This window comes from Cyprinus carpio, unplaced genomic scaffold, assembly GCF_018340385.1.
Source record: "Cyprinus carpio isolate SPL01 unplaced genomic scaffold, ASM1834038v1 S000006627, whole genome shotgun sequence".
Classification (NCBI taxonomy): domain Eukaryota; kingdom Metazoa; phylum Chordata; class Actinopteri; order Cypriniformes; family Cyprinidae; genus Cyprinus; species Cyprinus carpio.
Window position 1 is genome coordinate 200043 of NW_024879259.1, and position 144179 is coordinate 344221.

General features: G+C 37.5%; 4 protein-coding genes, 1 non-coding gene and 2 pseudogenes across 11 annotated transcripts; 3 read left to right on the plus strand and 4 right to left on the minus strand.

Moving 5' to 3' along the window:
* The first annotated feature begins 2067 nt into the window (after positions 1–2067).
* LOC109064363 (autophagy-related protein 9A-like) lies at positions 2068–8221 on the plus strand. The gene is made up of 15 exons (XM_019081406.2): positions 2068–2223; positions 2517–2583; positions 3056–3207; positions 3408–3451; positions 3584–3648; positions 3744–3893; positions 4005–4146; positions 4333–5081; positions 5171–5324; positions 5777–5956; positions 6079–6318; positions 6552–6787; positions 7559–7676; positions 7851–8049; positions 8141–8221. The coding sequence occupies exons 3-15, from the start codon at positions 3105–3107 to the stop codon at positions 8203–8205; spliced, it is 2445 nt and encodes an 814-aa protein (XP_018936951.2). The 5' UTR covers positions 2068–2223; positions 2517–2583; positions 3056–3104; the 3' UTR covers positions 8206–8221.
* Positions 8222–11408: 3187 nt separating this feature from the next.
* On the minus strand, positions 11409–11481 carry trnak-uuu. The gene has a single exon. It is a non-coding gene; the product is annotated as a tRNA-Lys (tRNA).
* A 1025-nt stretch (positions 11482–12506) lies between these two features.
* Positions 12507–45889, minus strand: LOC109052911 (pericentrin-like). Its single transcript, XM_042755035.1, is given in 56 exon segments — positions 12507–12942; positions 13179–13301; positions 14169–14299; positions 14402–14549; positions 14650–14744; positions 14955–15182; positions 15613–15764; positions 16052–16210; positions 17052–17222; positions 17937–18546; positions 18548–18763; positions 18862–19084; positions 19190–19385; positions 19476–19646; positions 19929–20123; positions 20210–20382; positions 20489–20591; positions 20705–21205; positions 21413–21583; positions 22442–23437; positions 23714–23875; positions 24073–24225; positions 24342–24509; positions 24659–24895; positions 25380–25400; positions 26246–26365; positions 26471–26703; positions 28046–28237; positions 28339–28501; positions 28792–29009; positions 29535–29716; positions 29843–30003; positions 31277–31423; positions 32592–32744; positions 32909–33118; positions 33218–33821; positions 34093–34526; positions 34771–34970; positions 35207–35423; positions 35651–35729; positions 36231–36477; positions 36677–36788; positions 36875–36975; positions 37336–37570; positions 37695–37774; positions 37941–37959; positions 37961–38197; positions 39083–39102; positions 39105–39225; positions 39326–39421; positions 39591–39779; positions 39966–41933; positions 42031–42126; positions 42489–42638; positions 43782–43976; positions 45797–45889. Coding segments are annotated over 55 exon segments (12636 nt in total). The 5' UTR covers positions 43887–43976; positions 45797–45889; the 3' UTR covers positions 12507–12898.
* A 7832-nt stretch (positions 45890–53721) lies between these two features.
* Positions 53722–66684, plus strand: LOC109052903 (sentrin-specific protease 2-like). Of its 3 annotated transcripts, none has more exons than XM_042755024.1 (17): positions 53722–54070; positions 55315–55370; positions 55468–55574; positions 55676–55754; positions 55996–56080; positions 58432–58591; positions 58672–58778; positions 58865–58953; positions 59083–59134; positions 59230–59308; positions 59517–59666; positions 60049–60180; positions 60724–60930; positions 61172–61251; positions 61484–61568; positions 65114–65209; positions 65288–66684. In XM_042755024.1, the coding sequence occupies exons 1-17, from the start codon at positions 53901–53903 to the stop codon at positions 65351–65353; spliced, it is 1800 nt and encodes a 599-aa protein (XP_042610958.1). In that variant the 5' UTR covers positions 53722–53900; the 3' UTR covers positions 65354–66684. The 3 variants fall into 3 exon arrangements, with proteins under 3 accessions (XP_042610958.1, XP_042610960.1, XP_042610959.1); XM_042755026.1 differs by having other exon boundaries at positions 53723–54070; positions 58886–58953; XM_042755025.1 differs by having other exon boundaries at positions 53723–54070; positions 58435–58591.
* Positions 66685–69815: 3131 nt separating this feature from the next.
* On the minus strand, positions 69816–73541 carry LOC109052923 (annotated as a pseudogene).
* A 15916-nt stretch (positions 73542–89457) lies between these two features.
* Positions 89458–100785, plus strand: LOC109091187 (annotated as a pseudogene).
* A 271-nt stretch (positions 100786–101056) lies between these two features.
* LOC109093543 (PTB domain-containing engulfment adapter protein 1-like) lies at positions 101057–119367 on the minus strand. 5 transcript variants are annotated; one of them, XM_042755020.1, is made up of 12 exons: positions 119266–119367; positions 114804–114865; positions 114268–114339; positions 112590–112688; positions 108854–108991; positions 108645–108761; positions 106035–106121; positions 105586–105771; positions 103982–104117; positions 103534–103628; positions 102823–102833; positions 101057–101742 (listed from the first exon to the last, which is right to left on the minus strand). In XM_042755020.1, the coding sequence occupies exons 1-12, from the start codon at positions 119291–119293 to the stop codon at positions 101721–101723; spliced, it is 1053 nt and encodes a 350-aa protein (XP_042610954.1). In that variant the 5' UTR covers positions 119294–119367; the 3' UTR covers positions 101057–101720. The 5 variants fall into 5 exon arrangements, 4 of the variants coding, with proteins under 4 accessions (XP_042610954.1, XP_042610953.1, XP_042610956.1 ...); XM_042755019.1 differs by lacking the exon at positions 102823–102833; XM_042755022.1 differs by lacking the exons at positions 102823–102833; positions 105586–105771 and having other exon boundaries at positions 119266–119366.
* Between the last annotated feature and the right edge of the window lie 24812 nt (positions 119368–144179).

A 144179-nucleotide genomic window follows, 5' to 3' on the forward strand; every position in this document is an offset into this window, starting at 1 on the left:
CTTAGTTGTTGTAAACTACGTTAACTGTGCTGGATTGATGGCTTATAAGGACACACTCCCTATTCATACATTTTAATACTAGTTTTTCATTTTATTTATTATCATTTATTTATGTGTGTGTGTGTGTGTGTGTGTGTGTGTGTGTGTGTGTGTGTGTGTGTGGGCTTAATTTAACTATGGTTAAAGGAGGGCTCTTTCTCAGGACAACGATGTCTTTGGCTGGCATAATATGGCATTTTTAGAAGTAAAGCAAGCTCAGAGAGTGTAACTGTTTTTAAGAGTTAACAAGCTCTCAAGCGCCCTCCAGCGATAAAAAGCTTTCGTCTTGCTTATTTTTTTGCTCCAGTTCGTCTTTTGGTCTCTTTATTTTTCTCTGTCTTTCTGTTCTTTTTCACACCGTCACGTTCTGAAATTACGACTTTCAATATATGAACTGCTAGATGTGAACGTGCAAAATGATTGGCAGGGAAGAAAGCGTCTTCTGATTGGCTAACCAAAAAAAGGAAATATGTTCCTTAAAATATCTTATACAGGTTTGGAACAATTTGAGAGTAAGGAAATGATTTTTGGGTGATATTTACATGATTTTTAATCAAAACGAATTTTAGTTTTCTTTTTTTAAAAAAGTATATTTATTTAAAAGTAAACCATCCACCTTCCTTTATCCTCCAGATTCAGTTACATTAAATATGTAAACAAATTAACCTGAAAGATTATGTGTGAGAGGGAAAGATATGGGCTATGCTGTGCATGGTGTATACTTATGCTGAAGTGGAATAATATTGTTTATTGTGTTTTGTCCTTTTGAATGCATCATGAAATATACATACACACTCCTTCTTGTTACTCCATCTTTAAAAAATACCAAAGCCTGTCCTGACTAAATTAGGGTGTCTTGCAGCCGAGTTAAGGCTACTCTGTGCCTACTCAAACTTCAGTGTAAAGGTGCAATTCCACATAAAAGCCATATTAATATATGCCTGCTCAGATCCACTTCAGCTCCTATCAAAACATACAGGTACAGTTGTAATTGCTGTGGAAATGTATTTATGCAGCCTCTGAGCAGCATTAAACAGTCTATGTAAAGAGTATGTAAATGCTACTTCAGAAGTGCTTCTGTGCCACCTTTGCAGTTTAAATTTGGCTTTATTCACACTCGCTTTTGTGCTGCACATGTAAATTAAACATATTTGAGATTTAAACAATAATTTAAGCATGCACTTATTCTGCAGTTAATTTGCAAACAAGCTTGACAGTACTATGATCTGTCTGTTTCTCCCCAAAATCATATTATGAAACTTAAGCAGACTTGGTTGCATCAGTCAATTCATTGTTGATGCCACAACAAGTCACAAAGGTCCGTTGTATAGACAGGTAGTGCAAACTGTTGACCAGTGACCATTCAATGTTTCTTTCAAAGTGTACTGAGCAGTTGTTGATTTAGGACTCCCATATGTCCAATTCACATTAGGACTGCACAATAGTCCCTTCTGAACCATTTAATGTGTCTGAATTAATCTGAAATGTAGGTATTTTTTTATCAAAATACAAAAATGATAAAATCTACTTTAAAATGACATTTCTTTTCATTTTAACCCATAGGAATAAAGGTGGAGCCATGGCAAACAAAATTTTGAGATGTCAAACTTCTTTCTAGATTTAATGTAAATAGCATTTTTTTCAGTCAGTGTGAGTACTTGTGTCTCTTGAGTGTAAGATGAATAAAATATGAAATAGTTTGGCACTGAAAAAGCTATTGTACTGACTAAGTGTTTTGTCCTCTTGAAATGTAATAACCTTGTCATTTCTGTTGTTCGCGTTCAAAACATTGTGCAAAGGGCTTTAATTTGCTGTCCTGTAAACTGTAACATACAACCAACTATGATTAATCATTGTTTACTATTTAACTCACAGTGTAATTTAAATATTCAGGTACATTTACAACTTTCAATGTATTCTGGGGAATTCATTATCTGAATGCTTTTGGAATTAATGTTGTTTGCTGTATTTACTAAAAGAAGACCCGCCTCCTGATGCCATTGGCTCGTTCACTCCCAAAACCTGCTTCTGATTGGACAGCAAATGTGTCACGCAGTGGACGGGGCCTCTGTACAGTGCGTCAAGAATCGAAACCAAAAATGCTTCGGAAGTGACAACAAAAGAGAACTCGGCTTTTATAACACAGTGCGAATCGTAAATCACTGCTCCTTGTATTCCAATGAGGTAAGATTTCATTCAAATGCTTTCTCTGAATAGCGAATCGCCTGTTTGTTGCTGTATAGGTAGGTGTTTCTCAGTGTGACGCGCATCTCATATTTTCCGCAGGCTTCGGTTGACATAAATAACTGGCTGCCTACTGTCAGCGATAATAACAAACATTAGTTATTTAAAGTATTAAAGGCCATGTACGGATAACACAGAAGGCTTCAAAAATAACAAGTGCCACTATGTTCTCTTTTTTGCCTTTTGCAAGAATGGACTGACTGTGTGTCTTATGTTTTTGCTGTTTCATCTAGGAAGAGCAGAATTGCTCCCGTAGTCATTTTGGTTTCATAAATGAAATGGCGGAAGGTAACGTACAAGGTAAGAATTATTATTAATATTCTCATAAACAGTGTTATGTTTCAATTCAGACACGTTCTGATTGTAGCATTGATTGACTTAGATATTGGCATTTGACAAAGCCAGCCAAACTGGTCCAACAATTAAAAAGAAAGAAAAGAAAAAAACTGCTTACTAATGGCAACAAAATGCAGTGGTTTAAACCGATTATATTGGGTAAGTATGTTATTTTGTCGGTTTCTTGAGACGTGAGTCATGTGCACGTTTCTTCTGAGCGTGGGCCCGCTGTTGTTGCGCATTGAGGGCTCCAGTGGAGTGTCCTGACATGTTTTTGTGGGCTGGGTATTTTTTAAAATACCATTCTGAACTACAATTTGTCATACTTTATACACATTTAAATGTCTTTAAACACAATTTAAACCACATTTATTTTATATTGTTTTGTATCACACCCAGTGGTTTCCTTGAAATAAGTGTTGGTTTTAATCTACAGGAAGCAGAAGGGATAGTGTTTGACAGGAGAATCAGGGGCTGACAGCGGGATGGCCCACTTTGACACAGAGTACCAGCGCCTGGAGGCGTCCTACAGTGACTCCCCTCCCGGAGAAGAGAATCTGCTGGTGCATGTTCCAGAGGGATCCAAATGTAAGATTTAAGACAGATCCCACAATTTTAACTAAAGAAACAAATGCAGCATAGTTTGTGTTCCTAATTGTATGTCAGAGCCATTATGCTGTTTTTCTTTTGGCAAGTCTGCCTTAAATGAGCAATGGATATGCAACACGCTTCTTACCATTAACCTAGCTCTAAATTTGTAATTTTGTTAATTTTGTTGTTTATTTCAGCTCCATGGCACCACATTGAAAATCTGGACCTTTTCTTCCAGAGAATATCCTTTGTGCACTGAAGTGTATTGCTTAATTATGGATTAAATAGATTTTGTACATGTTAAATCAAGTAGATTGATATCAATTTAGTGATTACGGTCAACAAAAGTCTTATTTTTCTTAACATTCAAAACGTCTATAATCTACACCAGAAGAATGGATTTACTTGTATGCTGCTGGGAGAAATATTTGAGCTTGTGTAAGTATCAGTTCTTTTAATGGTACTAGTGTCTAATAAATAGTGTCTGTAAACAGTGATCAGAGTCTTGCACTTTTTTCCGGTCATTGTTCCAGGCAACTGGTGTTTGTGGTGGCATTCACAGTGTTCCTGGCTAACTGTGTGGACTATGACATCCTCTTTGCCAACAAGTTTGTTAATCACACTGATTCCTCAAAGGTTACGCTTCCTGATGCATTTCTTCCAGTGGATGTGTGCAGTGCTAGGTATATTTTATATATTAAATGTCATTAATGATGTGGCGTTAATGTTATTGCCTCTTACTATCATTATTATCCATCATAACACAAACTGTCTTTTGTTAACATGTGTTTTAGGATCCGTGACAATGTTTTTGTCATCTTCATCCTTATCATATCAGGGGTCTTTTGGCTCCACCGTCTCGTCAAGTTTATCTACAACATCTGTTGTTACTGGGAGATCAGATCGTTTTACATCAACGCCCTAAAAATGTCCATGGTGAGCTTTTCTGCTAACTCATTGTAGCACATTTACTAAAGCGTCAGCAGCCAGCAGTGGAGGAAAGCATACTGTTTTTCTTAGTTCTTAGTGTTTTTGATGTTTTAAGCCATTTAAACATCTGAGAAAGGGTCCCAAAATGAAGTATTCAACTGAGATGTTCAATAAACCCTTTCTCTTTTTCAGACGGACCTTCCTTATTTCACCTGGCAGGAGGTGCAGGCAAGGATTATTGAGATCCAGAAGGAGCACCAGATTTGCATCCACAAAAAAGAACTGACAGAGCTTGACATCTACCACCGCATACTGCGTTTTAAAAACTACATGGTCGCAATGGTCAATAAGTCACTCCTACCCGTGCGTTTTCGTTTGCCTCTTCTGGGCGACACTGTTTTTTACACTCGTGGTCTCAAGTATAACTTTGAGTTGATTTTCTTCTGGGGCCCTGGATCTCTTTTTGAAAATGAGTGGAGTTTGAAGCCGGAGTACAAGCGTGGAGGGAACCGTTTGGAGCTAGCGGATCGTCTGAGCTCAAGGATCTTGTGGATTGGAATTGCCAACCTTCTCTTGTGTCCAGTTATCCTGATCTGGCAGATTCTTTATGCGTTCTTCAGCTACACTGAGGTGATCAAGCGGGAGCCGGGAAGTCTGGGTGCTCGATGTTGGTCCCTGTATGGCCGTTTTTACCTCCGACACTTTAATGAACTAGACCATGAGCTGATGTCACGCCTCAGCAAGGGCTACAAGGCCTCCTCGAAGTACATGAACTGCTTCATGTCACCATTACTGACGGTGGTGGCTAAGAACGTGGCTTTCTTTGCAGGCTCCATACTAGCAGTTTTGATTGCTTTGACCATTTATGATGAAGATGTATTGGCGGTCGAACACGTGCTCAGCAGTATTACATTACTTGGGATCTGCATCACAGTCTGCAGGTCTGACCAAGATAAAAGTCTTTGGATATTTGTTGTCCATTTTATTTAATGCTGAGATTTGACTTTAAACTATTTTGTGCTTGTCCTAGGTCTTTTATCCCAGACAAGCATATGGTGTTCTGCCCAGAACAGCTGCTTAAAGTGATCTTGGCACACATCCATTACATGCCTGATCATTGGCAGGGTAATGCCCACCGTTATGAGACCAGAGACGAGTTCGCACAGCTCTTTCAGTACAAGGCTGTAAGTAATGCAGCAGCTTATGAAATACTTCTTTGTTGACCTAACACAAATATATTATTATTGTGAATGAAAACTAACATAACATTTACTGAAATAAAAATGAGAATTGGAAAACCAAAAATCCATTTTCGTTATTTCATTGTTAAATAACATAAAATAAAAAGGACCAAAAATTAATTGTAGTTTTTGAGACACAGCATACAATGCATTACAGAACCAAGACAGGATTTTGGTGATGATAATGACATATGCCATAGAAATAGTGCAGATATTTTTTGGGGAATTCCCAAGACCTATCTGCAGTTTCAGTGTTTGTTTTTATTAAAAACAAGGTAATTTTTTTTTTTTCACAGATAAAACATGTATGGATGATCCTTTCACAATACAATCAATAACATACATTTCTAAAACAGAATTTCATGCTGATTGTCTTTTGATCTCTGTCCCTGTAGGTATTTATTCTTGAGGAGCTGTTGAGTCCTGTCATCACTCCCTTCATTCTAATTTTTTGCTTGCGGCGTAAATCTCTAGAGATCATTGATTTTTTCCGAAATTTTACTGTGGACGTGGTCGGTGTGGGCGATACTTGCTCTTTTGCACAGATGGATGTCCGTCAACATGGTCATCCTGCGGTAAGGGCACAAACTTTTTTCCCCCAAATTATTTTCACTATTGTGCTTTTTTTTTAATAGATGTATCTACCTAGTTCTCTCTTTATTTGTTGACTATAATGCCCTTTTGTGGTCTACTATAGTGGATGTCTGCTGGGAAAACAGAGGCCTCTATCTATCAGCAGGCAGAAGATGGGAAGACTGAACTGTCACTCATGCACTTTGCTATCACAAATCCACACTGGCAGCCCCCTCGGGAGAGCACGCATTTCATCAGCCTTCTGAAGGAGAAGGTGCACCGCGAGGCTGCCGCAGGACAGCAGGGAATCATAGCAGAGAATCCTGCATTTACCTCAACCCATTCACTACAGTCTGATTCAGAGGTATCCAAATGACTGCCAACATCCATCCAGATCATTACATATAATAATATTTCTAATGGCCAATAAGATCAATAATAATAATTATAATTATAATAAGTTTTAGACTGGGTCCTTTAAAGAGATTTATGAAAAGTGATCCAGAACCCGCTTTTAAGATTAGATACAATATGATTACAAAGAAAACGAAGTTCCTTTTAAAAAGAGGTCTGATTTTGGGTATTGTTGCATTACAGCCTCGCAGTCTTATTGCAAATCTCCTGATGGGACCCCCTTCCCTGGCCTCGCTGCATATGGGTCGAGAGGGCTCCATCAATCCTGTGTCTGTTGGAGTGAGTGAGGGGGCATCCGCCCTCCGATCCCTCTCTCCTGTCAGCATGAGTCAACACCTGCGGGGCAGCTACCCGTCTGCCAGACTGCCACGAGCTGACCATCCAGCTGTGGTGGCTGGGAGAGCAATGACAGGCTCAGGGTAATGACTGAACACAAATTAACGTTATTTTTTATATAACTTCATAAATTGTAATAATAATTATATAATTTTTCAGCTTTATTATTTTATTGATTTTCTCTTATGTATTCTAAGTGTCTAAGTAAAAGATGTTATTGTGTTTTAATTGATTTTGAGCTCGACAAAATATATAAATTCCTTATATTGATTAGCTTTGGGCATTGTGATTAATCTGGGTTTGTAAATATTAAAACATTAAAAACAAAGTAAAAAAAAAACACTTGTAAAAATGTTGAATAAATGCACAAATTGTGTACAGTTAGTAGTGAACGAGACCTGTTAACATTTACATTTCATGGATTTCTTATTAAGAAGACAAAGTCAAATAAACTTGTTAGAATCACGTGATTTCTTAAAATAGCAATTTTAACAAAACACACTACTGTTTAAAAGTTTGGGGTCAGAAATATTTTCTTTAAAGAAGTTTTTAAGTTGTTACATAAAATGTGAAATCACAGAAATAAATTACATTAAAAATATTAAAATGGAATACATTGTAAAAAATATATATTTCACAATATTACTTTTTTTTTTTATATCAAATCAATGTAGCCTCATTGAGACCTCTTTCAAAAAACTACAGAAATCATACCAACTCCAAACTTTTGAACTAATATATGTGTCTTTGCATCTTTACAGCTAGACTGATTTTAAAATGTCCCTGCCAAACTGTTTCATATCATTCATTTGTTCTTTTTTCTCCTCCTCAACTCTTGGATCGTCCTCATCCAGCACTGATGCTCGTACCATCAGCTCTGGCAGTAGCGCTTGGGAAGGCCAGCTGTCCAGTATGGTCCTATCAGAATACGCCTCCACAGAGATGAGCATTCATGCCCTCTACATGCATGAGGTAAAGCAACACATGAACTGTTGTTGATATAAGCAAAGCTTTAATACACAATTATGGAATCAATGAACGTACATGTATGGGTGCCAAATCAGCCTTTTAACCAATGATGTGTTGAAAGAGGTCAGTCTCCAGTCTGCACCTGAATATTAGTAACTTTATCTAATGTGTGATTAGATGCACAATCAGCAGTCGCGAGGTGAGGTGTCTCGACACACCTGGCACAGACAGGAGAGTGACGAGAGCAGTGAGAGTGTCAATGAGGACATGGAAGCCGCCCGCACCTTCCCCCGTTCCAGCACTTTCCCAACCACCTCACATCAGGCGGGGGCAGCACAGCAGAGCGGCAGCCAGCGGCACTATGGCAGAACCTCAGGTACTACCTTAAACGACTGTTTGTAGTAATATCTAAGAATGAAAAGTGCCACAACGTAGACTTTACATGGGCAACAAACTATCTCCTACAGATCCCGTTTCTGGAAGCTTTTCGAGCTCAGAGAACGCCTCGTATGCCTATGGGCGGCTGGTCTGAGGAGAACCAAATGAGAGACATCACGACCCAGTGCCCGAGGAGGGGTCTGAGGATGAGCTACCACCACACATCCATAAGGTATAACGGGAAAGCGGTAAATCTGAAGCTACACTGATAAGTGCTGGATTCCTAATATTCAGTTCTGTGTTCTCGTCTTTTTTTTTAGGTGACTTAGCAGCTGTGTCCTAGATGAAGTATTCGAGAGACTCACAGCATCCATTTACTTTTGGACACCGATAAAAAAAAAAAGTCGTATTTATTTACTCTTGGACAAAACACAAGTCTGAGCTTAACTACTGTATGTCACAGAGTGGCATCGTATCAAATTTCCAGATGCATTGTAATGGTTTGAGCTTCTGTGGGAATGATACAGTGAACAACTTTATCAAAATACTCAATTATTCATAGTTCTCACATATTGATCCATTTGAGAGAAGTTCTGTAAAATATTTCATTGTGAATAGGAAAGTCTATTTGCCAGCTGGAAAAAGCAGTTGACAGGCCTTTGAGTAAACGGTCAAATATGATTGCATTCTGTTGACCTTGACATTTCCGTTCTTGTCAAAATGTAAAGGTTGGTGTTGATGTAGGAAATATGTGCTTAGAATTTTTGAACTGCTTTGAATAATTTTGAAAGGAGGAAGAAATATTTATAATATGCAATGTGCCATTATGAACTTTAAGCTTTGCAAACTAAGATTTTATTGTCAATCCCAGATTTCTGTGAGGGGGGGGAAAACCACTGAAGATCATTCAAGTCTGGCACACTGTAAAAATTATGCATGCTTTTTTTCTTAATTTTTATTATTCGCAATATCAAGTGAGAATGCACTTTATTATTTTTTCAGATCCAAAGGATTTTTTTCAGTCAGATTTTTCAGTTTATTTACCGTGGCTCAGGTGAATAAAACATGATTTGTGAGAATGAGGGAGTTGTGTATAGCATTACACGTTTCAGATATCTCAGGACCGGCTTGTTTTTGGCACTGAAGTTGCCCAGAAAGTGCATGACACTTGTTGGGTGATTGCAGCCTGCTGCACCTTTCATCCTCAAACTCAAACTGCTAAAGGGAATAAACAAACCTTTGTGTAGTTTGCTTGTGACTGTAAAGATTTAGGATTTCATTCATAGAACATCACTACATAGAAAACTGACCATTTCTCATATCTCACACTCCTCGCAAAGGTGCAAATTGTGCATGACCCTTGAATTTATACTGGTATGTGTTTGTAATAATTGGCCTGTAAAATGCTTCTCTGACCTTAACTAGTCTTATCAACTGCAGCTGTGCATTTTCCATTCTTTTGTTTTCAGTTTTCTAGACTGTGTTGTATATTTACATTTTGTACAGATTAAATTCATCAATAAAATATATTTAATAGCTTGTGTACAGTTATTTAAAAAAATATATTTTAAAAATATATTTTTAAAAGATTTTATATGAATATATATTTATGTTTTAATGATTTGTGAATTAAAAGGGTGAAAATCAACCCACTATATTTCATTAAACCATATACAGGTGCTGGTCATATAATTAGAATATCATCAAAAAAGTTTATTTATTTCACTAATTCCATTCAAAAAGTGAAACTTGTATATTATATTCATTCATTACACACAGACTGATATATTTCAAATGTTTATTTCTTTTAATTTTGATGATTATAACTGACAACTAATGAAAATCCCAAATTCAGTATCTCAGAAAATTAGAATATTGTGAAAATGTTCAATATTGAAGACACCTGGTGCCACACTCTAATCAGCTAATTAACTCAAAACACCTGCAAAGACCTTTAAATGGTCTCTCAGTCTACTTCTGTAGGCTACACAGTCATGGGGAAGACTGCTGACTTGACAGTTGTCAAAAAGACGACCAATGACACCTTGCACAAGGAGGGCAAGACACAAAAGGTCATTGCAAAAGAGGCTGGCTGTTCACAGAGCTCTGTGTCCAAGCACATTAATAGAGAGGCGAAGGGAAGGAAAAGATGTGGTATGAAAAAAGTGTACAAGCAATAGGGATAACAGCACCCTGGAGAGGATTGTGAAAACAAAACCCATTCAAAAAATGTGGGGGAGATTCACAAAGAGTGGACTGCAGCTGAAGTCAGTGCTTCAAGAACCACTACGCACAGACGTATGCAAGACATGGGTTTCAGCTGTCGCATTCCTTGTGTCAAGCCACTCTTGAACAACAGACAGCGTCAGAAGCGTCTCGCCTGGGCTAAAGACAAAAAGGTCTGGACTGCTGCTGAGTGGTCCAAAGTTATGTTCGCTGATGAAAAGTAAATTTTGCATTTCCTTTGGAATTCAGGGTCCCAGAGTCTGGAGGAAGACAGGAGAGGCACACACTCCATGTTGCTTGAGGTCCAGTGTAAAGTTTCTACAGTCAGTGATGGTTTGGGGTGCCATGTCATCTGCTGGTGTTGGTCCACTGTGTTTTCTGAGGTCCAAGGTCAACGCAGCCGTATACCAGGAAGTTTTAGAGCACTTCATGCTTCTTGCTGTTGACCAACTTTATGGAGATGCAGATTTTCCAACAGGACTTGGCACCTGCACACAGTGCCAAAGCTCCCAGTACCTGGTTTAAGGACCATGGTTTCCCTGTTCTTAATTGGCTAGCAAACTCTCCTGACCTTAACCCCATAGAAAATCTATGGGGTATGTGAAGAGGAAGATGCGATATGCCAGACCCAAGAATGCAGAAGAGCTGAAGGCCACTATCAGAGCATCCTGGGCTCTCATAACACCTGAGCAATGCCACAGACTGATCGACTCCATGCCACACCGCATTACTGCAGTAATTCAAGGAAAAGGAGCCCCAACTAAGTATTGAGTGCTGTACATGCTCATACTTTTCATGTTCATACTTTTCAGTTGGCCAAGATTTCTAAAAATCCTTTCTTTGTATTGGTCTTAAGTAATATTCTAATTTTCTGAGATAGTGAATTTGGGATTTTCCTTAGTTGTCAGTTATAATCATCAAAATTAAAAGAAATAAACATCTGAAATATATCAGTCTGTTTGTAATGAATGAATATAATATACAAGTTTCACTTTTTGAATGGAATTAGTGAAATCAACTTTTTGATGATATTCTAATTATATGACCAGCACCTGTATACTGTACTGCCACCTTGTACAGTCTATGACTGCCACGCATATTTTTCGTTTGTAAAAGTTAAGAAAAACATACCGCCCGAACAGGGACTTGAACCCTGGACCCTCAGATTAAAAGTCTGATGCTCTACCGACTGAGCTATCCGGGCCTTATGTAAGGATGGAGCGCCCCCTTTCTTCATTTGCTTCAGCGTCAACGTCAACAATGATAGACGCTTAAATGACTTGAACGAAAATTGAGGCATGGACAACATTACACACTGAAACCTGAGCTGAACTACAGCAGCAAGCACGCTGAATAAATGAATCCAGACCGACACCAGAATCTGAAAAGATGATTTCATATACTCTGAACTTTGCAGTCCTATTCACATAACGTACTGTACTTGTTTACAAAATGTCAGCGCATGCGCAGATGTCGCCGCATAAGGTTTAAGGCAAACGTAGTTTTTGACGGCCATATATTTAACAAACAACAACAAAAAAACCCTTGGATTACTACCTTCATCCTGATTTCCAAATGGGCAAAAAGAAAGCCATATTTCCAACTTTGGAGGAGCGATAACGCTAACATCCTCCACAGACTTTTTATCACGTTGCATTATCTAGCTAATGTTACTGTTATGCTATTTGAGGCTCTTTTCATTTCAGGCCCATCAAAAACATACTAATTTATCCAGTATTTCCTTTTAAATCGAGACTTCAAGCCTTAGAGAGGCATAAATTATTGTCCAGCAATGAATTCAATAAGCAAAAGCTACTTCAGTATGTCATAGGATATATTACTCTCTGTGTACTGACCGATTCAGCATATTGAAGAAGGGGTATACCATGCAAAGATCTTCTGTTAAAAAGCAATTTCATTTTTTCCATTTTCCACTAATCTGAAATGTAATCTTGAGACCACATTATATAAAAAAAAAAAAAAAAAAACACAGCAAGGTATCCTACGCTTAACCTGTATCAATTTCTTTCTTCAGCTGAACATAAAAGATGATATTTTAAACAATGTGGATAACCAAACAGTAGTTGGACCCAACTGAGAAAAAAAAAAATTAAATAAAGAAAAAACACTATGGAAGTCAATGAAAAATGGTTCATTTACCCACATTAATTTTTGGGGCTAACTATCTATTTTTTTTTTTTTTTTTTAATGACACAGACACCAAATAACTCAATTTATACTAAAATATTTATTGATTTTCGTAGAAATACTGTTCATAAAAGAGAATATAAAACATTTTAGAAAACATGTCCAACCATGTGCATTTAAACAGTGACATCCATTAAAAATCAAGAATTCAAGTGCAAATGTCTTAATAAATGCTTACTGTGGACAAGAAGTAAAAAATACAAAATACAAACTGTGAACATGTACAGACATTCAAAAATTGTATACAAAAAGTGAAAACATCTAGCACTGCTTGAAAAAAAAAAAAAACGTTATTTGTGACAATGTTTCAGCTAAAATAATACAGCTTAACAAGAAAAGATGGCAATTAAAAATAATTTATGAATGTAAAAAAAAAAAACTAATTTGCACACAGACTGATCAGCTTTCTTCATTCATCGGTCAGATTTTCTGGCATATGGAAGCATTGATGGCGAACCTGCAAAAACAAACACAACATGATTAGAAATATCAGTTCTGCATTTGCCTAACCTGCCAGCCGCCCTACACACAGTGCACAGGCCCATGGGAGTATTCATGATGCAGACAAATAGGCATGCACACCTGTGTGAAACAAGACCAACCAGAACGTGACTGATCACACAAGAAGGTGAACTCCTCTCTGAACTCCTCTGTGACTGGGTAACATGGAAGTGAGGCCAGACTGTCACTCACCTAAAGGCCACACGGACCCCGGGGCCAAACAACTCAAATACAGCCAGGTTCTATTTTCTAGAAACCACTTCTGCTGAAATCTCATCGTATCAGGAAAGCTATGCCTCCTGTCCGCTCTGGGGACTGTAAGATGGTAAGGTCAGAGGTCACAAATGGCCATTATTTAAGTTTTGGATTCTTTCACCTTCAGTGTTAATAGGGATCTTGGTAAAGTAAAAAAGACTAACCATCTTGTGTAATCAGTTACAGAAATGAGGTATAGTATAGTTTTAGTTTTGACAAATTCTGCTACAATTGGAACACAAGCACACCTTTCACACTGGTTTGGTGATGGGCTTCAGTTGACCAGTAGAGGTCAGTGCATATTTTATTTTTTTCATTTTAAAATTTGCCAAGTTTAATGCAACTGATAAAGAACTATATATATACACTATATTTACAAGTCTGGGGTCAGTAAATATATTTATTTTTTAATAAATTCATTCTGTTCAGCAAAGACACACTGAAGTGATCAAAAGTGACACTAAAAACTTGTTACAAAATACTTCTATTTCAATTAAATGCTGTTCTTTTGAAATTTCTGTTCAAAGAATGCTAAGAAGAAAAGGATCACGGTTTCCACAAAAACAATTAAGCAGCACAATTGTTTTTAATAAGAAAGGTTTCTTTAGCACCAATCCAGTGTCACATGATCCTCCAGAAATCATTCTAATAGGTTGGAGCAGATGAAAAATCAGCTTTGCCAATCACAAGAATAAATGACACATTAAAATATTAAAACTGTTATTTTAAATTGTAATAAAATGCCTAAATATTACAGTTTTACTGTATTTCTGATTTAGCATTTATGCAAGTTTTTTTTTTTTTTTTTTTTTTTTACAAAATTTGTTGAATGAAGCTATTGTCTCAATTTAAACCACTCATATTGAAGTGGTTTCCATGTAAAAGATGACAGTAATTTTAGGTCACTTCCCACTGGCCTCATCCTACCTGGACGACCGGCTCCGAGTCGCTGCTGGACAGTCTCCAAATGTTGAATATACTCCGTAAGAGATCGTTCTTGATCTTGGGAAGAGCTGAAGGAGCGTTCAGCAGGTCCCAGCACTGGAGTTGTGTATGTTCTTTGAGTAAGAAAGAAAAGAGTCAAAGTTAATGAATCCGACATTTGAATTAAAAACACTAAAATGGAAAACCAACCTACATCCATAAGAAATATATTTTACCTATGATTCAGTCTGAAAGGTGATTTGATTGGCGGCACCAGAGAAGAGACCACACCTCTTTGTGCAAAGGCATGATCACGAGTGGGTGGAGAGTTGAACGCAACTCCAGTCTGCTGTGGCCTCAGCACTTCAGTCCTCAAGGCAGGAACTAAGAGAGAAGGGAAAACAGCACATAAATTACTTCTGATTTAAATCACCTGCAGAACTACCAAATCAAATCTGCAAGCTGAACAACGTACCACACTTACCTGTGCTTGGTCCTGTTCCATGCCCGTTAACTGTAGCACTGCCTACTGAGATTTTCCTTGTAGCTCTTTGCCATTTCCTAGTGAGGAACTTCAGTCTAAAAATAAAAAAAAACACCGGGGTCAAGAAACTCAGTAACCACCCAATAAACTAAGGCAAAACTAGAATAAGGCAAAAATGGAATGGAAACTCAGTTTTAATAAAATACAAATTTAAATTTTTTTTAAACTTGAAACAGTCACAAGCAAGCGTTTTCCAAACTGCATACTAACTTTGCCAGACACATGTACGTAGCCATTCCTTTTACCTTGAGATAGCGATGACAACTCTGACAGATGTTCTGAAGCGGTTTAGAGGTCTGGAGGCCTGTGATTGGCTCAATGTTGGCTGCGCACCCATACGAGCGATTAGTGCGAGAGTAGCCTGTTCGCACTCTTGAAACCCTCCCAGCAGCAACAGCAGATACCGCTTCTGATACACCAGCGACTTCCTGTAACTCTCTGCTCGCAGGTATCTCTCATAGAGCCGCTGCACCTACAGGAACAGATTCATAAAGCAAGCACTTCAAATACACTAAAACTTAAAATATATATATAATTAAAATATATTTATAATAAAAAAAATAATGATATTAAAAAACATCTGAGATTTGTGAATGTGTTGATTAATGTGATTGTGTTGTTAAAGGTGAAATTTTTTTCATTAATCACTTACCCCCATGTCGTTCCAAACCCGTAAAAGCTTTGTTCGTCTTCGGAACACAATTTTAAATATTTTGGATGAAAACCGGGAGGCCTGTGACTGTCCCATAGACTGGGGTGGAGTATCCCTTTAAATTATTCAAATAAGCTAAAATATCATAAGTTTACTTCGAGAGCAAATTTTCGGTCAAAAACTAAAAACTACATTAATAAGTTGTTAATATAGGGGATGTTTTTATATTTTTTGTGTTTTTATTATTTTTACTGTTATTGGTGGGTCTGTTTTCATTGCTAGCTGTGACATTTGAGAGCTCAGCCTCTGCTTTACACAGCGCAGCTTGAAGAGTTGCTTTTTCCTTCTGCCAGGCCAGCTTCTCCGATAACATGCACCGCTCCGTAACAGCAGGAGATTTCACCTGACGGACAGACAGACAGACAGACATACACAACCAAATCTATATGAAATATCACAGCTGGAACCAAAAAAAAAAAAAAAAAAAAAAAGGACTGAACATTCAGATGAAGAACTGCATTTATCTGCAACTTTCAGCCAATTTGTTTTCAACATAATCATGCAAACTTTTCCAGTAGGTGAATTCATTGGTTGCATAATGTCTTGATTGATGTTAAAAAGGTCTGCTTTTCAAAAAAAAAAAAAAAAAAAAAAAAAATTAAAAAAGAAACTAATTGTTAATAGCATTACCTGCTCCTGGTGTTTCAGGCTTTGCAGGTCTCTCTCCAGACAGGTTATAGTGTGTTTGAGGGAGATCTTCTCCTCACTTAGAGCAGCGAGACACTCAGAGAACTCGGTGTTCTCCTTCAGCAAACGTTCCATTAGAGAGTTAGTGGATGAGGTAGAATCCTATTGAGCAGATGATCAAATATATTACAAATAAATACGAGATCAATTTAAAGGATTGTGATACCTGATAATTGCAATTTAAAAAAAAAAACCTGATTTATAGGGTTGCACAATTTGGCAACAAACTATCCTTTTCTTCCCTTTGTGCTCAAGGATAACCAGGTATTTCGGCACCACTTACTGTCAGAGAGTGAATTCTCATTTCCGTTCAATGTGTCTGTCATTTTTTTCCCCTATATTGATCTGAACAGCCAAGTAATGTGAAAATCAGATCAAATTTGACCCAATAATTTGCATTGGTTTCAACAGTTTTGGTTCCCATTAACTTCCACTACAATGGATAAAAATATACAACTGATTTCATTGGGCACTGAAACTATTTGATTACCAGCATTCTTTAAAATATCTTATGTTCCACAAATCAGTCATACAGTTTTGTTATGACAAGATGTTGAGTAAATTATGCCAATTTTCACTTTTGGGTGAACTATCCCTTTAGCACATGCTCTTATGCATTCTGTACTAACACAGTGCAACGAAACCTATTTCTACTTCATTGTAAATGTCATACAATTCATTCTGTATCTGTACAAACACTTTCGTCTGAGTGAAAGCTTGTGAGAATAAGTAGGACTGGGTATATTGGGTATATGGTCAGCTGGTCTGGTTACTTCAAATACAGACTTGTAAGCATTAAATTATTGTTCATATACACCAAGTGTGATTGTTAAATATCTGTGTGATAAATAATAAATAAACTGAAAATTTGCTTGTAAAACAAAAACAGCTTGGGTTTGTAATTTAAGAGTACAAGTCAAAACTTAGGGCTGGAGAATGTTACCTGAGAGATGTTTGTGAGTGCATTCTGGCCAAAGGTCAGGCCATTGGAGTGTGTTTCTCTCTGCAGGCGTTCTGATGTGAGCCGCTTCTCTTTGTGCTCCAGATCAGCCAACGTCTGCTGCAGCTGCCTCAACCGCTGCTGATCCTTCTCACGCAACACTTCCAACTCCAACTGAGACAATTCATCAAATAACTTCAGTGCTCTTAAACAATGACACAAACTATGATGATCATGTACATATCAAATTAAAGTGTTAGTTCACAAAAATTAAAATTGTTATTTATTAACCATCAGCTGTTCCAAACCCATAAAACTGGTTAATCTTCAAAACACAAATTAAAGGGACAGTTCACCCAAATATGAAAATTCAGTCATTAATTGCTCACCCTCACGTCGTTCCAAACCCGTAAAAAAAGTTTAGATATTTTGACGAACATCTTTTGATAATATCATTTCTGGGTCTGCGAACATTTCAGTTACATTGCTGTCTATGGAGGGTCAGAAAGCTCTCGGATTTCATCAAAAATATCTTAATTTGTGTTCCGAAGATGAATGAAGGTCTTGAGTTGGGAACAATATATGGGTGAGTTACTGACAGAATTTCATTTTTGGGTAAAATATCACTTTATAATATCTTGAATGAAACCTTAGTGGTTTCTGCCCATTCAGTGAAAGTCAACCTAACCAAAACAATAGGATGTAAAAAAGAATTAATATGAGTCAGTCAGTTGAATCCTGTGAAGAGATATGATCGCTTTATGATGAACTGATTTAATTTAAGTTTTTGGGTCTTATTGGTTTGGGACAACAAGAGTAAGTAAATTTTAACAGAACTGATATTTTTGGGTGAACTATCCCTTTAAGAGAACAAATCTTTTTCCTCACCAGTTTCTCATTGGTGCGTTCCTGTCGTCGCTCCTTTTCCACCTGCTCCTGTTTCTCCTGTCTCCTCTGCCTCTCCATCTGCTCCTCCCTCACTCTCTCCCTCTCTTTCACTGCTCTCATTTTTTCTTTCATCACATCCAACTCTGTTTGTAACTGAGCAGCTCTTTCTCGCTCCGCCTCTAGAGTGCGTCCGACCTCTGTTTTCTGAGTCTGCAGGCCTTCCAGAGCAGCACGGAGCCTTCTCACTTCCTCCTGCTCCTTGTGTGCCTCCTGCTCTTCCTGCTCTGCTTGCCTGCGCTTTCCTTCCAGCACCTGCCCTTGCAGACGTTCCAACATAGCTGCCAGATCCTCTCCCTGACGCCTCTCCTGTTCCAGTTGCACCCGTAGGTCCTGTATAAACTTTCTGTCGTGGGCACTGGCTGCTTCCTGTCTACGAGCTTCCTCCTCTAAACGGCACGCATGCTCCTGGGCTTGGCGCGAGAGAGAATCTGCGAGCTCTGTTGATCGAGAGCGTTCATCCTCGAGGCGGGAAATTGCAAGTACAGTGCGTTCGCGTTCCTGGGCCAGCAGGGCCTCACAACGAGACTGCTCGATCTGGAGCTCAGAGCGCGTGTGTTGTGGTTTCGCGTTCCTGGCCCCACCAATAGAAGGTTAATACATCAAAAATGTGGTTCACCTCCTGTGTTTGGTGGTTTTGATCAACTGTCTGTTGGTTGATGAGTCGCTGCTGCTGAAGGTCCTCCTGGAGTTCCTGTACTCTAGCCTGCTCTTTCTCCAATGCCTGTAGACAGGCCCGATGTTCACCCTCAACATTTTCCAGCTTTAGCCTGAAACATTTCACAAACATTTTTCAGAAAAAAATAATAAAAATATGGCATACTACTAGTGACAATTCATGTTCAAAGAGTGTGCACGTTTGCTGTACCTGAGCTTGTGAATTTGGCTCTTTAATTCATCTTGATTTTTGTATGTAGTCTGAAGTTCTAGCCTGGTCTCTTCTAGCTCCTCCTTCAGCACAGACACAGCCTTTAGCTCCGCCTCCAACTGCCTCTGCCACTCCAATCCCCTACTTTTCTCAGCTTCCAGAGAGGAGCACAGATCATGTGACACTGTCTGTTCCTGTTGCAGCTGCAACTCCAGCTCTTCAACTAAACAGTGCACAGAGTTAAAATCTACCTTTGGGACTGTTTTTGTTGGTTTTCAAATATTTGCTGGCAATTTTTTTTCCCTAAAATGAATTCTGAAAAACATACCATCTTTATGCAGCTGATGTTGCCTTTCCATGCCCTGCTCTTTTGCGGTGTGTAGGGAATCCTGCAGCTGCCGCAGCTGTTCCTGGCTCTGCTGGGTGCTTGCATGCAGCTGCGCATGCAGGCTGCGCACCTCAGCCAATAGATTGTGACGGTCTGCGTTGAACAGCTGCTCTAGAGACTTCCACTGCTGCTCCTCCTGAAAGAAAATCAGTATAGTTAATAAATGAAAGCACATGGATTTATTTAATATGAGAAAATCAGCATCATATGCTGGGCTTCTCAGCACCTGCTTCTGAAACAGTTTCTTTAACTGATCCAGCAAAGGGGTGAGGTCCATCTGAGTAGCAGTTGCCATGAAAGCTTGAAGCTGAGAGTGAAGCCATTCCCTTTCACTGTCAAACACACTGCGGACAGCCTGCAATAGCTCACACCTCCAGTCCACATCCCCACTGTCAGTTTCATATACATAAACACAAAATTCAAATGTAAGTGAACTGTTGGATCGCACACACTACTGCACACAATCACTCTGGATCTGCAGTTTTATTTCCAAGTTACTTTAACCCTACAAAGCCTAGTGCATTATTTTTAACCAGAAAAAAAGGTCTCTAAATTACCAACATGATTAAAACTTTGCTGAAAAACCGGCTGCACACAATCTACTACGTCTTGGGTTGTCTGACTGTTTAATTCTTACTTTAAGGATCTATCAGGTAAGCGATACACAGATGAGCCTCACCCTGGGTTCCCTGTCAGCCATCCTGCAGAGCAGCTCTCTGAGTGATAAGATGGTCTCCTGTAAGGCCCTTCTCTCCCTCTGCCAGGAGGGGGGTGGGGCAGGCTCAGAATCTGGGCGGGACTGGCCAGATGGGGCAGGGCGATGGGACAAAGACAGGATTCTACAGCTTTCCTGGTAGACGCGCTTCAACATAGCCTGTAAATGATACACAGATATATAATCACCAAATCAATCAGTTCTTCATGTATGAGCGAGGGCAGCATATTAAAGATGTCGTTTACCTTTAACTCAGGTGTGAGGGCCTCGTGGTTCTCGTGCATACTGCCTTCAGCGCTATCTGTGTTTTCAGCAGGTGACATTCCTCTGCAGCGCAGATACTCCACAAAATGAGCATCTAAATGCTCTGTATGTTCCAACTCCAGCCTCAGCATGGCCTCCAACTCTGAGCTCACATCTACAAACACAGTAAGATGAACTAACTAAGAAAATGATCTTAACCTTAATTAAACACATCCAGTCTCTCTTACAGAAATGCAAGCATGAACAAGTACACAACTCACTGCTGCCATATCCATCGCTGACCCACTCCGGCACAGACACAGGAGAGTTGGAACCAAGTGGAGATAGAGATGGTGTCACATCTGAATTGTCCAATTCATGAATCTGAACAAACAATGCATTTCCTTCATTTTATTAATGGAATTCAGTTAGCGTTTTTAATGTTTCCAGTTAGCACTGAAACCTTTCTTTGGAAATAAAGTGAAACGCATGCTTACCTTATCTGCATCCAGGGAGTCAAGCACAGAAAGGTGTTCGGACACAGTAAGAGAGCAAGGGGATGCAGTGTGTGTGCTGGGTGGGACTTCCTCTGAAGGTGGGATAAAAGTTTGTCTGGCGTGTGGTCTCTCTTTGTCCCGCTCCATAGGCGAAGGCTTGCTGTGAAACTCTAGGCTGGCGCTGTGTAGCGCACTGAGCTCTGAGAGGTGAGACACCTGCAGACGAGAGGGGTGCTCTTCACTGCACTCCAACCTACGCAGGACTTCTGGTGAAGATAGGGAAGCAGAGAGGGATGGGTCACGGGAAAGGCCTTCGAGAAAGCGGTGGCCGTGTTTGGTATGGTGGTCCTGCAGTTTGCAGCGCTGTTGGAGCTGCTCTAGCTCCCGCTGCTGATAGGCCAGCTCTTCTTCCTGCACAGCCAGGTCATCCTGCAAACTCCGCAGCTCTGCTTTCAGGTGCTGGTTATGGACCTCGAGATCAGCCAATGCACGATCTTTTGTCTGATGGTGAAAGATCAAATCAGCAACTTGATTTTTACACTTCTGAAAAAAAGTGACTAGTGCTTGTGCTCTGCGAAATTATTTATTCTATTAACCTTAAAAATGCATGGAATCTGTACAAGTTTTTTATTTATTTTTTTACATTCTGGATAAAAGTCAAAACCGACAAACCAATGTGTGTATCAATTAAGAAACTAATCCACATACCTGTCCCTCTTCCTGTAACTTTTCAGCTCTCTCTGTGCTGGTACTAAGCCCTTCCTTCACAGCTGCTAACTCCGCCCTTAGAGCATCATGCTCCGCCCTCAGGTGGATCAGCTGCTGTTCTCGCTCACGTAAAGCAGTCTCAGCTTTAGCCAAGGTCTCTTCAGCACACGTCTGCAAAAATAATCACTCAGTAATGTTAGTTCTTTACATCACACACACACAAAATGCGTTACATCAGCAGTTACAAAACTATATTAAGTTAAGGTCATGCTCTGATAAATGAGCAGAAAACTAGCTCAAATCTGCAGCAAGTCATTTGTAAAAATGCATGACTCAACATGTAAATTATTCCTATCTAACAAGTGAACAAACCAAACCAAAAGTGACACAGAACTGTTACATGTCAAAGCAATCAAGGATTTGCATCCTGCTCAAATCACAAGAAAAGTGGCTCGTTGCTAGAAAGAAAGTTCCAAGAAATTAAATGTTATTTGCTGAAACGGAGCTCGATCAACTCGATCCGACTCTAAACAAAGCAAATTAAAAACAGTGCAGCTTTTCACTTAGCTCATGACTAACCAATCCCAAAGTTTAGATCAAGCTTTAAAAGTAAATGGTTTAAAAGACTTCAGACAGACTTCCTCTTTATAAATTTACTTCCCATGTGAGCTATTCTCTCATGTGCCAGAGGGCTGGACTAAATCATTCTATTCTTGTCCCTCCCCCTTTTTTTCTTCTGTAATTTCAGGCACTACCCAAACTGCACAAACAAAACATGGTTGATCTGCAAGTAATTACAGAATCTGTAAAGCATTAAACCTTGAGGTAACTTCCCAAATAATTCACTGTTTGCATCATAGTTCATGGCAAGAGTAAAGTCACAGAGTTACAGCCCAAGTCCATAATCACAGTTTGTTTATAGGGCAGTCTTGTTCATATTCCATTACAATAAGAAAGCAAAACTAAACACTTAAAAACCGTAGTGAGCAGGGTTTGATTTAAAAAAAAAAGTTTTCCAAAATATCTCACCAGAACTTCTTTTTGAGCTTCTCCTTGTTTAGCCACCGTCTCCTTGTGTTGGTCAAGTAGTTCTTTAATGTAGTTAGTCTTTGATGTCACTTCCTGTTTCAAACGCTCTATTTCCTCCTGGAGGCATCCCTCCCGTTTTCTCAGAGCCTCTCTCTCAATGGACAGTTCTCTTTTGCTTGTCTCCAAGGCAATGACGGTGGCTTTGCCTACTTGGACGTTTTGCTCAAGCTCGTCCAGTTTGAACTGTAAAGCATCGAGTTCATTCTGATATTCCTCTTCTTTGTTTTGCAGTTCTGAGATTTGGTTCTCCAGAAGCTCCTTCTCAACACACTGGTTCTTCACCTCCTCCTGTAGCCTGCCAAGCTCCTGCTGGACCTCGTCTCTTCTCTCTTCTGCTCTTCTCAGCTGGAGCTCAGACTCTCTAAGCCTGGACTGATGAGCTCGATCTGTATCTTCCAACACTTCCACACGATCCGCCAATCTCGCCGCTTCTGTCTGCTTCTCCTCTAGCTGGAGTTTCAGCTCATTCGCTTCCTGTTCCAACACAGCCACCTTCCCCCTTTCCTCTCCGAGACTCCGGCCGAGTGCCTCCACCTGGCTTCCATACTGTTCTTCTTGGGAGAGCAACAGTCTCTGAAGAGAGTCCTTCTCTTCAGCTGCTCGCTCCAGCTCAAGCTGTAACTCCTTCAAGCGAGTGCGAGACGACTGCAGTGTGTGGCTGCGGAGCACCTGGCACAGGCTTACCTCAGGCGCCCTCTGCTGGTGAGGATGAGGGGACCAGGGGAAGTCAGATGACTCAGTGCTGTCAGTGTTGGGGTCACTGACCTCATGATGGTTGGGGTCAAGCTGGCTCAACTCCTCTTGAAGCTTGTTAATAACCTCGTGGAGCTGCTCAGTCTCTTCTTCCTTTGCCTGCCGTAAACGTTGCTGGTCACAACGAAGACGTTCAACCAGAGAGCGCAGCTCTTCAATCTCAGCTTGCTTTTCCTCTAGAGTCTGAAAATGGTAATGAGGACTAGTTACAAACCAGCAGCATACTTAATTGCTACAAAATAAATGACAAAAGTCTTCAAATTAAACAAGACTCTAAACCTTGGATTTATTTTCCTTGTAATAAGTGTACATCAATCTTCCTGAATATTAGAGATGGGAATTTAAACAAACTGAACTATTCTGAATAATCCTAATTCCAGTTCCATTAACATTTCTTTGTATTCTTCCGAGTAACAAATCTGGGGGAAACAAAAACAAACATGGACATACTTGTCTTACATTATTATCACTGGTCATGTCAAGCTCTTGCTGCAGCTGGAGGATCTGTTGGTTTAGGTGATCGATCTCCAGATTCTTCTCCTCCAGAAGGGCAGAAGGCAGCTGAAGGATGGATTCATCGCTGCCCTCTTCTAGTCGCCTTGTTAAAGTGTCCACAGTCTCCTAAAGGACACAGAATGAAGTCAACCTGGCTTTTTAACATCCTCCAGACAATCATCAACTAAATCCAATACAGAATTCGAATGAAGGTTCTGTGCTATAAATACAATTTATCCAAGACTGTGAACAAATTAATGAACATCACAATAGGATTGCCAGGCTACACTCATTATACAAGTATAATGAGACCACAGACTAACCTGCAGGTGAGTGATGTGCATGTGGAGCTGCTCTTCTGTAGCTCTGCTCTCTGTGTTTTTGAGCTCCAGCTGTAGTGCTAGTTGTCTGACCTCTTCCTCCCTCACTACCAAATCCTTCTCAAGCTCATTTATACGTTCTGACAGCAACTCCACCTAAGAGAGACAACAACTCTTAAATCAATTTCCATTGTGCATGTCCTAACTAGAAACGAAACAGACAGTTAAAGGTAATTTCATATCTCTTTCACTGTCTTTTTATATACACTCACCTGTTGTTCTTTGGTCTGCAGATCCTGCTGTACGGCTTCAAGCTGCTCCCGGAGGTTGGGGTCGGGGGTCATATCAGGGAAACGGTGTCTGGTCTCATCAAGTTTGGACTGTAGGGCAGAGATCTGAAGCTTATTAGCATACTGCTGCTGCTGCAAAGCTTCTTTATCCTGAAAGTAAAAACACACAGACCACTACTGGTTAGAACTATTTTAATATTCATGCTAAAAAAATAATTCCAAATCGCCCCAAACATTAACACCCAACTGAAGCAGCGAAAAATGCATTTTGTATTTGTATTTCATGTATTTTTGTGCACCTGTGTGAGCTCCTGAAGGTTCTTGCGTGCTTTCTGAAGTTCTTGCTCCAGCTGGGTTCCAGTTCGGCTGGCCTCTGCACAGCTCAGCAATGCCTGCTCCAACTCACGGATATGAGCGGTCAATTTTTCAATCTCTTCATTACGCTCTTCAACATCACGCTGACACTGTTCTTTTGCTGACAACAGTACACTATAGTCTTCCATCTTATCTTTGATCAGAGCCTGAAGACTTTCCACCTGTACAAAATTACACAAAGAAAGTGGTGTATCCATAACAAAAGACAGAAACACGTCCTAGTCCTAAAAAAAAGATGCCGAACAGCAGCACAAAATAGCCATAAATTATTAAAGCAACAGTTTTGCAACAGATTGAGACTTTTAAGAGGGTTACAAGAAGACAATCCTAAAATGAACAGACACAAATGTACAGTTTAGGCAATAAAGCTATTAAATAAAGCCTTCAGAAGCCACTACAGCAGTAAACAAATACATTTCTGAGGAAAGAGGATTTGTGTATGTGTGTATTTGAGTAGGAGGATGAAAGAGGGGAAAAAAAAACATGAATTACAGACATGACTGATGTATACCTGCTGAAAAGGTTTGACAAACAAGAAAATGAATGGACAATATCTATCACATGCTCTACTACTTGAAACGCTGCATAAGCCATGCATAATTGCCACAGGACCAGCACATAAATGACTACAGCTGGATAACATACCTGAAGAACCAAGTCCTCAATCTACAACATTCAGTTAGGGAGAAAAAAAAGCATCTAAATGAACATTCAAATCATTCAGAGATACTCAGAGGATCAGAATGTCTTTAGGCTCTTTGTCACGGACACAGTATGTAAGAAATGAAGCGCAACAGGTTTTTTAGACTTTGCCTGGAGCATGGGATTTTTTTATGTTTTCTTTTGCTCTGTTATCGTACCAGACATACAGGCACATTAAAAATGCAACTGCATCAAGAATTCAGTGTGCTGAATAGTGTAAATATATTATTGAATATATGTATAGAATATAGACTTTTTTTTTGTTAAAAAAAAAAAAGGAATTTTATTCTACAAGGCTGCATTAATGTTCAAAAGTGACATTAAAGACTTCATTTTTTATTATTAAAAAAAAGAAAAAAACAAAGAAAACACCTTTCAAATAAATGCTGTTCTTTTCAACTTTCAAAAAATACTAAAAAAATCATTCACTTTCAATTTCCACACAATTATCAAGCAGCACAACATTGATAAGAAATGTTTCTTGAGTACCAAATCAGCATATTAGAATGATTTCTGAAGGATCATGTGACACTGAAGGTTGGAGTAATGTCTGCTGAAAATTCAGTTTTCCATCACAGGAATAAATTATATCTTAAAATAGAAAACTATTTTATACAAATAGAAATTAATATTCCACAATTTACCAATTTTACTGTATTTTTTTTAATCAAAGAGCAAAGAGAAAAGAATGGAAAGTTAGTGCCACTTCATTCTGCTCACATACTCTTCACAGTTTATCCAAGTCACAAAAAAGGGTGTCAGTCTGTTAAAACAAACGCATATCTAAAGTTCTAGACATGGACCCTTACCCTCTGACCCTTGCTGTCCCCTCCTGTGTGTACTTTAGATGGTTGTCTCAATTGATCTTCCAGATTCTTTATTTCCTGCTGGAATTCATCTCTCTCATGCTCCCGCTCCACTGCTTGTTCCTGTACATAAGGAAAAAAGGCAGAGCCATTTATTTCCACAAGCTTACATTCACTTTTTCTGGTGCTGAATTTCAGACACTTGAATAAACTGCTGGAAACACTCACATCTATGAACTGGCGGTTATGTTTGAGCTGTTTCTCCAGAGCATCAATATGTTGCTGCAGGTCTTCAGTCTGCAGGCGATGCTGTTCCTCCAGCTGATGCGCATGGCTCTCCTGCTCCTCCAAGGCCTGCTCCAGCATCTGCAGACGAGACGCCAAACCACCGCAGTTCTTCTCCGCCTGCCGCTGCACCTCCACACACTCCTGCCCCAGACGCTCAGTCTCCGCTAGCAGAGCTGCACAGAGCCCAGAAGAACCAATGAATAAAATCAATACGCAACTGCAGAGTCCATGTCAACAAAACACACAAACTGCAAATGCATATTAAGATGCAAACATGCACAGGAGCTCTGGATCATTTGTGCATTCTCAATGCACAAATAAAGCACAGCAAACTGGATCAAGAAGAAATTGGCAAAGAAATACTCATAAGAGAAATTAACAAGTATTTGGAACTTTAAAACTTTAAAAGGTTTAGAGCAAGTTAAACTGCAAAAAACATCACAGGATAAGCAAGAGCATTAATAAACCAAACTTTTACAAAAAAAATAAACTGAAAACTTCATCAGGAACGGATGCATTTAGTGTCAAACTGTACACGTAATTTTTCAACTCAAACATTTACTTCAGTCGCAGATTATATCACAAACCTGTCTCTTCCTCTGCGTCGAGGAAGCCTACAGAGCAGAAAGAATTTGTAGGATGAAACTAAACCCTCCATCACAAGCACACACTCTTAAATTTCACTCCGTGTTAGGGGTGTATGATATTGAGAAAAATTACCTTTTATATTTTCCAGTATTTTGTCGATAATAATTGGAGCTTATTTGGCCAAGTGTGTTTTAGTGTTGGTACCTTGGCTGGTTTGAGAACAGCCGACTCCAGAAATGTTGCATATTCTGTGCAGTTGTTAGTTCACAGCAGTGACTAAGTTTTCCACTACAAGGCAATATTTACCTCCCTTAAAATGATTTCCAGGAGATTTTATATTATATTAATAATTAATAATAAAATCAAATAGAATAATAAAACAAATCAATCAAATTAAATCAGTATCAACAAAATTCATCTTTGCACTGTAGAAGTGGAACAGAAGATACACCTGAAGTGTGGTACACAGACTGTTTAATGTAATTTAAAAGTGGCCTGAATTGCATTTACAACTGCATGAATAATCCTATGGGATTCTTTTTTTCTTAATATGAATATATTTAAAGTATAATTTCATTAATTAAAAATGATTTTATAATTAAATGTGAAACTAAAACCGCCATTCATTCAGTCATTTAATCATTCATTAAACTCATTTGCACATTTTTGGTTTAGCCAGTCTCATGCACTAAATTGTCAGTTTGCATTTTGTTAATACTATAATTATGATATTATCAAAGATGATACATATCATACACCCCTACTCTGTGTGCAAAGCAACAGGTCCATCTTTAAGAGGCCATGACTATTTGGCATGCACCGAATGACAAAACTAATGTTATGTAATTGCATGTTATGTAATTCAATCTGAGAATTAAACTAAAGCATGTCAGCTTAAATCACGCCCCTAAACCCTTTTTCTCTCACCCTTCTCAGTGTCTCCGAGGCCAGCCGTGAGGGCTTCTCTCTGACGCAGGAGGAGGGTATGATTTTCACTGAGCTGCTGCAGTTGGACGCGTGTGCTCTCCAGCTTCTCTGCCAGACGCTGCTGCTGCGTTTCCTTCTGCTGAAGTGCCTCCTCCAAAGCTGCTTTCTCAGCTACATAGCCTTCCATCAGACCTAGAGCCACACATGTAAATGCACACAGGACACCAAATGAGGTAAGTGCCCGATACAGAGAAAGTAATACAATGGACAACAGCATATATAGATATTCTGACCTTCGGCCTTGTGCAGCTCCAACTGTAGCTGGCTCTTCAGATTAGCCTCATGATCCAGCTGCTCCAGGAGCTGAGAGTTCTGAAACAGCAGAGACGCTCCAGCCTCACCTCCATCTCTGAACCGCTCATTTAGCATGGCCTGAAGACCACACATCTGCTCCAACTACAGCAGAAATTAACAGGAAGAGAGAAAAGACAAACATATGGATTAGAAGGAAAACAGTTAAAAGTTAAAAACACAATTGCTAACAAATAAAACAGATCTATAGAAAATATAGATAAGATAATTTAAAATATTAATAAAGTAAACAGCATAAATACTACTACATTGTAGTATTTATACTATTTTATAATAATATATAAATTAATACTATAAATGCTGTTCTTTCGAACTACAAAGTACTGACAGTAGCGGATGGGTCAGGGGTGTGTGTGTGTGTGTGTGTGTGGCACCTGCTGTGAGGATTCTGAGAGCAGCTCCAGTAGTTTATCCACAGTAGTGCGCAGACGTGTACAGGCACCCAGCATGAGCTCTTCACCTTCGACCTCCATCTCTCCCTCCGGCCCAGAGAACACACTCTCACACAGCCTCTGAGACAATTCCAACCCCTCGTCCACAGCCGAAGACCACACACTACAATCAGCATCTCCTTCTACACCAATCACCTCTCCTAAAAAAAAAAAAAAAAATATTAATTGTTCCAATCTGTCTGAAAGTCAACTACAAATATTAAACGATTTTTAGAACATAATCGGCCAAAGCTTCCTTTATATTAGTTCCAAAAGTATTTTTAAAAAGATGTGTTAAATAAATGTTTTAGCAACTTTCATATTTGCCATCATTAAAGTGGTAATTCACACAAAAAAATTAATTTCGGTCATCATTCACGGTAGCCACTAACATCCACAGAACTGAAAAAAAAAAAAAAATACTATGGAAGTCAATGGCTACCAGCAACTGGTTACCAACATTCTTCAAAACTCTTCTGTTGAACACAACAGAAGATAAGAAACTCGTACAGATTTGTAACAAGTGGAAGGTGAGTAAATGATGACAATTTTAACTTTTGGGCGACCTATCCCTTTAAACATTTATATACAAATTTTTTTATACATTTTATATATTAAAAGATTGAGCACTTTTTAATAGTGGGTGATCAGTATAGATCTCATTCAGCAGACTAACAGAAACTTACCCATTTCATGTGGATCACGGCTACTGCTGGCTCTCCTAGAGCTGGGCATTTTGTCTCCGGCCCGACCACCTGACACACAAACCCCCAACTTGTGGCTGATGTGCTCTTCTGTTGCCATAGTGATTCGAAGCATTTCTATGAGCATCCGCTGTAGTTTGTCACGTGCTGTTTGCAGGTCTTGTCTGACGGGGACAAAATCAAAAGTTTTAATGATAAACTCAAAGTATGAAAATAAGGTTGTTCTCTTAAACAGTATGTTGGTTAGTTCCACAAAATCCCTATTTCTGTATCCCTGCAGGTCAGCTGACCTTTGCTGTTTGGCCGTGTTGAGGTCTGCTCGGAGCATGGATAGTAGATTGTCTCCCTCCTGGTTCTCCCGGTCTCTGCGTTGCAGGAGCGTCTCCAGCGTGTCCATCTCTGCCCGCTTGCCTTCTAGCTCCACCTGCAGCCCGCTCACCTCCGCTCGCAGCTGAGGAAGAGGCAGAATAGATGCCACAAACAGGAAACCAGTCATCACACAGGCAAGAAAAGCGTAAACATTTGCTCAAGAAGTGTCAATGCAACTAACAAATAGGGAAGAGGTTAACTTCTAGAAGCCTCATAAAATAAGCTTGCTGCCAAAGTAAACATGTCTGTCTGTGGACGGCCCCGCAGTTCTACAGCTTGTTTTGAGTCTGAAGGATTCAAAGCCAAAAAGAGGTGGGAAAACAGCAGAAAAAGCAGATCAGACAATGTAGCATGCATTTAAATAAGGCTCCTGAAAGAATGTGTGGTGTTTTTCATCTGCCAAAAGGCATGCAAAGATGTAACCATAACAACAGCTCTACCAAAGCTTAGCTAGGCCTTTTGTTACCATTCCCACCCACCACTTCTTATGTACACCAGCATCTAGGGCTGTGCAAATAATCGAATGCGATTATCATGCGCATCTCATCAGTAAAGCCGGTTCTGTGATATAGTGCCATAGTTCACTGACAAGCTAAGCAATATCGTGTTCATTATCGAAGGCAATACATCAGCAATAATGAATGCGATATTGCGTCTTTCATGTCATTCAAACCCGTAACACCTTTGTTCATCTTTGTAACACAAATGAAGATATTTTTGACGAAATCTGAGAGCTGCACAGACAGCAATGCAACTACATGTACAATGTTCAAGGCTCAGAAAGGTAGTAAGGACATTGTTAAAACAGTCCACGTGACAATGATTCAACCTTAATTTTATGAAGCTATGAGAATACTTTTGTGCGCGTAAAGAAATTAAAATAATGACTTTATTCAACCAATTCTTCTCTTTCAGGGTCAGAAAGCTCTTGGATTTCTCCAAAAATATCTTAATTTGTTTTACGAAGATGAACGAAGGTCTTACGGGTTTGGAACGACATGAGGGCGAGTACTTAATGACAGAATTTTCCTATTTGGGTGAACTAAAAGGCAACTAGCGTCGACTCATCTAGACTGCAAATTGGTACAAAAATACAAATACAAAAATCTCTACAGATACCAAAACCTCTATAGTGTATTCCAGGCTTTAGAGAATTAAATGAACATTGTAAAACTTCAAAAACTTGCAAGCACTATCTTCTAGTACTTATGTTTTCTTCGTCAGTAGTAAAGATTTCAAATAATACCAAATACTTGAAGCAAAGGTTAAATGAAATATTCAAGTTTGTTACACTGAGCTGACTGTTCTCATTTGCTGTAGCTGTATGGCAAGTTGACCAATTGATTGTGTTGTACCTGTGAAACTACAGTATCCAACTTTTGTAGTTGCGCATTGAGTTGGCTCATCTTGTCACTGTAGGCAAGATCAGTTTGCTCGTGTTGCTGTCTTAAAGTCTTTTCCAGCTCCTCAAGAGCGACAGCTTTTTCCTGGTCACTCTCCTCCTGAAAGACGCACATACAAATAGGTATGAGAAGCAATGACAACCTCTTCTCAGATTTACATTCTCACCTCCAAACAGACATAGGCCAAATGGTTAGATCAGAACTTACCCAGTGATTTCCATAAAGAATTAGAGATCATTGATTAATCACAAAAAAAAAAAAAAAAAAAAAAAGCAAAAGACCCACACAAACCTCAAATCCTCAATCAGCCAGTCATCACTCACGTGACCCTATACTTCCTCCCATCTGTAGGATTAATACTGAGAGAGGACCTCTCTAATGCCCCAATGGGAAAGAGGCCAACTGACAACCCAACCAGTGTAAAACCTCAGAAAGCCCCTTTGCTGACAGAGGACAGCTCTACAAGGTCAAACATAAATGTCCAACAGCATCCGATCTAGAGAAAAGGTTTACTATGAATGATGGAGGATATAATGTACAGCACAGGGTGGGGATTAGTATTAATTTGAGCTTAGAAGTGGACCGTCCCCCTGCTCCAGATGTTAAATCCCTCCCCCAATAAGCTTAGCTATTGTTCATAGCCATTTCTAGAGTAGCATATACGCAAATGTTCATATACTAAACATTAAGTCACAACAATAATGACAACATAGACAAGTTGAAAAAAAAAGAAAAAAAAAAAATATAAAAAGCAAGTTTTACAAGTTAAATTAAATGCGAGGAACGAATAATTATACAATTAATTGGAGAGAAGCAAGCTACGCAACAGGCTAAAAAAGCAGGCTATAGAACAAGCTATACTCTTTCTTAAGCCTAATTTGGTGTCAGTGTTTACAGTTAGATAGTCTATTAAAAGGGACTGTTGCATTGGATAGTTATAAGAAATCAGTTATCAGAACTAGCCACCTGGTTGGTCCCCAAAGAACTACATTTTTCCCTAGAGCGATCACCGATGGCTGACAGACATCACAATGTTAAGCTGACATCGTATCCCCCTCTTTATTTAATTAAACAAACCAGGGCACATGCACTTACCTGTTAATATATCAACACTGTGACTGTACATATAATTCAGATGTCGAAATTGGATCTTGCGGAAGTGGGGGACATTTTAGTTGCAAGAAACTTTGACCAACACACTTTCACTTTAATGGGAAATGGGAGTGTAGAATATAGCTACTTTAAAATTAACAGCTCCCCCTCTCACCTTTAACTGTGCAATTGTCTGCTGCAGCAGCTCCTCAGACTTGCACTTGAGAAGCTCGGCCTCTTCCAGGAAATGGAGGCGTTGCCTTGATGCTTCTTCCTCTAATTCCCTACGCAAAGCCTCCAGCTCCCTGGCAGACACTCCTTTTAACTCCTGAGATAGAGAGGAGAGTTAATGAAAGAGGCTCTTATCTTCTTACAGTTGAAATACAAGACTACTTTATCTATGCTAAAGGCTGAACATATCTAAATGAAAATGGCACATTTCACTTCTCTTTCACACTTTTTCACTTTGTTTGTGTCCTCCTGAAAACATACTTGTAACTGTTGCTGATGTTGAGTAGCCAGCACATCCAGTTGTTGCCCGTGTTGCTTTTCCTTTGCAGCAGCAAGATCCAAGATCTCCACAAGGGCAGCACCATGCTGCTTCTCTAAAGCAACTACTTGCTGCTGAAGAGCTTCCAAAGCAGATCGATGCACATCCTCCAGAGCAGCCCTCTGAGAGGAGACCACTTCAGAGATCTCCACCTGCATGAGCAAGGTAACACACTAGATGTTGCTCCTGCAATAAATTTTCCAATAAACTAAACTTGCTCCAAAAAAACATCCCTCCATTACTGTGCTTACCTGATGGGCTTGATTCAGTTCTGCTGCCATTGCGCTGAATTTATCCATATGGACCTTAGCAAGCTCACTTCTGAGGTCCTCTCTGATAGTTTGCTCCTCCTTTCTTACCCTCTCAATCTCTTCAGTATAGTGTTCTACGAGGTCACGCAGTTCTCTTTCCTTCTCATCCCGTACTGCCTGGATTTCTTTCAAGTACGTACTCTCCAGTGTATCCATATTTGCCAACAGCCTCTCCTCAAGCTCCTCCCTTTCCTGCTTGTGTCGTGCCTGAAGCTCTGCCTCTTGAGCTTCAAGCTGTGCCAGGTTGGTCTCCTGAAGGACCGCCTCCAATCTGTCGAGCTCTACCTTGTGTTTATTTGTAAGCTCCATCTCCAAGGTCTCTAAGGCCGTTTTGTGATTAGTCCTCAGGGATTCCAGTTCTTCCCGGTGGAGTATTTTGAGTTCCTGACACTCCTTTTCAAGACGCTCTAATTGTGCAACTTGCTGGTCCAGGAGTGTTTTCTGGGCCTGCAGCTCCACAGCATGCTGTTCTTTCTGTTGACCCAGGGCAGCATCTCTTTGAAGGGTCAACTTATCTTCCAGTTGTTTCTGCTCTTCTTGGTGCCTACATATGACATACAGATGATAATGAGCACATTTACTCCATTCATTCTCCATTTTGTTGTACATTGTTCTGACAAAATAATTTTTATTGCACAAGAAACCGTTAGCACCAACTAGACTGCTGTTTAAAAAAAAAAAAAAAAAAGTATAAGCAATATTAAGGAGTATAGATAATAGTAACAGGTCTTGAGGTTTAACTTTTAAGCTCCTCTGGATCACATTTGCCAATGATATTAACATGTTTGTGGTTTTAGTGTAATGCAGTTTATGACCTGCAGAGGGCCTCTTGTAGCTTGCTCTCCATCTGATCCTGAAGTAGAGCATTCAGCTCTTTCACCTCTGCTGCCATGGCACTCTTCGCAGTGGACATCTCCCTGTCGTATTGAGCCTGGAGTTTCTGCTTCAACACTACCACCTGAGGGCTCTCTTCACACTCCAGACTCTTCTGCAGTGCTTGAAGCTTCTCCTTTTCCACATCAAGGAGTTTTTGAACCTCCAGAAGCCTCTGCTCCAACTCCTCTTTCTCTTTCAGGGCAGATCGCTGAAGCTCTTCTCCCTGCGATGCCAAGCACTGTTTAGCCTGAATTTGGAGTTGCTCCCTCAGCTGGGCATGCTCTTTAGTGAACTCCTCACTCACACGATTCCTCTCTGCCTTCTGCGCCTCCTCAAGACGTACCCTTAACTCTTCAGCAGCATCTTTCTGATGCTTTAACAGAAAAAGAACACAGTGCTCAATAAAAAGAACCTTATTCATAAAGATACCTTTGATACTGATAACGCTACAGTATTGCTAAAGGGTCTCCACAAAAATCAGCACGAGTTTCATCGGTCTACAGCATGACCACTACTTCCATGACACATGACAGTGCTTGGTACCAGCCTTTGGCAACAATATTCACCAAAGCCCTTTTGTACCAAGTATAAAGACCTGCTGTAATGAACACACTTACTGTCTCCTCCATCTGTCTGAGCTGATCTCGGTGTTGTGCTACCACTTTCTCCAGTTCCTCTGAGTGCATTAAGGAGAGCTGAGATAGCTGGGTTTCCAACTGGGTCACCTTGGTCTGATGCTCTTGACTCCTCTCCTTCAGCTCAGCCTCCACCTGCCTCGCTACATCCTGTGCAGACTGTAGGCGTATCTTGTTTATTTCTGATGAGAGAGAAGAAAACTTTTTATAATACATATTTTTAAATATTATTTTTGAGGTTGTTTTTAAAAGATACCAATGCTGCATTTATTAATTAAAAATACAGAAAAACAAACAGTAATATTGTGAAATAATTGCAATTAAATGTTTTTTAAAATAAATATTTTAAAAATTTTAAATACGTTTGCTAGGATGTTAAAAAAAAAAGAAGCTTGGAACACACTCAACAAAGCTTTACCTTTGATATGGTTGTCAGAGAGTTTGGCACGGAGCTGTTCTAGTTCATGAGCATGTTTGGTGTTGAACTGGTCAATGGTCTTTAGTATCGGGTCAGTGAGCTCAGTGCGAGCCTGGAGTAGTTCTTCTTTATAAGTCAGAGCCATGCTGGACCGCAGCTGCTCCAGTTCCTGCTGGTGTCTCTCCTCTAACTGCAGCCGCAGGGAATCCAGCTCCTCCTGCAAACACACCAACACAGTTATAGTACTTGCAAAGAACACATACATGAATCAGCTTGTTCCTAACTTTTTATAATACTAATAAACTGGTCAGTTGAAATTGCTGAAAGATTAGGAAGACCTTTATTTGGAAATAATGTGAACTGCAGCAACATTAAGTAAATTATGGGTAAATTTGATTTTATGAAGTGTTATCTCAATTCAACACCAACAAAAACACAATTTACCTTGTGTTTCTCTAGCTGTCTTGTGATCTCTTCCATAGCATCATTCATGTCATCATCACTCTTCCCTTCTGAAAGAAAGCTACAAAACAACATTGTGTTACAAATGACTCTAGTATTAACAAACACAAACTATTTGTTCAACTCTATGCACTCGCTTTGGCTGAAAAATAAATGTCGGGCCTTTTTTGATGTTTGAATTAAGTTTACTTACATTTTATACATTTCAATGGAATAAACACAATTGTGAAATGGCATGGTGGGCCAAATCATAAAGGAATGTTTAGACCGTGGGCCCTGGTTTGGTCATTTCTACTACAGGATGAATTACTGGAGCTGTATTATTCCTCACCTACACTGCTTAGGATACAAGTGCCAATGTTACATCTGATACGGATAACAATCCGAGGTGATCAGACCAGGTGTATCAGGTAAAAATGGGACATATGATCCTCAATTGTATAATGATGTAAATGCAAGCACAAAGCAAAATTTTAAATTACAGCATCACTAATGACACTAAAATATAGTCCTGGGCCTTAACACAAGTTTATAACCCCAGAAACAGGAGATCCAAGCAAACCTTGCATCTCCAGTCTTGAGCACAGAGTCCTCCAGGGCTCTCTCTACAAGGCGTAGCTGCAGGAGTGCGATTTCTTCCCGATGACTCTCTTCGGTGACCCAGAGTCTCTGCTCGAAATAGGTGCGGAGGTTTTCCAGCTCGATCTCATTCTGCTCTTTGATTTCCTGCCGCTGCTGAGTGAATTCTTGTTTTAGTCGCTCAATGTCATCAACCCGCGATGAGCGTGCAAGCAACTGCTCTTTCAGCTCTATAGAGAAAGAATTACAGATCATTGTAGTCCACATCATCACTAAAATAATAGGAACTTTGCTGAAAACAAACATCAATTCAGAGGAAATAAAACTGGTTTTATTATAAATAATAAATGAGTAAGACAATACAGCAGTCTAAGCCCACAGAGATGTTCAAAAACAGAAAATGGTTTAAAGGGAAATAGCCCAGCCTGCCTCCAAGCTCCTGTCTGTTGGTTCTCATGCTCTCCAGCTGGGACCAGAGGTTTGAGATCTCCTGTTCTGAACTGGTCTTCAGTTCCACCTTTTCTGACTGCAGACGCTCAACCTTTCACAAAGACCTTGCCTCAGTACAAATAAAAATAAAACATTTGCATTGCAATTTTTTTGCAATAAATACCACGTGCATGGTACCTCTTGCTTCAACTCTTTTTCTCTCTGCTCCAGGGCTCGAGAACGCTCCAGTTGCTCTTGCAGAGCCACCTTGTGACATGCAACCAACTCCTCAACTGCACCTGAAAAGCAAGGGATGGGAATTTCGGGAATTTCAGACCTGTTGATTGTTTGCTTCAGTTGTTACAATGTTACACTTTCTTTCTTGGTTTGGTTCAAAATGCATTTGGGCTGCAAGGCTTTCACCACAACTGAAATACTCCAAAGTTTTCAATTGAGCCAAGCCTAGTCATTCAGGTGATATCGAACCACTTGTTATGGTGTGTTCGCAAATGCTTAAATCAAACTAAGGGAGAAAGACCACTGGGTTCTGAAACAAACATTCCAAACAAGCCAGTTGCAAATACCCACAAAAACTGGACCAGCAAACTGTATCACTGTCAATATGGCTTAGTTCACACAGTTGTTTAAATGACACTCACGTGCAGCAGCATCTCTGTCAGTCAAGGCCTGGTTGAGCTCTTTTTCCAGATTCTTAATGTCTTGATCTCTGGAATGCTGCAGGTCTTCTAGCCTACCCTGTGTCTCTGAGAAAGCTACTTCAGCCTCAGTAAGGGCCGCCTGGGTCTCACTAAGTTTATGTTGGACATCATTTAATTGACTTTGAAGTTCTGTCTTGACCTTCTCAGACTCCAAGAGCCACTCTGCCTTTAGAGCCTATGGAGAAAAGAAAACACCTCACTGCACAAATCTGTTTCACACCTTGTTCTTGGCAAGCCACAATATCTCAGTGGGTCAAGATGTTTGTCTTTTGAAAAAAAAAAAAAAAAAAAATATTCACCTCTAGTTTACAGGCCTGCAACTGCTCCACTGAGCTCTTCTGTTCCAAAGCTCTCCTCTCCCAATCCTGATTCAGATTATCTAAACAGTGAAAGAAACATATTCAACAACAGATCCACAAAAAAAAAAAAAAAAAAAAAAAAAACACATACTTTTAGCAAACACACATCCTACTGCATTCCCACAGTACTAAAGAAATACTACAAAGAATAACATTTTGATATTATACCACAAACCAAACCCTCACCAATCTCTTGCTGGTGCACCTCTTTGGTTTCGTTGCTCCTGCTCTTGGCTCTGCTCACGGATTCGCTGCAGCTCAAACTGTTGGCGTGTCTGCAGCATGGCGCTTTCCTGTGCCCATTTCTCTCGTAACATTGTCTGCAGCTCGCTGAGGGCCCCTTCCTTATCTTTCTGCATGTTGGTTTGAGAAAGCTCCAGCTGAGCAGTGTGCAAGTTTGTCAAACTCAGCCGCAAGGCTTCAAGCTCCAGGTTGTGCTGGCTCTGATTATTAAGAGTAAAACCAACAAACATGACTGTGGAATTGTGGTTAGGGCGATACTAAAGAAAAGCAGTTAAAAAATGGGTATGTTTAGAATGGCACATTGCTGTACTGCTATTAGGAACGCAGCACACATACTTCTTGTCAGACACAGTGGTCATAGCCAGCTGCTGAGCTCCTGTGCTAGCTGCTGTAGAGACGTAGGCAACAGCCCAAGAAAAAGGCATTTATATTTCCATGATGTTAATTTACATGGAGGGTAATACCATTAATTGGTGCGGATTACACTTCAACTGGGAACACATGCATTGTTTTTTTTTTTCAATTAGAATGTATCTAATATTACAATTTTAAGTAGCAAAACGTGAATAATTTATGTAAATATTTAAAACACCATTGCAATGCTGCATTCCATTTTTTAGGCTATTAAAAATGCTACTCTTCAAAAGTTTTGGGTCTTTAAGATTTTTTTTTTTTTAAATGCTTTTGAAAACCTTTTATGTTTACCAAGGTAGCATTTATTTGTGTAAAAATTTTAAAATATCACAACAAAATAAGATATCAGTTTTCCATTTTAATATATTTTAAAAATATATCTTCAGTATCACATGATCTCTGATACATTTTTTCAGATTGTTAATGAATAGAAAGTTCAAAAGAATGGGATATATTTGAAATAGAAATCTTTTTAAACATATTGGGATATATTTGAAATAGAAATAAGTTAATGCATCCTTGTCGAAATTATTAATTCCTTTCTTTTATATATATATATATATATATATATATATATATATATATATATATATATATAGCAGCATGTCAGCATTACATTTCCAAAACATACCCCAAGACCCAAATAAAAATCCTGAGATTTCAACAAGTACTTGTGTTTGGAGTAGCTCAGCTGGTGTGCAGCCTCCAGGCCGTCTTGCAGTTCCCTGGAGAGCTCATCATTAAGTCTGCCAATTTCCTCACTATGTTGGGCAGCCAGCTGTGTCAGCTCCCTCTCGTGTTCTCGTTCATAGACCTAGGACAAAGATTTGAAAGAATTAAGAGATACATATGATCCATATAGATGTGAGGTCACATTGCTAGGGTAAATAAAGTTAAGTAATAGGTTGTTTAACCTGTTTAATCATGCTTATCTGTCTCTTCTGCTCATCTTCCAGACGAGCAGACTGCTCAGAAAGTTCACGTTCAAAACGTACATTCAAGTATTTAACCTGGAGGTGAGATATCAACTGTTATGTACAGTATGCACAATTTCATGTAACTCCTTTCAACCACTTAATTACACAACTTTTCAGTTATATTCACTCAATGTGTCTTTTTCACTTGTTATCCTTTTAATTGGACATTCTCCCACAGTTACTGTCACAACCTGGTTCTCACCTCTTTCTGGTGTTTCTCTTCCAGAATTTTCTTCTCCTCCTCATGTTGCTTCTGTCTTTCTTCCAGATCCTGTTTGACTATGATGAGTTCTTTCATTAAGGCACTCTCCTTCTCCATGTATTCCTCTTCTGCCTTCTCTTGTGCTTCCTTGAATTCCTTGAGCTCTGCATCCTTTGATTCAATTTGGTGCTAGAGAGAAAGATACGAGTTACTTGGAGGACCACATTTGTGTGTCATATACATAAAATACTCCAGTTTTTGACATTCTGAAAACAGAGTACACAAATGTATGCATTTGTTCATTCTCATTATACTTTATACTAGAGCTTATGCATTAAGTATGCTATATTTCAAAAAAGCAATTAAGTTTTAAACCTCAAAGTTCTTCAGTTCTGATTCAAGAACCTTCTCCATGCTCTTTGCTTGGTCCTCCAAAGCTTGGAGACGTCTTTCAAGGGTAGATTTCTCCTCTTCCATATTGGTGAGGTTCTCTTTAAGGCACACTAGTTTAGACTCAAGGTCTGTCTTCTCTTTCTCTAAGTTCTTCAACTGTCTAACCTTCTCCTCTACTTCAGCTTTGAGCTGTTGAAGCTCACTACTGGCTTGGTCCACCTGCAAGGTCCTTTGACCAAGCAGCACTGAAGTAGCTTGTTGTTTTTCTTTTTGTTGCTCCAGCTGAAGTAGAAATTCATCTCTCTGAGCTTTCAAAGAGGAAGGCTCACTATTTACAGAGTCATGAGTTGCTTTCTGTTCATGGACATCCTTCACTAGCTGCTCCTGACATTTGAGCTTTAGCACCAATTGGGTATTTTCCTCCCTTAGTTCCTTTAACATCTCCTCTACAAATAAAAGGATTGAGGTTTTATTGGAATCAGTGTTGTCAGGCATTAATCTTTCATCGTCCTGAAGCTGCATCTGTTTCCAGATCTGCAGGTGACTCAGTGTGTTTTTGAGATTGTCTTCTTCATGCATTTTTTGGCTTATAATTTCCTCATACTGAATTCTTTTCTCACGTTCCATCTCCAAGTCCCACTTAGCTTCCTCCAGCTCCTCCGAAGCTTTGCTCCAACGCTCCCGTGCCTCCTCAACCTCCTCAGCAGAGTGCCGAACCTCCTCTTGAAGAACCTCAAGCTGTCGTTCCCGCTCTTCTAACTGCTCTGACAGGTCTCGGCACTGCTGGATTAGAAGCTCTTTAGCCAAGTCCATAGTGCCCGAGCTCTCATTCAGCTCTTCAACGACCGAGGTTGAATTTTCCCAATGGGCATCAGTGAAGGACATTTCATCAGGTTGGTGCACTTCAATGCCATGAACAACAGAGAGTTCTGGCTCAGACTGATCAGATGTGGCACTGTTAGGGACATCTGAAGCATGAAATATGACCTCAGTGTCTAGCTCAAACCTAGACGTCTCCAAGGTTTCCATCAGGCTACGTTCCTCCACACTTCCTTCAATTGATGAGCTTTCTTGAGGGCCTTCGGAGGCCAAGTAACGCTCCATAAGAACATCCTGGAAACCCCCTGCAGAGATGTCAAAACTATAGTTGTCTCTGACAGCATTCTCAGTGGCCGTCTCTTCATTGTAATGTTCTTTGGAGACTTTGTTCCAGGGTAAATCTGCACCAAAGTCTTTGGAAACACTATGATGAGAATTAGTATCTTGACTTTGAGCCTCGTTTAGCAGCTCCTGGATGCGACGGATCTCATCAGAGTGCTCCTTTTGCAGGCGACTAAGGGCAGCCTCATGAGCTTCGCTTAGCTGGGCTACATTCAATTCCCTTTCCTCCTCCAGAGTCTGTAGCCTGAGATCATAATTGGAAATATCGGCTTCATATTTGGAACGCACATGTCGTCCTGTCTCCTCCTCTTCATGTAGATGATTTTGAAGCTCCTTCACAAGGTTATCTAGTCTAGCCATTTCTTGGTTCAGTTCATCTTTCTCTGCTTTATATTTCTGGGCTTCCTGGGCTTGTGTTTCATTAACAGCAGCCAGATGAGCTTCCATTAGGGTCTTCTCATTCTCCAGACTCTGTACCCTCTTCTGAAATGCTTCTACTTGTTCTTGAGCTCGCTGGCTGTTCTTACGTTCTTCCTCTAACTCAGCTCTAAGACTTTGCATTAAAGCTTCAGAGTTTGAGTCAGGACCGTTGTCCAGGAACAGGGAGCTCATAGCGGATAAATCTAAACCACCATGTTCATCAAGTCTTAGATCTTTTTGATCAGCACTTCTCTGGGTAAAGGCATGTTGAAGCTTAGAGAGGGATTTTTCCATGGCACACAGTTTCTGTTGCAGGTCTGTGATCTCAGTTTCTTTTTGGGCCAAGAGGCACTGTTGTTCCTTGGTCATCTATAAAACAAATGGAATAAATACAAGTTGATGAAACAAAAGTGCATATTTTGCTTCAAATAACAAGCTTAACCGTTAAAAAGACACGTGTCCTAACCTGTTGCGACTCCTCCAATTGTACATGCAGCTGATTCTGAACAGCCTGGGTCAGATCCACACACCCTTGACGCTTGCCACATAGATATTCTTTAGCCTGCAAGTAGTATTACATTTCATTCATTTAGACTTATTTAGTTGCAAATTGGGGACTAAGAACTAACAGGTTTCGTTCATTTGGCCATTAAGGAAACCAAGACATTTCAGATTGTCCATATTCAGAGGATTTGGGGTATTGTTAGCAGAAGTCATCATTTTTCATGTCTAACAGAGCCCAGCATTTTTCTGTTTTGGCCTTTCTAACCAAACATTAAACATTCTCAAGATCACAAATCTGACAATCACTATGTTATAAAGTACTCCATTTAAATTAAATAGGGTCTGTTAGAATCAATACGTGCCGAGGACTAGAGGCAGGATTGAGAAACTTTTCTTTTTTAATAAATGTATGAACTTTACCTGCTGTAGTTGCTGTTGTAGTGCTTGAATCTGACCAGTAAGCTGCTGTGCCTCCAGTTGCACCTGTTCCCTGCTCTGCAGCGCCACCTGCAGGTTCTTACTAAGCTGTGATATGATCTCATTCCGTTTCACTATTGCAGCCTGTAATTGCTGTGTGAAGAATTAAGTAATTCCAACAGTATGCTTTAAGTATCTGTAAATAACATTCACAACTACAATATTTTTAAATTGGACTCTAGCCAACGAGTTACATTATACAGAATAAGCACAAACACTTTGACACCTAAAAATCTAGGCTTCCTGGAACAAGAAATCATAATCCTTAAATCCGTGAGTGGAATGAACACATACATTTAACCTCATCCATGAAATTTAATTGGTTGTTCTTTCCCTCTGCACACATCACAAGGCTTTAAAAATGAATTCTCTAAAATTCAAGCAAAACCAATTATGGTAAACACTACGCTCCAGAAAGCAGAACTCTGCCTTAGGTTTCTAGATTTGTGCATAACCATGACTACAAATGAATCCATTCAAACGGACAGATGTAACCCAGTTTGGAGAGAATGTTTCTCTGTTCTATTTCAGGATAATGGCTGTATCATGAAAAAACATTGCTGCACAGACATGCACTTCAAATTTCAACTGAAATCTTTCAATACAAAAATCATCTGAGAAAAAGAGTGTTAGACATGGTCTCCACAGAGCTGGGATTACTGCCGTTTAAAGAAAAAATTATTATTTATGTATATATGTATATATATGTGTATGTATGTTAATGTATACATTTAGATTTATATATATATATATATATAGATATATATATATATAATATATATATATTATATATATATATATATATATATATATATATATATATATATTATATTATATATATATAAAAATCTTATTGTTTAAATTTACATACACACGATTATTGCCAAACAAAAATAAACATTGTTGTGTTTTTTGGGCTAATGTGCATGTTGTGCTTCTGATCTCATGAATGGGCAGAAATGTACCAAACATGCATGAAAGAAATGGAAAAATATAACTGCAATTTTGTGTGTTACTTAAAGCAGTGGTTCCCAACCATGTTCCTGGATGCCCCCCAACACTGCATTTTTTATGTCACCCTAATCAAACACACCTGATTTCAGATCATCAGCTCATTAGACTCCAAGACCTGAATTGGGTGTTTTAGAGAACGGAGAGAGATGCAAAAATGTTCAGTTGTGGGGGGGCCTCCACGAATGTGGTTGGGAACCACTGACTTAAAGGGTAAAGGTTTACCTTCAGTTGTTCTTTGCCAGTATGTGCAACTATAATCATTTCTGCAAGTTCGTCCTCTGCCTGATCAGGCAGCTCTGACTCTGCCAGAGACCCAGAAGAGGACATCTGTTCCTGGGAATCAGTTTCATCATCCACACTGCTGCACTGATGGATCTCTGGAACACTGCTGTCTGTGCCATCAGGTCTGAGTGATGCCTAAACGTTCAGACAAACATTCATACTTTCTACAGTTACCATGACTACATTGCCCTTAGCCATGTTATGCTAGCTAACTGACCTATTTCAGATGGGGGAACACAAATATACATGCTATAGATTTGAAATTTTCTGTATTGTGTGGCACATGCTATTTGCATGGCAAGACTGCAGGCTTAATGTCTAAATAACATGTAAAGAAGTTTTTCAATGTTCAGTTGAAATAATCTGAAATTAAACTCAAATGACTGGAAATGGATATTGTACATTAGTGATTATAGACATTATGCCCTTTAGAAAAATGTCACAAACAAAAAAATCCAAGCACTCAAAGTCAATGAAGTGAAAGCGTAAACTGACCCACTTCTTAAAGAGGCCATATCATAAAAATGCTAATAAAAATGTGTGCGCCATATTTTGGTATATAATAACATTTTTCTACATTTTTAGAACCGTTATAAATAAAACCGTTTTAGAGATCAGGAACCTTAATAAAAACTAAAAAATTTTATCTGGCTTTAAGATAAAAAAGCATCTATACTGCTTTATTCTTATTGCATCACTGGTACTGTTGCATCTGACTGGTGTCAGAAAACTACAAAAGTTTTTTGCATTGATATTAGCAGTTTAGTTTCAATGAACATCACTGGGGTAGCAAGTTTTTAGGTTTGGAAATATTTAACATAAATCAAGTTTTTTTTATCTCAAATAAAAATGTGATCCTTAATAATATGGCGTTAAAATACAAGTCAAGTGAATTGTCTTTGCGCTTGCTTTGTATTACATCTTTAAAAAAAAAATTGTGTTCTGTAACAAACGAAACATTTTTGTCAGTTTAAGAAACACTTCAAAAGGGATGTATGTAGAATTCAGAAACCCTTGTTGGCCATTAGGTAAAACTGCATCCAGCAATTTTTTTTGCTCATTCTCATACTGGTGCACATGTAACTACAATAAACTGAATGTGATTCAGTTTGCTGTATTCATGGTGAAAGTGAATTTTACTTTTTCTAAGGCCATGTCCACATGTACACAGGTATTTTTTATAAGCAGAGTTTTCCCTTCTTCGCCCTGGCAGACATTTTCAAAATGTTCTGTTTCAGTGACCTGGTGCTTGCGTTTCCTGAAGAACAGGAAAACCGTGTAGAAAAAGCTGTGGTTTTAAAACAACCGCGTTCGTGTGGACAGGGGCCCAAGTAAAAAGTCAAAAACATTGATACACAGTTAATGAACATCCAGATACCATCCCCACTGATAAGAGTGATGCTTAGATTAATATGTAAATATGTACTGTAAATTTTCCTAAATAAAGTAAAAACAACAAAAATAATAGCAGTGAGGAAAACAGTGGTTAAGAAAGCATCTGATCATAGCAGTGTGGGATGTTTACACAAGCTCTGCAATTCACCCGCATCATGTCGATAGATGAGGTAGCCTAATCAAAATTACACTGTTGTGATAGTTTTATCAAAGTATACCTGAGACTACAGACTATATAGACCTGGCTATGAGACTATAGTTTGAATTAATCCCCTTTCTTTGTATGATATATTGACATTACAATAAAGAATAGCTCTTTTAGCATTAATCTAAACATTGTATAAGCATTTGATACATGAGGCTCTCAGACACACATGTAAAATCCATCATTTTGATATTCCTGGCAAAAACATCCTGACTCCTTGAAATAAAAATGAATCTACAGGCTTTTCATAAACAACCCAGGAAATAATTACAAATTGTTCCCACATTGACAAAAAAAAAAAGTGATTAAGACATGAAAATTCAACATATAGCCCCTTTAAAATTAAAATGCAAACCTCTGAGGGTTCCTTGTTGATCTCTCCATGACAATCATCTGTCTGCGGTTCCTCTAGGTGGCGCTCTTGCACGGACTGTTCTTCCGTTTGGACAGTCTGCCTCCTCTTCGGCGTCTTTTTCTGCGTGTTCGAACTTTGTTTTTTGCCTGGCGCTGTCTAAAGTTAGCAAGCTGCGCCAGAGGTTGAGAGACAGGGTAGAGGAAAACGTACATCAGGATGAGATAGCAGGTACACAGAATCAGCATTGTGCTGGGCTTTAAACATAAGCCCATGTCAACAGACAAACAGACACATCTCCAGCACGACTGACATTTTATACAAAATAAACAAAATTAAGGCAAATTCATCTTCATCTCAAGGATCGGTTTAGTCCATAATGTAAGACAACAGCCAAAAAACAGGTTCAAAAAGCTGATCTCCAAAACGATGGGCTCTTCAGCTTCTAAAAATCATCATCCTCTTCCTTTTTTGGAAAATCCCTGATCATCAAGCATGAAAATGTGTTGAGGCTTAAAACAGCACAATTCTGCAAGAGATTGATTCTCACAGCTGCCTTTGAAGCTTATTCCAGATTAAAAGCAAGCTCAAATGAGCCCTGCTAAACCAAATATGACAATGGTACTTCTATGAACAAACATCAGCATAACCCCTAAGGCTGTTAAATTAGTCACATGACAGCAATTGCACCATGGTTCAACCAAACAGAACACCATATGATTCCTGGGCAGGTCTATGAAAACATTAAGACCACCAAATTGAAAATGATGTGCTCTGCAGAACCCACTGAAAACTAAATGAAGAGAGAAAAATGAAGAGGAGGAGCGAATACAACGTAAACCTTTCACATATACATGCATACTGTGACCTAACGTGAAGCTGCTCTCTGGTATAACCCCCAAACCCAGATCAGAGTACGAATACACCTGAAAACACACACACACACTCACACACACACACACACAAGAGAGCAGGCTATTCCTCTGCATTACATCTGACCTGCTTTCATAAACATGTAGGGAATCAGTTTGTGTTTCGCCCACTGACTGTCAAATCACATAAGATGTTACGAGGAGAGCCTGGGGGACCACAAGCCACAAACAGGATCTAGAAAAGCCACTTACATATAATACTCAGGCTTAAGCATTCAGTGGTCACTAAAATGGTGTGCTCATCTTAATTAAATATAAATTAAAATATGTTGACTTTAAAAAAACATCTGAAGTTACCAAAGCTGTGCTATGTGCAGACAGTTGATTGCCGACCAGTTAACAACAACCATGGCAACAAGCTAGCCCACTCTAGGAACAGGTAATCTTTAAGCTAAATTAACCTAACAACTAACTATCAACAATACAGACGTAGCCCATTAAAAGCTAATGTTAGATGCTCGAACATTAATGCATTTCATGTGGCTGAAGTTACAAGATGAAATTCAGGGTTTGACAAGAATGGATCCAGGGACTCAGAGCAAGGTGCGTGATTTAGATGAGGATTTGTTGAAATTCCGAAGAGCGACTCTTAATACTCTATTTTGGTTCAAATTAGAGATAAATCTATTATAGAAAAAATATTAAATTAATAACTGTTAAATGGAAACTATAATCTTGATAGTGACAAAAAAAAACAAAGTTGATAAGGCAAAGGGACGACAGAGGACTTTTTTTTTTTATTTGTACAATAAAAGTAAACTTTTGTGTGGTCCACATAAAAATAAATACTATATATGATTAAAACAACATTGGGGTGATTAAACGGCTACACCATTTATATTTAATGAATCTGAAAATTCATACTTGCAATGTTTAGTTTCAATCGTGTGGTGCCTCCTGCAGGTCTATTTATAAATAACAAGCAGTTTCTTATGTGGACTGAATAATCATCATCCAACAATGAGTGAAAGTGATTCAGTAAAGGGAATGTAGCAAATATCGTATTGTTCACATAATTTGAAGCGCTTGTTCCTTGGTAAAAGGAGGAAGGTTAAAGAAACACCTAACAAACGAAAAAGATGCCACTTATATTCCTGATTCATTCATTGCGGATAAAGAGCATTTCACCGTTGAAGCATCTCTTGAGCTAAATATATAACGTGACTGTAGATACCTGTGAGATGCACTGATTCTGCCTAAGCTGACAGAGCTGTATCCCATTCCCATCAGCAAATATATAACTATTTGCAACATAAGTTTTTTTTTTTTTAACCGCAAAGCCAACACTCACTCCAACTCCCTACCCCCCCCCCCCCCCCCCCCCCCCCCCCCCCCCCCCCCCCCCCCCCCCCCCCCTCCATTTACCCAAAAATTTAACTAAATCAAACAAAATATCCCAAACGCTCCATATATTAAAAATTGAAGAAAAAAAAAACTTTCTAAAAGTCTTTTCCAGCTGAAGACGAGTCGTTCTGATTTTGAGAAAAACAGGTGGAAATAACGACGTAACGCTTACGTTACCCTCCTCATTTGGTCCATTATGACGGTTGCATAAACAAAAATTAATAAAAAAAAAAAAAAAAATACGCCGCACACTGAAGTTATGAGAAGGTTTGGAAAAATAGTACACTTGATAAATTGCGAGTTCGGCGGCGGATGGTAGCTTCTTAATGTACAAAAAAAAGTTTTTTTATTAAAGACAGTGTTTATGCACCAGAACAATGGAAAGATATCCATGCAAGGGTCGAAGTAGACTGTTACGCATCATGTTTGCTTTCCCGGAATACAAGTACCTTCTCAAATAAAAAGCAAGAAAAGAAAAGCACCTAAATAAAATACCGTTAGTCCAAATAAGTACAGATATAAAGAAGTAACTAAACAATATTAAAATTCACTACTAGCCAACGGTTAACAGTTACTCTGCTAATGTTAGCACTTAACGTTACCTTTGCTCGTCCGCGCCTCTAATTCTTCTCTGCCTTTCATCCTGATCCATTTCCTGGATCAAGGAATTTCATGGGAATGAAGGAAACACTCGAGGGGACGCCAGTCTGACTGAAAACTGCTGTGTTTCTGTAAAACTCCCTTAACGAAATTTTTCGCAATGTTTTGTGAGTTCAGGAGATTTTTCAAAGGAGGCTAAACTGTCAGTGCAATGGTCAACATGCCGCGAAGTGTGTTTGTCCCCGCCCTTATCGGATTGACAGTCTGCGAGAACCTATTAGAACTAAGGATGTGAACTTACCAGCCAATGACATTTTCTTGTTGCAGAAATACGCATACTCTTTTCAAACGCCCTCCTTTAATGCATTGGGCCATGAATGACCAATTAGGAAAGCGTGTGTGAACATGGACCCTTTGATTGACTAACGTTTCTAGAGCTCTACATTTGCTGGAGCAGGATAGAGAGAAATGAAATCCTAACGTCCAGGCTCTGTATTTGTCTGTGGTAGTCGTGTTTCCGATAGTTGTGATGACAAATGCAAGACGCGGGTAAAAAAAAAAGGGCCCCGGGTTGAAAAAGATTACCAGTAACCAGTTTTTCCACCACTACTAATATAAGGCCAAATTTCATAATTTGTAAATGTTATGGACAATTTATTTAGGCAAACTTTGATAATCTAATATTATAAGTACGAAATTAATAAACGATTTGCTAAATATTAAATATAAGCTGATAAATATAATAATTAAAGTTTATTTGAGAGTATAAAGGTATAAAAAATATAAAATTATTTAGAAATGTCAATTCCACATCAAGTATAATAACTATTTTATAATTATTCCATATTTATGTTATCATCCATTCAAGACTACAAATAAAACACCATCCTTTTGTTATGATTATTATTATTTTTCATTATTTCGAATGCTCTATGGCTCCCCCAGAAACACAAAAGCCTCTGTCTTCGGATCGTCTAATGTAACTTAGCAACTGGAGGGGTGGGCAAAGAACTCTGCAACACAGATTTGTTTTGACAACAGGACACGCTTCCACAGCAAACATGCGACAATAATTAAAATAAAAACCCATCTACAAAGTGTTTTAAAATGGCGTGGGAAAGACCCAGCGGTTGACCAAATTGACAAGACTCAGACTGGAAAATGTTGGCAAAGGTAAGTTGGTTTAATTGGATGATCATTTCTCAGTTATACATAACTGGACATGATATATTCTTTCTCTTTTGTTGACACAACATTACCTATCATTCAGACACACTTGTCAATTAAAAGACTTATTTTAATCATCTGTTTGCTCATTTTAGAGATGTGGAGAATGCGAGAGACATGACAACATTGAACGAGAAGGTTTCAGCGCCCTTTTCCACAAGTAAAACCGACTGTAGTTAATGTTGTGAACCCCACGGTTGTCTGTTTCTTTAGAATTGTTGAGAGTAGTTTAGGTACAATATACATGATTGAAATGATTTGTGTTTTGCCTCTCTGGATGAATTCTGTCCTAAAAAAAAAAAGTGCCAGACAAAAAGCCTGTTTCCTATAGTCTGTCAATCTGAACGGTTTATACCGTTAAAAACTTACTCCTGAATTATTCAACAAAGCAAAAAACTGTTGCGGCATGCCCCCACCTGACGCAAACCGGAACCCACGCGACGAAAACTGACTTAATGGCTTATATTGTGCGCCATAGGAAGTGATGATGGGCAGGCAGAGGCATTACTAAGGCGCTTTTCTGAGACGGAAGAGACAACCTCAGCTACAGAGGAATGAGGGTATGTTTCACAGAGATGATATATAAAGAATCTTCTTTGCACATAAAGAGTATTGTTTAGCTTTTAACGAATGATTAAAACAAAAGGCAGGCTGGTCTGATGAGTGTCATTTAATAGTCAATTAGAAATATTTTATCATGTAAATCACCAATATTCGTGTGCATGGAGTATGGTTAATATGCATTGACACAGGAACAGAATATGACTGGAGGCTCTTGGGAGACGACATCAACATGGGAGGGATCTCGTAGCGCAATATCATTAGTCAAACCTCTTCTGGGGCCACTGCAGCTGTGACTCTATTAAATATTCACCAAAACTGACAACACCTCGCCTCATCTTCCTCCAATATGCACCCTCAGCCCCCTCAAATATTTCAACACACCGTATGAAAAGTTTTCTCAATTTTAGTTATGAATGGTTTAATTATACACAGCATATCTGCATTTACTATTCCAGTTCAATTAAATGGCTATATTTAAGCTGTTCCAAAATATACACGTACCTAAACAAATTTGTCGGGCGTTACAATATCGGTCTGGTACACTGCTTTGTTGATTGCACTCTTTCTTAATAACTGTTATTTCTCCTTCCACAAGGTCCTCACCACAGCCGGATCCACCCATGATACAGCAGTATCAACAGCAGACAGCCTGTCATAGCACAAGTCCCACCTGCCACACAAACCTTTCATCCTACAGAATCAGGAATTATTAAAGGAAGGGATGCATCAAAAAGCAGAAAAACAGTTATGTGTATACTAAGAACACAAAAGCAATAAATAATAGTGACAGTTAGGGAATTTAAAACCTGTTAATGTCCACTAAAAGACTATTACAAGATTATAAGTATTGCTGTGTAACAAATGACATAATGTTCAAAGGTTTGAGTCAGAAAAACTTAGTTTTCGTATTTTGCCCTTGAGAGAGGAGAGCAAATATTTAGCCAAGGACAAATCGCGATCAACAAGTGCGCAAGTAAAGGAATTTTATCATGTGATGTAAGATTTCTATTTCAAATGCTGTTCTTCACACTTTCTGTTCATTCAAAGAAATCCTTAAAAATACAAAGTATAAGACCTGATTCTTGAAGAATCAGGGTGACGAAGTAGTGAAATAATACATATTATAATCTATAGTTCTGTTTCGAAATAAAATATAACAAAAGATACGATACTTATATCTGACTGTTTTTGACTGCATTTTTTAAATAAATACTATAAACTTTAATAAATAAGAATCTGTCTATATTAAAACACGGCGTTGAAGTTGCATGCAGTAGTAGCTGATAAGAAGTTAGAGTATTAAATGGAGTTTAAATACCACTTCAAGATTTATGCCTACTGTAGGCCAGAAGTTCTTACTTTATCATTTTGATGACAGAATGGTGGAGTTGATGCTAATGCAGAATGCACAGATGCACCAGATCATCATGCACAATATGATGCTGAAGGCTCTTACCAGCCCGAGCACTGGCCATGTAACACCAGGAGGAAGCAACAGTCAAAATCACACCTCTAGCCTCACATTCAGCAGGGCAGGTAACCATCTAGAGATGTTGTATTCCATTTAAACAATGTTTGATATTCCACAATATGTAGTAATAAGTTACAATGCCACGTTTGATGTTGTTTAGGACCTTCAACATTCAACAACGAGGGAGGGGTTGTCCCATCAATCACCAATCACTACGGCTCCCATTGTACCACCCTCTTCCTCCAATTGGCTGCTCTTTTTGGCACCTCTTTGATGCCAGCAGGACAAGCGGGACTCATCAGCCAACAGTGCAGCCTGTGATTGGTCCTGTAAATCTGCCCCCCTTAAAACACGTAAGAGTCTCAATGTAATGATACCAATAAATAATAATACAAATTTATTTAAAAACCCCCTTTAAAAAACCATTGTTTTATTTTAATTATACATTTAAAAATGGAATCAGAAATTATTTTGGGGACCAGTTGCTTAGGTAAGTCTTGTCTTAGTTTACAGCAGGACCTCAACTGAACTTTATTATTTTAGAAACCTAGTGGTGTTTACAAATGTTGTTCCATTACATACATAAGATTTTACAGTGAGATCTTACACATATTGTATTGTACTAATGTTTTTGCAATCATTCTCTTAATTATGATTAGTTATGGATTATTTTGTGCTACATTTCAATGTTTAAAAATGTTTTAAACATTCACTGGTCAGTAACTGTGAATATACAATCATAATATTCTCATGTTAACTTGTTTTGCCTTTAAAGAATGGGAATTGATGCGGTGAACTCCAGGACTCCACTTGGACTCTGAAATAAAACATACGGTAAATTTATTTATCTTGTTCGCTAATATTACATATTTTTCTAATATGTTAGAAGTTCTCCTAATTATTATTATTATTTTTTGTTTTAAACTTTTTCCAGAAAAATTGCCAAGGGCAGACAGATCCCTCTTCATCTTCAAAGACAGATGATACATTGAAATGGATGTCTGACATTAATTTACAAGTTTCAATACAGTTACATCGTTTTGTTATTTATAGGGATTTGTTGTAAGTTTTATGTTTGTTGTAGTGACTGAAGGATTAAATATTATAATATTAAAAATTAGTGATATTTCAAAATGAGGTGCTCAGTTTAATAAAAAAATGTTTTTTAAAAAGTCACGTGTGTAGCTGGTCGTGGCTGGTTTGCCATACTATTGTACAGCAGACCCTTTTAAAATTTACATTTCATGTCTTTGCAGTGTAGTGACCTGTCATGCTATATTTAAATAGACAATACATTTTGTAATGCTTAGTAATTACTTGTAATTGTCTTGCGCAATATAAAGCTTAGCTGAAGCTAAGACTGAGAATATGTAATGTCATGTTGTTTAAAATACTTTACATGCCTTTTCCGTGAAAAAAACATAGAACATTCAATAAGTAAAACAAGCATACCCACTCGACATTTTTCTTACGCTTTGAGACACGTGATCTTCAGTTGCGCGTCTGATTGGTTGCATTATATGTCCCGCCAAATATTTAGCTGTAAAACTAATCACCTTACTCATATACCAACAATTCAAAATCAGCATACACGTAATATACAGATAAAACGTAAGTAATTCAATTGTGTTTAGTTTTTAACAAAAAAAATCACCTTACTCATATACCAACAATTCAAAATCAGCATACACGTAATATATGACAGTCATTACCAAGTACTTACTATTTGCTGCTCGGCAGCGCCTTAACTGGCGGTGTAAAGGAACGTCAATCTCAGCGCAGTGAAGAGTGGGAGGGCTTAGCCGACGAGCAGTGCTGCGGTGTCGCATTTGACAAATCAGTGACGCAGAGAACGTACGGCTACGGAAGGCTGGTGAAACACGAGTGCGTCAATTTCGGGTTCACAATCTTCAGTGTAGACCTGGCACTAAAAAACGAGGCGGAGTCTTATTCATCGTGGTGGTTTGTGATGTATGAATGGATAGTTGACGGATTATCGTCGCTCTTCGTGCCTTTTTCTAGTGAGAAATCCGCAGCCTGGCCTAGTGAGCACAGTAACGGTGTAACGTTAGATCGAGCCGCGGGCACAGACGCGCAGCGGCTGGAGAACAGCAGGCCCGCCAAACGCAACTATCAGAGGTGTGGTATTTGTCCTTTTGTATTCCTCGTTTTTGAATAACCATAATTACTGTTGGATTCTGTTTTAATTAACGCAGAGAGTCTTGTATTTTTTCTGGTGTCAGTTTTTGTTTACATGAAACAATAGGCAGTGTAGCATGTTGTATTTGTCTATGGGGGCACAAAAATCAGTCCAATGTAAACAATTCGTCAATAGACGATCTACTTTTAGCAAACAGTGCTAAAAGTATTTTAGTATTGTCTTTAAATTAATAGGAATCCGTTAAACATAAAGTTAACTTACGAAATGTTTGTTGTGATTAGAGTTATTACAGATCTGTGCCTGCACAATATTGAAAAGTGTTAAGACAGCTGTATGAATGTTCTTTAAGAAAGCCATGTGATTCTGTTTACCTGTGAGTCTGATGATTTATTTTAAAGATTTTTGTTAAGGAAAAGATTATTTAAAAATGAAAAGTTTGTTGATTTATTTTAAAGATCTTAAAGTCCAAGATCTAAATGAGTTTGTTTCTACATTGGAAGAGATTTAGAGAAATTTAGCAGTACATCACTTGCTCAGCTGTAGACCTCTGAAGTGATGGGTGCCATCAGAATGAGAGTTCAAACAGCTGATAAAACCATCACAGAAATCCACAAGTCATCCATGTCTTGTGAAGTGATAAGCAGTGTGTTTGTAATGAACAAATGCATCATCAAGTCATTAATAATCAATAGTCAATAATAACAATTTCTCCAGTGAATACATACTGTTGTCCTCTCACATTACAATACACTGACATATTTGTTTAGAACTGTTTTAGACTGTTTTAACTTGTAAATTGTGCTTGATCTGTGCATGTTACTCTCTTGATTCAGACAAAATTACTTTTACTGGATAGAGCTGTATTATGGATAGAGGACTCATATGTTAGCTAGAAGCAGTAGTTTGACGTTCTTACAAACACGCAGCTTTTTACTTCACAATAAATTAATTGATGGACCTGAGTTGTGTGGATTACTTGTGTATTATTTTCACGTTTTTATCAGCTGTTTTGACTCTCATTCTGACGGCACCCATTTACTACAGAGGTTCCATTGGTAAGCAAGTGAGGTAATGTAAATTTTCTCCAAATTTGTTCTGATGAACAAACTCCTCTACATCTTTGATGGCCTGAAGGTGAGTAAATTTTAATTTTTGAGTCAACTAGTCCTTTGATGCATCTGATGCACTGACTTGAAGTGTTTCATTTTCTCATGGGTTGCAGTGTGTACTCAGCTGATTGTGTGACCGAATATCCAGAGGTCAAAAGAGCAAGACATGGTAAATATTTAGATTAGCTCATCCATGTTAACAGTAGTGCCTAACTGACATTTCTCAGTCAAAGACTTTTATTCATATGTGTGTCATCTTTCTACAGATGTGATCATCAGGGTTGTCAAGAAGACTTTTGCAGGGATTGCAGGGCTGTTCCGATCAAAACACCACAGAAAGGCAGAACATGAAAAGCAGAAAGCCTTTACAGAGGTATGTTTATATAATCACTACTAAGCACTTGTAAATGCATGCATTGTTTGTACAGCCTTGGTTTCATGCATTGTGTCTTGTTTTGCTCACTGGTGGCTCAGGTTGGCAGGGTTGCCTTTATGGGTATTGATGACATACACATCAACAGCCTGAGTTCATGGATTGAGAGTGACAGGATGGGTGAGTGTGATCTCACTGCCCCATGTGTCTTTGTGATCTGGTAAAAATTTGACAGACATGCATTACTGCTCAACTTTGGGGTCAGTTAGATTGTTGTTGTTGTTGTTTGGAACTTTATATTCATTGCAGAAAAAAATGTACAAACAAAATTTTTAAATGGTAGTGCACTGTACATAAAGCTTATTTTATACCTATCTACAGTCTGTGAGTTTATTAATGATTTACAATTATCTCTCTTCAGATAAACATATAGAAATTGGACTTAAAAGTAAAGAAAGAACAGCAGCCAATGTCCACCACAACCCCCAGGCTTTATGGAAACCTGAGTAAGTATCATTTAGTCATATTTTCCACTATTTGAGCTGTTTCTTTAGTCTTCTCAAAGTCTTCTCAAAGCTTTTGTCATTTGTCACCTTATTAATGGTTACATTTTCTGATGGGATGAATATAAAGTTGTAATGACTAAATTTTTACATGATTAAAGGAGAGATTGTAAATTTCTGTTTGTATAAAAAGAGCAACATGTGATCTTCAGTTTTCCCACATCACATGATGCACACAGGATATGGACATAATTTAAGCCACACAACAAACACTCAGCTATAACGAAGAGTCATGCTTTATGCAAACAATAAGTGTTTATTAAAACCAAATATGCACAATATTTAGTTTAAAACAAGGTCATGGTTTTCTTCTTCCCTATTCCTTTTCTATCATTGTATTGAAGAAAGCAAACTGGTCACCAAATTACTAACGGCAGTATCTTTGTTTGTTTACTTATGTACTGTTGTGTACATTGCTGTCAGTGAGCAAAGAATGAACTGCCTCTAAACGTCTTTACACATTAATAATCAAAAGCTTTTTTTTCTGACATTAGTAAGCAAACCTTACCTATCAAATGAAGTATTAAACAGAATATACTATACAGTATTTCAAGTTCTATTTTGATACCACAACCAGAGATACTTCTGCTTTGTAACTGTAATCCATGTTCTGGATGGTTGCTGATAGTAAAAGGATTTGTCCTTTCGACATTGTTTAAAGGGATAGTTCACCCAAAAATGAAAATTATGTCATTAATGACTCACCCTCATGTCGTTCCAAACCCGTAAGACCTCCGTTCATCTTCGGAACACAGTTTAAGATTTTTTAGATTTAGTCCGAGAGCTTTTTGTTCCTCCATTGAAAATGTATGTACGGTATACTGTCCACGTCCAGAAAGGTAATAAAAACATCATCAAAGTAGTCCATGTGACATCAGAGGGTCCGTTAGAATTTTTTGAAGCATCGAAAATACATTTTGGTCCAAAAATATCAAAAACCTACGACTTTATTCAGCATTGACTTCTCTCCCGGGTCTGTTATGAGCGCGTTCACCTCACATCCGGTTCGCGAACGAATCACTCGATGTAACCGGATCTTCTTGAACCAGTTCACCACATCGAACTGAATCGTTTGAAAGGGTTCGCGTCAACAATAAGCATTAATCCACAAATGACTTAAGCTGTTAACTTTTTTTAACATGGCTGACACTCCCTCTGAGTTCAAATAAACTAATATCCCGGAGTAATTCATTTACTCAAACAGTATACTGACTGAACTGCTGACCGAGCCAGATAACGAACGAAACATTGACTCGTTCTCGAGTCAAGAACCGTTTCTATCGGACACGTCCGATTCGAGAACCGAGGAGCTGATGATACTGCGCATGCGTGATTCAGTGTGAAGCAGACTGACACACAGCGCCTCTGAACTGAACTGGTTCTTTTGATGATTGATTCTGAACCGATTCTGTGCTAATGTTATGAGCGCGGGTAAACCGAAGGCTTGAATCAAGGGCAATCATCGCCAATGTAGTCATTACGTCGAGCGCAAAAGAACTGGTGAACCGTTTTCGGCAACCGGTTTATTGAATCAAACTGTCCGAAAGAACCGGTTTGCGGAAAAGAACAGCACTTCCCATCACTACTGGTGATCCGAAAACCGATGCAACCGGTTCTTGACTCGGGAACGAGTCAATCTTTCGTTCGTTATCTGGCTCGGCTCGTGTTCATCTTCACTTCTCTCTTCACAGCAGTTCAGTCAGTGTACTGTTTGAGTAAATGAATTACTCCGGGATATTGGTTTATTTGAACTCAGAGGGAGTGTCAGCCATGTTAAAAAAGTTAACAGCTTAAGTCACTTGTGGATTAATGCTTATTGTAGACGGAAACCGTTTCAAACGATTCAGTTCGATTAGGTGAACTGGTTCAAGAAGATCCGGTTACATCGAGTGATTCGTTCGCGAACCGGATATCACTAAACTGCAGTGCTGTGAACGCGCTCACAACAGACCCGGGAGAGAAGTCAATGCTGAATAAAGTCGTAAGTCTTTTTGCTATTTTTGGACCAAAATGTATTTTCAATGCTTCAAAAAATTCTAACGGACCCCTGATGCCACATGGACTACTTTGAAGATGTTTTTATTACCTTTCTGGACGTGGACAGTATACCGTACATACATTCTCAATGGAGGGACTGAAAGCTCTCGGACTAAATCTAAAATATCTTAAACTGTGTTCCGAAGATGAACGGAGGTCTCACGGGTTTGGAACGACATGAGGTTGAGTCATTAATGACATCATTTTCATTTTTGGGTGAACTATCCCTTTAACGTCTGTGTATTTATCTCCTTGAGCAGTGGACCAATGCTGTACAAGGGAAGCCAGGACAAAGGCAGGGAGGTGCGCAGATCCTTGAAGCTAGTGCCGTCTTGCACTGCCCACGGGCTAAGCACAAGACCGGCTGAGATGGAGCATCCGAGCCGTACACACAAACCTTGCCTGACCGTGGAGGAGGTAGGAAAACTGATTTTTAATTTACTTGAAACTTAATGCCTTTATGTCTGTGATTTCCTGAGCATCTGTCTTTTGAGTAGGCACTGAGAGAGAGCGATCGAGAGCATTACAGGAAGCTGGTAGAGATGGCGTCAGAGAAATACTCAAAGAGCAAACCATTGCCGTTTGGACGGATGAAGCCTCCAATGTAAGTGCGTGAGCCCTTCGAACACTTTTAAAAATCAGTGTAGCATGGCTAGAGAAAGTTAATGCTATGTTCATTAAAATGTTTAGCACAACTTTCTCCCTTGATAGACACAAGGCAAACGGACACACCTCCATCAGTCGCAGTACTGACTTGAGCAGACCTGCTCCAGTCAGAGGTGAGCCTAATTACACCCACTGCTTTTCTTTTGTGCTGTTTTCCTGTAACTATCTGAAATGATTTTAAACTTTTGATGTGTTGCTTCCATTTTTAACCGTCAAATCAAATTTTCCATTTTTGCCTTCAGCCATATCTAATATGTCTGTGTGGCGGGATCCACTGATGCAGGCTAAAGACAGGTAACACTTTAACTAGATTCAAAAGCATTATTGATTAATAAATGCATATGTTCATTTTTTGATTTTAAATGTATTTATTTTTAAATCCGTTATAGAACACTAGATGTTAATCGAAGCACTCCAGCAAGTGACATCAAGGAAGGAGCCTTGGTTAATCAAACTGCAAGAAAAATTGTAAGTGCTTGTGATTTCTACAGATGAACAAGTATTAAAATATTAATCTGAAGATGTTATTCATTTATTTTAAATCAGAGATTGAAATGTTTTGTGAAAACAGTGTTCTGTGGGTTTATTATTTTTGTTTTTATTATTATTATTATTATTATTATTATTAGTCTGTTTTGTAATTTTTTCTTTCCTCTCTTCCTCACCCTCTGTCCAGGCTGTAGATGTGGATCTGTCAGCTGAGGTTGAAGCCAGGTTGAATCTTAAGGAGAAAGAATTGGTTGCAGGACCTTCGCTACCTTCCAGATCTGAACTGATTACAGATACAGTGAGGCGCGGTGAGGAGGAGTTTCCCAGACTGACCAAGGTTAGTGTCTCAAACAAAATCCAGTCCTTTATAACTGTTATTATACCATGCTCTGTCTGGTTGTTGCTTGTTTAGCAGTGTTTAAGATATATTTTATAGATGGATGCACAGGAATATTTTTGTATTAATTTAGAATTTGGTCATATTTTGATTATAAATGTCACATAAACATGTTTATAAGACATGTTAAAGAAATGCATGTCTTATTTTCTTGGGTATTAGTGAATGCCATGTAAATAGGGATATGCCAATATCTGTGAAATGTGTGAACCTCTTTTTTTTTTATATAAAGACTTTTTTTTTTTCTTCATTTACAGTTCAGGCAAATTTGTTCCTTTCCTTCTGCTTTGACTCACAGTATTGTCTTTGTATCATGTAACAGGAGATGCAGCAGGAAGTGAGTGCTGCTATTGCTCAAACTGATCCAAACCTGGTTCTGTGCAGTGCGTTCAAACTGCGTATCACACAGAGGGATCTGGCAACCCTGCAAGAGGGCAGCTGGCTCAACGATGAGGTAGCATCATTTTAAAAGGCTTCTTAGGAATGCATAATATATTGGTACCATACTGGATAACTTGTTTACTTCTTAGTATTGGCTGATATTGGATATTTAGTTGTGTATTTTTACAATACTTTTGCCATCATGTAATGCTCTATTAAAGGTCATATTTAAAAAAACGTAATAATATGATAACAATGTCAAATAGTCTTTAGCAAATTTCAACGTATTTGTCATTATTTCATAGTGTACATTATAAAGTGTAAATATACTTATAGTGTGTGGTCATTTTTCTTATGTTAATTAAATATCATATATTTATATAATTTGTAATATTTTGTATAAAAAATATTAATATTTATTTTGGCAAAATAGCACAAATTTTAATGAACCATTTATTGGTTACTGGCCATAACATGAAATGAACTATTATTGTTTCCTTTTTAGTCTTTCAAAGTCTTAAATCAGAATGTGTGTCATTTGTGACCTCTCTCTAATCAAATAATTACACTTACATTGATCAAATAATTAATCAAATTAAAACCCTGTCACTTTCAGGTGATCAACTTCTACATGAATCTCGTGATGTCCCGCAGTGAGCAGGAAGTAGGGGGCAGGAAGGTCTACTCTTTCAGTACCTTCCTCTTTCCCAAGTTGCATAGTGGTGGACATGCTGCAGTACGGCGGTGGACTAAGGCTGTAGACCTCTTCCTGTATGACATCATTTTGGTCCCCCTTCACCTGGGTGTTCACTGGTCCCTTGTTGTGAGTAATAAACTCTATGTATCATGAATTCAAACATTAGAAACCCTTAGAGCTTGAACAGTCTGCTGTGGCACAGTGAAAAAGACAAGCATTTATTGTTTGGTGCTTGATGAACAGTTATTGGATTGTTGATTGGCTTTCATTAGCAAATAAAAAACGCTGCTTTTTTTTTAATTCACATGTGTATGTGTTATGAGGTTTTGATGTTTGTGTAATGTAATTATTCCTTTTACCATGGTAGGTTGTTGACTTCAAATCAAAGTCTGTACGATCATATGATTCCATGGGTCAAAGGCATGATGACATCTGCAACATGATTTTGTAAGTGATAATGTGTGACGTACGTACATAATTATATATGTATAATAATGTCATCATACTGGATATACTGTGCTGCATGTACTGTGTAGCTAAAATGAAGGGTTGTGTAAGTTTGCTTTTTGTGCTGATGAGGTTAAGTATATGCGTGTTAAAGTTAGCGCTCATAGTTTGTTTTTCAAAGGGGACTGTGCTTGGTTATATTATTAGCCTAATGACTGTATCTGTCCAATAGGCTTTATCTGAAAGAAGAGTTCAAGGTGAAGAAGGGCAAAGATTTGGACACGTCAAAGTGGACCTTGAGCAGTCTACGACCTTCTGTAAGCACATGTATAATTATAAAAAATCTTACAAGAACAGTAAAGGAATGTCAACAGGACCAAGATATACAATTCAGTGTTTTCAGTATTACCAAAATTCAAAAATAATTTAAAGTGCCCCTATTATGGGTAATGAAAGGTTCATATTTTGGTCCCCAACAACAGGTTGAAATGCATGCAAGGTCAAAAAACACTTTCATTGTCTAATAATATGCATTTATTTTTACCTGCTCAATGACTCCCAGACGGTTCCCTTAAAGATTAATTTTTCCAAACCCCTCCTTTGCGTGATGCAAATCTGCGGTGATTGGTCCGATTGGTCTTATTTTCATTTCATCATGCTTGTAATGTCTGATAAAGCAGCATTTGTGAGCAGTGCTGCTTTGTGTACTGTGTTACCGGGGAAACCGCTATTTTTACCACTCTTATCTAGTGGCAAAGAATGTGTATTTGCATATTCATTCAGTCCAATGCTAAAAGACCAACAAGTGGGAGGGCAATATGCTAATTTTCATGTTGACTTCAACATGAAACGCTTGGGATTCGTTTTAAAAACGACTCGTTTCGATGATTCAGAATCGACTCTTTCTTTTGAGAGACAAGAACTTTATACACTGTGCACTTTCAGATTTAAAGGGGTGCTATTATGCTTTTTCAGTTTTTCAACTTCAGTTAGTCTGTAATGTTGCTGTTTGAGCATAAAAAAGATCTTCAAAGTTACAAAGCTCAAAGTCCAATTCAAAAGGAGATATTTTATTTAACAGAAATCACATTTCAAAAACTACAACGAATGACTCGTTTGGACTACAATGCATATTTTCCGACGAATGGGACGAGACCTGGTTGAGCTGCACTAGAGAACATAATGAGTGTTATTACTATATTGGAGACACGCTAGCTTTCCCAAGGCAGACGATCTTAGAGTGGTTACAATCATCCGGGTTTAAATCGCGGTCAAATTGATTTGATTTTGACTCAATATTTACACAAACTCACAGCAGGCGGCTATGAGAGGGGGTATGACATTTCCCGACCAGGCGCCGAGTGCTGTCAGTCACATCACAGACTGGCCCAGCTAACCAATCACAGCGCATTTTGTATTTCAGAAGGCGGGCCTTCATTTGATACAGGAACTATTACAGCGGTTCATGACAGACTGGGGAGAGAGGTGTTGTAAAAATGTAAAATACGTGGAAAATATGTTTTTCGAACAACCTAGTATGAGAGCCTTTTGTAGTACACCTCCAAAACAAAATCAAGACCTTGTAAAAGAGCATAATAGGACCCCTTAAAACTTTGCAGGATGTTTTCATTCACTTAGAGCTGTGTTACACACTGCATAAAAGGTAATTTTCAAAAAACCATAATAGGGCAGGGTGTCCACAGGGTCTTAAAAAGTATTAAAAGTTGATAAATCAATTTAGAGAAAATTAAGGCCCTTAAAAAGTCTTAAATAGCATTTACCAAAGTATTAAATTGTGTATCATCTTTGTTCATTGTGTATATTTGTCCGAATAGTGGGGTTCTGTGTAATTTATTTATGGAATCCCGCAAGATTTGAAGGCATCTGTTACGGCGCTCACTGACTGAATGCTCTGCTGTGTGATAACGCGGGGCTTGTTGATCCCGCTCTTGCTGAATTTCTGACCATTACCGCATGCTTGTTTGTTTTACATTTATCAGACGTTTTATCCAAAGCGACTTACAGTGCATTCAGGCTATAAATTTTTTTTTACCTAACATGTGTTCCCCTGGGAATCAAACCCACAACCTTTTGTGCTGCTAACGTAATGCTCTACCACTGAGCCACAGGAACACTATGCTCGCTACGCATGCTCTCAGTCCCATCCGCTCCCGCAAACATTCTAATATTGCATTTAATTTTCGAGCATCATGTCGCCGCTATCAATCTGTGAGGTATTTAAATCCCTTTTGAAATAAGCGCTGGCAGTTCACTTTCATTGTCAATGAGCTCGCTATCTGTTAAGGAGCAAATCCTCCAACATCTTGTCAGTCTTCTCTCCTTACTTTTGACCCATGATTAGTGAATCTGACTTCTGCAGCTCATGTTGGATGCAGGGTTGTTGTTGTTGTTGTTTCCATGAAATTGGGCTGCTTTTAAACTGTTGCAATGGGTTGATTTTCCCCAGTGGGTTAAAGGTTTTAAATATTGCATAAATTACATTTGGTTGAAATGCTTGCATGAAATTTTGCATTCTACCTGTAATAAAACTGGTAAATGTTTTGGGCCACACTAGTAGGAAGCATTTGAGCTGTGTTTATGATAAATGTGCATAACAATGACTAAGTATTTTAGGGATGGAAATTACATTTTTATATTTGGGACATGGTAATTGCACTAATTTGGGCTGTTTTTTTTTTTTATTTACTAGCATGGGCTTGGGATGCACAATTAAAAGGATGTAATAGTTGTGATCATTATTTTACCTTCCATGATCATTCACACTTGATCAAATCAAGTCAGATGTTTGTCATGAGAAGAGTTCCACAAAACAGCTATGGTTTGCAGAGAGTTATAAGAGTTGATGTTACAAATGCATCTTTTGAATATACTGTGTGAACTCATTGTCCCGTTAGCTCGGAGAGCTTTATTTTCCCTCCTCAATAAGTTTTGTCAATTGTTTTGTTTATTGGTCTAATTCTTGTTTCTTGGGTTGCATTGGTTAGTCGCTCAGTTAATTATTTTGTGCTTTGTTCCCACCCTTCTGAATTATGTTGTATTGGTAAGAAGTTATCACAAAGTTGGTCTGTTTAGTTGTGCTACCTTACAATCAATATATAATAAATGTAAGTTAAAGTGTCGCCAGTGTAAAGTGTAACCAGTTAAAACTTGGAGTGGCGATGAGGTCTTAAAATGTATGGAATGAGTCTTAAAAAAGATCTTAAAAGGTATTAAATTTAACTCCCTGATTGCTGTGTATGCCCTGTAGAGGGCACTTTAATATTTCAGGGTAAAAGCTTCAAGAACTCAGTGATCACCAGTTTTTTTTTTTTAAAAATCAACATTGTTAAATAGATCCACAAGAGGGCACAACATAAATATAAATGGAACAGCACTATTTGCAAAAAAAAAAAGAAAAAAAGTACGAGTCTGCATTGTTTTAAATGTATTTTATATTTTAAATTAGGTTATATTTTATTTTTATCTACTTTAATCTTAGTTTTAGTATTTTTTTTTCTTTTTTTATGTCTGTATAGTTTTACTCCTTTTTATTTATTTGCTTTAGTTTATTTAGTTTAGTATTTAAGTACTTCAAGCAACTGGCTTTTTAATACATTTTCAGTTTTTTATTTCAGTTCATGCTTATTTTATTCCAAGTAACAGAACATTTTGTTTGTGTGTGTGGAGTTTTACTTAAATATAATACCTCTTTTTTTTTGCACTTAATTGCATTTTTAAATTTGAAATTCGACCAATATTCCAAGTTAAAAATTTGAATTTGACTGCTGTAGAAGAGCATTTCATTCTGTCAATCTGTCTTAATACTGTAAGAGTTCAGCTCTGTTCTAATTATTGTTTGTAGGAGATCCCTCAGCAGAAGAATGGTAGTGATTGTGGTGTGTTCGTATGCAAATATGCTGATTATATCTCCCGAGGACGCAACCTCACATTCAGACAGGTACTTTGTGTATACACACACTAACACATGCATATTAATACATGTCTCAATAATACATGCATCTCTCTCTCTCTCTAGAATCAAATGCCGTATTTCAGGAAAGCTATGATCTGGGAGGTCCTCAACCAAAAGCTGCTGCAGTAGGAGCATTGGGAATGTCATACTGACTGAATCAGATTGACCAAAGCACAGGACCACCATTCTTCTGTCCCTTCTGCTCTTTTCTAGAGACATTTGGCTTTATATTGGCCTGTTGCAAAATTCCACCCCAATTTTTCTAACAGACAGTGGATTGCTGGTTCCAGGCTGGGTTTGTTTGCACTAATAACCAATCCCTACTTTACGAATCCAAACACTAGAAGCACAAATATGAGCAGAACACTGGACTTGGCTGTGAATAGATTTGAGCAGGTGGAAGCCTCATTAGCATTTGTTGTGAGGCTAGAATCGTTCTCATTCCAAGAATGTAGTCTTATCGCCTGCTACTGGTTATACATTGAAACTTTCCCAGCTCACAGAAGTAGCTGTTGATGTTCCTGTGTTAAGTTACTATGGGGGACTAAAGTTACAAAATGGACCTTATTTTCAGTAAGAATTTCTTGGCGTGGGGATGTTACAGTTATGTATCTCTTTTTACAAATGTGCATTAATAAGGAATGATAAGAATATTTATTTTGTTTGAATGAGATGCAGTGATGTCTGCTTAGTATGTCAAGACTTGTGTGTTTTAAAATCTACAATGTTACCCATTAGTGTCAGAGCATCCTAATAGCAAGGTTTGATGTGCATGGCAATGATGATGCTTGCACTGAAAGCAACAGTATTCAGTGGATCTCGTTTCTTTTGTGTCTCTAAATAGTCCTGGCCTCCAAGTGCCTTGTTCCCAGAGCATCTCATATTTTAAAGCCATTAAAATTTTGTGGCTTCACACTTGTTTCTGGAGCATCTGAACAAGCTTGTTTTCTAATTATCTGTGTGTAGGAAAGCAACAGAGCTTAACACAAGTAAATACAGAGTTGGATGACTAGGAGGGGAATGCATTGGTCTTGTTTTTTTAGATTCTATATATTCATAATCCTAATGGCTGTATTAGACATTGATATTGATCTGGAAATGTGGAACAGTGAAGTTGTGCCAAACGGACATTTGGGTGGTTCATTTCTGCAATATTCCTCTCTTATCCAGAAACGCAGGATCAAAAAGTGCTTTAATTCTGACTTGAAGTAAAAAAAGAAGAAAAAGGTCTATATTTATTTGTTCCTATGTGGCTCTTCTGATTGAGAGCATATCCTGGAGTGGACTTGTTTGTGAGAATGGAGAGTGTTTGGATTGGCAGTGGGTGAGCTGGCTGAGTTCTGATGCAAGCTTTGATACAGAAAATGAAAAGGCCCACTGCATATGAGCCGTTTTTGTCATTAATGCAGAATGTTGGTCATTATTTTTGTAAGTAATAAAGATGTGAATTAAAAAATAAATGTCTTCTGTCTTCCATTGAGAAAGTAAGTCACCCACTAATATTCAATTCAATTAAAGTTTATTTGTATAACGCTTTTTACGATACAAATCGTTGCAAAGCAACTTTTCAGAAAATTAAGTTTCTACAATATTTAGTAGTAGCTTATCAGTGGTGACTGTCAGTTTATGTGCATATGGCAGAAATGTACGGAAAAATCAATTAAAGATGTAATCAAACAGATGATGAACACTATTAACAGCAATTAATATGATGCAATCAAACTTGTAGCAAAATTTGGTAGTTCTGTATGTTGTTTCAGGGTTAATATACAATTATAATAATATTTATGATATAATATAGCTACTAAGGTCAAATTCAAGAAGTTGTGAAACATTTTAAATTGCTAATTAATGTGCAATATACAGCAATTAAAAACCTAAATTACAAACATTTGATGGCTAATTTGGTCACACCACTGTTCAAATGTTTGGGGTGAATGTTAGCTCGAAACGGAAATGGATATAATAAATTATGATTGAATGCAATTATTTATATCAGCTGCCAGTAGTAACTGTAGCAGAATTAAATTGCCATCAACTAATCCGTTTGTCCAGCGAACATCCAGTGTAATTTCATATCAACTCTAAGAAATTCTATTTTCTTAGCCACAGAAAATGCATTTCTCACAGTACTGCTTTAGAGCATGTAGCTAGATCGGATCGTGAAAGAGACTCATGAAAGAATTTCATTAACTAAGCACTAACACACAGAACTAATCTAAACAAGCAAACATATAATCACTCAGAACCGAGGGAAGGGCAAGTGAGACTGGATGAATGAAACTGTTAGAGAAACGGATGAAGCTAAGAAAAGGAGTCAGTTAACCACCTGAGTGAATCCATCAGTGGTGATGGTGTTGGAATTGTGATCACGTTCTTCCGGGTTTGAATGGTGATGAACTCCAAAGATGTTATTCTGACTCAGTGGTGATTGGGAGAGTTTATTAAAGAGTGAAGACGTGGCTGTAGTCAAGGCCTGCCGGATGCAGCTGTGCTGGCCCAGCAGAAGATGGGAAGGTGATGAGAGAAGAGACTAGAAGCAAGCCTTTTAAGTTATGTGGAGGTCACATCTCAAGGGGATCAAAGAGCCAAAGGTGTCTTGAACTTTTTTGAGGGAAAGTTTACAACTATTTGTCTTCAAGTTGGGTATTTTGCATATGTAACTGGATTGGGTGTTGATGGAAAAACTCTTGAAGTTAGAACTCTTGAACTGTTAGAACACTAATATGTTGCATAGATATCAACATATAATATACAGTCTCATTTAGATCATCAAAAGGTGAATTCATAGATACCAAACATGGTATAAGTGAGGTTATATTAACTAGCTAGTGATTCTATCATAACACATGCATACAACAGTAAACAATACCAAAGACAATATACAAGAAAGTAATAATCATACGCAAAATGTCCTGGAGATAGGACATATGCATAGGGAAGGAGTTAGTTTTTATATTATTATGTGCCTTTTTCAGGAGGGAGCATTAAAGGGGTCATATGATGCAATTTAAATTTTTCCTTTCTCTTTGGAGTGGTACAAGCTCTTGGTGTGTGGGTGTATAATTAATTTTTTCTCAAAAAAAAAAAAAAAACAGGAAAAAAATTCAAACCATCATGTAAAATTCAAAACTTAAGTTATTTTTTAATTGTAAACATGGTAAACAAACATGTAAAATATTTCAGTCAGCACATGAATTAGTGAATCCTTTAATTTTTGTTCTTGACATTCTAGTGTTTGTCATTTAAGATCTTGATATTCCATGCTACACAAACAACAGATTAAGATATATTTTTCCATTAATCACACTATTCTGAACATATTAGGGCCAACAGGTGTCAAATAAGCACACAAATGTAACCTTGCACTATACTGGCTTTCAGTTCACATGCTCTCTGTAAACAGTTCCATGGTGTCCTGTTCAAGGGAGACATCTGTCTGAGAAGCACTTCCTGCTCTGCGATCACGTGATCTACAGGCTAATTTATTGATAGGCCTGAATTATTCAGACAGCACAGTATGTTCAAAACGTAGCAGCTGGTCTACATATGATGAAATAAATATCTGCTCTAGCTTTTTGCCCTAAATGATCTGTTATCTTGTCCATTTGTATCTGGATATGCAAGAAACATCATCTTAAAACTGATATAAATTAACATTATGGACAATATGTAAACAAAGCAACACAAAAGTAGCACCAAGTATTGTTTCTCAGATAAGTCTTTTTAGTTTGCATTATAAGTATTATACTGTATTATGTGTATTTTACTGATTTTCAGTTATTAGAATCACAATGTGTATACCAGTCCAAACTTGGGAATAATTAAGATTGTTTTAATTAATGTTTTTAAACAAAGTATTTTATGTTCACCAAGGCTGCATTTATTTGATCAAAAACAAATAAAACTGAAAACTAAGTAATATTGTGAAATAATATTACTATTTAAAATGAACTGTTAGCTGTTTTTATATATATTTTAAAAAGTAATTTATTCCTGTGATGGCAAAGCTATTCCAGTAGCCATTTATCCAGTCTTCAGTGTCACATGATCCTTCAGAAATCATTTGATGTGGATTTGGTGCTCAGTTATTACTAATGGCTCTTAAAATTATAAATGCTGAATAAATGTTTTTGTTGCATAATATTTTTTTTGTGGAAACAGTGATGCTTTTTTTCAGGATTATAATAGAAAGTTAAATGAACATCTTTTTTTTCTGAAATAGAAATCTTTAACATTTTAATTGTATTAAATGTCACTTTAGATTTTTGTGTCCTTGCTGAATTCAAAAAATCATTACTTCTTCCTTCTTACTTTACTCAAACTTATGAACTGTATTACACTTTCCACAAAAAATATCAAACAGCACAACTGTTTTCTATATTGATAATAATCAGAAATGTTTCTTGATTTCTGAAGAATCATGCGACACTGAAGACTGAAGTAATGGCTGCTGAAAATTTAGCTTTGTCACCACAGAAATAAATGACATTTTTAGATATATTAAAATTAAAAAATAATTATTTTAAATTGTACTATAATATTTCACAATATTATTTTTCTACTGTATTTTTGAGCAAATAAAGCCTTGGTGACACTTTCAAAATCATTCAAAAAATCTTGATCATTTCAAACTATATTAATCACTAAACAAATTACTTAATAATCAGATTGAGGTCAGATGTTTTAGAATTTGTTGAAATCATCTGTTTTACAATGTCAGTTCTACTAACAATGAGCAAAGAACATTCTTGCTTTCGTATAATTGTGCTTTTGCCAAAATTAAAGCCGGGGATTTACATCTTGTGGTCATGTTGCACAACATTTGCATGTTAATCACCCTGGAAGTTCCTCCAGGCCATTTCTCACCTCATAGTTTTATGCCAGAGGTCAAAACATGGTACAGCGTGGAGACGGACATATTTGTTTCCTCCTGAAGAACATTCCAGGCAGCCGCTAGTAGGTATTATGACTCTGTTTTGTGTTTCATTCAAAAGGAGGAAGGTGGTTTTTTGTGTGTTTTGTTTTTGAGGATTTTTACACGTATGTGCTTTTCATCCCGCAGGTAGGCCGTGGACAGGTCAGTCATGCTGGCAGCCTTCTCATAGTAGTCCGTCACAACATCATCCATGTACATATCAGAGTGAGTGAGCTCTTCAAACGTCCTGTCATCTACAGCAAGCACAGAGTGACAAATCAAGTTAAATGTAGAATATTTCTTCAAGATTATTTTAAATATTGCAGATACAGATATGACAACAGAAGTTGTATCACCTGCTCTGAAAGGATTTCCATAGATGATTCCCGACAGGAATCTCCTGAGTCTTCCAACGGAAAAGCGGCCAATGAATCCCCCAAGCTGCTCACGGATCTGTTCCCTCTCAAACCCACCTACTGACTCTGGAGCCACACATATGTCTGACCAAAGTTCAGACAAAGGTCATCAGATAAAGCAATAATTATTTTTTAAAATCTAAACATATCTATGAGTGGACTTCATATGTAAAACTATATAGATATAGATATATAGCCTAGTACTGTTCAAAGTTTGGCAATGTTCTGAAAAAAAAAGAAGTCTCTTATGCTCACCAAGGCTGCATTTATTTGATCATAAATACAGCAGAAACAGTTATATTGTGAAGTTATTGATATTATTATTCATAATTTTAAAATAACTTTTCTGTTTTAATATATTTCTAAATGTAATTTATTTATGTGATGGTAAAACTGAATTTTCAGCAATCATAACTGCAGTCTTCAGTGTCACATGTTCCCTCAGGATTCACTAATATGCTGATTTGGAGCTCAAGAAACATTATCAGTGTTTAAAACCATTTAAACCATGCTTTGGTTTGTGGATACAGTGGTTTTTTTTATGATTCTTTGAGGAATAGAAATTTCAAAAGAACAGCATTTAAATATTTGAAATAGTATTATTTGAAACATTGTCTTTATCGTCACTTTTGATCAATTTAATGCATCCTTGCTGAATACAAATATTAATTTCTTTAAAAAAAAATCTTACTGACCCTAAGACAGAACACTACATTGTTGGAATTATGAAGTCATTTAGTGCTTACCTAGACGTCCATCAAGACGCACATACAGCTCTAGCACACTGAATGCTATGGTTGTGTGGGCTGGAATTACAATGGCTTTGTCTCGACCTTTAGGGTTTCGACCATCATCTATCTGGAACTGTGTGAGAAGATAAAGAGTATCAGAGAACAACCGATTTTACCACCAAATATACTGTTTGGTGGGCACACTTGCATTTGTTTACCCTCATGGTAGTTCCTCGCACTCCAGCGTGGACAGTGAGGGAGCACTGTCGCGTGGTGCGGATACTCTCCATGACAACACACAGGACAGTCCGCCCACTCTCTTTGGACTGACGGATCAAACAGTGATCCAGGTCAACTTTTCTGAAAGAAAAAGAAGTTAGATTTGTGAGAAAAAGAATGTGAGAATGCAGTGATGCTTTTCATCAAGTACTCAAGAGTTCAGCCAATATTCCGAAGCCAAAATTATCGGTAACTTAAATTTGAGACGCAATTTTGCCTGTTATTTTGACAAGATTGAGAGCCCCAAACATGTTAATGGAAGTAATATGTTATGAGAGGAAAAACTGTTTTAGTTCTTTTGCAATTTATTTGCTCAGGGAAACACAAGCTTACTAAGCAAATGTGGAGTTTCTTGGGAGTTGTGGAAATGCAAAAGTTTTGTGAGAGTGAATGTTTTGTGAGAGAAGGAAAAGTTTGGCCTACTTGGGGGGACGCACATTTTTTTGAAAACCAAAAAAAAAAAAAAAAAAAAAAAAAAAAAAAAAAAAAAAATACTTGGGAATCAAGGAAACATGAAAGTTTTGCAAGTGAACCCCAAATTTTTGTGAGCGAATTCAAAGTTTCTTGGTGGAATGCAATACTTTGGAGAGAGAATGCAAAAGTTTTGTGAAGGGTTGGCAGCAATACCCTAGTGGGCAAATGCTCTGACATACAGTATAACACTGTTGCGTTACAAGTGTCCCGAGTTCGAATCCGACTCAAGGAAATTTTCTGATCCGGCCCCCCTCTCGTTCTCCCTCTCCCACTTTGGTTCCTGTCTGCTCTCCACTGTGGTTTCATAATAAAGGCAAAACACCAGAAAATAACTCTTACAAATTTTTGTGAAAGAATTTTTGGAGCAACAAAAAAGGTTGGCAAACAAATGCAAAGTTTCCTGAATGAATGTTGGTTGAGTGAATGGTTCTAGCTCTTTCCTAAATACAGTCACTTGTCGCCACCACCCCTATTTGGCTAACTACTGTAATATGTATTTGAAATGTTTTTGTGATATTGGAGTTGTATATTCATTGTGCTATTGGTAGTGATACTGGCTCTCAGACAATTTTGAGGGCTGGAACTAACGGTTGTATATATAAAAATATGTACACAGGGTTTTTGTTTGTTTGTTTGTTTTTACCTTGCATTGAGTTCTCTCAGTAATGTTGGAACCTCCACCTCATGCTTGGTCACAATTCCAAATGAAGCCTTTACCGCCACAGAATCTGAACCACTCACATTTACCCCAACCTCGTGGATCAGATGGTTGCCCAAACGCCCATTTAGGGCAACATCAGACTTGTCCTCATAGTTCAGGAGCTGATATGAGGAGACCCCTGTAAAAATAGTGAAGGTGACACACTCATCTGATACCACTTGCAGTATGCACGTCAATCCAAAAAACACCTTCATTCATAACAAAAACTACTGTATACATAAAATTAAGTGTTTTATGCATTTTGTAAGTAAAAAGACACAAACATGCACATAAAATTCTACATGGATGTTTGATTGAATGTTTACATGACTTGTTCACCTATACTCATCTAGCTATTTTATATCAAATTATTAAATACTGTAACTCACCTGCTGTGATCTCTTTCTCTCCCACGAGTATGTCTTTCAATGAGAAAGGGGTTGTGGCATATTTGGTCTTCTTCCAGAAATGCCGTCTCCTTTTCCTCGTCACCAGACTAAGGGGTTGATATCGGTCTGCTTCACTTAGACTGGGCACAGGGACTAGGCGTCCAGTGTTCCCCACCTGCTTCACAAAGTTTTTAGTTGCTGCAGCAAACATGACTGTAGTTCACTGAAGCTTGAGCATATCGTTACTGTGTATGTTCATTCAGAGTTTGAATTTGAGTTGGTTCTGGCTGTGGCAACATCGCTACCTGTTCAAGGCTAAATGAGAAGCCGAGATGCTGCTTAGGTTTGTCCAACCAGATCATCAATAATAAAGTGTCTGTAAGCTGATCAGGGTGTTCTCTGCCATATGTGTAGTGTCTTATCGGGTTCAAATAAATAGGCCTGACTCCATCACATCTGTTATAAGTAACTCCCTCTAAATTAGAACATCCACTGTAGTTAGTTTTAATTGAATCTACATTACCTGGTTAATTGTTCAGTATTGTTTCATTTTATTTTGTAAACTAGAATGTAATGTAGCTTGATTGTTTCTGTAATTACCTAGTTTACATTACTTGTAATGAGGATTTTAATGTATACAGCATTGCAGATCTTATGACCTTTTAGAATAGCATGATAAGTTCAAACCAGTTTATGTGAACCATATTTGTGGTATTGTATGACCAACAGTTTATTTTATTGGTAACACATTAAAATAAGCTTCCATTTGTTAACATTAGTTAGCTAGTTAATATAAACACAACAGATAAAAAATAGTCTTTTTTTTAATCGTAGTTCATGTTAATAAAAATATTTACAAATACATTATTAAAATCAAAATTTGTATCTGTTAATATTATTTAATGGACCTAAGCTAATATGAACTAAAAAAGAACAGTTGTATTTACAAATACATTATCTAACCATGAACTAATATTAAAAAGATTAAGTTAATGTTAAGTAATGGGACATTTCTATAAAGAGTTTCCATTTTATTTTGTTTTAGTTTTGTTTTGTTTTGGTTTAGTTTTTATTTATTTCTTGTTATATACTGACCAGTGCTGCGTTTCTCAAAAACATCGAAAGCTAAGTTGAGAGACCATTGGTGGCATTAATTCTATGATCTATACAGTACTTATAGGCTTACAATGCTTTTGGAAAATGCAGCCCAGATCAACTTCAGCCAGAGAAATAATATAAATTATTCAAAGTAGAAAAGAAACAACATATGCAAGAGATAAATCATGTTTTACCAGAATATCATCTGAAGAATAACAACTTCTGCTTTGAGTTTAAACTCTTTTAAGGTCTGTTATTTAAAGATGAACCAGAAACTCTACAGTCTGTGAAGATGTATAAAGTCTGGTGTTCACATAAATTGTGAAATAAACTGTGGTTTAAAATGACTAAAAGATGTTTCTCACCTTATAACCAAACCAGGATCCCTTTTGACTTCACTCAAACAAAGCATGTGTATACTTTATACTGTGGTGGAAGTGAACCTGTGTGTCTGTATACAGCAGTTTGCTAGAATATGTTTATTCTGCAGCGTACAAGGTTCTTTTGGCTAAAATGTATTTACGGAACGACTCATTCATTCATGACCTCATGTGGCTCCTCTTTATGTCCACTGATGGGTGGAGAGAACTGAGGTCTGTTACTGTTGAAGGCACACTGGTAAAACATTAATGGAGAAAAAGAGCTTTTGTTAAGAGTTGTTTATAGTTTCTAGAACACGGTCTGTACAGTAATACATTGTGATTGCGGCCAAGAACATCCTGAGGTCACAGTGTTAGTGAGGCAATTATGACGATAAGGTGGGAGAATGTTTGCAATGGGAATAAACTTCTTCATTTAGAACTGTACAAACAACTGTAATGACATGAATAGGAGGGAAACAGTTTAACAACCTATATTTGTCTTAAAGTAATTTGCCTTCTCAGATGTAGAAAGATTTGTGCAATTAGGCTGGCCGAGTATGAATGGCCAATCCTGTACTGCTTTCAAGATGAACCCTCCCCCACCAAAGTTTCTTTAGAGGTACATAGCCTATAATTCTGTTTTTAAAAATATAGTTCACACAAAAATTTACATTTTGTCATCATTTACTCATGTTGTTCCAAACTGTGTGTATTTCTTTCTTCTTTGGAACACAAACGGTGTGTCCATAAAATGAAAGACAATAAGAGGCTAATGTGCATTAAAGTAGAATGTTTGGGGTCGGTATAAATTTTAACAAAGGCTGCATTTATTTGATTTAAAAAAAAGTATTTAAAATTTTTTTTTTGTATTTTAAAATTTTTAATATGAATTTTATTTTTGATTTTTTTTAAATGCATTTTTTTGGTTTGTTGGTTATCAGTGTCACTTGATCCTTCAGAAATCATTCTAATATGCTGATTTGGTGATCTTAAATCTTGAATCATCTTTGAATTCTTTGAATAACAAAGAAAAACAGCATTTATTTGAAATGAAAATTTTTTGTAACTTCATTGCCACTTGTGATCAATTAAATGCATCTTTGCTGAATAAAAGTATTAATTTCTTTCAAAAAAAGGTCAAACTTTCAAAAATTAGTTTAAAAAAAATTCTAAATTTACACTAAAACCTTATTGTTATATAACATTTAAATTACATATAAATATTAATAGTTCTTTGTTCATGACCTTCATCAGCTCATTGCATTATACAGTGTGAAAAACTGATAGAAAGATCTAATGTTAATGAGTTTTAACTCATTAATATTAATAAGAGTGTTGACTAATTCATGCTTACTAGCTTATCAAATGGTCATGTTTTTTCACTTTATGCATTCAGGTGCAATCTAAGTGTCAACTGCAGGCAAATACAGAGCTAATAATGGTATATTTGAATCTGAAATGAACTGTTTTAATAGAGATAATCTTTGTGTGGTTATTCTATAATTAAAACCAATTGGTGTGAGTGATGCTGGTGAGCTTTCAGGTGTTATGACAGTGATACATGATGCATTCTGCTTCATGTTCTTCATAAGTGTGCATCATCATAGAGCAGACTAGAGACTAGAGTTATTTTTGCTCCAGCTAGATGAGAGGCTGCAGAACCACAGGGCGGGGGTGCACAGGCTTCCTGGAGTTTCATACTGCTCCAGCAGTGTCTGCACAGAGGGCTGGCAGCTGCGCTCTCGGGCACAGTGGGCATCTTGTGGAGCGTATGGTGAAGCTGTGATTTTTTCATAGTCTACCTCTGTGGCAGGCACACGAAAGGCTGCGCCTCTTTGTTGCGAAAATGACCTCAGCTTATCACCTCAGGATACCTGTATGGCTGGGGATCTGTTTGGCCCAGGTGTTATTGGATCACATTGATAGATGTGAAGATATGTGAGTATCGTTGTGTAATACTTCACTAACCTGACACAACAGGTGAAGAGCGGTACTCTGTATATCAGTATGCATGTCTGAAGTATTTGATGTAAATATGTAAGAAGTGCTTGAATAGGTCAAAAAAGTTAGATTTACCTTATTTACCGCTGAATAATCGTACTCTGGCTCTTCATACAATGTCCTTTCTGGCCTTCTTTTACTTGAATATCTGGGAAAACAAGATCACGTCATGTTGTTTTTTTTTCATTGCACTTAGACATTCAACTTGGGTGTCTGTGGAAATTATTTATAGATTATTATGATGATAATTAAATATGCTAAATTTTTGATTTACATTTAGACCGTTTTGTCTAGACTGTTTAAAATGGTTTGTTCGGTTAAAAAAAAAGGGGAAAAAAATCTAACAGCTAGTTTTTTTTTTTTTTTACAAATCTGGTATAATTATGTCAGTTATGCATCACATATGAGTATTTTGAGATACTTATGATAATTTGTCCTGATTTGCTTTTTTCCCCCTCACCTTTTTATGAGTTTCTCCATATAAGCAGGTTACACCGTTACAGATATAGCTTGATTCATAACATATATATTTACTTCTATTCCTTAAGGAATCTCTCTTTATTAGTATGTTTTATAAGAAAATACAATTTCAGTCTCTCTACTTTAAAATTTACAATTAAATGTGCTACTTGCCGTTTCTTTGTAATTATTTGTGAAATTTACTAGCAATACCTGAATGAGAATGGTTTTAACCTTAATCCTACACTACGTTTTTTATTCAGTGTACTAGTTTAGAATTAACACTTAATGATAAAATTGGTTTTTTATTGAGTGTAATTGTTTATAATTAATGTTTGTTGTTTTAAACCCATATGACTCAGTGTCCATGCACTTTAATTTTTGGAAAGCCCTCATTTAGTGTTCCACAGAAGAAAGAAAGTCATACAGGTATGGAACAACATTAGTGTGGTTGAGTGATTGATGAATTTTTTTTTTTTTTTTGTTATACAATATAATTTATTTTATCATATTGTGTTTGGTAGTAATGGACGTTGGAAACACACCACAGTAAAGATGTTGTTTTAGTCTCATTTATGTTATGAACAATATTAAAAAGGATATGAAGTGGTGGAATAGCCATATTCCAAAGCAAGTTAATGCTTACTGTTGTAAAGAAAGAGGCAGCTCATAACAGGTTGTTAAACAAGCTCTAACAGCATCCTTCCCTACTAACTAGCACAATTTGAATTTCTAATTTAATAGTAAACTGGCAAGCTGAATTATCCTGATCTTCTGCTTTGTCAGCTCTATCTGAGTTGGAGACATAATTTCACGGCCTTGCGAGTAATGATGTGAGGTTTTCACGGACCAAAGCAGGCCACTAATTGTGGTCAAAGTTCTTCCCAAAAGAGATCCTAGACACACCCAACCATGTGGCAGATGGGTTTGCCTGAAATCAAGCGGTGATGTTTTTCACATTAGCTTAGGTTAGTCACACTACAGATCAGGTGAAGTTATTGATCAGCATTGTTGGGTAGCTCAGCAGGAATCGATTCAGAGTCAAAATTGACATTGAATTCAAAACCTTTGCATAGTGAATTGAAGCAATCACACTCTAATCATAGTTTAAAGGGATGGTTTACCCAAAAAAGAAGATTCTGTCATCTTTTACTCACCCTCAAGTTGTTTTGAAACAGTAACTGTTTGAGATTCTTTCGTCTGTTAAAAAGAAGATATAAAAGAAGTTTATAGAAAAAAAAAAGAATATATTTTGAAAGAATGTTGCTAACACCAAACAGTTGCCAGTCAGCCATTGACTTCCATATATGAAAAAAATAAAATAAAACACACACTACAGAGGTCAATGGCTACCGTCAACTTTTTGGTTACCAGCATTACACACTACAGAGGTCATCTGATTGTGTTCATCAGAAGAAAGAAAGTTTGTAACAACTTGAGAGTGAGTAAATGAGTGACAGAATTGTGTTCATCAGAAGAAAGAAAGTTTTACATCAGTTCTGGTCTAAAATACAGTACATAAACACCGTAGTGGACCTTCTCACAGTTAATATCCCACCCAATAGGGAGAACGTAATAGACCCTTATGAGAGCCAGCTTGTAATGTTTTATAAGAGGAGGGGGTTTTGTCAATCACAGGCTCTGAAATACAGGGTTACTTGCAGAGAAAATTGTTTGCTCCAATATGACAAATACAAAGTCCATTCTATACATGAAAATATAGTAAAGAAATGTACATTCCAAAGTGGATATTTTTGTTAAAACCTTCAGGCAGGGGCCTGTTGCCTTTCCCGTTTGGTGAGGAAAATAAAAGTCTAGCCACAGACATAAAGTTAAGCATAACCTATAATAATGGCTGCTGTGGTTTCCTCAAAATAACGCATGTGCTTTTCCACTAAATTGGTACTTACTTTCTTTTCAGAATAGTGCTTTAAAAAGGCCAGTTTCATACAGATGAATAGTAGCAGGTGTCCTTCTGCTAGTAGTTTTATTATTTCAAACCCACTGACAGTACTGAAAATAATGTACATTTAATATTATTTTAGGCTTTCATTTAAGATGATGACTTTAGACACTGCTATGAAATAGTGAAGTTTAGACAGGCATTAAGCAGACTGAGTGGACCGGAAATTCCATCATGCTTATGAGAGCATAATATTTAGCCATTACATTTTAAGGCCCATTTGAAAATTACATTTGGGAAAAAACTACTTCAAAATGATAAGTTTCGGCATTCAGCCACATTTATTTTTATGTTCTACGTTTGTATTTCAAATATTTATAAATTATATTTCATTAATTTGACTTACAAGCTCTAGAATTTTCAAAAGAAAAGTTTCTGCATTCACCCGCATTTATTTTTATGTTTCTAATGCTTGGAATGTTTTTATGACATAATTTGAGTCTACTGAAACAATTACAGCTGTCACCAATGCCTTTGCTGAAAGAAGGGACAACAAATGTCTCCTAAAATAATTCTTACCTTACATAAAGCTGTCTGCACTTCCACTGTGTCCTGTTTCTGGAGCACTGCATTAAAGGCTTTCGGATAGTCATACACATTATTGCTTAATTACAGCTTAATTACTTAATTACAGCAGTGGAAGCAATACTTTCCAGTCCTCAGGAGAGTCTCTGATGCGACAGACTTTGAGCATCAGAACTGCTGTTTACTCTGTCTGCCCCACCCTCATTTTATTTTCATGTGCACAGGCATCTAATCAAGGACGTATCACAGCCTGGATTCGTTCGCTCAGAAAACAGACACAAAACAGAAAAACAAACTGAGAACTCTAATCAAGAGTATCACAGCCTGGATCCGTCGCTCAGAAACAGACACAAACAAAACACTGACAGAATGTGTGGTTATTTTAAAGTAATTAGGTGTGTGTTCTTATTGATGTGATTTTTTTACATTTAACATTTCCATAAAGGCTTTCTACTGTGATACTGTCAGTAACCCCTTGTTTGCACATGAAATATGAAAAAAGATGCAATTTAATTTATTTTTCAAAGATGTAGGCACAATGTTGTATCAAACAAGAAACAGTAGGACCAGGATAAGATAGTAAAGATGTAGTGATTCAAGCACAGAGAAAACCTTTGATGTACTGTACAGACCACAGATACCCAAACCAGGGCCGGCATGCCAAGGCGGGCCCCTGGTGACCTTTGATTTTGCCTGCCTTGATATATTACAATAGTGAGGGGGAAAACATGCCATTGAAGCATATATACATTTTTTATTATTTAAATAACATTATTTATTTTTGTGTGTAGAGAAGTGTAGAGAATATAAATAAATTTGATTTCGGCTATAATGCAACATTTACTTTGTCAGGTTAAATGTTTGGCCCTTGGAGTCAAAAGTTGGGGCACCTCTGGTATAGACCGGCTACATAATTTGACTTGAAAAAGGTTCAAGAAGAATAGATTTTGCTTAAATTAAGAGGTGGCATCTTCAATGAACTGACGTAGTGAAAAATGGGCTGAGGGCCTCCTGCTGCAAAAACCTCAATTACAGGGCACCACGGTGGGATATAATGTGATCACCAGCTTTGAGGGCAAGCAGAAACTGGATGAACGGTGGCCTTGCTCTAGTTCTCATTTTTCGGCACTTGTGAGAACTAGCTTAAATATAGTTACTTACATGTCCTGGTCAAGGGCAAGATTATGGATCAGGCAGTGTGTAGACCAGTGCTTCTATTACGGAGGCCGCTGAATCGATCTGAAGGTTTTGAGCAGTACAGATGGTTCCTTACTTTATAATGAAAGTTGATATAGACTGATATTTTGAACTGCCACTAAACTGTTGGCTGGCAATGTGAAATGTAATGAAGAAATTAAAAATTATAATCCATTCCTAGACTCTCCCTCAAACATTAAAACTGCCTTCTGAACTACTATGGTTTGTTTTTGATGTTTTATATAATAACTTCTGCAATATTTTACATCAATATTGTTTCCATTCTTGTAACAGTGCAACTTTAATTTTACCATATTTGGATATTGTACAGTATCTAGCAACTGAGAAGGGACTTCCTTTGAAAATATTAGATTAGATTAAACTAATAGATTACGTTAAAATAGTTTCATTGTAATTCTTGGTTATTACTGCGGCTTATAAAACCGGATGTAAGTACGTAATATGTTAAAAATATAGCCTACACATAAAAATGTTTCCATTACCTGAACGATAAAACTGAAATAATTTTGGTGGTTTTTGAGATATCTAAATTGTTTCTGGTTTGCACGATGAGTCCTCTGTACAACTAACTAATTAAATACAGGCTATGTGCCAATCTGTTTATGATTCATAGTTAGAAATCTCTGTAGAATGAGAAGCTCATGTGCCAGTGACCGTGAGTTTGGGGCGAGACCAATCTGCTAGTAGATGCAGAAAATTTTACAAGCAGCTCTCCTTCAAACAACGGAAGAAAAAACATTCAAGAGTCTAGTGTGATTGTTTTTTCTCGTGACAGTGGTGGGTACTAAAACTTTGAGGACTGTAGAAGACAAAAATATTGGCTGAGGGATTTATGGTTAGCTCGGTAAGTTTTTTGTAAGGACTGTTAGCTGTAAGCAGCCACACAGTATATAGATCTACTGGAAGCAATAGCTTGGCATCAAAGTCTGAAGACCAGAGTGGTATTTTAGAATGAAAATATAAACATGAGCACCAGCTCCTGTACTGGGGACAAAAAATTCATAACGCAGGAGACTGGCGACCTCTGCTGGCTGATTACATTTATTCAGTAGCGTTCACAGTGCTTGTTGCTGTTTTTGCCACTTTTAATTCTCGCAAAAAACAAAAACAAAAAAAAAAAAAAAAACAAAACATAATAATAATAATAATAATAATAATAAAATAAATAAAACAATCTCACCTCATAAAAAAGCAAACTGTAAACAAAAAACATAACTGTTGTCCCCCATAAAACAGCAAATAACCGATAAAGCATTTTGCCTTATTTTTGTTTTAGAATGTTTTATGTGATAACAGGGCTAATGTGAATGTAATATTTGTGTGTGATAGGCTATAAGTGACTGATACTGTATATATTTATGTTTGTTTTCATTTTCATCTTTGAACAGAGGAGACGAAAAACTGTAAAGTGGTGATCCGAATTATTTAGAAAATTGAGATTTGGAAGCCAGAGCCGTGCAGACTGTGTGTATGTGATAAAGGCCAGGTGATCTGTGAGGTAGATCCGCTGTGAAGATCCGAAGGGATGCGAAGAGCTCATGAGCCCGGGGGAGAGTGCTGCCCTGTCTGCCCAAACCCTTCGCCAGCGCGCGTGGAAGGATCGGGGTGTGAATTGACATACACGCTACAGGCCCGCTAGAGGGCCGACGTCCAATACATTCAGAAAGGTAGATTCATTCAGAAGCAGTGGAGAGACTAGCTTATTATTTTACATATTTTATTATATTTAGCCTGAATTCATTTCAATTCTTTTTGTGTTTGCTTTTTCAGAAACAATTGCGTTTAAGGTATGTGAATGCTTTTAAATGTGAGGCATACAGGTTTAACTTTTTAAATGAGTTTCATCACAAAATAATATAATGAAGTTTTTGATTTAGTCCTCGCCATGTTGTTTTTTTTTTTTTTCAGGGCCAGAAAGGTGAACCTGGGTGACGTTTCTTTTGTGGAGTCTATTAAGATTATGCTTCTGTTTCACATTGTTTTTGCAATATTTTTTGCCTCATGTGAGAATTAGTGGTAATCATGTTATAACATGTTATAGATATCATGTAATACAGATTTATGCTATGTTATTAGTTTTAATTGTATATATTTTATTCCTTTTTTAGATGGTGCGGGGACTACCTGGACGCCCAGGAGCAATGGTGAAAAATAATAATGTGACAACACACACATAGAAGGCTACCTCGAACCTTTTATTTTTCCCAGAATCCCCATTCTTTGAAATGTCAATCAAAGTGGAAGTCCATTATATGTGTGTGTCATATCAAAACAGGGTCCCCCAGGAGCAGATTGGCCGACCTTGGATATCCAGGAAGTCAAAGTGACGACGAGTTATGTGGCATTCAACCAGTAGCCTCTCTAGTATAACTGATATTCTTTGATATGGTTATTTCACCCCAGAAAACAAATTAAAGTTATGTATAAATAGTGGCTTTCTCTCTTTTTTTATCACATGGAAAGTACTGGTAATTAATGGCTCATCAATTTGTACTTTACTGAGATGAAATGTAGAGTACGTAATGTAGTAAATGTAGTTAAATTGTGACAATACAATATGTTTTGTGAAGGGTGTCCCAGGTCCACCTGGTTTTGATGGAGAGCCAGGTGTCCCAGGCATGCCAGGTGAGCCCGGTCCTGTAGGCAATGTCACTGCCTGGTGTGGAGTAATATGTTTAATTCATGTTTTGTTATCCTCGATTTGTTACATTCGATAATCAGTGGTTTGAACTGTAAAAAAGTTGGTTTGTTTTTTGGGGATCTCTTATCTGAATGATGAATGTTATTACTAATCAGGATAAAAATTTAAAAAGTTAATGGTAAAAAGGTGTAAAAACATAATCCCTAATTTTGTTCAACAAACAACAAAAATGCAAATGCAGAAATGCTAGTGTAGCTTTTAATTACCATTTTGAGTGACAATACCTAACACAAGCAAATGCAGCTTTAAACCTGTGGTGTTTTTCAAAAACTTGCCTGAATGTGTTTTCCACCTCATTTTAACATACTGTATTATCTCTATAAGTTTATAGAAACAGCAAAGTGTGTCATGACTGTACTTTTTAATTTAACATTAAATTCAATTTATATTTTTACAGAGTCAGTTTTCTTCTCAAATGGCCTCTGGATTCCAGGATGGGAAAGCTTTGGACTGGCGTCGATGTACTCTGGAGCACCGGTAAGGATCTTTCCACATTGAGAAATTGACTTTCTTCATTATATAGTTGCTGGATAGTCCTATATCCCCACAAAACAGAGATAACAAACGTAATTTGCTCTGTTTCCAGGGTGTGCAAACAGGACCAAGCCGGTCTTCCCAGGCCCCCCACAGGGTCCACCAGTAAGTTATCTCAAGATTGGTGTTGGTGTATATGCAGTGAATTCCTTTCTTTCAAACCTTGCATGGTTTTCCCAAATTCCATTTTTATTCACTGTGCTCACTCAGGGGCCAACAGGAGCACCAAGGTGCGCCAGGAGCCCATGCGGGTGATCCTGGACCTATGGTAAATACTAAAAATGCAGAGGGACTTGTCGAACATGTGTCAAGACGTGTATGATCACTAGTTGAAAAAATACAGGGTAAAATATTTTCAATTGTAACCTGTAGTTTTTCTAATATTCATTAGAGAAACTGACATGCGGTGCAGAGTTAAAAAATATATCAACTTTACTGTACAATGCAATAAAGTTTTTTGTTTTCTCTTGTTAGGGTCTTTTGGTCCAAGAGGGGACCAGATTGGTCCGCCTGGAAACCAGGCCCAGATGTGAGTTGACCCAACAATTAACCCCAGTGATTTCATTTTTAACCATCACAGTGAATAAGTACATTTCAATCTGGAGTTCAAATGCTGTTCAAATTTTTACAGTGGCTAACATACAGGTACGTTTAGCTTTTTGATAACACAAGCGTATTTCCTCTCTTCAACAGGGTGTAGCCGGGACCCCCCGAAATACAGGAGAATCACAGGCTATTCCTGGCTCTCGCAGTAAGACAGTGCTGCTGTTTTGCAGTCCCTGTTTTACAGTGTTTCAAGTTCAACGAAGTAAAAAAAAAAAAAAGTTTTGTTCCTTCTAATATAGTGCAGAGAGCTTTATGATCTTCCACCTGTTCAAACCATAATAGGAGGGGTCATATAAATATTGTACTTGTGCTTTGAAAAGCCAAAAAAAAAAAAAAAAAAACTTTTTTGAAACACACCATAATGTTGATGATCCGGCATTTAAACAGGATGGGCTAAAATGAGCTATTGTGAACCAACCAAACCCTGATTTATAAATCTTGGTTTTAATTTATGAACAGTGTAATTTTGAAAAAAATTATTTCCACAATCTCTGGCAACGTAATCTTCTGTTACCGTAAAATTCCACAAATGTGGGGAATGCTTTTGAATGTTGATTCCTGATCTAAATGGACTAAAATACTAAAATATGCTCTTACTGATGAGAAAACTGATGTTAGGCTGTCAAGTGATGTTTGAGGAGTTCCAGACCACAATGTCAAACAGACTCAAATACAAATCAAAGGCTTTAATTAGAGTACAACTCATTTATAATAATTACAAGATGACTCAAGCTGTACACAAAGAAAGAAACAAGTGAGCAGAGAGGAAAAAAAATCTAACTGAAAAAGCGCAACTTAGATGATGGCAAATTAAACACAGATGTAAACATTGACTGATTAATTTGAGGGAGCTAAAGGCCCTTAACACAAACTATAAAGACTCCATGGTGCCAACTAGTGGCCCGCAGACTGAACTACTGTGCAGCTCTATCCTTAACACAAATGAAAACATCAGATGAATGCTGTTGATATGATATGATATGTTTAGTGCAATGGTACCAATGATAATTTGTTCCATAGGGCTCCAGAGGGTTTCCCGGATTACCAGGCCCATCTGGGATGAAAGGTCAAATGGTGGGTTAGGTTAAAACTTCCTTCCTTCTCAAAACACTGATTAGTTTGCCATTCACTCTTTGCACTGGTCACTAATTACTTCTCTTAATATATTTTAGTATCTATCATTATAAAATGTACAAACCAAGTACATAATCATGTATTAAGTTTGCTTCTGATGAATCCCATCCCCATTTTAGGGTCATCCAGGTCTGCAGGGTGCGAAAGGAGAACCAGGTGCAGTGGGGTCAAAGGTCAGAGACCACATATTTGAAGCCAACAAATTCAATATAAATGATTTTCATGTGTCCCTGTGGTTTTGACTGTCTTAGCAAATGCCACTTTCTTTTCATGATCAAAGGGAGAATCAGGAACTCCTGGTGGCATGGGACTGTGGGTCCACAGGTATGGAGCACTTTGGGATTGCAATTCTGATTGCAGTGTTTCATTTACACTGATCTTTATTGGATTTAACAAAACCACACTTTTTTGATGCTTATATTGTACTCTAAAGGGCCCGACTGGCATGCCTGGTGAGAGAGGACGCATCGGTCCAACAGGGCCTGTGGTAAGTGATTACATTTACAATTTTTGCTTTGGTGGTATTATATATTCCATCAGTACATTAAAATGTTTTCTGTTTTTAGGGAAGGCGTGGTCTTTCAGGAAACGTGGGAAAACCAGGTCCATTGGTATGTGAATAAGAGTAACACCTCCACCACTTCTACACATTCTACACATTCTACACATTCACTTCTGACGAAATCATACCTTGAAAGACACCACCACTAATGTTCAAAGGTCTGGGGATAATTCGATTATATCAATGCTTTTGAAAAAGGTGTCTAATGCTGCATTTATTTGATCAAAAATGCAGTAAAAACAATAATATAATAATATAATATAATATCAGTTAATATGAATTTTCAGCATCCATTATTCCACTCTTCAATGTCAAACCATCCTTTAAAAACTCACTCTAAAAAAAGATTTCTTATTATAATCAAGGTTGAAATTTTTTTGTTGAAACCATAATGCATGTTTTTCAGGATTCTTTGATGAATAGGAAGTTCAAAAGAACAGCATTTATTGAAAACAGAAATCTTTTGTAACATTATAAAAGTCTTTAATATCACTTTTGATCAATTTAATGCATCCCGGCTGAATAGTGTTAATTTTAAAGTAAAAAAAACCTTACTGACCCCAAACATTTATAGGGTAGTGCATATCTGACATTATATTCAAAAAGATGTGGAGTATGTTCGTTCTATTAAGAAGACTGATATGTTATCTAACCTGACACTTATATCATTTACAGGGCCCGATGGGAATTGCTGGAACCCCAGGATTTCCTGGTGGCCCAGGTATGAAGGTACGTCTGATTCATGGTTACTGTATGAACCATGTTATTCAAATTGTCACACAAATTGATACATTATTATAGTTTTTATTTTTAGTCATGGCAACACAAAAAAAGTACAAAAAGTGAGGAATCAAAGCACACTCTTTTTAAACATTGCGCAGGGTGAAAGCAGGAGCCACAGGTCCACGAGCGGTACCAGCGGACTCCAAGGCCCAAGAGGAGAACCGGGCCGGCAAGGTTCACCTGGACAGCAGGGCAACCAGGTGCAGTCTCACCTGTCTGTCATTAGAAAAGGGCTGCATTTTAATGATTTGTGTATTGGAATGGTCTCCATAATATTGATGCCATTTTTTAGGACCATCAGGAACAGACGGCACTCCTGGAGTTAAAGGACCACCAGTAAGTTCCTAAAACACTCATCAAAGAATGCAATTTAATATACTGATTATTGCACATTAATTACTTATCATATTGTGTGTTTATTAAAATTCAGAATTTCAAGTGTAACATTGCTATTGTTGCTTATTCTTCGGGTTATGGTTCTGAAGAAACCACTACTTCTTAATTTGTTAATTGTAGGGCATCCCAGGTGTGCAAGGCCCTGTTGGACTGAATGGACAGCCTGGCCCACCTGGACCTCGAGGATCAACTGGACATCCAGGGGCCAAGGGCCAAGTGGTAATGACAAAACGTGCAAAATGTAATATTATAACCATAGCGGAACTCACTTTTTCTTCTTTATGTATATTTGAGGTGGAGCACTTGATAGATAGATTACATATACTTTGCTCATTAATATATTTCATGTATATCAAAGGGTGGTGACCTTGGCTCCCCTGGTTTTTTTAAAGGAGATCAGAACCTGGAGCTAAAGGAGAACTTGTAAGTACTGACAACATTCAGGTGCCTTAAATTTTTTTATAATTGACAGAAATAATGCCATCAGAACATTCATCCAATGATAAAATGGCATATCATCTGTTGTAGGGCCCACCTGGTGTTCAAGGAGAAATGGGGGGCCAATGGAGAGGAAGGAAAGCCGAGGCCCAAGAGGCGACGCAGGGGCCATTGGACCCCCGGGCCCAGCTGGAGAAAGAGTGAGGTGCCATTACATTATTGTGAATAACTAACATGCAAGTCTCATGTTCAATGTGACTATTGCAGGGTGTTTTTTTTTCTTTCTGTCTTGACGTCTTTACATGTTTATTCAATACAATAATATTTAATGTTTATATTTTCAAGGGAGCTCCAGGTAACCGCGGGTTCCAGGAGCTGAATGGTTTGCCAGGTCAAAAGGTTAGAAACATACTAAATAATGGTCAATAAGGTTTTAAAGGCACCTAAAATTGCCAGCAATGCCACCACATATCTACTGTAAAATAATACTTAAAAATACTTAAATACTACTACAGCATTTATTAATCTTCATGTTCATGTTCATGTTAATCTCAGAATTTACTACATTTTAAAACTGAATGTTGTATCTTGTTTACATTAGGTTAATGCCACTGTAAACTCACATGCATATTTTTATTAACTAACTTTAACAAAATGCTGTAAAAATGAATTGCTCATTGGAAGTTTATGTAAGTTAATGTATTAATTAATGCTAACAAATGAGAGCAAAATGATAATTTGTTTTCTCAAGGTCATTCCTTACACAATACTGTGTCCTCTCTGTAATGTCTGCAGGGCGCACAGGTGGAACGTGGTCGGTGTCCCAGGACTCATCGGGGCCTAAAGGTGCAAACTGGCGACCCTGGCCGACCTGGGGAAACATGGAATTACAGGGGCGAGGGTTAGTAAAATGAATATTCTGTATATTTGTATTACCCCTGTGTATAGTGCCATGCTGTTATATCATAATTATTTTCTGTGATTTGTGTTTGTACTTTTTGTACTTTGCTTTAACAGTAGTGCATGCTATTGCTGGTACTTTTTTTTTGCTCAGATGGTATTGAGTCCACATTATTAAAGGAGTTCACGTACGGTATTATGTGTCAGTGTCTCTTTAGGGCTTAACTGGCATTCTTGGAATGCAAGGGTGCAGAGGGGAAGATAGGCCCACAGGTAATATATGCACTTTTCGCTTGATTTAATCTTGTTATTCCTTCCTATTATATACCTTCTTAAAACAGGTCTTTAAACTCCTCAGTTTGTAGTCCTATTTGAACCAGTGGTTCCTCTGGGGAATCGCCGTGAGAAAATTAGATGAACTACACACATGTAAACTCGCATCCTTCTGGAATAATTAGCTTTCTGGATTGGCCTATTGTTATGGCTGAACAGCTCCAAATCACTATGCATTTAAAACAACACTTTGGTGAGTTCTGCCATCTCACTTTCTGATGAGAATGGTGGTTTTTTCTTAGGGAGCACCAGGAGATGATGGGAATCCAGGTACAGCAGGGTCCTACAGGGAACAAGAGGTGCAGCAGGACCCATGGGTTTGCCTGGACCTAAAGGCTTCAGTGTAACTCCCTATTATATGTATATTTATGAAAACAGCCATAAGATGATTTTAAATATTATTGACATGTGTCACACTGTATATCTCATAACACTTTCAGAGCAAAGAGTATATCAGGGTGATTCTTCTGTTAGAGGGACTTTCTGTCCCCGAATGAATATGCTTTTAAATATTTAGAACAACAATGAAAAAAAAAAAAATAGTCTTATCGCAAAGGATATATTATGGCAACTGAAATTTTGCATTTACCAGAATTACACTATTTTGGGCTTGTCAACTATTCTGACATTTTAACTTCCCCTACAAATGTTTTAAAACTGTAAGAAATTATATATATATATATATATATATATATATATATATATATATATATATATATATATATATATATATATATATTCTGTAACGGTTTGTGGCTAGTAAAAGCATACAACGCAGGCGTAATACAATATACAGTCTTTAATTATAATCCACAAAGCAAACACAAGGAATCAAGGAGCAGGGAAGCACAACACAATGACACAAACTAATAGCAGACAAAGGACCAGGGGAAAATATGAATGGAGACAAACAAGATAATTAATAAACACAGGTGGAAATGAATGAACTAATCAGAACACAGGAAATTACATTGAAATTACATTACATTGAAAGCCCTTTGAAGGATAATGATGGCCACTGACTAGATCTTTATTTAAGGATGTCACAAATGTTTTAATACAGATATGATGAAACATTATTTGAAGATGTTCAGAAGATAAAAGTGCATGTAATGGATGAATTACCCATTAAATATTATAGTTAACATGTTAAGCTACAAATAATCCATACTATAAATAGAGAGTCTATAAAGATGACTTTTATAATGACATTTTTATGGGCAGTCAGTCACCTTCATCTTGTGTTTACCTATTATGAAATTATGCTTATTATGATTATGATTTTTTTTTTTGAATATTCAGGGTGATCCAGGGAAGGGGAAAAGCAGGAGAGGCAGGGGAAAAGCAGTTCAGGACAAAGAGTGAGTGCAATTATTGTCATGGCAACCTTAAAACATACTGTAATATTTCACAACAAGCTATTATAAATGTCATTCTCTTTTTGCGTAAATGCTTTGTTGTAGTATTTCAGATGGCCTGTCAGTGCTGGTATTGTATAGTGTAGTGATTTTAAAAGTCAAGTCAATCATTATGATTTGATATGATGGTTATGATTCCTGCAGGGGACCTAATGGAAAAGATGGAGAAGAAGGTCCAGCGGGAACACCAGGACCTTGGTGAGTCTTCCAATTAATAATTTATGCCAAATTTGTGGCTATTTAATTTTCTGTATATTTATAGATTTCTCAGCTATCTCAGCTACATCAAGTTACACCTCTGAGTGGTACAGTATTAAGAGGAGGAGCTTGCAAAAATGATTGGGTTTATTGTATTTCTTTTCAGGGACGTAGCAGGAAAGAGAGGAGAACAGGGACCTCCTGGACTAACTGGCTTCCAAGTATGTTCTTTTTTTCGGTTATGGTTCCAGTCAGAGATGATTTTAAACATGGCCCTCACTCTCCACACAGTCAATGTTTAAATGCTCTTAAAGGGGTCATACTTTAAGAAAGATTCCTTGATGTTATCATATAAATGTGTTTGATGTATTAACAGCAAGTTGTAGGCCTCAAATTTCCTCCCTAGTCCAAAAAGACCAAATCAAGCAAAACCAGTTCATTGTGAAATCCCAGGATTTTTGCCCACATTAACAATGACACTTATTTATTTGATGTTCAGAGATTTAGAACACATAAACACATAAAATGTGGGGAAACTGGTCAAACATTGTACTGCACCTGCTTGTGTGTAGCACCTGCTGATCTGCCTGAAATCATTTTTGGTATGGACTGTTCAGAGATTTAGAACACATAAAATGTAGACAAATAAAAAAATTAAAAATATAATCAATCCTTAAATATTTTTATATATCTGTAGGTAAATTTGATATGATTAATTCCTGGAAGAGCTACATTTTTATTATGCTAAAATTGTAGGGTTTGCCTGGACCCCCAGGCCCACCAGGAGAGTCAGGAAAACCAGGGGATGAGATGAGGTGAGTTCATCATTTCTTTGTGCTTTTTTACCTGATCGCTGTATTCTATGCGTGTCATTTCTGCTGGTGAGGAAGAATACAAACTGACTGAGAATTGGAATTATTAAAGAACTTTATGACATTTATTTTTTACCCTCAGGGTATCCATGGAGAGGCTGGTGGTGTAGGGCAGACTGGTCCAAGGGTGAGCCTATTGTACTTACACTTCAGTGTATCAGTGCACAGCTTTTAAAAGTCCACATAAGCAATCTCCCGGTGTTTTTATCCACCGTAGGGTGAACGTGGAACCCCAGGAGAGAGAGGTGAACCTGGTCCTAATGGGTTACCAGGACAAAAAGGAAGCCCAGGAACCCCTGGACCTGACGGTCCCAAGGTTAGAACCAGATTTTTACTCAACATCAACAGCTGCACTGCTCTATGCATGCATTTAGCTCCTAAAAAGATGACTGAATAACACCACTTATGTAACCGTACAAATAAAAGGAATACATTAACTGGAAGTTTTTACCATGGTAAAAAAAAAAAAAAAAAAAACTTTATTGTAGTTTTATGTACAACAACATCATGATAATTTTGATACACATTAATGGCTTTGCAGGGTAAACCAGGTCCAGCTGGAACTGTTGGAGAACCAGGACCACCAGGCCTACAGGGCATGCCAGGAGAGAGAGGAATAACTGGACCAGCCGGACCTAAAGGAGAAAGTGTGTGAGTGTGGCTCTGAGAGATAAGAGAAAACGGGTCTGCTTAATTCAAAGGCTTTGGCACATTTTAAACATTTGCACATGCATAACAAACCCAGTATAGATTTTAGTTTCATTCCTTGCAAACAGTGCAACAATATTGCATATATTAAATGCCTTGGTGGGTAAAGCTCTGTGAGGCATGACGGTTGACATTTACTGGATGCCCCCTAATATCCTCAGGCAGGAAGTTAATATTCTCTGATTAATATAATCTGTGAAACATTTTCTGTGTGGCACTGTGAAGTAGAGAAGGAAACCACATCTGTAACACATCAAGTAGAATTCTCTGGTTTTTTTCTTATTGATTTGTTTTAATACTCTATCTATTTTCTCAGGGTGCAATGGGGTGACAGAGGGGCAGAAGGGGCGGCTGGCAATGATGGGGCTCGAGTGAGTGAGACAGAGCCATAATAAACTGGATAAAATTGAGCCTAACAGTCAATCATTCTGAATTTAAAAATATCCACATTCAAATTTATTATCCATTTCTTAATACAGCAGGGGTTATAAAGTCACTAAATAAAATGTCATCAATGTCTGTAGGGATTACCTGGTCCTGTTGGACCTGTTGGACCAGCTGGCCCACCTGGGGAGAAGGTTTGATTTGTTTTTTTGTTTATTACTTTTTTTTTTACCAAAATACTAAGACTTTGATGTTTCTTTTTTTTCTTAAAAGAACTGATTAAAAACTAAATTTTACAGCTGTTGCTACTTAGATGTACTCAGAACTGATTGTTCAATTACAGGGAGAACAAGGCCCACGAGGCCCTGCTGGATCTCCAGGCTCTAGAGCAATGGCTGTGAGTAGAGCAGTTTACCAGGAGAAATCCTGACCTTTTTTGTTTGTTGAAGTTCTTTTCTCATGTTGTTCACAATTCTATTGATATATTGTGTTTTAGGGCTCACCTGGTGAGCCAGGTCCTACTGTCCAGTTGGGTTCGCTGGACCTCCCGTAAGTGCATCCATCCATTCATCCACCCATAAACAAACATATTATATATATTTTTTAAATAATAGGGTATGAGTTGTAAATATTGCCATGTTTTTATGCTAGGGTCCTGATGGTCAGCCCGGAGTTAAAGGTGAAACTGGAGAGGAAGGTGCAAAGGGCGAGGCTGGATCTCCAGGGCCTCGGGGAATGGCAGGAAAAAAACCTGGACCACAGGTGAGCAAAAGAATTGATATATGATCAAAAGTTTTTTTATCTGTGAATTAATCAAAGAATTATATATATATATATATTTCTAATCAATTTCTTATCAAAAGTTGGGTTATATATATATATATATATATACACACATTATGTATATAAACCTTGATATATATATATATAATATATATATATATATATATATATATATATATATATATATATATATATATATATAATATATATATATATTATATATAAAATCCAACTTTTGAATCATAGTGTGTATATGTATAGACTATATTGGTCCCGTAGGAAAAAAAATGTATAAACATAGTGTTTTTTTAGGGAGTGGTTGGAATTACGGGCCTCAAAGGTGGCAGAGGAACTCAAGGAGCAGCTGTAAGTTACAAAAAATCAAAGTATCAAAATCATTCTTTATCAACTTGGACACACCCAGAAATGCTACTCATTCAATCTTCTTACTACTTTTCTTCCTGACTTTTGTGGAATCCTCTTTGGTTTCTTCTTTTTGTAAAAGGGTCCCAGTGGTTTCCCTGGATCCCCAGGAGGTGTCGGCCCACCAGGCTCTGCTGTGAGTGATTCCATAATACGGATTTAACCCACAAAGCAGTGCTTAACAGCTAGTCCTTTAAATCGGATTTATTATTTGCAATGTATTAGATACTTTTTGACCAATAAAACATATATGGACTCTTACACTGATATTATTTTCAGGGTCCAGTTGGTGAGCCTGGTCCTATCGGAGCCCCAGGTAAAGAGGGCCCACCTGGGCTTTTGGGAGAACCTGGAGGTCCTGGCCGCCAGGGGGAGCGTGGAAACCCTGGACCTGCTGGTAGCCCTGGAGACAAAGGTGAACCAGGAGAGGACGGACTGCCAGTATGTTATACCTTATTACTCCAATTTGAATTTTTGCAGGATGGTTTTTGGATTGTCATTCATATATTAAAAAAAATTATATCCTACAGAATTAAAATGAAATAATTCAATCATGACAACTCCCAGTGATGGATATGACAATGTTAATGTATTTGGTCTTGGGGGAATAGCTCTCCTACGCTGCTGCTGAATTGCTGCTGCTGTTGGTTATTGGTGTAGTTGTAGATTATTTCTACTGCTGCAAGCAAGTACAGGAACTTGCTACTGCCAGTGCATACGGCGATACGGTGCCATGAGTATTTAAGACATACTGCTGCTGCATAAATAGCATATAAAAATAACCCATAGCAGATCTATACAGGCACAGCTGGGGAAGGTGGAGGGTTTCAGTGAAACTTTGAAAGCGCGCTGCAGGAATCTCAAGTGAATGCTAGCCAGCCATATAAATGCAAGGCAGTAAGCTCATTGGCTGCATATGCAGCATGAACCAATCAGCTTATGTCAAGTTGTTTAACTCTCTGAATATCATCATTTACATTAACAACCCGTCAGCCTGCGCCATCTAGAGTTTCATGACTGAACTATATATATCTAAAACTTATATTTTTCTTTAACTTAACAAAGGGCCCAGATGGGCCACCAGGACCTGCTGGAACTCCAGGACAGAGGGGACTTGTAGGTCTACCTGGAATGAGAGGAGAGCGTGGTATGGCTGGCCTTCCTGGACCTGCGGTAGGTCACACCTTCTACCATCTTGTTATAAAAGCAAATGTGCAATGTGTCTTTTTAAAATGACATTTCTCAGCCTCTAGTTAGTTGGTTGGCTAATTAGTCAAAGATGATGATAATGTCTCTCACATGCCAAAAGTTAACTTCTTTGACTCCTCATCCCATCTGTTTGGTTTTTTTTAAGGGTCAACCAGGAAAAGCTGGCACCCCAGGTCCTCAAGGAACCAAAGGTGGTGCTGGACCAGTTGGTTTGCCAGGGGCAGCTGGACCCAGAGGAGATGCTGGCCCAGAGGTATGATATGTTAGGGTGAAAAAAACACAGTCAAGATGATTGATTACCTTATACAAAACATTATCTAAATGAATTCGTTCTTAAATTAGGGTTTGGCTGGAGCTGATGGAATTCAAGGAGCTGATGGCATCATCGGACCCAGAGTACGAACCCATTCATCATTGGACACAGTCTTATTAAAAACTGTTTAACCAAATAGGACCAAGTTCAAATGATGTGTTAAACTTGCTTTCAGGGTGACAGAGGAGACCCAGGACCAGAGGGTCTTGCAGGTGGTCAGGGAAGCACCAGGAACCCCAGGACCTGTTTGGAACACCTGGAGATCCAGGACAGAGAGGAGATCAGGTTTATTTCCCGTTTCAATCGCAGATATTTCACAGCAGATTGGTGTTTAATAAATGTATTTTTAAAAGCTTGTAAACTGACATTTTTTTGCATAATGTAATGTAACAAATGTAATGTATTTGAAATAGATATGTTGTATTTTTATTTTATTCAATTTTTATTGGTTGACTTTGCTGACAGGGTGCAAGAGGTCCACCTGGTCCTGATGGTCAAGCAGGAACCAGAGGGAAAAAAGTAAGTCTGCATATTTACATACTGATACTGGTAACTTTATCATTTTCATATATAAAATACAATTAAATGATTGCAAATGAGACATCCACTTAAATTAAATCAACTCTGAATGTGCTATGAAATATTTGAAAAAAGAAAACGTGTTATCTCATTAGATGTCAATTTGTGGAAACAACACAAGGGGAACCTACAACTTGTTTTATCAAGCGTAAATTTCTTCTAATCAACCTTAGGGGCCACAAGGACCAATGGGAGATAAAGGTGATAAAGGAGATGCGGGTGAGAGAGGTCAGAAGGGCCATCGTGGCTTCACTGGACTCCATGGGCTTCCTGGAAGTTCAGTACGTATAATGCACAATATGTCACCTGTCACACAATGCAGTAACTACCTTCTGATAATCATCTGTCAATCATTTCCCTCCAGGGTGCTCCAGGGGATGATGGTCCTATAGGAATCATCGGACCAAGTGGTCAAAGAGTGAGCAACAGATTCAAATATCACTTCAATTTAAATTCTCAAAGCACCAGAAATACACATGCATGTTGAACAGAATTTAATACTGAACATGTCATTATTAGGGACCCCCTGGCCCTGTTGGTCCAGCAGGAAAAGAAGGAGATATGGGTTCACCTGGAGCAGTGGGGGCTCCTGGATCTCGAGGTGCCCCTGGTGATATTGGACCTGAGGTGAGGCATGAGATTATGTCTACGGTGCATTTTATGTATGTTATGAGATTGGATCTTCTTGCTGAAACCAGTCTATGGAAGTTTGCTGAACTTTGCTGGACTAGAGAGGTTTGGGCATTTTTCACATGTGACCAGCTGAACAGTTGTTTGTTCATACTGAGAAACCAGCTAAACTCGCTGAAAAACAACTAAAGTTGTTTTTAAGCAGGGGTGTGCATTCAATCACTGTCTTGGATGCACCAAAAAAACTACAATTTGTAATGTGTTTACATTTCTCTTTTAGCAATTACCAGTTTTCCTTCCTAAATGACTCATAGTCATATACAATTTGTAGGTCATGACTCATAATCACGATTACTTACTAAATGCTACTAATGTGTTTAGATGTTTCTAAAATTGCATAAACAGTATTCACACGTCTGTCTGTAGGGACCACCTGGAGAACCCGGCCCAGCTGGACCCCCAGGTCCTCCTGGCCCCCCTACAGCTGCTGTGGATGACCTTTTTGGAACAAACTTCGACCTTGTTGAATTCGAGCCAGAGGAACCTCAACCACCCCCAGAGTTCAACGAGGATGAGGCAAGACCCAATAACGGATCTGATGCGGTTCGGGTCGACAGTGAGGTTCACTTGTCTCTGAAGAGCTTGGGAAGTCAGCTGGACAGCATGCGCAGTCCTGATGGCACTCGCCAATATCCTGCCCGCACGTGTCAGGACCTGAAGCAGTGCTATCCTCTGAAGAAGAGCGGTGCGTGAGACAAACAGACACACAGTTTAGAAGTAGCTCTGAATGCTTTAGTTTTACTGACCCTGATCAGCATGAACTGGTATACCTTGGTTTTCATTTATGATACATCTCTGTATAATTCACAAGAAATGAAAATTCTATAATCATTTATTCACCCTTTTGACATTCCAAACCCAAATTACTTAATTTTGTAGAAAAAGGAGAAATTTAAGTAATCCAGTCTTATGACTAATGCTCCATTTTCAGAGTCCTCTGAAGTGAAAGACGTCATGATGCATCTTGACATGCTGTATTTCAATGAGCTGTGGAGATTGATTTCAATTTTTTTTGCCCTGTTCCAAGCTCTTGTATGGCTTCAGAATGCTTGTAATATAACACACCATGCTTCATTGTGTTTTGCAGTAACCCAAACTTTCTTAAAAAAAAAAAAAAGCTTCATAAGATATCAAGTCTTCTATTAAGAGAATGTTTTGAATGCAAAGTGCATTTTGTCTTATTGCACTTGCAGATTTGGTTAACTAGTTTTAAGTCTAATTTAAATGGAAAAAATCAAGTAAAAATAAATAAAAGACAAAATACAGTTTTATTCAGAATACATTCCCTGAAAAAAGGTTTAATACAACATGCACTTTTTTTCAGGTAAATTTATTTTTTCTAAGGATGTTTAGATATTTGACTGAAAAACTTGTATAAACTTTTATGGTGGCTTTTTTGTTATACCATTTTTAGAGCTCCTGTTGCCAAAACACTTATATTGTAAGAAAAAGACCCAATAACTACTTCTGTGTTCCACAGAAGAAAAAAAGATCAAATAGGTTTGGAATAACAAGAGTAAAACATTTAGTTACTGATTTAAAACTAGGGCTTATAACAGAATGATTATTTACTTATTATTTATAAGAATATTTTATTATATTAATGTCCTTAACACTTTTGTTGTGACAACCCTACAAAATATATTTTGCAAAGTCTTCATTTTTTCTCAAATGTTCTGTAAACCACTTTGTGGCCCGTTTTTTTTTTTGTTTTGTTGTGAAGAATAGAATCAAGTCTTTGTGTGTGTGTGTAACCACTTTGTGGCCCGTTTTTTTTTTTGTTTTGTGTGTGTGTGTGTAATTTTAATGATTTTTGGAAACAACGTAATTGTATATTGGTTTTTTTTAAACTTTTTAATATTTGATTTATGTAATTAACACAGTTATAGAACACCCAAAGGCATTGTGTGAGAAAGTAATCTCCTGCCCATAAATAAAATTTGTAGAAATAATTAGAGGCAGTGCATTAAAAACAGTGTTCCTTAGCAGAAATAAACAAGAATTGCCTTAACTGCAGGATAGAAAGACAGAACCACAGCTAATCAATAAAAAAGGTTATGTTGTATCTGACAGGAATTACCTGCATGATTCCCAATTCCCATGTCAGGCCTAAAACAAATCGTAAGCATGCTTGTGCTACCTATATTAGGAAACTGATGGGTGGTCATCTGCCAGTGAGCTGAAACTAAACCTGGATAATTATCCAGATCACTCGAATTAGCCCACACCAAAGATTTAATCAACAATATTCAAAATCCATTAATCCAAATCATATATGTAAAGAAAAACCACACAAGAGTTAGAATCTAGTGTGAGGTACATGATAGAATCAAAAAGAATGATTTTTTTTATGCCAGTGTATATATGAGGATTTAAGGTATAACTTTTTTCCCAATGTATTACAGGTGAATACTGGATAGACCCAAATGAGGGCAGCCCTAGAGATGCCATCCAAGTGTACTGTAACATGGAAATGGGGGAGACATGTATACCTGCCAACCCTGCCAGCATCCCACGAAAGAACTGGTGGACTTCACACTCCAGCATACCAAAACCAGTCTGGTTGGGACAATCATAAAAACGAGGGGGAACTAAGGTTAAAATGATTACAATGATGACCATTTCAGTAAAAAAAAAAAAAAAAGAAGAAATTACAATTAAATAAAGTAAAAAATGTTGCCCTGTATTCCTGTACAAATACAGTATGTGGTTAAATTTACTGTATACCGTGACCTTTTATTACTCTTCTTCAGTTCACCTATGGAAACAAAGAGACACCAGCTAACGCTGTATCCGTCCAGTTGAGATTTCTCAGTCTGCTATCAAAGGAAGCAGCACAGACCGTCACCTATCACTGCAAAAACAGTGTGGCCTATAAAGATGAGAAGAACAGCAATCTGAAGAAGGCTTTAGTCCTAAAGTCTTCTGATGGACAGGACATCACTGCTTATAGCAACAACCGTCTGAAGTACACAGTCTCAGAGGATGGCTGCTCTGTATGTTCAGATTTTTGACTTTATATTGTTTGACAACATTTATTATTTACATAAAATGGGAATTGGTCTTGGGGTTGCTACTTTACAAACTGCTGACTGTAGTAGTTATCTACTATCAAGATACCCTTTAAAAATGAATCTACACTACATTAAAATGGGGTTGCTACTTTACAAACTGCTGACTGTAGTAGTTTTTTTATATATATATATATTTTTATATATATATATATAAAAACCGTATTTTCATCAAGTCTCAATCGAGACTTTTTAATGTTTTTGAAAGAAGTATCGTATGCTCACCAAGCCCGCATTTATTTGATCAAAAATACAATAAAAACAGTAAAACTGAAATATTATTAAAATGCTGCCAATGAAAAACAACCTCACTATTGTTCCTTTTTGTTCTTCCCACCAGAAACCCAACGGTGAATGGGGCAAGACCGTCTTTGAGTTCCGCACACAAAAACCTTCACGGCTGCCCATTGTGGACTTGGCTCCAGTGGACGTAGGTGGCAAAGATCAGGAGTTTGGCATTGATATCGGCCATGTGTGCTTCTCATGAAACCAGGATAAAAGCAGCATCATTTCAACTTGAGCACTCTGCTAGTACAGTATTTATTGTCGAACACCGACTGTAAGGGCCTTGAGGAATGTCTGACCTTTATTTCATGATTATTCATGACGGTTTCCACAAGCCTGTGGTGTACGAGTGCATGAAAGACAATATGGACCTTCTAATTTATACTTTATACGCCAGGTGTTATTAAAAATGTGTGAAAACATTCATTGAAATTAATTGAAAAAGTCATGTCTTGCCTGTCTAATCTGGATTTTGTTTGAAGATGTTGTTAACTCTTAAATCACAATCATTTCAAGTGGATTTTGAAGGTCAAGTGGATAGATGAGAGAGATAAGTTTGTTTGTGTTGTATTAAAGTGGGATAATTATTCAGGACAGCATATCTGCATTCAATTCCCCAGCAGTTCTCTTCCCATGCCCAAAAACTACTGTCTTTGGTTGATAGCAAACTGTTGGACGGATAATTCATTTAAACTTAATTATTAATGAGAACTCACACAAAAACCAATGCTGGTCTCATTAAAAGGTTCATTAGCCCATAATACAGGACAAAGAACATTTTTTATCCAGCTTTTTCCAGCACAGGGGGTGGGGAGGTGGGGCATTGGGGATTGGCCTTTCTTTGTAATGAATGCCAAATTAAACATTTGAATTCCTTTTCAACAGACCTCTATTGATTTACCATGAATAAATGTCTGAAAACAAGAACTGTTTTCTGTTAGTAGAGTTTGTGGCTGTTAAAAAAAGCACAAAGCTAATATAGTGTGCTATCAGTTTTCATTTATTCACCATCAAAAAACAAGTGATACGTATTTAACAAATATTAAAACAGCCATCAATGAAAGTAAAAAGGATCTGAACATCTGGAAATATAAGTCTCGGCAATGATTTTGCTGAAAATATGAAAGACCCACCAGTTTTTTATTTTATTTTTATTTTAGGCTAATAAACCTATAATCCCAAAAAAAAAACAACAAAAAAAGTTTAGATATAACATTAAAGTTTATGATTGCACCATTACAACATGAGCAACTGCCTCTGCACCCACCTTACCTCTTTCATAATTTGGTATAAAAGATTCTAAACACAACTTTTGGCCACGAATAAATGCGTCTTTGATTTTAAAGAGTCTAAATTTGGTCAAAACTAGAAAATTCTAGAAAGTAGTTTCTTTCACTTCTTCAACAATTTCTGTTATAAGATTAAGAAGTTAAAATACACTAATCATAAAATGTATGTACAATCTGCTGATGTTTTCATATAAAAATAGAAATGACCTTCTTAAGGCTCCTGCTACATTTCTTTCAAACTCAATTCAAAATCAAATATTTAATGTGACATTTTTTGAGGGTTTTGTGGTCAAGAATCACAAAATCAGCATCGGCTGTCCACCTGATCCAGGGCAAACACCGTCCCCTCTAGAGTCAGTCCCATTTGGAACCCCTCCTATGAAAAACAAATTCAAAAAAGAAACAAAACTGTGAGCTCAATATAAACACACAACAAGGTGAATGACGAAGCTAAATTAAGGTTTAGACAACACTATATAATAACTTATATAATATCATAACTAACATAACAATTTAATAATGTATATAATAACATTATCATAATGCATAACAGATTAGCAGTTTATATACATTTAAAGGTGCTGTATGTAAGATTTTGACTCTACTAAAGCATAAAAATACCATAAGACCCTGGGTTGCCAGTTGGCGGAAAACACAGCATATTTAATTTCATTCATCGTCAAGTGCGGTCGTTCCTGTATGTGTCATCAATCTGGCAACCTGCGTGTGCGTCAAGTCTGAGAATAAGGGCCCGGGTGAAAAAATCCCTCTCCAATATTTTGAATTTGGACTGCAATACCTAGTTCAACCACTCGGTGTCAATCCTATATACAGCACCATTAACATTATCTTTAAAATTTTTAAAACCACAGTAAAGTCTGTTTTATATTGCACATGTAAGCAGCCCTGCAGTGTAACTCCAGCATCATTTTCATTTTGCTTCTACTTAATAGCCTTAGAAAGCTGTTCTTCTGCATCTGTGGTTGTGAAATGTTGACTTTTGTGAATGCAGTCGTAATGCATGCAGCCAATAGGAATGAGTCTCTATAAGTGCTCATTCTGGATAGTGCATTTTTTTCTGCATGCACATTGCAAAAATAAGCTTAGGGCTGAACTACTTGCAGCTGCACAGTACTGCTTATATGTGTGTGTAAAACAAGTTTATGTTTCAATTACTCTGAAAAAAGCACTGAGATGGCATGCATGCAATAACCAGCACAACACAGAATCTGAAGAACTAAACACTTGTCAATGACTCAATAGTTCTTCAAAGCACTTTGCCTCTGATGATTATACTTTGAAAGAACAAAGAAAGGTGCATAAAATGTAAAAAAAAAAATGTTGGTTTAATATATTAAGAGACATTTCATGCCTGTAAATCAAAACATATATTTTGTAAAACCATATCAAAACACCAGAGCACTGTGAGGTGAATCACGAATGAACATGTACAAACCATCTCTGCCGCTGAGAGGTTGGGGGTGGCATTCAGGGTGAAAGGAGAGATGAAGATAATTGAATTATTCAGGATTACAGGGTTTACAGACACAGAACTGCAAATGACACTTACAGATTCTAATAATCTCATAACAGGTATGATGTCCTCAGAAACGGAAACTTCCATAATCCTCTGGATTATTGAAATCGGAATTAAAAACGGTCTTTAATATAGTGGGGTGATTGCTGCCAGCCAAAAACTGCATACTTTGATCTAATAATATTGTCTGCCAATCATGTTGGCTGCTTCTCCTGTTTGTATGTTTATGAAACACTACTGAGAGCATTTCTCTTTCCTGTATCAAGAATTGTGTCATAATCCTACTTCAAAGCATGTGAGCAACAGGGTCAAAATTATTTACCATCATTTTTAGCATTCAAATTTGCACACTGCGTCTAAGCCAAAATTAAAACTGTATGATACATAGTACATACACAAGTACCGTGGTACAGTTGTAATAAAGATTGTGCTTCAATCCTATAATGTTTAGTACTTGCATGGTATTACAAAAAGAAAATAGATTTAACAGAATAAAAATAGGGATACATAATATATTATTACCACATCGATTATCTGCCAATATTTTTAATCATCATATTGCTCATTGACTTCAATATTGCTGCTTATCTAAATGAACGATTAAAAAATAAATAAATAAAAGATGCTCACCTGCATCTCATCCAGTTTGGACTGGATGTCTGGGGTGAAGACAGCTGGTCCACAAATGAATGGATCAAATGGTTCAGCTCCAAACAGGTCTATATCTACAGCAGAACCATCATCTGTCATTTAGCAAACACTTATATTAAATGTGCAATAGTTCATGATCACTCCTTGCAACTGAAAATGCATAAAATTTCTATATATACAAATATAAATTAATATATAATTAATGTATTCATACAAAAAAATCTATCAGTGAAATTCTCAGCCGAATACTAACAAATGTCTCCATTCAACACCTATTCTCTGGCTTTATTTGTTTTCAACTCCAATGGACCCTTTTATGGAAATGCATATTACATTAGCAATTATGGATTTTGCCTTCAGGAAATTCAGGTGCCTGAAAATATAACACATTCATCTAAGTGAGACAGCAGAAATAAAGAGCCCCCACCTTTGTCTTTTTTTGGAGGCAGGTACGGAGATGAGATGCCGTTACAGTTCAATCGTCTTGTTATTGGAGATTCGGGGGTGAATGGAACCATATCAAATACGTCAGTAGAGGGAGCTCTAACTTGTATGCTTCCAGCCTAGTAATGTAGATATAAGAGTAAAATCTGTCAAATGCGTCTAAACCAGTCCAACTGTAAGATCAGACTCCATCCGTGTGATAAGCATTTAACTGAAAAATCAATGTATAGGCTATATTTTATCACAATGCTTTTTTTTTTTTTTAGTAAGAAAACTGATTCTCAAAAAGTCTGGAGACTTCCCTAGCTATTAATTCTTGTTAACTTTCACGATTTTAACTTACTGCATTCATTCTTAAAAATAAAGGTTCAAAAAGGGTGTTTTTGCAGTGATGACACAGAAGAAACATTTTTGGTTCCCGAACATTTCAGTGAACAGTTCCTAAAAGAACCTTTTTTAAGAACGTTAAAAATCTAAAGAACCTTTTTTGACTATAAAGAAACGATTCTGCATTTGAAAGGTTCCACGGATGTTCAAGGTTCTTCGTTAAACCACTGATGCCAATAAAGAACCTTTGTTTTTAAGCGTGTTGACGCTAGAAACAAATGAGGTTTGTGTTAGTTTCTTCTTCTCTTAAAGGGATAGTTCACCTCTCCCCATTTACTCACCCTCAAGGGTTCCTTTCTTTCGCTGAGCACAAAAGAAGATATTTTTGAGAATTTTGGTAAGCAAACAGTTGATGGTAGCCAATAACTTTGATAGTATGGGGGAAAAAATCATATGGGAGTCAATTGCTATACTGTCAAATGTTTGGTTAGTAACATTTTTCAGAATATTTTAATGTGTTCGACAGAAGAAAGAAACTCATATAGATTTGGAACAAGTAGAGGTTGAGTAAATGATGACAGAACTTTAATTTTTGGGTGAAAGTATGGCATACACTGCAGTTAATAATGCACATCATATGAACCCCTTTTACTGTAATCTTATGTGCTTTTAAGAGCTAGACAGTGACAATCAGAATCTTGTGTTTCATAAATGAAAACACTGTGTTTGGAGAAATATGAAGGTGAGTAAATATCAGTATTTTTTTTAATTATTACTTTAGCCTAACTGTTCCTTTTATATTTCACCTGCAAAGCAGTATTACTTATTCATCTTCTTTAAACATATTTTTCAAATTCCTTGCTACACAAAAAATAACAGAATAATGCAGGCCTACATATAAAATGTTAGTCACACTTATTAATAATATATCCCTATACTAAAGTGTTACCAAATTTCCATACAAACTATTTTTTTCATTCAAAATTATTATTTAAAGTGTTATAAAATTTATTTTTGTAATTTTTTTTTTATTTTTTTGCTTTAATTAAATTAATAAATGTACATGAATAATATGAACCACATTTATGGTATCTTTATGGTGCCTTTTGTCTTTTCTGTCCTAGTACGGAAAAGTGCAATCTGGACATTCTGCAAAATAACTTTTTTGGGGGTGACCTATCCCTTGTTTGAAGTATGAAAATTTGTAATTGAATCACATGCAAAGTGCACTGTGTACTTTTTTGTGTACGAGACATTTACACGAGGCCGTGGCACGATGTAACCACTTGTGGGCTGTGAGTGGGTGGGCTTAGCAGGAGGCTGGGTGAGCAAGCTTGCTGATTGGCTGGAATCGGGTGAGCTGACAGGCGTTAGAGTGACAGAGGAGATCTCTAGGCTGGACAGTGATGTGACATCATCACCACACCAGGACAAGGCAGACGGCTTCTGCAAAATGTACGGCTCATTAGAGATATTAACATGCAGGTGCTGAAGAAGGGCACTGGGGGTTGGGGAGAGAGACAGAGAGAGAGAGAGAGAGAAAGATAGATTGGAATGGAGAAAAAGGGAAAAACAAATGGCGTGGTAGATAGAAGAGAAAAACAAACACATTTTGATGAACTGAAAGAGAACAGAATCATTGAGATTGGCAGGAAAGAGCAGCATTCGACTGGAATGATAAGCAAGTCTCATTTCCTACAGAACCGTACTGGTGAACAGCGAGAATCCATCAGCTGATCCTCCAGCTCCTTAAGCTTCTTCTTCAGTTTCGAATTCTCCATCTCCAAATCCTGAATTTCAATTAACATAAGCACATTGCACAAAAAGATTCACATTTTCAGTTGTCAATCACATGAAGACATTCTACATAAGTCTACCGCAGCCTGCTCACGGGATTATGAGCCAGTGAATTTCTGGTTACATTTGCCTATCTATACTAGTATTTACACTTCAAAGGAAGCTGAGTTTTAAGCGGCATACAGTATCAATTATGAAAAGGGGCATTTATGCAGACATTGTAATGTGGCATACAGTAAACGTATTTACACTGGAATCAGAATTGGGGGAGAGCTAAATCTCTGATTCTTCTGCACAGCCGTCAAAAAGATTGAGAGCAGCAAAGTTCCAGTTGTGTTTCATTTAGGTTGATCAACTTTGTCTGAGATATTTATCCGGAAAAAAGTAATAATTGTTGGTATGGGCCTCTTTCCCATGTTCATATTTTTAGTATTTACTAATGCCATGCGAATTCGCAGATTGACAAAGTTTGTAGTACACAAGACTCAAACTTGTTAGATGAAAGCTATTTATTGACAACAACCCAAATAATAAGTTCTTCCCCCTTTCTAAACCCTTGTGTGCACCAGTCTACAAAAAGTTTGCTCCCCATATCTCCCCAAGCACCGTCATATCCATATTTTCCACTGTTTTTCTTATTTTTCCCCAATACTATACAAATCATTTAAAAACAACCGCAAGCTTTCCTCCATGTTGTTGTTTGTTGACATGTTTCCAAGAATCAGCTCTCAAACTGATGGGTGTTTCTTCAACTTCAGGCACTTTTATGTCTCAGGGGTTGATTTTTTATGAAAACTAACAGCTTTTAACTTGAAGATGATATTAAAACAGTCTTGGAAACTTTTTAGGGAAACTTTGCTTCATCATTTACTTTTGCCACTTTTTAAATAACTTTTATGTATATAATTTTACCCTTGTCCCAGACCAACATTCTAACTTAAACTATTAAAATCCCTAATGCAAAAAAGAATTATTAAATGTGAAATATTTTATTAAAATTTAAAAACACACTAACAATTTCAGTAATGATTGTGTGAAAATTACATTAAAGGGGTCATATGACGTTGCTAAAAAGAACATTATGTTGTGTATTTGGCGTAATGCATTGTGTTTATGCGGTTTAAGGTTCAAAACACACATGATTTTCCACATACTGTACATTATTGTTGTTTCTCTAAGCTCCGCCTTTCTGAAACACTTTTTACAAAGCTCATCAGTCTGAAAAGCGAGGTGTGCTCTGATTGGCCAGCTATCCAGTGCGTTGTGACTGGCCGAATACCTCAAGTGTGTGACAGAAATGTTACGCCCCTTACCATACTGTGATGCCATGTCCCGGCACGACAAGACAAAACCAATAAAACCCATTACAAACGAGGTATTTGCTGCATCCACAGGGGACATAATTACTAATTATAATGACTTATACTGTCTTTTTACGCGTTGCATTGCGTATTGCGCCATGTAAACATAAAACCATGTTTGCATTAATGATCGGACAAATGACAAACAACAAGCACTACTCTACTCTGCTTAGGACTCACGTTTGAATCGTTAGTGGCAAATTCTTTAAATATGAAAACGTACTTACAGGCTGAGAGTCACAAGCACCAGACTGTCCTTGCAAAGTTGGAATTGCCCCCACTATATAAAAACAGCCTTTGTGCACAGACGGCATTGTACTCTCCCAGGTTCAGGAAACAGTCCTCCGTAAAATGTGTTGCACACATCTGAATATTTGGGTTGAACTGTTCTTGGGTTGAACTGTTCAAATCTTCCCATTCAGTGACGTAGATATGTGTTTAAACGAGGCATTTTAGGAGAGTTTGGATGAGTCTTAACTTTTATAAAGAATATCTCTTTGGATTTGAGACTTTAGTCTTTAGAACTTTAAGGATCTTATCTATTCATGAACAGCTTTTAACACTTCAAAGAGAAAGGAAAACTTGAAACTGCATCATATGACACCTTTAAAATCACACAAAAATATAGGCTCTAATGAAGTGTTCTTGGTTACCAGAGACAGCATGCTTGAGATTAAATAATATTTGAAGAAAACATAAAAATCAAGGTAAATGTCAAGAATATTTTTACTATAAATTAGGCAAATTATGCAAAAAGTTTTAAAATATATAATTATGTATTCATGATATACATACTGTATAATACTTGCTGTGAACATAACCTTAACAATAAAAAAAAATATTATCCACCACCACCATTTCCATCACAGAATACTTTTAAACATAAAATAGGACTTAGATGAACAGAATTTTCATTGCATTCAGAGATAAATAACAATTCTCTTGATTAATCTTTACTGTTGGACAAATTAAATAAATAGTAAAAAGTGTGTTTAGTGTGGGTTAAAGAAAGCTATTTTCTAAAACTCCACAGAGCCAAAAGTGCCTATAGTAGAAGAACCCCCACCCCCCTCCGGTATGAGTGTGTTTGAGTGAGAATGTATTCTGGGCTCATATCTACATCTCGAACATGTGAGCAATATTCCAAGAACATAATCTTACTCGTTTCTGAAGGTTTCCAATCTGTTTTCTCGTCTCTACATCTTTTCCACCAGACTCTAGGAACTTTTTGTAGGCGAGATCAAAGGCTTGTCCAATAGCAAGAGTGATCTCCTCCGCCTGGGTGAGATTTGCACACACTGCTATCATTAAGCAAATCAGGTTTCTTGTGTATGTAACTTTTGTTAGATATTACAAGCGTATTTACTTACACATTTTTCACTGTCAAACACGTAACACAGGTGTTTCTTCGTCTCGGGTTCTGTGCAGATAAAGGTGAAGATTCTTTTATCTGTTTTGTCGTCTGCACAGAAGGACATTCTGTGAAGTTGGCAGTTATGCTGCATCTCCTGGAACAGGAAAGAGAGTTGAACTCAGATGAAAAGCTCACTGGTATGACTGACCTATTTTGAGGCAAAAAGCAACAAATCGAAAACAGCCTAGAGGAAAATTTTAATGCTTGGTGTTCTCATTTATGTTTCAACAAATAAGTTTATTATACATAGTTCTCAATGGCCCACTCCCAAAATCCATTTATGGTTTAATTTGTGAGATATACTTTATTTCAAATATCCAGAAATCACATTATTTTCATATACAGCCCCAAAATCAACGTCCAATAAAATATATTTACATGGACAGATGAGGTGTTCAAGTTAAATTGAAAATGAGGTTAATGAATTGTACAGTAAATTCATTATTGAACTGTAAATGATGATTGATACAGTATACTGATGGAAAAGTGTACAGCTGATGTGATTCTGCATGTCCTCTCACTCATACACACTGATAAGCATTACAGCATAAGTTTAAAGAGGGATACTGCAATTGTAAATTCACTTAGTGTTTCAAATTTCCCCATCTTTCCCCTTTGAGCACTAAATGCCCAGAAGCAATCCCGATGCCCAAAAGCGATCGGCCTTGGTTATTAGATTTTGCGTGAATGTGCAGGTACTGTTATTCTATCTACAACATCATCTCACGTAACACATGACAGCAGAAATGATTTCTCATGTGAGAAGATTCTGCTATTTAACAACCTGCCAACCTGAAAATAGGCATTTTGTTTGTATTCTTAAGTTAGATACGTTTCTTAGACACTTAATCAAAAGTCAGTTATTATTCAAAGTAGGGATGTCAACGATTAATCGATGATCGATTAATTGTCGATAAGAGATGCAATCGATTAAGGCTGTCCATGGTCGGTTAACCGATTTAATGTTGGGCTGCGTGCGGCTCATGCGCAGAACACGTGCGAGCGGCTGTGAGTGACGGTGACGGTATATAAAAGCATCATCATTCATTCACAATGTACAAATTAAGCTTTTAATGTGATTTAAACTTTAAAGTACATTAAAATAGAAACAACATAAAAGTTCTTCAACATAAAAAGCAATAGAAATGTAGTAACTAAGTCATTTCATCACATAACTGTTTCATATCGTGATCTTTGCAGGGCCGCGGGACACAGTGACAGGACAGGTAGTCTATTCATTCCTACAACTTCACTACAATAATTCGTTCCTGTGACTTATTATTTTGTGGCAACTGTCCATGTTTCATTAATTTTGTTCCCTATATAACCCATGATTTAAGTGAAATAAGGGAACAAATTAATAAATCGAACGAATTCTTAATTCATTAAATCTTTAATTTCCATATGTTTACCACAGTAAGAGATGCGAAAACAGTGATTAAAGGTGAAATATAACAAAATAAACCTGCGAAATTAGAGGGTTAGACTGTGAAGATTAAGAAAAAAAAATCAATGCCACAATGTTATTGAATTTGTGGAAATTCGTGACCAACCGGCAAACCAGAACAAAGCCGCGTAAATGAAGGCTATGGGCTCGAACGGCATCCAGAGGCATGGTCGCGAGTTCTAACATTTCCTATTATTCCTCTAATAAACAAAGCTTTTATACCACACTTGTCATAACCAGAGCTTATAATTTGTAAATAAATAATTGCTGGATTGAAAATAGGCGCTGTGTGACCGACACTGACAATACGTTTTCCCGGAGCGTTCACTGATGTCACTAAACGGTGACGGCGAGCATCGCTCACAAGTTTCTGCATGGACCTACAGTAACTACGGCACAGGTTCTCAAGCCCTGAGACAAAATGGGATGCTTTAAGGAAAATGTATAGCCTATGTAGCCTAAGTAATAGGCCCAACATAAAAATAACAAATTGTTTTTTTTTTTTTTTTTTTTTTTTTTTTTTTTATAAATATGCGAAATATATCTGACTTAATTAACAAAACGGATTTAAAACAGAAGTGTGGTAAGAAATATACGTTCACGGAAAGAAAAGAAAAAGGATGACAACGCATTCTGTTTGTTTGCTTTATTTTACAAGAGCACAGACCTTATGTTTTTATTGTGTGCGCACAAAAGAAAGTAAACACTTTTGGGGAAAAGTTTTTTTTTTTAATGTCTCAGCTGTTTCGATCGCGCCGGAGCCTGCTGCACACGTATATTCTAGCGATTCAAACTTACATCGCAGTCTGTTCATTATCAAAATAAAATAGTCAACTAAAGATTTAAACGGTTACACTGGTCAGTTTAAATAGACAGTAGTATACCGGTTCACTTTGCTGTTATGAATGACGTTTTTGCTCATATGAAGAGGATCATCATTTCGGTCTATATGCGAATGCGTGTAAAGTACAAGCCTAGTTTACATTATAAATAATAGTTTAACATTGAAATACATTTCGAATATGGAAACATTTGGATTTGTGCCGAATGAGACATGAGCAATAACCTCAAAATAAATCTAGCCAAAGCCGCGCTCGCTCCTCGTCCTCACGCATGCACCGTCACGATCTAATGCACTGTATGACGGGTTTTAAAAAACAAATAGGCCTACCGGACCGCAAAAAATCAAAATCTGACATTTTCTAGGACAGAATCCAGCAGGATCAAACTAATGTGAGCAACAGTGTGTTTTGGTGCAGCAGCGCCGATGTAAGCAGTTCACTTAATGTGCAGCGCAGTCACACGCGCGCCACAGTTACGTTTGGGATAATTTTATTTTAAATACCATAATGTCAGTTGAAAACATTGCAATTGTGTTTTAAAATACAACAACGACCACCACAAAACCATTTAAAGAGGCGCGTTCAGCGGTCTCCGTGCAGGGAAAGTCAACAAACTAAAATGACCTCAAACGTAGGGCGCGCTCTCTTCGTTTTATGAAATGATCATAATCACATCTATTCATTTTACAGTCCTGCTACTAGCATTTTATTCAGACTAAAACCCCTTTAATTCAAGTGAGAAAGGGTTGTGTGTGTGGCTTTTGCACATCCTGTCATGCCGGTGACTGCGTGCCTGCGATAGACGCATTTTGCAGCATTATGGTTAACGATTAATCGATTAATTGATCGTTAATTTAAACGACAATCGATCATGGAAATAATCGAAATTTGACATCCCTAATTCAAAGGCTAATTTATAATTAATATTACAAAAAGTTAAATGTTTTTGGAAGATACATCTGAGAGATCTCGTTTATGATTTTTCTACTACTGTGCACAAACATTGGCTCTCTTTTCAGATCCTGATAGAGCTATTTTGTTTTGAACAAACACATCTAATGGCATTTATCAAGTGCTAATTGGTTACTTTAGTTAAATTATTTTAGTATTGGAATGAAATAACTCTGTCAGTTGTGCTAACGGCACTTAATTGGCATGACATTAAACAGTAAATGTTTGAAAGATAAGATAGCACATTTAATGTTCTGCTAAACTGCATTTCATTGTTTTGTCAGAGCAGGTGTGAAGACGGTAGTGGGGTAGTTCACATAAATTACTGTGACTTTTTTAAAAGTCTAAATTAGGGTTGCCATGCATGAAATCACATCAGCTATGTGGTTTTATCTTTATTCATAAAACACTTCCTGTAACTGAAGATGATTTTTTTATTTAAGAAAACCTACCTTGGTTTTAGGGTCCAATATCTTCACACCATATATAGAGATCTGAAGCTCCACTTTAGGAGTTTTCTGCCCCTCTGACTTCTTGATGTGCCTTTGAAACTAAGGAAGCAGAACACACTGGGCAAATACATACTATCAAGGGAAAAGCAGATAGAGCCGGAGGTGTTCACCATTTTTTAAAGGCTGCTGGAGAGCAGTAGAGCATCAGGTGAAATGAGGTGCTCAAACACGTCTCTAGAGCAATGCACTGACCCGCAGAAAGCCAAGCTGGACATAAATTGGGCGAAAGAAATATCACCCAGGAAAAGGACATTTTTATTGTGCCCTTAATCTGTCCCCTAAAAATCCCACCATGAATGAGTCACAGCTTTATTTCAGTCTCATAAACAGTTTTAGTTATAAGCAGAGTCCTGTGTATTGGCTGTTTGGTTCAGTTATTAAATAACAACACAGATGTTACAAAACGGTATTCACATAATGGACTGTGAGTTTGACAGTGTTAGGGTTGCACTGCAAAGTTGTTCATCAGCCAAAAAGAGCCACCTAAAAATCTCTAAAGGTGCATCCCAAATCATGTACTTATGCACTATTCTATGTCACTATGCATCACAGTGTTATCCCAAAGAAAATTTCACTTCATGCAAAACTACATAATTAATACACTAAATGGAAGAGTACATACTGTAGTGCATAATTTGGGATGCAACTTACAGTATGATATTATTGTTTCTGAATAAGGCTTAGGTCCGTGATTCAATTTAAAGGTGCTGTATGTAAGATTTTGACTCCACTAAAGCATAAAAATACCATAATATGTTTGCAGATATTTAAGAAACATGCTAAGTTAACATACTTATTTATCTGAAAAACAATGCTACAGTCAGTTATTCTCCTTTGAAAATGTGTGTTCCGGGCCAGAATGTCTGTCTTTGTTTTGGTTTGTAAAACCGGCCCACTGCCAATTTACCCAACTGTATTTCGGCATCCCGGGTTGCCAGTTGGTGGAAAACACAGCGTATTTCATTTCATTCATTGACAAGTGCGGTCGTTCCTGTTTGTGTCGTCAATCTGGCAACCTGGGTGTGTCAAGTCAAGTGAGGAGGAGGGACTGGGTGAAAAAAACCCTCTCCAATATTTTGAATTTGGTCTGCAATACCTAGTTCAACCACTCGGTGTCAATCCTACATACAGCACCTTTAAGTCTTTTTTCATTGTTCACTAGGTGAAAATCATAAGCAGATGACTTAGAAAAATAATAGCACACCAACTCTAAACAAGTTAGTGTGGTATTTAGAGTATTAATGTCAGCGACAATATAAATGATAACTGAAGACAAATGGTCAAGTAAAATATAACAGTAAAATACAGAATATTAATATATAATACTTAGATATGAATAAATTAAGAATCACTATTCAATTTTTAATCGTTTCATTATTTTTTACAAATTTTTAAATAATTATATAAATGATTGTTTTACCTACAAGCTTTTGCCTTGTGTTATCTGGCACTCACATAAAGCAGCTTGATCCTCTTATATGAACTTTGGTAGTAAACTTGGCCTTTTAAAATGTCTGTATATTTAAATTTAATTATCACAGCCGTTTCTGCCCCATAAATAGGTGAGAAGAACCGTGAGCACGTTTTATAACCCATAATGTGTCTGTGAACACACTACCTTTAGCTTCCTGACGGCCACACGGACCATGTCTGTCCCTTTGGGCTGCTCCACCTCTGTGATTCCTAAGAACTACATGAACACACAGTAGACACAAACCATAAATAAAACATCAGTTAAGTAATATATCCATATAATGTATGATGGGCTGATAAGCATAGGTGTGTGAATTATTTTGTACTGGTGGCTGGTGATAAAAACTGATGAAGGTCAGAGAAGGAGAGTTCAGTGAGCTCGCATAACACTCCCTCCACACACACTCACGCTCTCAAGTGCATTTAGTACAATTTTAACTATCACTACATCCATCATAGCAACAGCTTCAGTGAAGCAGGCTATCTCTCACACACTTATGCACACACATCTCACATCCCAAAGTCAAAGAAATGGTGTACACAGTGGTACGCAGTGTGCATTTGCTGTTTAGGACGGCCCACAGGGTGCCAGACCATGTGTATGCCCCCCTACTGCGTAGTAAATATAGAAGAAGCAGAGAGAACCACAGGAACAAATAAGAAATATGTCTCAAACTCTACCTTTGCATTATACACAACATGACTTCTCACCAAGGCTTCAGGTGTGTGCATGCTGGGTTTATCTGGATCAAAAAAGAGAGAAAAAGAAAAAGAATTTTGGTGTAATGGCACCATTACATTAAATACTTAATATGTTGATAATACTTAATAATTAATAATACTTAATATGATTAAAAAGTCAGTGTCTGTGTATCTTTTCTGTAATGCACCGCTGTGCAAAGATGGCCTTAGTCATTGAATGCTTCATTTGTTAGAGGCAGAATAAATGTACTGTAGTTACACAGGAATCATAATCACTGGAAACTTTAAAGTTGATTACTGATCCTCCTGCACAGCTGACAATGCATCTTTACCTCAGAGACCCCTTAAAATCTCTCAGCATCAACATAGGTCTCATAGGTCCTCCCCCATTTTAAGTGCTTTAAACTTTAAACAATAAGCCCACAAAAGACTCAAACACACACACAAAAAAAGCTTTTCTATGTTTTTCTTTCTAAGCATTTTTGAGCAAGGTGTATAATGTGAGGACAATAACACTGTCATGCAGAACTTGAGATCACAGCAATGCACGGCATGAATAAATTAAACTGATTACTCTTGATTTTATTTATGCTGCTGTTGTTGCATTTGTTGTCCCTTTCAATTACTTTTCATGTGTTGAGTAATCAGACCTAATCTTTTAATTAAATGTGTTCTGGTGGTTGGTGTGTTAAATGTTGAGGTCCATGCGCATCTCGTTTAATTAGAGTAGGGGTTTTTAAACTGTTCAGGGAGTTCAGGGACCCTCTGCGGCTGCAAGAGTCTACTAGGAGTCACAGAAAATGTTTAAAAAAATAATGTCGTAAATGATTATGTTTCAAAAATTATTACATAATAGTAATAAAAGTTCAAAAGACCAATTTACCTCTTTCTAAACACATGGGTCAATGTCATCAAAAAGTCTGAAAATTCTTGATTAGAGTAGTGAAACACTTACTTGTGTAGTGTATTGTAACTCATGGAAACTAGAAAATAAAATAATGTGAGTTGGTATAGTTTTGTCATGGTTTGCAGTCACATGTCCTCGCAAGTTATAAGCATCTTATTTATTAAAGATTCCTCGAGAGGCCCTCTTGGCACTTTGGGGACCTCTGTGAATGTCTATACTACTTTCAGGGCGGGACGACCCTGATCAGACAGCAGCATTTTTTTCGTAGCGGGGTGACTGATATGTCGTGCTTTATATGCCGTGTAGGTGATGATGAAGAGCTCCTCATTGTTAATTTATTTCTCCCTTGTGCTGGGTGTGGGTTTTTGTGTTGATGTATTGGTTGTTGGAGACCTCTATGGTCAGTGCCCGCTGCTGTGATGTAGACCTGACTCAGCAGGGCACGGTTTTAAAAAAATGAAGAGAAACTGAAAAAACAGTGTGTGAGAAAGAGAGGGAGACAGAATGAAAGATTAAGGAATGGAGAAGGAGACCAAGAGAGGCAGCGAGGAAGAGAGATGGCCCTTAAGAGTATAAGAACTGCGATGCCGACAAAAACCAATAATATAATGAAGCTGACAAGCCGTCCAGTCCTGTGCCAAAGAGGAGACAGCTTTCTCACTGTTTTTGACACTTTTATAACACAGGCTTTTCAGCATTCAGCGCCACGCAGGTGTACACACACACATACACACACTCACACTTTAATCAGCTGAACTCTCCTACTGCACACCAATTAATGCTCAACAGAGAGGACGAGCACTCAGATATTCCCAGCTGCAGTAATGTCATGAGGACACTGGGAGAAACTCAACTGCTTATAGTTTGGGAGGCACAAATGTCTTGAAACGAAACTAATTTTTTTTTTTTTTTTTTTTTTTTTAAGCAAAGTTTTCTATTATCAGGGTTGGAAACACTCTGACTATTGGGCTTTAACCAGGTGCAAAAACCACTGTACAGCAAAAAACCACAGTAAAACTTTTGTACTGCAAAACTATTAGGAGAACACTCCAAGTTCAGAAAATATGAGTCTTTGTTTTAGAGAAAACTGCTGAGGCATGCGACCTCCAAAATTAATAACACCAAACTACTAGGTCATTGCAATTTTTTTAAAATACTGAAGCATATGAGTGAAACCACAACAGTGCAATTAACAGATTCATGTAGCTCATTGGTCTCTGAACTCAAAAATAATAAACGTGGAGCAAAGGAGGCAGGTCCATTTTTAGATTTACCCTTTGCTTTCCCCTGTACCTCGCTGAGTTATGAAAAGGTTACTGCACTGCAGGACATCTCTGTCCAGAGCTCTGGACTAAAGGTCATTTTGTTTTGCTCCCATCGATTAGCTGTCAGTTTAAACACAAATAATCATAAAGGGTAAGCATTTAAAACAACTGGTGAAATGCAAAAGCACAGATGAGGTCACTTAACGCGCATTAAATTAGATGTTAAAATACGACCTGCTGCAAAAGTTATTACCCTGCCAGGCTTATTTATATTGTGAACATTATTTTAAATTCAACCTTTAACTAAAGAATAGCAAAACTCTGCTTTTTCGCCTAAATAAAGGTCATCCTTTTAGTGGCAAAAACAGCCTGTTCCACAAAGCTAGTTTCCACTGGTCAGCCAAGTCTGATTTTAGAATTTTAGAGGGTTTCTGGTTGGTCAGGGAGATTTAAAGCAGATTAAAACAGCTAAGAGCTTTCTGCGAGGACTTTAAAAATCCCAGATGAGTGTAGGTTGTTATAATATAAACATTGATTTACATCAATTTACATACAAAGCTTACATACAAAAATCATAATATTTTTTATATTTTTACATTTTAAGATACAAGGCATGGATTACCTAATTCAATTCTCATTCAGAAAGTCCTGATTCAGTTAAATTCTGATTTGACTTAAGTCAATTAACCTTTAGAATATTTGTTATAATCAGAAAATCATATCATTTAAGAATTAGTTTATTTGTTATTTTAATTAAATCAATTTATCTTTAGTATTTTTTTTATAATCTGAATTTTTTATTCACTATTCTAATTCTATTAAAAAAAAAATGTAACTACCTTTCTAATCTTTTTGTATCCTATCTATTTTTATTTTCATTTATTATACAATTATAAAAAAGACCTCTATCACTAGCTTGCTCTATTCTTTTTCTATTCTATCTGTTTTCTTTTTATTTATTATATTTAAAAGCCCTTGCTACGTATACTGTGTTTAGGCTAACTGAGACTTGTTATAACACTTATATATCATTGCTCTTTTGTTGTTTTTGATTGCTTCCATTGTCCTCATTTGTAAGTCGCTTTGGATAAAAGCGTCTGATAAATGACTAAATGTAAATGTAAATGTAAATGAATGCACTGTGGCACATTCTGGGTTCATTTTTACAATGGTGCAATTTTAAAACTTCACGTTTTGTTCTAGAATATGAGTCAAATTGTAGCTTTCGACTGAACTGCAGTGCACTTTTTCATGTAAACATGGATAAATTCTTTAACAGTTCCTAATTAGTTATGTAATGCGGAAGCATGAATCATTCAAACTCATACAGTATTTCTATTTATGCTTAAATTCCTTTGGAACCTTTGTGATTAACACTGTGCATTCAGCAGAACTGTTTACACACGGTAAATTGTCCCTTGGTAACTATAAAGGTCAATGAATGTGAGGTCTCACATAATTTCTAGTTCGTTAAGCAGCATTATCATCTTCTGAAAAAGAGAATCGTGTGCAAGAGTGTCTGTTTGGACTTAACGATAATGTCAGGCAACGAGCGAATCCCAATTGAGAGCTATGAAATATTCAAAGCAACCTACTACTGCAGTGTCTGTGGCTGGAGATAAACTCACCAAATGTGGGCTGTGACCACGCCAGCAAGTCCAGAGGCTCCTCTGTCACCGCCATTAATAAAACATTAGCCTAGAAGGCACACTTTCTGTGGGAAATAGCCTCACCTGTGTCACCTATGAATCCAGGTCTGTCTGTGGTGTTCAAATTAGGTAAAGTGTGTGTGTAGGGGGTAGGGGAGGTTTGGAGTTGGGAATGAAGAGAAGCAATAAGTGCCAGGAATGAAGCTTTGAAAACCTGATGTGTGGGGGTGAAACTTAAGTGTGTTCCATTTTAGCAAGCTTTAATGCAGGCCTGGAAGTCATTACTTCCCAAAGAATATGTGTTAAAACTAAATTTTCTGAGGTTCTTCTAGGTGTTTTTTACAGGTAGCTAAAACTTCTAGGAACTGTGTCCTTTGTGGTGCAGTTAAAAAAATGTAGTTAGCTATCAAATGCAAAAACATTTGGCCAACATATTCTTCAATGACTTTGGTTTCTGGTAAATTTACTTTAACTGAATTCTGTCACTCAGAACAAGTTTATATATAAACAGTCTGTAGCACAAGCAGACTTCACAAATAAACATTTGTCTTCATCAGTCAGTCAGGCTTGTTGGCATATTGGCAGCTGACATTGCAGGAACATCAACTCTATTCCCTTACCCTTTCTCCTGTTAAATGCCCTGTTCATTCTGGAGAGTTTGACAAGCACTTGTAAGCTGAGCACGGACTCCAATGAGAAGCCACCTGAAGAAAAAGCACAGAGAAACAGTTTATCTCTAGCTTATCTATAGCTTTTGGTTTATGCCTCCAGCGTTTGCATCCGTAATGAAAGTCAATGGAGGGCAGAGTTTAGTGCGACTGCAGCTTTACACTGAGCAAGTTCACACAAAAACAGCCAAACAACTGACCCTTCGCAAAGACCCACCCCCCAATAGTAACTGTCACTATGACATTAGGTATGAAACAAATCTCAGCTTTCAAATTTTGTCATTTTGTAAGAAGTTCAAACAATAAATATTGTTATGTGGCTCTTAAATATGTCTTGACAGGTTGACTAGTTATAGTACAAAATAAACATGAATGATCATCAGAAGGTACGGTATCTTGTTTCAACCACGGAAAGGCGTCAATACATAATATTTTTCAAGTCCACTGACGTTTGTTTGTTGGACAAAATGGCAAATTCTGCATAGACTGGTCAGACCGCCTGTCAATCAAACTCCCAATTACTAATTTAAAAGTTACACAAGTGGAGAACTTAGTGCCCTTCTGCGACTATGGCAGAACTATGCCCTGTGGAGGTTGTAGATTCAATCCCAGGTAAAATGATCCAGCAAGTACTGAGTTACTGAGATTACAAACCTGCAAATTCCTTTACACCCTTAAGCAAGACACTTAACCCCAGGGAGAGTTTGCTACGGCTAGAATCTCCTGCCAATTAGTGCAGTATATGTCACTTTTGCTTTGAATGCTGGATGACAATCCTGTGCAAAGCTGACTAAAAATATTTTATACTTGCTTAAAAGTACATCTTGGCATAGTTTGCTGAAAGTGTTGAAACAGGATTTCTGTGGTTCAGAATATAGCCACCCTTAGTCATATAGGTGACGTCAATTCCTACTTTTGCTGTGGAGTGCTCGCTTGATGTTGAGTCGATGAGTGAGATGACACAGAAGTACGCAAGATCAAAGCTTCAAAGAAATGTTGGAGGCTGAGGTTGTCAAAAATGCTGAACCAAACACATTCAATATCAAAAAGGAAAATTCCTCAGGGCCGATCCTTTTGCATTAAAACAAATACACCTCAGAGACCCCACACAACTGACGTACCGTATAATCTCACCATGCAAAACATATTGTCTTTTTTGTCTTTTAACCTTGGAAAGCCTGACATAGAAAATAAAATTGAGAAAAATCAATTTTTCTGAAATGGAACAGTTTATTGAACCTTTAGACAATATATATACTGTCTCCTGACAATACACACACACACACACACACACACATGTATATATATAATACTTTGCTTTTTTTCAGTATATTTATTAAATCAGGTTCCCTTTCAGTCGGTCCCTCTCGACGTCACGTCGGTGACCGACGAATTGGGATATCACTTCGATAGAATGGCGACTCGACCCGCATACGGTCCAGCTGATTTGGAGTCATTTCGGAGCCGCTCATGTAGACCTGTTTGATTCTCCAGAGACCTCTCACTGCCAGTTGTTCTACTCCCTGACCGAGGGAACACTTGGCATGGACGCACTTGCACACAGCTAGCCGGTATTCTCCAGTGTATAGTCCATGGTATAGCCTTAGAGCCCGTGTTTCCCTGGCAGACTTCTGCCTTCCAAAGAGGGTTTTAATCACCTCAAATTTTTCCACATACACCTAAATGGATGCTATATGTGTATTTGCTTACGAAAACTCCTTCGGGAAGGATGGGGCTTCCGCAGCATCCCTGTTCCAAGCGGAATGGGTACGTTTTCCCAGTGTTATCCAATCTCACCCAGTGAGGTAGTGCTTTGACAATGGTGAGTGGAACTACTTGTTCCGAGCCCCGGCTTACACCTAATAGGGGTGCAGGTGGCTCGCACAGGGCACTGGAAGGGGCAGCACCCATGGCGCTTTGGTAGGGATCCCAATTCGTCGGTCACCAACGTGATGTCGAGAGTGACCGACTGAAAGGGAACATCTCGGTTATGTATGGTAACCCTCGTTCCCTGAAGAAGGGAATGGAGACGTCACGTCCCGTCGCCACGGATGCTGTACTGCCGCTGAGCGGCCGGGTCGCCGGCTTGGCTCCTCAGTGAAAACCTGGTATGCATTGCACCTGCTGCCTTCTTATACTCACGCTGTGATCAGCGACAGCTGGATGCAATAATAACATGCTGATGTGCATTGGCTCGTTTAGTTTACACTCGAAGTAGATTGGTCTATCGAAGCGATATCCCAATTTGTCGGTCACCAACGTGACGTCTCCGTTCCCTCCTTCAGGAAACGAGGGTTACCATATGTAACCGAGACGCTTTTATGGCTAATAAATTAATATACCTATATAAGTACACCTCGATTTTATTCAGATTTGTTGCAGAAGCTAATATGGCCAAAAAGTAAGATGAAACTTAACCTTACATCTTATAATGAGAATCAGTGAGAACTTTATAACACTGTAGCAGACTACTGGCTTAAATAATATAAATATAATTATAATTTATGAATGTAAATACTGTCACTTTGAATCTCTCAATAATGTCTCAGTAAGATGATATTTAAGTGCTTAGTTTTATAATCAAATCTCATTACATATAATGCAATGTAATAAATTATAACAGAGATGTACAAAAACAACCCAAAAAACCTGATTTATCATTTGATGCTCATATTTTAACATGATTTTTATTTTTAAAACAAAAAAAGGATAATCAAGTACATTTGAGTTGCTTAAATCCAGTAAGTGTTCATCTTGAAATATTAATAATATTTCAAAATAAAAATCATTGAAGATTTCACAGCAAAAAGACAGATGTACTGTACCATGACCTGAAGGGGGCATTTTTTACAGTTATACTAAAAAAAAGTTGCTAAAAAGTAAAAACTATCAATCCAAAGAAAAAGAGCATGTATTAGATAGTGTACAACAGGTTTTTCCACAATGTTTTGATCATTGGAATTGGAACATTGGATCATTGAAATTTAGAGGCCTTAAAAATTTGCCTATCAAATATGATACAGAAGGCTTTATAGGACTAAGGTTGAACACTGCAAAGACAACAATGCAATCTTCAGATTCAGTGCCATCTCTACTGAAAGCTTTCAGCATTTCAGTTGATTTGATTTGATGCAAAGCTTCCAGAGCATTCTGATGGTGCTGTGCCACGTTTGCTCAAGTGGCTTTATGAAGCCCTGAACAACAGGGAAACACATCACTTCCTTTTATCAGAGTCAAAGCTTTGCTCTCTGTCTGAACTGCAGCGCAAAAGACCCTTAGCTCAAAATACTTCATCTTGCGCCAGCACTTCAGCCCATCAATCAAAAATCGTCTTCAGAGAAGGGAATGGAAGAATGAGAAAATATCGGAAATAGAATGTGCAGAAGAGAGAGGGCCAATTTGACAGCTTGCGTTCAGGAAAGTTGCTAAGCCTGAGTTTTCCTGCTTGAAGTGCTGCTTAATCTTTCATTTCTGACAGTCTTCCGTTTAGGGTGAATGTGAAAAAATGATGTGATCTTAGAAAAAATGAGAGGGAAGAGCAACATGTTAAAAATATGCATGAAGTGAAATATTAAAGAGGCCACTCATGCATTTAAGGAAGGATTAGTTTAATGAGACACAAGGATTTATTACTCTTGACTGAGCATGACAGCCTGTGTCTTAAAATGGCACATACAGTATAATCTCACAACTTTGACATGAGGCAGAAAGGACATGAAGCGTGATGACCCTTCCAAGTTCAGAGGTTTAAAGACAACACATGAAAAAAAATAGAAACTCTAAAACTAGTTGCTGCGCATTTTACATGGTCTTAACACAGAATGGCACATATTGGCACCATTATTTTTGTCACAAATGTAATGCAAAGGTTCAAATGAATTCGGAAAGGCAAGAGGAAATGAGATATAATTTTTTTTATTATTATTTTGTTGATTTGGTACGATTTTGGCTACGTTCATATCGGAAATGAACCAGAGTTTGCGGGTGCGTTGACATTAACCAACAAACCTGTGCACCACAAGTTAGTGTGAAAGTTTAATAAGTTATTGTAAGTCTACAGAGAAAATTCTTCAGAACTTGTTTCATATTTTACATACATTTTATATAAACTTGTAAGATATATCTCTCTAAGGCCCTGTGCCTAATGGAACACTTCATGTGCACTTACGGTCTAACAGACTTACAATGGCCGCCGCGTGCGAGTGTCCGTTAAGTCCACGAGACTGTAAGGTGTCCCATTTGTCATTTTAGCATTCAGAAGGGTGCTTGCGAGTACCCCCACTTCTGCCGAGCCCGCACTGGGGTGAGCTCCACAGCAGACTTCTCCCCGACAGTCAAAGTGGCATTACGTCACGAAAGTGCGGACTCAGAGGAAGACCGCGAGGGTTTAAGGTGCCATTTGGGACAGGGCCTAAGTCAGGGGTGTTCTGCCCTGTTCCTGGAGGGTTTAGCTCCATTCCAAATTTAACACACCTGAACCAGCTAATCAAGGTCTTCAGGCAGAGCTCCTTTAAAGCAAGCCTCACTGCAGTACACCCCTGGTGAGGAGACGAAGAATTTGGAGTTTAAATTGCAAACTCTCAATTTTGATCATATCAAATCTGGGCACACTTGATAAAATCAATCATTGTTGAGATCCAAAACTCTAGCAGATATGGAGATATGAGAGTGAAATTAGTTTTTTTTTTTTTACAAGAGAAAATCCAGAGAAACAGGAAATATTACTGTAAACAATAAAAAAAAAGAGATCAACTTTAATGTTAATTTCTCACGGAAACATATGAAGTTCTGTGTACTAGCTACATCAAATATACTGCATAAAAACATTTAATGTAATACAAAGTGGCAGCTAGAAAAAATCATTTTCTTTAAAATAAATGGTACTTTAAACAAGCATATGCTGTTTCACTGGAAAATAGAGATATTTAAATTGGGTGAATTTTGCTTTCATGACAAATTTAAATGTTAGGGTGAATGTTTGAAAAGCTGTGAGCCTGCACACAATGGAACTTATTCACCATTAAAGATTATTCAGTCCATTCACCAGAGTAATTTTAGCAGGTGTACCCGACTAACAAAAGAGATATATAAAATGATTCAGGAGAAACCCATTTCTTCAGCTAAGGAGAATTAGCATTCTTTACACGACCTTACCACTGAAGCCTATTAAAATGTACTTTTACATCAGACATAATTGGAGTGTCTCAGCCAAGTGTTACGCTAGCTTTTTGACAAATTGGAAATATGTGTTATCAATGAAGGATAAGACTTTAAGATGATTTTATATATCTAAATAAAAACCATAATCTGACAAATGTAAAATAATGGGTCTAATTATATTCCTTATGCAGAGACAGCTCAGTGGCCTGAAACTGAAAAACACTCTTGACAATGTCATTTAAAGTTGAGGTGTGAAACGAGAGATGGGTAACGGGGAGCACAGGAAGCAATCTCATTCCAGTCATCTGTTTCAGGATACACACATCAAATCACATTTAGCTGCAGATTTTAAATGGGGCTGGAAATAGGTGTAGTGATTTCCAAGGACCAAAGTGAAATGGTGTGCACACATACATGCACATGCCACTAACTGACAGGCATCAGATCGTGACCGGGAGAGCCTGATATCTTGAATCTTCATGTAGCTTTAATGGGCTGCACTTGTTCAATCCTTTCATACATTATATGCTGCTTATTTGTAATGTCTGCAGGGATGATATGCTTGCAAATGGATGATGGCTTGTATATGACGGAAGCTAAATCACTATTAACTTGAAACACCCCTGGCAAACCCCAAACTCTCTGTATGTGATGAATAGACATACAATTCTGTCTTAAAGATGCTCTATTTTTTTTAGCTGGTTCTTCTTTGTCCCAATGATATATGGGCAATTCCCACTCATTTACATTCTGATGGATCCTTTCCATCACTCTGACAGGGCCTTCATTGTTACGAGTCTTTAGAATGTATATTGTGTTTGATATTTTTCCTACTTTATTCTTCTAAAAGCACGATATAAGGTAAATGTTTCTTCTAATTTTTTTATATTAATAATAAAACACTAACTTTGCCTGTTGGCTACTTTCCAGTGTTCATGTTAAGCAATGTCAAAGATGCATTTTGACAAGGTTTTGACTTAAAAATTACCAGATATGAGTATATGAATAACCTAATAAAACTAAAATGTAAAAATCTATCATTTATCACTGCAGGTTTTCTCCTTCAAGACAGAGGACAAGCAATTTTTCTGCATTGCCTCAAAAATGCATGATCTGCAGGTCTATTATGCAAAAAAAGGATATTACTATCAATCAGTTATGCATGTATTCTTACAGTGACAGATCCACTACAGGCTTCTAGAGAGCCAGTACTAAAATAAAAAAGTGAGGGGTCGTCCAGAGTATCTCGAGGTCAGGTCATCAATCAAGAAAAATTTTCACATAGCAGATAGACATGCAAAAATCAATGCAGGCTCTCAAATCCATCTTGAATCCATATTTTAGATGCTGCTGGAGTCTGTACCAGGCTTTAGCCAAGACTTTTCTGGATTTTTCAGCTTCTCCACAAAGACAAGGCCAGTTAAAGAGATTCCCAGTCTATGTTTTCTTGGTAAACAGAAGCACTGCTGGTCATCCAGCATTTAAATTCATATAAAACACACTAAACCAGAATGGAAAATGTCTGTAAACACTGCAGCTAGGTTACTGCATAAATTTGTTTACATATTTTTATCCAGACCAGATGTCCTAAATTACCTATTTTATAGAAAATGACAAACAAAATCCATGAGTTGTATGCCTGGTAAAATAAAAAGAAGTCAATAACCATCTGTGTGTATGCATAGGGCTCCACATTCAGCTTCTGCTACCAACTATTAATAAATCAGGAAAAGGAGTTTTACATTACAGATATGGAGACCAAAAGGGACGTGCTGCTCCATGAAGCATATCATCTCATTATCAGGACTGTTAAGAAAGCCAATTAGTGTGTAAATCAGCAGACGGGATAATTCAGAGTTGAATATGCAGCAAGATGACCTGCTGTATTGGCAGAAACACAGAGAAGGGAATCTCAAACAGTCTCAACGAAATGCAAACTCTTTGTACAGACAAAAAACTTTTCAGGGTGCAGTTCATCCTTGTAGTTTGCATTGCACTTCGATACATATTTGAAATATACAAAAGGTTGAAATTTGCCTTTGGACCTGGCATGCAGAATATCAAGAATTGTTCATATGAAGGAGAAGAAATGATTGGTAAGGTATCAAACATCGCTTATATTCAGAAAGTGACACTTTACTGTAGTCCTAATGAATCGGTCAGTGGTACAGTGGATCTACAGTGTATCAGTGAGCCATACTGGCACGTTTCAAGTCGAACACACACCAAGAGGCACATCAGTGTTGTTCAGGTCTCATGGGCAGTGCCTACACTTGACAAGACAAAGCACTCTGGAATAATGAAGTAGGTTCGTAAATCTTAGCTGGTGACTTGGAGCATGCGTTAAATCCATTTTTATAATTTTCTTCTAATCTTCATGGCTGTTTCTGCATGATAAGGACTTTCCTTGGTGAAATGCTGCAACTTCTCCAGTCACTTAAAATATGCCCATATTTTACTGTCAGGCATTGATTTCTGATGGCCCGTTTCCTCTTCTCTATGTGCAGCGCTAAAGCAGCTCAAGGACAGACTAAAGCAATTCCAGTCATTTGGCTTGTTTTTCGTCAAATAAATTTGAATGAGCAAGAGGCAGCAGGAGAAAGCAAAAGCAAACTGATGAATCTGATGTTCAAGTGGTCCCGTCAAAGTTGATTGAGCTAAACACCCCAGCTGAATAATAACTGCTGGTTTTTATTAAGCAAAGGAACATCAAATAACGAGATGTCCAGAGGTTCTCTAAGGGAAACACATTTCCTGCAGGTAAACAAGGGCTGTATCGGACTTCACATTGACTAGTGTAGAAATTCTACAATTGTTCTTTGCAATACATTATTGATAAAATAAAGGATGTTTAAATAGAAACAACTCCGGCAGGAATACAGATGCAAAGATACAGGACTGAGTCTCAGGATCTAAGTCTGCAGGGCAGTAAAAGTTTTACATTGGGATGTGAATTTGCAGGGCAGCTAGTTAGTGATTTTATTTTTGTAGATATTCAAATTTGAACAGCATTGCATTGTAAGGTAATTTATTCCCAACTGAATCAACATCTCTGAATTTACATGGAGGCTTTTGGCCCAGGGCTGCTGTCAAATCACTTGACACTGAAATGAATGCAAAAGTGCGAAGTTTTTTGAGTAACCGCCTGTAAATATGAGCATGAATTCCCTAGATTAACATCACTGTAACTCTATTATACAGGAGTACCAAACCTGTGATCGATAATAACAACTGCAATGTTTTGGAGTAAAGTATGCATGATTACTATCCAGCATTTTCTATTGTAAACCACTATACAATTCTTATATAGAATATGATTAACACTTACAAGAAGATTTACAACCATATTTAGCTGCAGTGTGTATTTGTCATGGCCTGTATGAAAAACCTCCCTCATCCCCCATGAGTTTCATCACGAAGAAGCCATGCAAATATATTTTTTTACAGTTCCACTGAGAAACAATTCTATTCTGAATAGTGCTTATACTAGTGTAATATTGTCTCTTTACCAAGGGAGGGAATCAATAACAGAGCATGTCCAAGATGTTTTCAACAGCAGTCTTCTGAAAATCCATTTACATGCACATAAGATCATTTTCAGCATTGTTGATATTCTGAACTATTTCTCTCGCCACAAGATACAGTTATTTTATGATAAATCATCTAGACTGAGGTGCATATTAAAAACTTGGTAGAGCTCACAGAGCTGCATTTCTAGAGCAGAACACTAAACAGAGCATATAATCCCTTAAGATACATTGTCCCTGTACATGACAATGTGCCAAAGATATATATAAAATAGCCAGTTTTGCCAAAAGTGTTTATTATAAGAACTAAAATGCAGTAAAATTCTACTATTAAAAAAATCGCATACTGTTTGTGACTAAATAAAAGAATAATTGTATTATATAATTTTAGGTCCTAAATAGTCCTAGAGTGCACTTAAATAAAAAGGTTTTCTCATTCTGTAACAAGGTGAAGAGAAATGGTCTTTCTTTTCATTGGTTTGTATTTTTAGTCAGTCCTATTCAATGCACCATTTGATGAGGTGAAGGGCAGAAAGGAAAACAATCTCATGGTTAATGAGCATGTTTTTCCAAAAAACGGTTAAAACATGCCATGCTAGAATGTGACTGAGGACAAGAAACAAGCAAAAGCAGCAACAAATGTCTCTGTGCATGTTGCTATCCCCTTAGCAACAATACCAACATTACGTCACAAAAAGCAAAGGTGATAATTTATAATTTAGCATCCTGAATAATGAAAGGCTCCTAAAATAAACCCAGACAGCAGATAAAAGGTGGTCTTTAAAGGCCACGCTAATACCTGGCACATCATCTCAACTATGTAAATAACCAGAACAAAGGGTAAAGTACAGCACATGTGTGCAGCTTCAACTTTTTGTTGATATTGAGCAAACCCACAAAATGGGTATGAGTTTAAATTCAAATTAGGCTGATTGCCCCTCACATCACTCTAGTTTGTCAATTTATAATTTAATTGTAATACTAAGTAGTTTAACAACTTAAAGTGATACTCGATGGAAGAATGAAAATTTTGTCATTACTCACTTACCCCCATGCTGTTACAAACCCATAAAAGCTCCGTTCGTCTTCGGAAACACAATTTAAGATATTTTGGATGAAAACCGCGGCACAAGGATGTGCTGTTTCTACCTGTATTAAGCTTTGATTTGAAAGAAAACAGTGCATCCTTGTGGTGGATGATACAGAAGAGCATACGCAGCATACAGTGATATGGAGAGACACAGAGGAGACTGCTGACAAAGGAACTGTTGAATAAAGTCGTTATTTTTGTTTTCTTCGCTTACAAAAAGTGTTCCTGTCGCTTCATATAACCCAGATTGCATGTCTGATGGCAGATGGAGTATTCTGATGATGACTTTCATACCTTTTTTGGACCTTGACACTGTTATTTACTTGGCAGTCTATGGGACAGTAACAGGCCTCCTGGTTTTCATCCAAAATATCTTAAATTGTGTTCCGAAGATGAACGGAGCTTTTACGGGTTTGGAACGACATGAGAGTAAGTGATTAATGACAAAATGTTCATTTTGGGTGGAGTATCCCCTTAAGCTACCCTTTTTTTAACTAGAAAACCCCCAGGGATGTGACATTTTTGCAAAACATTTTTGCAGCATATCAGAGAGATTTAAAAACTTTTTTTTTGCTTATGTCTCAAAAGGTGAGAGCCCATGCATCCCCCCACCTCCCCATCTCCTCCTTTATTTATGTTTTTCTCCATGTAGGGTAGTATGGCAACTGGGGGTTGAACTGAGCGCTCGAGCCAAGCCTCGGGTTCGAACCTCCATTAAGGACAGCAAGCCAAGTGCTTTAATAGTGGAAACTGACCAACAGAAATTAGTCTTACATTCAGCAGATAACCCAGCCCATTAAACTTAAACTTTTTAATCCACAATAAAGCACAATAAAGACACAAAATTACTCTATGTAATATTTATGTATTGCAGCTTGATAAAGGGTCACATTCAATTAAATACTGATATGAATCATCTAAACGCACTGATTCAGTAAAACAAATTCACAATACTGTACTTCATATAGATACAAATGTCTGCAAAGTGTGTTTGCAAATATGCAAATATGCAGCATGCAGCCATGACCTGTGCTGTAAGGGGTGAAAATGAGCAGTGCCAACTGCTCTTTGATTTTCTGGAGGGGCTAGGTTTTGGAAGGAAGTGGAAAGTAATGGGTTTAAAATTCTATCCATTCATCTTAATTTGTGCAGCACACCTAATCAAGTCAACTCAACGGCCGCTTCATAAATGATCTTAATGCATCATGTAGCTTTTTAATCATGTTTTCATGAACGATGCTGGTTCTGGAAATTTTGCACTGCACTTAATGAGGGTTACTGTATCCATTCATTTAATTCAAAGCGGACATCATTACTTAAATAGTGTGCAAGATATTCTGTCCAGCCAATGCAATTTTTGTCCACATAAAAGGTGCATCACTGGGTAAGAAACAAAGGCAGGCTGTGAAGTCAATGCCAAATAGAGACCAGAGCATTTGCCAGCCACATGAAGGGCTGTCTAATGCACAAGCACACACACATAAACAATTTCGGCACAGATAAAGCAGGGGAGAGGACATAATGACAATGAAACAAGCCCAGCTCAAGTGCTTCACAGATCACATCAAAAGCAACAGTGTTTTTTTTCATAGATGCTCCAATAAAGCCTCTGCTTTAGTGCTGCCTAATGCAGATATTACCCAGGGCAAGCATTTGTTTGTGGGGTAAGTATGTCAACCAGTAAATTAGAGTGTCTTCCAGAATCCAAACCAGATCCTCTTTGGCCCCATTCAGGGAAGACCCGGATGGGAAGACAAGAAAGCTGTGCAGTCAACAAAAACCAAACACAACAACCCAGCTTCTGTGTGAAAAAAACAGTGTACCACATAGACTTTAGATTATCAATACGGACAATAAAATTATGTGATTAAACTAACTGGGGAGTCTTGATAGGCAATGGTGAATGGACCAGCTACACAGAGGGCGTGATATATTTATGGCTCTTTCTCTCTAGAGCAGGGTCTTGGTACAGGAGAGATAAGACCCCTCTTCCCTGCACAGGTAATACAAAACACCTGTAAAGTCACCCTGTGGGCCGTTCAATGCATTGGGGTTGAATAAAAAGTGAGGGGTTACAATATTGAGGGTCATTATTGACTAAAACGCACCAGTGGTTACATAAAGGCAGCAAGCACTGGAATATACAGACTAGGATGTGCTTTTGTATGTGCAAATATGCTTTGATCTATTAGTTAGTCTGCAGAGTTCACATCGCTTCATTATGTTGGTGGTGTGGTGTAGTGGTTAAACATGTGAACTGGCAACTCTAGATTCAAACAGGTGATCCCAGAATACAAAAGAAGATTTTGGTAAGCAAACAGTTTTGTTGACTTTTATTATATGGATAAAGTGACATTTCTCAAAATATCTTCTTTATTATATGGATAAAAATAAATAAAATCAAGTTTGGAATTACATGAATATGAGTAACGATGTATTAATTTTGTAGTTTTTGGGTTAACTATCTCTTAAGAATATCAGGTCTGTTTAATATAGTTTTAACTATACATTTAACAGCACTAAGGAAGAAGTGTAAAATAAAAATATTGCACCAGTTGTATTGTTAAATGTCTTAAGGTTACTACAGTATGTGTCATAATAACAAACAACGTAGTAGTTGTATAGAAAACATAGTTGGCCATGGCCATGCATCTGTTCTTTTACATGTATATAATCTTTGATTATGGGTGGAAAACTTGTTTGCCTTCAAATATTCCAAGAAATAAAAAATCCAGACAGAATAACGTAACTCAGAGCTGAAAAGTGCTCATTATGCAGATCATTTCACCTGCCATCTAAAAGGCAACCATTAAATTTTCATAATAGTCTATTGTATGATGGATGCACTGCACAGCTGGTTCTTTATCTCCACATTTTCCCCATAATATCACATTGACTGTGCACTCTGTCTTCTTTACCTTGTTTTTTAATTTCACATTTACTGTTCACCTCACAGCATTCTGTCTCTCTCTCTCTGCTTCTTTCTCTCAAAGCATAATAAGATAACACTCTGTCTGAATACTGATTTACTCATATAATGGAAACACAAACTACTCCAGAGAAATATGAATGGAACACGGGAAATCCCAAAAGAGGTGCAACTTGCTGCACTGGTTCGGGATTTACATCTCAATCTCATATACTGACAGGCAAACTCCTGCATCTGAAAATTAGAAATGTATTAAAACAGCTATACATTTAATTACAAATCCTAAACAATCTAATATTAATGAATTCAACACAGAAGTTGAACACACTGTAGCTCATAACTCTTATTTGAATTGCCTTGAACTTGAACAGAATGTCAGCAGTCAAAACATAGTGGTAGACTCACCTAGACTGAACACTGGCTTGTATATCACTGGACCATGCTGCCTGCAAACCTATAGCCTTCTATCAGACAGAAGAGTAAACGTCTGAGTTAACCTTAAAGGGACCTTGACAAGAGCCCACATTCTATTAACTGACTAATCCGATACATATTAAACAAAAAAGCACTTCCAAATTCATTAGATCTAATCTAATTGACTGGCATTATGCAACTTGTCAAGGTATCACGGTGTGCAGGGATTTAAAGGTATAGTTCACCCAAAAATTTTACTTTTCCTTAATTACTCATGTCATTCCAAAACAATATGATTATGTTTCTTTCATCAGAACACAAAAGCAGATATTTTAAAGAAAGTTGGTATGGTTGGTTTTTTACTATTTACAAAGTACATTTTTGTATGTTCCACAAAAGAAATAAAGTCGTTTGGAATGACATGAAGTGAACTATCCTTCTAAGGTTACGAGGGGCCATCATAATGAGTGCTATTCAGGCAAACTAGGGACAATGACCTATAAAAATGTTCACAGTTAAAAAAAAAAAAAAAAAAAAAAAAGGAAAAATCTTTCCTTGTGAAAATATACCACAAGCAATTTGAAATACTTTAGAATAGACATACTTTCTCATTTCCATCATTTTCTGTCCAGATATTTTGGACTGGAACTGCTTTGGCACTGTGTGAGTTTTTTTTCCACACTGTCTATTATAGTAGTATCATCGAATTCAGATGTACTAGCCCCTAAACTAATTATGTTTTTTGACGCTTTACATGCTGGTCAGATGGGCTCTTCCTGACAGAGTGGATGATTCTTGCCCAGAAGAAGCATTTAAGGGTTGAATGTGGAGAGCGGCAATCATCAAATCTGTTGTTTGTTGGGCTGTTGATGAATTTGTGGGTGATTCTTGCCCAGAAGAAGCATGCCAAAGCATTGTTGAAAAACAGACTAGCAATTTTTACTGTTCACACAAAACATTTTGTTTTAGCCAGACAACACACACACACACACACACACACACACATTTCAGCAAAGCCATCAATCAATAATGTGTTGCTCCATCTCACCACAAGTGATAACCTTGAGATGTCTTATTTTATTTGCTTTACAACAAACAGAATGTAATAATTCCTCCATCCATATTTTATGTGTTGCTCCATCTACTGGGTGCAATAACGCAGATTAAGTTAAGTAGCTGGCGTAGTTTCCCCTTATGGAACAAATACAATATTATATACAATTGTTAAATGGAGAGCAGCCTGCACAGCAGTTCCTCTACATAAAGGCATTTGGAATTGAACCAAACAAGCAAAACATGAGTAATAACCTACTGTACTCAAAAAGGAAAAATTGACCCAGTAAAGACATGTGACAATTGCCTCAACGACAGCAATGTAAAATATCTGTCACGAGACCCAAAAAATGCTGTGAGAGGGATTTTAGTTTTGCTAATCTAAGCCTCATTCCACTTCTCTTTATCCCCAGAGTTATGCTTCCTGTTTTCTCCTAGAGAGGAAACAGCGTAATGAGTGCATTCTGAAGGAGGCTATGGGCGTCTCCAAGAGCAAAATAGACTTTCCTGCCAAAGTGTACAATGTTATTTGGACCGCACCCAGAGAGACACTCCCAGGAAGTCTCAGGGTGGACAACCTTAAAGGACTCCCTGAATCTCTTCCTGCATACATTCTTAAGCAACAATACCATATGTCTTTCATCTCACACAGCTTTTCCTCCAAAATCACCTCTAATTTTTCAAAAAGTCATCATGTTAGCTCTTTGTCAGACTATGGATCTTTGCAAAAAAACTTCATACTGCATCTACACCAACCTCGATTTAGTTTGGAAAGTAAATTCTCACACTTCCTCCTGTAGGGAAAGGTCATTTTTGATGGACTATTTTTAGAACTCTGCGGCTTTGTTCAGGCAAACAGAATGCTTTGATGGCAAATCCATATAGTTTTTGTAGTACAAAACAGCAAATCAACAACAACCAAATCACTGCACAATATTGCCTAGACGTGTCCAAATTAGGACCGCAGGCGGCACAATTATTGTGATAACCAAGATAACTGGTCAGAAATTTTGATCATCAATCAAATAATCAGGTAATGCTTACTATAAAAATAAAAATTAATATAAAAAATTAGAGCTGCACATTTAGTCATTAAAAGATATGCAACCTTGATTCAAAACAAAGACCACAATCTTATTCTAAAATGAGCAAAATGAAACCGATTCGTCTGTTTACTAAACCTTTGACAAAAGTCATACAGAACGATTCACATCTGTGTTCGCACTGTCGTTGACACTTAGAGAGCAGTTATCACGTTTAGGTAGGAAATAGCTTCACAAACAGTCTTTTCAACCACCACAGTATTATTTCTGTCTTACCGCAATCAATCATATCATTATCACAGAAGTACTGGGGGAAAAGTTTATAGTTTGGATATAGACACTGATGTCTACGGGGGTTTTTGTAACGATCAAAATAGAGCAGTTCATCTTTGGAAAGTAGTGTGTGCTTCAAATACAGTTTGTTGATTAGATTGTTTCACCCACTCGTTGGCGACAAGGTGACTTTTAAAATTGTATTTGTCATTTGAATGCATCCATTCAAAAGATTCATTCAAAGATGCTGATTCTTATTTATCAATATTTTTTTAAATCAATTATTCGTGAATAGCCCTAGTCCAAATACACTTATTTTGCTCAATCACTCGTTCCTTATATAGCCGAACTATGTGATTTCCACTGCCTAGTGAGTCGCGAATGAGTTAATGTGTAAACAGAATATGTGTTAAAAAAACACTGCTGCTTATGTTCTTTCATGCACCGCACAAGTTCAGCACTGCAGTAAGCTGTCATGATATACGCAAGGGCAGGGGCAAATTCCCAGTGTTCCTCCTCTTCTTTCCACACTTGACAGCTCTCAGTTGTTGTAATGAAAAAATCTCTTGCCATTGTTACTAGCAACCCATGTGCATACACCAGTTATTGACTGAACAAACAGATCACATTTCACATTTCAAAATGACAGAGTAGACAGTGAATACATAAACATCAGATTTGAAAAACACAAAAGGGATTTGTGTATATGGGTTAAATATTACTTATACTACTTTTTGTTGTTCATTTTCCTTCACAATGCTTTTTAGAGCCAATCTGCTATCTGTCTACTAACCCACTCACCATCAAATAGATCATTTTAGTCCCGATGCCTAGAGCTTGCTATATTAATATCTTCTTAATCTAGTATCCTAATGCTATATTAACAAAGCTGAATGAAGATGAAGGTAAATAACAAAAGTGTGTAATATACAATGTTTTTTCAGGTAACATTTAGGCATCAGAAGGCCAATGGAACCAATTTCATGAGTGTCAAAATGCTTTATTGGGCACTGAAGAGCATAGCAGTATATAAATCATGGTATATTTTTGTTGTGACCCATGAGCACCAGGCTTTAATAACTTACTTTCACATAGTCTGTGACAGAATTGATAGTGCTATTATGACAGCCCTATGATAGAACTGGGGACATTTCTGGAACACAATCACAATATTATAAAATCTACCTGTTAAAAAAAAAACAACAACAAAAAAAAAAATTAAATTCATGATGGGGCATATAACACACCCTCCTGAAGAATAAATGCATACAATCATCCAGCCCACATCAGTGTTCATTCCAGTGAGATCGGTCATGGGATCGGTTACAGGAAACAGAAAACTGAAGATGGAAAATGACTGATGCAGGTTCTTCAGACCAATTAAAGGTGTCATTGGAAAATGCACTTTACATGTTGTTTGAACATAAATGTGTGTTGGAAGTGTTTGTACACATCCACCCTATAATGATCAAAATCCACCCAATGTTTTTTTCTAAGTCTTTATTTTAAAATCCCCCTTTCTCAAATATTCAGCATTTGCGTTAGTTCAGGCAGGCCACGTCAGTCAACGCTTTCGGCATCAGCCGACAGTCAGCTGTTCCCGAGCGTGTACCCAATCCAGTCTGGACACCTATCACAAGCGGTCTATTTAAATTCCCATTCTTCAGTTTTCTCTTCCATTGCATCACTGCTTGCAACTAACTCCCCTCCTCCCAACCCCCAACTCCACCAACTAAACCTGTAATCCGATCTGACTTTTGTTCTTCCTTTATAGTCACTTCATTGGAAGCATTCTCTATCATGTTTTGTGTTACAACACATGTAATTGTAATTATGTATGCATATAATGGTTCTGTTCTGTACCCCAGAGGGGTTTGTCTTGCTGCTCTATCCGCTCTGTCCAAGCATGGCTGCATGCACAGGCGTGCTGAGTGTTGACAAGAACATAACCATACCACCAACACTAACTGTATGCAATATAATTGTAATAAATATACTTGACGAAAGTGATCCAGATTGGACAGGCTGTTCTGAGATTACTGTCAGAATGATGTACTTCTGCACAGGCCACTCCCACGATAGTTGATTGACAAAGCTGTCTTACCTTAATTAGACCTGCCCTGAGTGAGCTGTGATCTGTGACTCTGGTGCGGGGGAAGACAAGAATGTCTCCGATTAAGCGATTGAGGTGTTTTGTTGTTGGATGTAATAATAAAATATAGCAGTCATCATTTACCCCCGACATCTGAGCCACTGAAGACGCAGAGGATTAACGTAGAGACCCTGCACTCCCACGGGAGTACCGTGGGATCCGCGGGGACCTAACACAACAGGGGGTGTGTAATTGACATGCGAAAGGTAGGCATAATTTCTATTTATAAACACATGTTTGAAGGGTTTTGTGCAATGTAGCCAATCACAGTCTCAGCTGTTGATTTCTGGAATGCAAAGGCCAATCAGAGGTGATTAAGTTAGACTCTACTCACCAGTGCTGAAATTGTGTGCTCACAAATCCTCTCATTTTAACTCACAAAGTGTAGACATTATGAAAGATTCACTTTGTGCATATATTTATTGTGTTATAAACAGAGCTTTATGAGATCGCGATCAACTGAGATGTCAGCTTTTAGTGATAATAATAAAGGCAAGCGCTGCTCGCATTCTGCTATGCCAAACCATGAGCGCAGCAGCCCGTGCTTGCATTTCTGTTAAAAAACAGAAAACAGTGGTTTGTGAATGTTGATGCTTAGCCTAAATAATATTTTATTGGGAGGTTTATGCTGCGATGTTGTGGAGTTGAGGAGATGTTACAGAACCATTTTATGTAAATTTCTTTGATGTACTGAAAAAAAAAAAAATCTATATAGATTACTTTTAGATTGCGTTTTTTTGCGGGCGGGAACGCGGACGTTACTTTCCTTTTTGATGGGAATGCACCGATCCCCGATCTGCCTAAACGCGTCTATGTTCGCATGAATCATTCATGATCCAGCTTCATCTACAGAAGAAGTGAGTAGACGTTTTATTTTTATTTTTTATGAATCTTTGCAAATCGCCTTTCCTAATAATGTGCTAGTTAGCCAGTTTCGCGACTGAAGTTTACAGTCTGCTCGTCCCCCCACTGAAGTGAGGGGCAGGGTTAGCAGAGCTCATTAGCATTTAAAGTAACATGGACTAAAACGGCTTACTGAAAACAGAGTTGATTTTGACAGGGTAAAAAGTTTTTTTTTTTTTTTTTTTCCCTAACATTGAGAAATTTTAACCAAAGTATGTTATAGACTTTTCATTAAGACCCTAAAAAATCAAATCAACTTGTGGGCATCCAATGACCCCTTTAAGCACAATGGGATGTAATGAAATCTGTCTCTTCTTTCCCCCTCATTCAGATGTGTGAATCACATCCAAATGACTTTTCATTCAAGTAATTAAACTAGTAATTAAAATGTAACTTTTGTCTTGAAAAAGACAGTTGATAATAGGTTTCAGATAAATGAACAGATAAATTAATCTACTCACTAGACCGCTTTTATAGCTTCACTGTGTTTATAATCAGCTCTTGCAAACTATTCTAAGTCAACTTATCAGGAAAATATTTTAAATAAAGACAGAAAGAGTTTTCGGAAACTTAATGGTTCAGTTGAAATCATGCAAACCTGCAAACACATTGCTTTTCAATGAGAATTACTTGCCGTCAAAACAATATACAGCAATAAATGAAAGGGTGTTGGGATGATTTTATCACGATTTTCATTATCATTATTCGGCGTGAGGAAACCTTTGTGAGGCAACAGCTGATGACTATATTATCTGACACCACATGTGGTAAGCATAAGCGTGTTTACCATTAAATGTTCATTTTTAGTAGCTGTTTTATCACAGAGCATTTATTTACGACAAAAAGGATTAAAGTTTATGGCACTACTCTTTTATCTGTATAGTATTCATTGTAAACTACTAAACATTTTTTATAGTATTCATTTTGGCTAGATTAAGTTCTGAATGACAGGCAGCTTCTTGAAGTTACCTTTATTAGGTCCAAACATTAGTAGCCAAATTGGCTTGTTTGAGTGAAAAATTTAATTTGATACTCTGTAGTTAATCTTCCATTCTTCTGTAACTCTTGCATTCAAACTTGCAACATTATGATCAGACACGACACAAGACATTCCTCAGACAAATCTATTGTGTTTAGCTTGAGAAGGCTTAGGAATACAATGACAAGTCATGTGGATTACTTCCATGACAAGTATGTAGTCCTATTATGTACTGTTCCTCCTTTAGTGTGCCATAGAACAGTGGTTCTGACCCACATTTCCTGGAGGACCCCCATCACTGCACATTTTGCATGTCTCCTTAATCAGACACACCTGATTCATGTCACCTGCTCATTAGTAGAGACTCACAGACTTGAAATGAGGGTGTGTGCAGATCAAAAGAGGACATGCAAAATGTGCAGTGTTTGGGGGTCCCTCCAGGGAATGTGTTGAGAACCACTGCCCATAGAAGATAGTCCTACAAAATCTGGAACAACATCAGTGAAAGAAAATCAACAACAATTCCACAGGAAGATTGCCATGATGCTGTTGATAAAGAGTAAAAGTGATGTCAAAAGGAAACAAAGATGCTGTCCGCAAAGTACACACATTTTGCATATTTCTAGTGGTAGTTTTAAAAAACCTCTTTAGACTTTTATAGTTGCAGCAAGGATGATTTTAATGAGTAGAGTCAAGTAGTCAAAACAAATCAGACTAATTTGAGATAGATCTCTCTTTTAAAGCTATAAATGTGCTATTTATTTTTTTTCTCTGTTAAAATACTATTCTCCTATTTCCAGATACAATATAAGTAGGGTATTCGGTAGGTCCAACACAGCGCCAACATAGTCAGCAACATTGGGCTAGTTTGGGGTGGGGGACTATTTGCTTGTCCGGCCAATGGACAAGATGAGGAAGTGTTTTGGAAACCTGGTTTAAAACATTGATTTTTGCATTTTACATCTATAGATTTTTCTCCAATTTGTTGCCCACCCTTTCCCCACTTCAGTCCATCTATATATAGTCACAGTCATATTGAAAAAAAAATCAGCACCATGCTTGTTTCTTTTATTAATACTAATGAATGTGAGGTTAATCATGAGCTCACATTGCACTAGCGCCCTGATGACCTCACACCTTTTTCGCGCATGTCTATCCAGGTGGACAAAATGGCATTAAACAGGGCAACCGATGAACATGAAAAATCTGTCATAACCTGTTTACTCATTTATTGTTTTTTAGATCGATACAGCAGCCGACGCTGAGGGATCATAGGAATTTGGCATGCTAAATTAGTCAGGTGTAGCGGGGCCTGTTTCTCTACAAAAGCTTGAAAACTGTTGCTGCTTCACTAAGAATTCACGTTGTCGGTTAAAACAGAAGTCTATTGGTTTCTACTCACGGGCTTCAGTGAAATCAAATGGACAACCCATTAGACTCATGCAGCAACCTGCTTCAGTCAATTAGGCACTGTAAAAGCTCTAAAAAACTCAATCTAATTTGGAAGAGACAGGCACGTAACACACAGTCTGAGTTGATTCACTGACAGTGGAAATGAAGCATCAGGATGCTTCTGAGTGATTATCCTCTGATTTCTGGATGTTGGTTTTTGAATGGAGGGAGGCCTATGGATGCCCTCTCAGCATTCAGTCTTTGTGTTGTACACTGTTCGTTTCTATTTGTGTAGAATGTTGAATGCTGTTTTGGGGGAATGGCAAAAGTGTATTTGGGCCAATTTACAAGCTAAGGGGGAGACAGATTTTTCTGAGGTTACTAATCAAACATGTCTGGAGAACAAGCGAAGCAGAGTTTTAAATGTGTACGCGGTAATTTGTATGCTTCTACAGATCGCCAATGTCAGTAACATCTGTTTTAGATTGGAATTTGTTTGCCATCTTTCGAAATGTTTTCATGCTTCACTTTGGCTGCAAGTGCTAGAAAATGCATACACGTTGGTTGGTGATAAAAGACGGTGTGGTTTGAAAAAACACCGAAATGTACTCTGTCGACAGGGGAAATAACACCTCCAAACTTTTTAATAAAATTAGTATTCCTTGGTAGGAGGTGTCTATCGGGCACGACGAGAACAAAAGGACATGTTGCTCACATTGCCTAAGGAGGGTAACAAAAAAAACCTTGCTCGGCACACAAAATGAGGGAACACAAATAAATAACTTTTTTACTTCCCTGATGCATAAAGAACCTAAAAAATGTGAAAATGTGAAAGTAAAAAAAAAACAAACAAACAAAACTAGGATAAATTCGGAGGATCAGAATCTGCTGTTATACTCAAACACATAGCATACTTATTTGCTGATTCACAATTACAATCTCATTTGAAGTGTACTTCTTATCAGAACAAACAGAATGAGCATGTGCCTTGCAGGGGTAAAAAAAAAGCTGGGTTTTAATATTTACTGTCATGGTAAAAGTTTAGCTGTAGAGCTCCTATATCACATCACCATCAACTGATGTAAAAGATGAACTGTAATATCAAAAGTCAGTAAAGGCTTTGCCAAAAACACAATAGGCAAAAATAATAAGGGGGTTTGATGAAACAACAACCCCGGTGGGCCATTCATCTGTCATGTATAATATTTAAATTTTTTATATTTGAAAACTTTATATGGTTAAATTGTGGTATTTACATGAAAGGCTTTTCAGTCCGGATTGAGCCATAAAATCCGATTATAAACATATTATTTGGTTGCATTGGGATAAACTTAGCTTGTAATGGTAACTGAACTTCAGTGAAGGGTTTTAGTTTCAGTTCATTTAGTGAAAAGATTTTGTCAAAAAACAATTCTAAAAAACCACATTACTCATGAGTATGTGATGCCTACAGTTTGACTGATTCATTAGAAAAAAAAAAACTTATGCAGTCAGTTCTGTTTGCTAATTTGTAAAGAGACACACCAAGGAAAAAAAAAAAACAAAACATTGTCTTGGCCATCATTAACATAATTATCACAATTTTTTAAATAAGATTGAGGTTTCAGACTCACAACTCAGGTAAAAATATATATATATTTTTTTTTGCTGATGGTGCTTTTAAAGATTTCAAAAACAAGGTGCAGGAACACATCTGCAAAGTTTAAATAGCCACCCATGGGTGTTTTTTTTGTAGGGAAAAAAATCAACATAAAACCATTCACCTTATAAAAAAATTCTTTCTCAAATTATTCCTTGTATCTTTATTTGTTGACTGGCATACTACTAAAATCAATCTTCTTACTGAAGAGGTTGAAAGAGGGCTTATTTCTTATATACTAGAATATGCAAAAAAAAAAAAGTGTGTGATTTGCTTCCTTTTGGCCTGGTCACATCCGGGAAAAAAACAAAGTAATCGAAGCAGCCATGGTTCATTTCAATTTCTCTTAGGGAAAGCATTCTGTGAAAGTTATCACCCACACCTGTCTTCCAATCTTATTAACCCCCTCTAGAGTCCCAAAACCCCCCATGGGCAACAAAGCGCCCAAATCCCACATGGGACAAGCCAGACAAGACAAACAAGAACCCCAAAGACCGGCAGCTGGAACCAGGGAACCACTCAAGTCCGGAATAAGACTATTTTATTATGTCAAATCATTTCAAATTAAGCAAAGTCCATTTCACTACTGACCCAAACAATAAAAATCATGAGTAGATTTTTAAAGTCCTGCCAAAAAACATGGTCACAGTTATCAAAATATTTGTGGCTGGTTGGCTTACATGGTGTTGCACCCCCCCGCTTCCCCATTACGCCCCAGCACCATCCGTTTTTGCAGAAAAAAACCAGACATGTGCAGCATGTGATTCTGGCAGGGCCCTTCTGCTGCCCCCCCCATGCTTTTTTTACTCAATTGGAATAAAAATAAATCAAAAAATGTTCAAGAAATGTTGAGTCACTGGGTGTAATCTGTAAGAGATCATAGGCGATTTTTGTGACTTTTTAATTACAGTTTGATTGAATGAAACCTGCTGATCGGTGTTATTTAAAAACAATTTTCCCCTTGTTCGACTATTAAATCAATTCCATTAAAATGCATATCAAAGGCGCTTATTTAAAAAAATGTCTTGCCATAAAAGTAAATGACACATGGGCTCTTCAAGAATTATGATGACAAAAAAAAAAAATATATTCATCCTCACGAACGATCTTAGCTAAAATGGAAGGAACAGTTAAATGTTTTTCAGCCTTTATGGTGTTTTAAAACCCCAAATTGATTTCCTATTTTTAGTTAAAACAACCAAAACCCCAGTTTTACACAAACTGCAAATGACGCACAACACTATAGACCTGTAGCTATCAAGCTAAAAAAAGTAGCCATAAGTACCAGTAGTGGCATGCATTCCATCTGTTCCGAAGCCATTACATCTTTATAGATTTCTGTAGGGAAAAGGGTGGAGGTTATTCACTTACTAAGTCTTTCCCTATAGGTTTAACCTTTTTATGTTGCTAAAAAATACTCTTGACAGATGTTCCCCAGATGGAGCACATGAAATAAGTTTAAATTTTAATACATAATCCATGAATGATAAAACATAAAAATATCATGTGCTTGAAATGTGCCAATCATTCAGTAGCCTAGTGGCAGCATGCCTCTCTCTGAAAAGCCGTCATAAAATTGTGAAATATTAATGTCAAATGGTTAACAGTTCAATACTTTATGTCTCTTGACTGATCTTAATGTTTACAAAAAAATATGGGAGGTGTGAATGCGATTTGAGAGATGTAGCAGGATTAGATTTCTCGGTAATTAGCAGCCCTTATCCATCTGTTCTGCATTCAAATTTAATGTATGGTATGGCTTCAGAAGGCTTGTAATTTTTTGCTTACACATGAAAAAACTATATGAACTGCTTTTATTGTTGCTTTATGGAAAATTGGGAGCCACTTGAATGCTTTTGTTGTACGGAAAGGAGCCAACTTGCATCTCTTTATATAGCAAAAGTTATGATTTGGTAAATTTGTAGACTTCTAATTTTTTACATAAAAAAAACTACAGTATTTTTTTTTAAAGTTAGCATAGCGTTTTTTAATCATGAAATTTCATTTGTAAATGAAATCATATGAAGAGCATAAATTGTTGCATTTCTATTTAGGCAAAGTTCACATTTGAACTTGAAATTCATATCTGAGGGGGCAAATGGATTTCAATTTACGTCCTGTGATAAAGAGCTGGCAGCCTCAAGTTATTAAAGCACAAACAACAGCAGCTTGCCTGAAGGGGGGGGACTGTCAAGAATGGGTCATTATGCTGTTCTCTCTCGTTTTTTCCTCTGTCAAGGGGCAGCAAAAAACGGCGAGGGACACGGAGGGTCAGCCAATTTCATTATGAACCATTGTTTCTGTCTGTGTCA

Excerpts from the sequence above, each read along its gene's own strand:
- LOC109064363 (XM_019081406.2), top strand. The coding sequence starts at position 3,105 with ATGGCCCACTTTGACACAGAGTACCAGCGCCTGGAGGCGTCCTACAGT. Across the intron at positions 3,649-3,743 it reads GGAGAAATATTTGAGCTTGT|GCAACTGGTGTTTGTGGTGG; the intron begins GTAAGTATCAGT and ends TCATTGTTCCAG. Across the intron at positions 4,147-4,332 it reads ACGCCCTAAAAATGTCCATG|ACGGACCTTCCTTATTTCAC; the intron begins GTGAGCTTTTCT and ends TCTCTTTTTCAG.
- LOC109093543 (XM_042755019.1), bottom strand. The coding sequence starts at position 119,293 with ATGAACAGGGCATTTAACAGGAGAAAGG. Across the intron at positions 105,772-106,034 it reads TGGATTCTCGCTGTTCACCA|AAGCCGTCTGCCTTGTCCTG; the intron begins GTACGGTTCTGT and ends TACATTTTGCAG. Across the intron at positions 104,118-105,585 it reads ACATCGTGCCACGGCCTCGT|GCTGGAAGCATACAAGTTAG; the intron begins GTAAATGTCTCG and ends CTACATTACTAG.
- LOC109052903 (XM_042755024.1), top strand. The coding sequence starts at position 53,901 with ATGTATGAATGGATAGTTGACGGATTATCGTCGCTCTTCGTGCCTTTT. Across the intron at positions 54,071-55,314 it reads GCCAAACGCAACTATCAGAG|TGTGTACTCAGCTGATTGTG; the intron begins GTGTGGTATTTG and ends CATGGGTTGCAG. Across the intron at positions 58,954-59,082 it reads CAGACCTGCTCCAGTCAGAG|CCATATCTAATATGTCTGTG; the intron begins GTGAGCCTAATT and ends TTTTGCCTTCAG.